This window comes from Lissotriton helveticus, unplaced genomic scaffold, assembly GCF_964261635.1.
Source record: "Lissotriton helveticus unplaced genomic scaffold, aLisHel1.1 SCAFFOLD_392, whole genome shotgun sequence".
In the NCBI taxonomy this organism is placed as follows: Eukaryota; Metazoa; Chordata; class Amphibia; order Caudata; family Salamandridae; genus Lissotriton; species Lissotriton helveticus.
The window spans coordinates 486,885-631,063 of record NW_027611977.1 but is presented as its reverse complement, the minus strand read 5'-3'; the positions used below and the strand labels follow the sequence as shown (position 1 = coordinate 631,063).

General features: G+C 46.8%; 1 long non-coding RNA gene across 1 annotated transcript; it reads right to left on the bottom strand.

The window, feature by feature from the left end:
- Window positions 1-42,118: 42,118 nt before the first annotated feature.
- On the bottom strand, window positions 42,119-116,980 carry LOC144807482 (uncharacterized). Its single transcript, XR_013606339.1, has 3 exons — window positions 116,834-116,980; window positions 78,567-78,653; window positions 42,119-42,267 (listed from the first exon to the last, which is right to left on the bottom strand). It is a non-coding gene; the product is annotated as an uncharacterized LOC144807482 (long non-coding RNA).
- Between the last annotated feature and the right edge of the window lie 27,199 nt (window positions 116,981-144,179).

Genomic DNA, 144,179 nt, shown 5'->3' with positions numbered 1-144,179 from the left:
TTAGACTAACTCATATCAGTGTGGTGGTCCGCATCACCGCACTGAAATCCGAAGTCACACAATATAGCGCCTCCTCAGCTGCTATAATGCACCAGGACTAAGTAGCAATGCATGTTGCGCGCTGTTCCCGTTAGGTTTTAGGGGCGTGCTCATGATCTGCTCCACGCAGCTTTCTACTTTGTTACAATGGATTGGAACTGGACACACCACAGGCTGATACAACACGGCATCACTGAGGAGTCACTACCCAATGACTTGGCTACTTAGATACTTAAAATATAATTGTGAACCCTTGATACATTTTAAGGGGTGAGTCACGGGGTAACCCTGCAGTGCTGCCGGCCCGCGCTACCCGCAGCGTTGCGAGTGCGTGGCATTTAGGAAGTGTTCACTGACACTTGTCAGTGTGTTGGGCAAATTAATGCTAGCACAGGTGCGCTTCGCCGCTTGCACCACGGCACTGTGGATGAGGATCGATTCCCAGACCCAGAGTTGGCCCGCCTGACTTGCCACTTTGGTGAATCTGGTCAGCAATGCCATATGCTCACCAGCCCAGCGGTATGGATTCCATGAGTTACCATGTCACACACAGGCAGAGCCCACCAGCGCCAGCAATAGAGCTGATGCCAGTCCGAGTCAGCAATCTGCCACCCCTGCCAGAGTGAGTGCTGTCCCAGCAACACACACAAAGGAGTAGGAAAATGGATAATAAAAGTTGGCACGCACTCAGTGAGAAAAGACTGCCCTCACTCACAAAATTGTGACATGCTTCATCATTGGGCTTGCTTACTAACAACCTTGTGTTCCATGATGCCTTCTTGCTACATGAGCATCTATCTGTGAACAAAACTAAAGAAAATATGAGAAACTAGGAGCCCGTCCCGACCTTGTCCGGGAGCAATCAGGCTTCCCGGCCCCCCGCCCGCCCCGACATTGTGCAGCAGCAGCCTGGCCCCCCGCCCGCCCCGACATTGTCAAGCAGCCCGGGCCCCCGCCCGCCCCGTCCCGTCCCCCGCTCGTCCCCGCCTGCCCCGACATTGTCAAGCAGCCAGGGCCCCCGCCCGCCCCGTCCCCTCCACCTCCCACCACAAGTTCTAGAATTGCGAACTTTAGAGCTGGAGAGCTACGTTCAAATCTCGGCATCAGCTCAACAGCCTGTGATTCCAGGCAAATCGCTTTGTCTCCCCATGCCTACCACAAATTAATGTGTTCTTCTGTAATGTAAATTGTGCTCATGCCATGTTGTCGAGTTCGCGCTATATAATATTGCAAGCAAAAATAAAGTAGGGAAACTCGAGTTCACACACTACTGAATGCGCACTCTTAAGTGCATCAGCAGTGCACTGTGAATCGGAGCGTTTCACAGGCCTGTCACAGATAAGAAATGCTATCAAAACGAAATCCTACAAAACAATATACTACTGGCCGGCAGCAATTCATACCCGGACAACGTTGGTACGGGCTGCTAGTTATCTATATATTGTATCAGTTGTAGGAGAGTAGGATCTGTTTCTTATAGTTACCCCCACTTTTTGCTGATGTTTCACTGTTTTTGACTTAGTCTGGCTGGGATCCTGCTATCCAGGACCCCAGCCTAGCTGCTTTCTCCTCTAAATTGATTGCATGTACTTTAGATACACTCCAGATTGGAATCTGGGGTACCCTTATAAGTCCCTAGTATATGGTATACTATGTACCAAGGCATAGGTACCCCAGAGGCCTTTTAGGGGCTGCAGCATGTATTGTGCCACCCCTGAGAGACCACTCAAACTCACACCGTCCGTTTGCTACAGCAAACTGTGTAAACTAGCGCTTGCACCACTTACTGCAATATAGTATCCCTATATTGCTACTCATATCACTACACCTATAAACCTATCAGTCACCTCTATAGCAGGCCTTATCAATCCTGAAGGCAGGGTGCTTGGTTTTTATGTAAGTGGGTGCTCCTGCATGAGCAGAGCCCCTCTGCAGTGCTCGAAGTCCATTTCCTGGTGCTGTCTGTGATGCAGCCTGGCATATAGGTTTAAACGCATTATATCTCTCCGGTAAAATGCAACTTTGGAATGGCTGCTCAGAAACATGCCGTGTTTGGTGTCAAACACCTTTGAATCATGCCTTCACCCCAGGACTGGGATGGGAGGCATGATTCCTCCATTCCACTGAGACATGCGTGGGCCACTGGTACACCCAGTACCAGCTTTCCAGAACCCTGCATCACAAAATGGATGCTGCCAGCCACAGACACGCGTCAGCCCTCCTGCTGCTGGACAAAACTCCAGCAGGGGAGGCTGGACAATAGGTCTCCTGGCACAGGGAGGTGTAACCACCTCCCAGACAGGCTTTAGTGTATTGGAACTGGGTGGGTGCACTCTGAGAGTGCTTTCATGACTGCACTAGGGATACATTTGGTGTCCCTGTGCCTAGTCCAGCTCAAGCCGGTTCAGGAGCCATTTGGCTGCTGCTCTGGCGCGAAACTGGACGAAGGATATGGGTATATCCACCCATCTGTCGTGATCCTCCCATAGGTGGGTCCCCAGATTTTGTCCAACCCATTCCTTGGGTATAAAGTAGGAACCCTGACTACAGGAGTTTGGATATTACCTGGACTAAACTCTGACTACAGAAACCAAGCACTTTGATGATCTACACAACGCTGGATGACTGAAAAATCTCCCTTGGAGTAAAGGAGTTACTCTCCTGCAAAGCAGGCCCACAAATGCATCTGATTTGTTTGCATCTCCTAAGCTCATGAGGACTCTGAAGAACTTTGCAACACAGGAGGTGGGTTTCCGAGGTCCCTAAGGTTGATCTGCACTCTTAGCAATTCTGAGGCCCGTATTCCTTGTGGGGACCGTGCAACCCGTATCCCTGGACACCGTGTTCTTTTGCAGAAGCACCCGCTGTCTGGCAACACCTGAAGCTGTGCTTTGGGCTACTTGTAGTCCAAGCCCTAAGCAGTGCTTCCCCTGAGGATTTCTGGCCTACATTCCACGAGTGTTCAGTGGGCTGGTATTTCGTGATTCCTCTCGAGGCGCCTTACCGATCCCTGGTCCTTTGGCCTGTGGGTCCCTGAGAAGGCAACAATACTTTCCTGTGGTCTTACCTGGTTGTTCCAAACATGCCCTGACTCTCCATTGCTTGGGGAGTCACCAGGACCTTGCTGTTTCTCACTGAAGCTGATTTCCTCTGAGCGCGTGGATTACAGTTGCCAAGGCTTGTTGGTGTTCCATCAGCTCTCGACATCCATCACGGGACAGCTTACCTTCAGACTTTGGTCATCCTTGACATCTAAAGGTCCCCGCGGCTGCAGAGTCAAGCTTCACCTCTTCGCACCTGAAACACCCAACATTGGTGGGCATTTGTCTACAGTGCCCCTGGTCACTGGCAAGTGACCCAGACTCTGTTCCCTCTGCTTTCAGGTTCTTCACAGCTCTGATCCAGGCTTGGATCACCCCGGACACTTTTCCTCTTCACAGCAGCAGAACTTTTCCACAGCACGCCATTGATAACGACGAAGATTCCCGACAACGTTTGACGCCTATGCACCCGGCTTCACTGGGTGAGGTAATACGAGTTCTCCGATGCTTACATGGGTGCTGGCCTTAGAACCTTCTAAATCTAAAAGGGATTGCTCTAACTCTTCTTCTAAGTGTCCTTACACTTTAAAATTGCAACTGCGACTTTCTCATAGAGTTGCACGGAGCTCACGCCTGTCTTCTCACACTGCACCCGTCCTCAGTGGATCCCCTATGTCACTACCTTGGGTGGTTCCTTGGGGTCCCAGCGATTCTACGTGCTCTAGGCACTGTATCTAGTCAAGACGGGGTTGTTATACCACTTATTTAGTATATGGTTCGGTCTCCCCTTGGAGCCCGCTGTGTATTATGCTATTTACTGTTGTTCTAGTGATTTAACTGTGTGTATCTTGTGCTCTAATTCCATGAAGGAATTAGTAGAGAGTGTTTAGTAATAAATACATATTTTTATAATAACACTGGTGTGGTTCTCCTTTCATTTAGCCATTCAGGAGGTTACAATCTGGTAAAACAAGATGCTTTACATTGCTTCAAGACTTAGCCTGAAGGCTGCTCTCCATAGCTACCACTATGATAGCTTATAATGTAGGTTGTCTTAACTAATCATCAATTAATGATCGTTTTAACAGGTGCAAGGTGCCCACTTAAATTAGTGGACAGCATATACCAGGCCAATTTCTCATATCGGTTTAAACATGTATAGGAAATATCCCCTTGTTAGTTCGAGTAATAGACTTAATTACACATCAGGTACTGTTCTTATAATTTATATAACACTACGACGGGTGACCCCAAGCCATAAACAACATTCCCCCGAAGGGAATCTGTATATTACATTCACGCTTCCAGACGATTATTTGTATTTGTATTTGTAATTTTTTTGTATAGCGCTAGAATCGACCCCCTGTGCTTCAGCGGAGCCGTGAAAGAATAGCAATACATTTAACAGAAATCAATCAATGTTGGCAAAAAGGAAGGTCTTGAGCATTTTCCTAAATTGCAGATGTTCAGAGCACTGTCTTAAGGGGAGTGGGAGTTTGTTCCATAACTGTGGTCCCCGATATGAGAGAGCTCTACCTCCTAAGCTGGCCCTTTATACTCGTGGAACCACCAGAAGATGTTGAACACCTGAACCCTGGGTTCTAGAAGGAACATAAGGAAGGAATTTCTCAGCAAGATAGGGAGGGCCCAGATTGACCAAAGCCTTGTGGATAATACAGCATGTTTTAAACTCAATCCGTTGACGGATTGGAAGCCAATGCAGTTCGGCAAGAAGAGTTAGTGATGGGGTCCGAGGTGGAGCGTAGAGGACCAGCCGAGCTGCCGTGTTGTGCACCACCTGTAGTCTACCGAGTGGGGTATCATTTGCCGAGATCAATAGGCCATTACAATAGTCCAGGCGACTTATAACCATCGCCTGGACTAATGTTTTTTGTGCAGAGTCTGGGAATAGAGAAAAGACTTGACGTAGCAAACTGATTACGTGAAACCACGCGCCTGCTGTCTGGGTGACATGTTCCTTCAAGCTAAGATCGTGGTCAAGATGGATCCCTAGATTTTTGACTATAAGTTTGGGAGATGGAGGGGAGCCCAGATCCGTTGGACTCCAATCTGGGGTCCACAGGAGAGGAGCTTCTCCCAGCAGCATAATCTCGGATTTTCCCACATTGCACTGGAGGAAGTTATTCCGCATCCCGTGCAATATGGCCCTCATCCCATTGGAGAATGCTAGTTGTACCGAGGAAGAGAAGGTGTCAAAAGTAAAGAGAAGCTGAGTATCATCGGCATACGATACGGGGATGAACCCATACGTCCTCACAGGGTCGGCCAAGGGAGCAATATAGATGTTGAAAAGAGTAGGGCTCTAACATGAGCCCTGTGGTACTCCCTTGGTCATGCCCACCGGAGCCGACTGGTACGAGCCCAGGTTAACAGTCTGAAAGCGATCCAATAAGAATCTTTCCATTCAGGATAGAGCTGAGTCTCTTAACCCAACTTCCTCCAGTCTTTTGAGCAGGACACTATGGGAGACCGTGTTGAACGCCGCGGATAGGTCCAAAAGCACCAGAATCATAGAGTGGCCCTCATCAAGGGTCATTCTGATGTTATCTGTTACTATAAGTAACGCAGATTCGGTGCTATGTTTGGGCCTAAATCCGGACTGGGAATGATCTAAACTTCCAGACAATTCGACATGGTTAGATAGATGGGTGTTCACGTGTTTCTCCATTATCTTGCTCCAGAATGGAAGAAGAGAGACGGGACGAGGGTTAGAGAAGTCAGTCCACAGGATGTTGGTTTTCTTGCGGATAGGTCTAACCTGGGCAACCTTCCATTCTCGTGGGACATATCCCTCTGAAAGAGGTTGACGATATCCTGCACCACCGAGGACAATTGATTCTCCAAAGGAAGAATGAATTTAGCTGGGATGAGATCCGCAGGGGATCCAGATTTAATTCTGTGAATCAAAGTTTCAACCTCTGCTAAAGTAATGGGGGGAAAAGCTCTAGCTTATGCTGATTCCTCATTTCTAAATGGGCCAAAACCATAGGGGGCTGTGATGGATTACCAGCAGCTATTACTTTCTCATATATGGATTACATTTTCAGGGAGAAGTATGAAGCAATATGATCACACAATTTTATTATAATTATAATGATAATTTAGTGGCAATGAGCTGGGGGGCACATATGTCTATATTGCAATGCAACCTTGAGGAATAGGCAACCATTCAATAAAGTTATCTTTCCAATGACCTGTGAAAAAATCACAGTATAGATCTGAAGATCGGACGCATGACGCCCTAAATGTTGAGATCATGCGACACCTACGTCCCCCACGTGACTGGAACTTCTCCCGTCTTAGGGTAGGAGGAGGAAAGCAACTCGCCACCTACACGGCAAGAGTTGGAGAATGTCCAGGAAGTGTACCCACCTTGACGTAGTAAGGAGCTAGGGGTGGGGTTGCGTGAGACAGAACATCCACAAGATGTGGACATAGATTACGGTACTGGGTGGCACCGACAAAGTAAATACGTGATCGCTCACTTTAATTATGACTATGTGTGGTGGTATACGCATGTGTATCGTGAATTGGAGCATTTTCACTGTAATCCAGGCATTCTTTCAGCGGTCATGACCCTTACTACTGTGTGAAATGATACTGTGAGTTGCTACCCAAAAATGTATTTTCCACTTTTTTACTGGGTGGGCAGTTACTTCAACAAAGTATACAAGTGAACGCTTACTTTAATTTTGACTATGTGTGGTGGTATACGCATTTACATTGTGAACTGGAGTATTTCTACTCTAATCCAGGCATTTTTTCAGAGTCATGACCCTTACGACTGTGTCAAATGGCACTATGAGTTGCTTCCAGATTTATTGATTTTCCCCATTTATACATATCAAATTATCATGCCTATTTATAACGCCTTTATGTATATGTTTTATCTCCTTATAGAAATTGACTACAGAGGGTTCCTCCCAACCCCTCTCTAATTCTAGCGATTCACTTGGTGAAACTCGGTGAGTGAGATTTTCTTGCGCAGCATTAGTGGGTGGATTTGATTGAAATGGATTTTGGTGATGGTAAAAGCGTTTTCCTGAGTGTTATGTGGTGTGGACACTGTTCCACGATGAATGTTTAGTCTGATTTGGGCGCAATGCTTGAAATATTATACCACTAGGGTACCGTGAGGTTAGAGGTGGTGCGTGGATGTGGTGCAAAGAGGGAAGAGACACCCAGGGGTTTGGATTTTCCACTCCCTGATACTTTGTGGAGGATCAAATGAAATCTAGTAATAATTCTCTCTCCTCTGTGTGCTGTTCCAATAGATTACAAAGTGTGCGTGAAATAGGGAACCCCATGTTGGAAGGAGTGCATTCCATGGATACCTAAGCCAGGATCAGAGGGTACTACGCTTTTGGATCCGGACGGTCCTGATGAATGCCGGAGTGACCCAACACTGTGGGCACAATTTAAACGGCAGAAACATGTTGATGCCTTAGCAGTAAGGAGGGGTGAAGGATTTTTTTTTTTTTTAATCTTTTCATTGAAACAAAACAGCTCCATCAAAATACACATCAGATAGCAGTGGAAGTGCAGTGGTACTTACACAGTAGATGATTATAAAAAGCCTTTTGTCGGCGTACATAGTATCGGTCTACCCCCAGATCATGCCCCAACAAATTGCAGTTGGCTACGCTAACCCATCCCCACCTCCCTGTCTAGCCCCCCCTCCCTGATCTGAGCCCTCCCCCCGTCCTCCCTCCCTCCCCAGCCCCCCCACGGCATGTTCAGAACCTTTCACAAGCCGAGGCTCACGGCCTCTCAGGAAGTGGATGTATCAAATGTATACAGTGTTTGGTGCTCAGTGGGGGAGTTGCCATGAGGGGGTACCCTTATCTCAGTGGTGAAGCGTCTGGGGTATCCATCCATTCCCCTCTGTACCTTCTCCAAGCCTGCCATATCTTTTCCCATTTTTTGGGGCAGCCCCAACTATTATAGATGACTTTCTCTGCCCTCTGGCACCAGTCCATGTCTCGTTCCCATTCCTCTATCGTTGGTATCAGGTCGTTCCCCCAGAGTCGAGCGATGTTCCTATTGGCCACCATGCTCACGACGGCTAACCATATCTTATCTCCTTTGGGCCATGTAACTTCACCCGTCACCCCCAGAACGTGCCATCTAGCCTCCAGCGGTACCTCGGCCCCAACCACCTCCTCCATGATGTCCTTCAGTCTAACCCAGTATGTACAGATTTTAGGGCAGTTCCAAAGGATGTGAAAGAATGTGCCCTCCTCCCCACAGCCTCTCAAGCAAAAGTGTGTTGTCGCATACCCCATCTTAAATTGCACCGTTCGAGGGGTGTATGCTCACCAGCCCAGTGGTATGGATTCTGTGAGTTACCATGTCACACACAGGCTGAGCCACGAGCACCAGCAATAGAGCTGATGCCAGTCCGAGTCAGCAGCCTGCCCCCTGCCAGAGTGAATACTGTCCCCGCAACTCACACAAAGGAGTAGGAATGTGGATAATAAAAGTTGGCACGTGCTTCATCATTGGGCTTGCTTACTAACAACCTTGTGTTACATGATGCCCCCTTGCCCCGTGAGCATCTATCTGTGAATAAAACTAAATAAAATATGAGAAATACAAACAACTGAACATGCTGTGTGTCTATAGATAAAACTTGATGAACGAAAACGTAGGAGAGACACAAGTTAATGCGAACCTTAGGTGTAAGAACACAGAAGTACCATTAGATGGCAGAAATCCAACAACAAGTTTACTACACACTACCTAGAGGAACACCACACAGTAAATGACCTATCCTGGACGGTGCTGGACTAACCCAGAATCAGACCATCTACAGGTGATAAAAAGAGATTACTCCTAACGAGGGAACAGAAGTGGGTGTACAGACTAAAAAGCCACGTGTTGGGATTGACTGATGATATTCCTTGGAACACCCTGAATATATAAAGTTGACCACTATATAGACCCCAGTTTTGATAAGTGTCCCCCTGCCCCATGAGCATCTATCTGTGAATAAAACTATTAAAATATGAGAAATACAAACAACTGAACATGCTAGGCGGCCATAGAAAAAACTTGATGAAGGAAAATGTAGGAGAGATACGCGTTAATGCGAACCTTAGGTGTTAGAAGGTTCCCTACATTTAACATTATCTATATATTGTATCAGTTGTAGGAGAGTAGGATCTGTTTCTTATAGTTACCCGCTCTTTTTGCTGATGTTTCACTGTTTTCGACTTAGTCTGGCTGGGATCCTGCTATCCAGGACCATAGCCTAGCTGCTTTCTCCTCTAAATTGATTGCATGTACTTTAGGTACACTCCAGATTGGATTCTGGGGTACCCTTATAAGTCCCTAGTATATGGTATACTATGTACCAAGGCATAGGTACCCCAGAGGCCTTTCAGGGGCTGCAGCATGTATTGTGCCACCCCTGAGAGACCACTCAAACTCACACCGTCCGTTTGTTACAGCAAACTGTGTAAACTAGCGCTTGCACCACTTACTGCAATATAGTATCCCTATATTGCTACTCATATCACTACACCTATAAAACCTATTAAACCCCTATAGGAGGCCTTATCAATCCTGACGGCAGGGTGCTTGGTTTTTATGTAAGTGGGTGCTCCTGCATGAGCAGAGCCCCTCTGCAGTGCTCGAAGTCCATTTCCTGGTGCTGTCTGTGATGCAGCCTGGCATTTAGGTTTAAACGCATTATATCTCTCCGGTAAAATGCAACGTTGGAATGGCTGCTCAGAAACATGCAGTGTTTGGTGTCAAACACCTTTGAATCATGCCTTCACCCCACGACTGGGATGGGAGGCATGATTCCTCCATTCCACTGAGACATGCGTGGGCCACTGGTACACCCAGTACCAGCTTTCCAGAACCCTGCATCACAAAATGGATGCTGCCAGCCACAGACACGCATCTGCCCTCCTGCTGCTGGACAAAACTCCAGCAGGGGAGGCTGGACAATAGGTCTCCTGGCACAGGGAGGTGTAACCACCTCCCTGACAGGCTTTAGTGTATTGGAACTGGGTGGGTGCACTCTGAGAGTGCTTTGATGTCTGCACTAGGGATACATTTGGTGTCCCTGTGCATAGTCCAGCTCAAACCGGTTCAGGAGCCATTTGGCTCCTGCTCTGGCGTGAAACTGGATGAAGTATATGGGTATAACCACCCTTCTGTCCTGACCCTCCCATAGGTGGGTCCCAGAGTTTGTCCAACCCCTTCCTTGGGTATTAAGTAGGGACCCTGACTACAGGACTTTGGATATTACCTGGACTAAACTCTGACTTCTGAAACCAAGCACTTTGATGATCTGCACAACGCTGGATGACTGAAGAATCTCCCTTGGAGTAAAGGAGTTACTCTCCTGCAAAGCAGGCACACAAATGCATCTGACTTGTTTGCATCTCCGAAGCTCCTGAGGTCTCTGAAGAACTTTGCAACACAGGAGGTGGGTTCCCGTGGTCCCTGAGGTTGTTCTGCATGTTTAGCAATTCTGAGGCCCTTAACCCTCATGGTGACCGTGCAACCCGTATCCCTGGACACTGTGTTCTTTTGCAGATGCACCCGCTGTCCGGCAACCCTTGAAGCTGTGCTTTGGGATACTTGTAGTCCAAGCCCCGAGCAATGATTACCCTGAAGATTTCTGGCCTACACTCCACGAGTGTTCTGTGGGCTGGTATTTTGTGATTCCTCTTGAGGCGCATTCCCGATCCCTGGTCCTTTAGCCTGTGGGTCCCTGAGAAGGCAACAATACTTTCCTGTAGTCTTACCTGGTTGTTCCAGACATGCCCTGACTCTCCATTGCTTGGGGAGTCCCCAGGACCTTGCTGTTTCTCACTGAAGCTGATTTCCTCTGACCGCGTGGGTTACAGTTGCCAAGGCTTGTTGGTGTTCCATCCAAACACTGACCCACCAGCTCTCGATATCCATCGTGGGACAGTTCACCTCCAGACTTTGGTCATCCTTGACATCTAAAGGTCCCCTTGGCTGCAGAGTCAAGCTTCACCTCTTAGAAACTGAAACACCCAACATCGGTGGGCATTTGTCTACTGTGCCTCTGGTCACCGGCAAGTGACCCAGACTCTGTCCCCTCTGCTTTCAGGTTCTTCACAGCTCCGATCCAGGCTTGGATCACCCTGGACACTTTTCCTCTTCACAGCAGCAGAACTTTTCCACAGCACGCCATTGAAAACAACGAAGATTCCCGACATCGTAAGGCACCTATGCACCCGGCTTCCCTGGATGAGGTAACACGAGTACTCCGGTGCTCACATGGGTGCTGGCCTTAGAACCTTCTAAGTCTAAAAGGGTTTGCTCCAAGTCCTCTTCTAAGTGTCCTTAAACTTTAAAATTGCAACTGCGACTTTCTCATAGAGTTGCACGGAGCCTGCGCCTGTCTTCTCACACTGCACAAGGCCTCCGTGGGTCCCCTGTGTCACTACCTTGGGCGGTTCCTTGGGGTCCCAGTAATTCTACGTGCTCCAGGCACTGTATCTAGTCAAGTCGGGGTTATTATACCACTTATTTAGACTATGGTTCGGTCTCCCCTTGGAGCCCGCTGTGTATTATTCTATTTACTGTTGTTCTAGTGATTTAAATTTGTGTATCATGTGCTCTAATTCCATTAAAGGGATTAGTGGAGAGTGTTTAGTAATAAATACATCTTTTTATAATAACACTTGTGTGGTTCTCCTTTCATTTAGCCATTCAGGAGGTTACAATCTGGTAAAACAAGATGCTTTGCATTCATTCAAGACTTAGCCTGAAGGCTGCTCTCCATAGCTACCACTATGATAGCTTTCAATATAGGTTGTCTTAACTAATCATCAATTAAAGATCGTTTGGACAGGTGCAAGGTGCCCACTTTAATTAGTGGACAGCATATACCAGGCCAATTTCTCACATCGGTTTAAACATGTATAGGAATTATCCCCTTGTTAGTTTGAGTAATAGACTTAATTACACATCAGGTACTGTTCTTATAATTTATATAACACTACGATGGGTGACCCCAAGCCAAAAACAACATTCCTCCGAAGGGAATCTGTATATTACATTCACGCTTCCAGCCGATTATAATTTACCGGCAATGAGCTGGGGGGCACATATGTTTATATCGCAACGCAACCTTGAGGAATAGACAAGCATTCAATAAAGTTATCTTTCCAATAACCTGTGAAAAAATAACAGCATAGATCTGAAGATCGGACGCATGACGCCCTAAATGTTGAGATCATGTGACACCTACGTCCCTCACGTGACCGGAACTTCTCCCGTCTTAGGGTAGGAGGAGGACAGCAACTCGCCACCTACACAGCAAGAGTTGGAGAATTTCCAGGAAGTGTACCCACCTTGAAGAAGTAAGGAGCTAGGGGTGGGGTTGTGTGGGACAGAACATCCACAAGATGTGGACATCGATTACGGTACTGGGTGAGCAGATACACTGAAAGTAAATACATGATCGCTCACTTTAATTATGACTATGTGTGGTGGTATACGCCTGTGTATTGTGAACTGGAGCATTTTCACTGTAATCCAGGCATTATTTCAGCAGTCATGACCCTTACTACTGTGTGAAATGATACTGTGAGTTGCTACCGAAAAACTTATTTTCCACATTTTTACTGGGTGTGCAGTTATACCGACAAAGGATACAGGTGAACGCTTACTTTAATTTTGACTATGTGTGGTGGTATACGCACTTATATTGTGAACTGGAGCATTTCTACTCTAATCCAGGCTTTTTTTCAGAGTCATGACCCTTAGACCTGTGTAAAATGGCACTACGAGTTGCTTCCAGATTTATTGATTTTCCCCATTTATACATATCAAATAATCATGCCTATTTATAACACCATTATGTATATGTTTTATCTCCTTATAGAAATTGACTACAGAGGGTCTCTCCCAACCCCTCTCTAATTCTAGTGATTCACTTGGCGAAACTCGGTGAGTGAGATTTTCTTGCGCAGCGTTAGTGGGTGCATTTGATTGAAATGGATTTCGGTGATGGTAAAAGCATTTTCCTGAGTGTTATGTGGTGTGGACACTTTTCCACGATCTAATTTGGATGCCATGCTTGAAATATTATACCAGTAGGGTACTGTGAGCTTTGAGGTGGTGCATGGATGTAGTGCAAAGAGGGAAGAAACACCGAGGTATTTGGATTTTCAACTTCCTGATACTTTGTGGAGGATCAAATGAAATCTAGTAATAATTCTCTCTCCTCTGTGTGCTGTTCCAATAGATTACAAAGTGTGCGTGAAATAGGGAACCCCATGTTGGAAGGAGTGCATTCCATGGATACCTAAGCCAGGATCAGAGGGTACTACGCTTTTGGATCCGGAGGGTCCTGATGAATGCCGGAGTGACCCAACACTGTGGGCACGATTTAAACGGCAGAAACATGTTGATGCCTTAGCAGTAAGGAGGGGTGAAGGAATCTTTTTTTTAAAATCTTTTTATTGAAACAAAACAGCTCCATCAAAATACACATCAGATAGCAGTGGAAGTGCAGTGGTACTTACACAGTAGATGATTATAAAAAGCCTTTCGTCGGCATACATAGTATCGGTCTACCCCAGATCATGCCCCAACAAATTGCAGTTGGCTACGCTAACCCATCCCCACCTCCCTGTCTAGCCCCCCTCCCTGATCTGAGCCCTCCCCCCGTCCTCCCTCCCTCCCCAGCCCCCCCCCACGGCATGTTCAGAACCTTTTACAAGCCGAGGCTCACGGCTTCTCAGGAAGTGGATGTATCAAATGTATACAGTGTTTGGTGCTCAGTGGGGGAGTTGCCATGAGGGGGTACCCTTATCTCAGTGGTGAAGCGTCTGGGGTATCCATCCATTCCCCTCTGTACCTTCTCCAAGCCTGCCATATCTTTTCCCATTTTTTGGGGCAGCCCCGACTATTATAGATGACTTTCTCTGCCCTCTGGCACCAGTCCATGTCTCGTTCCCATTCCTCTATCGTTGGTATCAGGTCGTTCCCCCAGAGTCGAGCGATGTTCCTATTGGCCACCATGCTCACGACGGCTAACCATATCTTATCTTCTTTGGGCCATGTAACTTCACCCGTCACCCCCAGAACGTGCCATCTAGCCTCCAGCGGTACCTCTGCCCCAACCACCTCCTCCATGATGTCCTTCAGTCTAACCCAGTATGTACAGATTTTAGGGCAGTTCCAAAGGATGTGAAAGAATGTGCCCTCCTCCCCACAGCCTCTCAAGCAAAAGTGTGTTGTCGCATACCCCATCTTAAATTGCACCGTTCGAGGGGTGTAGGACCTATGGAGGATGCGTAGCTGCACCAATCTGAATCTAGCTCAAATTGCCACCTCCCTATGACATTGTAGGGCCTCATTCCAGTCGTCGTCCTCTAACAAACCAAGGTCTGATTCCCACTTTTCCCTCAAAGGCCCCAGTGTGTCCGGAATACTATTAATGAGCTTCTTGTAGGTAAGTGAGTTGGCCTTATCAATCAAGTTTCCGGTACCACAATTTAAAGCGAATTTAGTTGAACTGCAACCAGAAATTTACCGAATAGTGAGTATCATGGTCATGAACCATACAGCGTTTCTTGATTCATCCACAGAGTACGTCAAGATTTAGGAGCCCACAAAGTAACAAATAGTAGAAGATGTTTTGCCAAATATGATGCAATTGTATTAAATACTTATACTGTATGAATCAGAACAATACCTTTAAAGATGATATGTATGCTCTAGTTCAAAGGGATGATACATACTGAATAGGAATGTAGAAATATAGGACCGTAAATGTCGCAAAATGTAGCAAAAGCATATAGAGGTTTTTTCTATTAGAGTAATGTTTTGCAATAAACAATACATTTTTATTCTCTCTGTATAGATTGTTTTTAATATAAGAAAGCATTGTCCTGAAGAAGGTGATCAACTCTTTCACCGAAACGCCGCGTCAACAGTTTCGTGCTTTTCCTAATGATTTTTATAAAAGAAATGTAATGGTATGTTTTAATAAACTATATGTGATAAATTGTGTTTTTGGAATATTAATGAATGGACAAATCAGTTCTTTTTTGTTATAATAACATTTTATATACAAATTGCAAAACCTCTTTAATTTTATCATTATCCTTTGTTTACTATTGATGCATATTTCAAATTGTCTAGAATGAAGGATATCCAAGTGTGGAAAGTAAATTACTTATACTGACTATACGTTTGTAAATTTGTTATTTTGTGGTGTGGGACTCCAAATTGACTATACTCATAGGCCATCTTACAAAACGGCTTGACAGAAGGACTACGTGGTTAGTCTTATCTGTCACTTAAAACCAGGAAAAGGGATATTTTTGATATTTTTTGATATTTGTTGTTAGCCCCTCAAACTACACCAGCCAACGATACAGATGGCCCCTGCTGTCGACACTTTGATTAGATTAAGGGACCACCTTAAGCGGAAGGAAACAGTTACACGTTTTTGTCTATCCAGATTAGGTCCTCAGGCACCTCGTGGCACCTTCACGAGTGCAGGATCACTATCCTACCCGCAGGAAAAAGACTGCAACACCAGAAGCTGGCACACTCCCAATTTGGAGAATGATTTTACCTCTGGAAGAGGTGGGAGCTACAGTTGCTCCAGGGAGCAAGTCGTGTGTGCACACAAGCCACGACAAGACCTTTCAGTCACGCTATCCTTAACAACGTAGTACCTTGTGGTGTGGGACTGGGGAGAGGGAGCGAGTGACCTCAGACTGAGGCTGCGATGTCAGGCACTGTTGTCCTCCCAATCTGGAGGTCGGACACAGTCTATGCTTCCAGCTTGGCTATCGGTTAGCTTTCGCAGTCTCTGAAAACTTCTCACAACTCTGCTCAGAAACCTTAGGAATACTAACTAGCAGAGGTGTCCGGCTGAAAGCTCGAGCCTCTTGGACTCATTAAACGTCCCCTGCACTCATTGAACTTGTCACTCTATAGCCACCCCAGGTGAGCCACTGAACTTTACCAGCTCACTGTACGGCACAGTCTGAAGACTGCACACGTCGGAAGGGTCCTTGTCTCAACCGATGATCATTTCCACATGTTTACCCCTCACCCTGCACAGTCCTTATGAGCTTGTGAAAACAGGGAGACCTTTTTTGTCCCTGGGAACTCGAGCCCTAGGAGAGTGGTTGGGGACCTGGGGCACAACAGTTGCCAATTAGCTGGAGGCCAGCAGCACCCAGGCAAAGTCCCATTCCTAGAGCACAAAAGGCCTCAGCCCACCACTGGTCTGCAGACAATCCAGTTGTAGTCCCTCGCCCCGATAGTTCTTCTTGTTAATGTCCAAGCATCGAACCAGTGTAGTATGTTTCCAATCCCCAAAGCGTCTCTAACTCCTAAGCCCCCGTGGTTATACTCACAATGACCTATGAAGATGAGATCAGTTGAAAAGGCCACCTTTGAAATGCACGGGCCCTCTCTAAATGTTGTCATGTCTGACATCCTACCCTGGAAGGCTTGATCAGTATCTTTAGTGGGACCACAACCCTGCCCCTTGGAATGCAGGTGCCAATTGCAGCCGCTCTCAACCAACACTGGAACGCCCCTCAGAGTGAGAGGTCTACAGTATACCATAAGCCCTTAGTTTATGACTGTCTTATCAGAAATGCACAGATATAGCCATCCCCCTAGCAGCCAGCTGTGAATTGGAGACAGGTGGATAGGCATACAGAGCCATGAGTACAGACATTCCTACTTTCCCAAAGTGGTATTTCCACCGTCAAAATGTCGAATTCACTCACACCACCAGAGCAGGTTCGCCATTACGAACTCATCGATATCAAACACTATACTGACACTCGTCTGCATGAAGGAAATCCTGCTCAATGGTCTTTCCACAGATCCCTCAGGCCAATCCAATACGAGGAGCAGGCCCTACTGTACCAAACACACTACTGTGTGCCATTCACTACCAGTGTATGTAGCAGACACACGCACCTGCCCTACCCTTTACCGACACCACACCCTGTCCCCAGAGAGTACTCAGATATAGCAAGAGACATGCAGAACCTTGGCAAGCGTTTTCTTAAATACCAAGCCTAGTAACAGTAACCTACACACACAGGCCCCATCATGGCAAATCTGTGGCACATTTGAAGAACAAACTCCGTGGGTGGCATAACCAGTTCTGCAGGCCCACGGAGAAGGTGTTGAGTTACATGCTCTAGGTATATGTCTTACCTCTAGACAATGGACTTACAGCAAACTCAATTTAGCCAATCATGTATACACTAATCACCAGTTTGTATATGACAAACACATCACTTTTGAAAGTAGAGGGATGCACACCAGTTTTAACCAACATCTCTTAATTCATCAAATTTTAATCTACCTTTGGCATGAATTGCGTGCAAACGAGAATATTGAGGCATGCCCTGCTGCCACTAGTTAAGAAACATGTAAGTAGAGGGACTATACAGCCCCTAAGCCAAATGCACAGCTTTGTGCCGCTATGTAGCGTGCACTCTGAATTCACATTCATTTATCAATTCTGAAATCTGTAAACCATTTTATCCTTATTTTAACTCCTTTTAAACATTTTGTTCTCTAATTTCATCTTCAGTCCACCAATTGGGTTCAGGTGCCAATTTGCAATTTTCTGACATTCGAACTGTGCCATTCCAGGCCTCTTTGAAAGAATGCGATAGATGCAAGAAGTCCTTCACAAGTAGTCATTTATTGTGCAGTTAAAAAACCCAATGCATTTCGGGCCTCCATCCATCACTTTGGCACTGAATAGCAGTGTAAAAAGCGATCAAAGTCCTTAGGCTATTACATAGATCAAAGGAAAAGCAGGAGGGACAAAAGCAAAACAATAGTTGAGGGAAAGCACTCTAGAAAGGGCCACCTCCAACAGAATTTATTAGGATTGGTATGTTTGATACAAAGGTAACACAGATCTGTGCAGTATGCGCATAAACACATTTTTTGTTGTTGATTTTATTGTTTTTCATTGCGAGTTAATCAGGTTACAAGCATGTTTAGTACTGAAGAAAACAACATAAAAGAAAAAAACAGCAGAGAAAATTTCATATATAAAACAAACATGGGATGAAAAAGGGAAATAACAGTTTTCCTGTCAAAATTATACAGTGAAAAGGCAACACTGTAAATAATGACACAGAGAAATAAATAAATAAGCTACTGCTCCATTTCCCCCTCCATCCATCGCTCTACCGGTTTCCAAATTTTATTCCTATTGCCCTTCTTTTGTGCCCTTTCGTTCTATAGATGGCACGTTCTAAAATATACCTTGCCAACAGACGCCCACTCCAAGCAGAGAAAGAGGGTGGGTCTGGACGGATCCAGTCTTGCGTCACACATGAACGAAAGATCCCAACAGAGATAAATAACAGCTTTTTGTGATCGTCTATCATGGATGTAGAAGAGACTCCAAACAATACAAGCTCTGATGTGAGTGTTACAGAAATTCCGAGTATCAAAGAAAAAAAATGTTGGATTTCTGATAGAGTTCTGCTTAAATGCAGGCATAGAAAAAACATATGGACTACATCCGCCGCGTGCAAACCACATCCAAGCAGTACCTACTGAAGAACTCCATTTTGAGATTTTGGCTGGCTTGTAATAAAGATCGTACAGCACCATGTAATGCTGTGTTCTACTCCTTCCGGAGAACAAGATAGAATTGGCCAAATAAATGGATTCCTCCATCTTGATGGAATCCAATCCCAGTTTCTCAGCCCAGAGTTGTTGTCTAAGGAGAAAGTCATCTGGGTGTAAGGCCAACAGCTGATTATAAAAGTAACCAATCTTTCTTCTTTGATACAAGGAGTCAATCAAAGGAATTTGTTGTAGCGATGTGCGTTCTTGCACCGTTAATGAATTAAAATAGCTATGCCACTGTAGATATTTAAAGTAATCAGCATTCGTTAGTTTAAATTTAATTTGGAGCTCAGTAAATGGAAGCAATTTATTATCCTGTAGTAGATCACTAAGCTGAGTGATGCCGAGGTTGCGCCATCTTTTCATAATATGATTTGTACCCGCAAATGGGAAACTGTGGAGGGACATCAAAGGGGTATATCTCGTAATTCTAGGGATATCAACAATTCGTTTGATAGATTTCCAAGCCCTAAAAGCAGCTTTTAGAATCTTAAATTTGGTTATTTTATAATAACTGGGCTCGACAAATTTTAATAAACAACCCTTAGCCTCTGCGCCTAGAACCAGTTCGGAAATTGATGGGGAGTGGGAGTCCAAGATCGGGGCCTTGTTGCTGATTATTAAAGGGGAGATGAATTGCAGCACTGATGATAAATAATAATAAAAAAAATATGGGATGCCCCAACCCCCCCTATCCTTTGGTATTATAATTTTTAGGTCGAGGTTACTCGAACCTATTGCTGTGAATCCAAAAAATTCCTAACAGGCGGATTTCAAAGAGTTCATGAGAAAAGAATCACGTGACAAGCTCCTCATGCACGAGCTTGCCCGAGCCTTCCCCCTGCTAGCAGCATTTGGCACATCAAAGGCTCCCCCCGCCGTCACTTATTCACGGCCGGCCGTGCCTCCCTTCAGCATTTCTCCATAGCCGCAAGGCCACATCAAAGGCTTCCTTGACGCCCCTCGATTAATTGGATTCGCACTAATCTGTGAACTGATGTGTTCGTTTTCACCCCTTTGATTCACTGCTTGAGTGCATTCAGTTTTGAAAATGTCCCTTTTGTTCACGTAAGCCCCGCGTTTTTTTTGTACTCTTGATCTCTTTTTTGTTTTCACATTTCAAGAATCATACTGGTGCTGTCATAGCGCTTATTATAGAGTCTGCAAATTATGAACCTGCTGGGCACGAGTGTGTGGGCTACGTTTTCAGAGGAGGTCTTGTGTTGAGAAGACTGCTTTCTTTGTTCACGGGCTTGATGTCAGGACACGTAAATGCACGCCTGTTTATTTCTACTTCAGCCAAGGAAGGTTTGCTGAAGCGAGCACAGGGCATTATTGCTTTTTCCCCCAAATATTACAGTTAATTCACCTGGTTGACCTTTTCATTTTGTATTGTTACTGGCTATCATGCCTAGCCCACTTAGCACAATATCTTGTCACTTGTTTAGGCTTTCATCAGTGCGTCGTTGTGATGCAAAGACCCCCTTCCATCGCTTCCTAACAAAGATTTAACAGATCATCACCCAGTAACTAGTTTCATTCCCGTTTTTCTGTGATTTTTGAGTTTATGGAATCATTATTTAAAAAGATGCTCGCATTTCCTATTTCTAGATAATATTTTGATCATCTCTTGACCATGTCGTGTATTTTTGATCTTTTCTTGACCATGTGGTGTATTCAACACAGTGTATACATCCACAAGCGTCAGGAATCCAAAAGAATCACAAGCAACAGACATCCACAAATATCAGACATCCACAAGCATCAGACATCCACAAGCATCAGACATCCACAAGCGTCAGGCATCCAAAAGCATCACAAGCAACAGACATCCACAAGCATCAGACATCTACAAGCAACAGACATCCACAAGATTCAGGCATCCACAAGCATCAGACATCCACAAGCATCAGACATCAGACATCCACAAGCAACAGACATCCACAAGCATCAGACATCCACAAGCATCAGACATCCACAAGCAACAGACATCCACAAGCATCAGACATCCACAAGCATCAGACATCCACAAACATCAGACATCCACAAGCGTCAGGCATCCAAAAGCGTCAGACATCCACAAGTGTCACACATCCACAAGCAACAGACATCCACAAGCAACAGACATCCACAAACATCAGACATCTACAAGCAACAGACATCCACAAGCATCAGGCATCCACAAGCATCAGACATCCACAAGCGTCAGGCATCCAAAAGCATCAGACATCCACAAGCAACAGACATCCATAAGCATCAGACATCCACAAGCATCAGGCATCCACAAACATCAGACATCCACAAGCATCAGACATCCAAAAGCATCACAAGCAACAGACATCCACAAGCAACAGACATCCACAAGCAACAGACATCCACAAGCAACAGACATCCACAAGCATCAGACATCCACAAGCATCACAAGCAACAGACATCCACAAACAACAGACATCCACAAGCATCAGACATCCACAAGCATCAGGCATCCACAAGCATCAGACATCCACAAGCATCAGACATCCACAAGCATCAGGCATCCACAAGCATCAGGCATCCACAAGCATCAGACATCCACAAGCAACAGACATCCACAAGCATCAGACATCCACAAGCAACAGACATCCACAAGCATCAGACATCCACAAGCATCAGAAGCAACAGACATCCACAAGCAACAGACATCCACAAGCAACATACATCCACAAGCAACAGACATCCACAAGCATCAGACATCCACAAGCATCACAAGCAACATACATCCACAAGCAACAGACATCCACAAGCATCAGACATCCACAAGCATCAGGCATCCACAAGCATCAGACATCCACAAGCATCAGACATCTACAAGCATCAGGCATCCACAAGCATCAGACATCCACAAGCATCAGGCATCCACAAGCATCAGACATCTACAAGCAACAGACATCCACAAGCATCAGGCATCCACAAGCATCAGACATCCACAAGCGTCAGGCATCCAAAAGCATCAGACATCTACAAGCAACAGACATCCACAAGCATCAGGCATCCACAAGCATCAGACATCTACAAGCAACAGACATCCACAAGCATCAGGCATCCACAAGCATCAGACATCCACAAGCGTCAGGCATCCAAAAGCATCAGACATCCACAAGCAACAGACATCCATAAGCATCAGACATCCACAAGCATCAGGCATCCACAAACATCAGGCATCCACAAACATCAGACTTCCACAAACATCAGCCATCCACAAGCATCAGACATCCAAAAGCATCACAAGCAACAGACATCCACAAGCAACAGACATCCACAAGCATCAGACATCCACAAGCAACAGACATCCACAAGCATCAGACATCCACAAGCATCACAAGCAACAGACATCCACAAGCATCAGGCATCCACAAGCATCAGACATCCACAAGCAACAGACATCCACAAGCAACAGACATCCACAAGCAACAGACATCCACAAGCATCAGACATCCACAAGCATCACAAGCAACAGACATCCACAAGCAACAGACATCCACAAGCAACAGACATCCACAAGCAACAGACATCCACAAGCAACAGACATCCACAAGCATCAGACATCCACAAGCAACAGACATCCACAAGCATCAGACATCCACAAGCATCACAAGCAACAGACATCCACAAGCAACAGACATCCACAAGCATCAGACATCCACAAGCATCAGGCATCCACAAGCATCAGACATCCACAAGCATCAGGCATCCACAAGCATCAGACATCCACAAGCAACAGACATCCACAAGCATCAGACATCCACAAGCAACAGACATCCACAAGCAACAGACATCCACAAGCATCAGACATCCACAAGCATCACAAGCAACAGACATCCACAAGCAACAGACATCCACAAGCATCAGACATCCACAAGCAACAGACATCCACAAGCATCAGACATCCACAAGCATCACAAGCAACAGACATCCACAAGCAACAGACATCCACAAGCATCAGACATCCACAAGCATCAGGCATCCACAAGCATCAGACATCCACAAGCAACAGACATCCACAAGCAACAGACATCCACAAGCATCAGGCATCCACAAGCATCAGACATCCACAAGCAACAGACATCCACAAGCATCAGACATCCAAAAGCATCACAAGCAACAGACATCCACAAGCAACAGACATCCACAAGCATCAGACATCCACAAGCATCAGGCATCCACAAGCATCAGACATCCAACAAGCATCAGACATCCACAAGCATCAGGCATCCACAAGCATCAGGCATCCACAAACATCAGGCATCCACAAACATCAGACATCCACAAACATCAGGCATCCACAAACATCAGACATCCACAAACATCAGACATCCACAAGCATCAGACATCCAAAAGCATCACAAGCAACAGACATCCACAAGCAACAGACATCCACAAGCATCAGACATCCACAAGCATCAGGCATCCACAAGCTTCAGGCATCCACAAGCATCAGGCATCCACAAACATCAGGCATCCACAAACATCAGGCATCCATAAGCAACAGACATCCACAAGCAACAGACATCCACAAGCATCAGGCATCCACAAACATCAGGCATCCACAAACATCAGACATCCATAAGCAACAGACATCCACAAGCAACAGACATCCACAAGCAACAGACATCCACAAGCAACAGACATCCACAAGCATCAGACATCCACAAGCGTCAGGCATCCAAAAGCATCAAGCATCCACAAGCAACAGACATCCATAAGCATCAGACATACACAAGCATCAGACATCCACAAGCATCAGACATCCACAAGCGTCAGGCATCCAAAAGCATCAAGCATCCACAAGCAACAGACATCCACAAGCATCAGACATCCACAAGCATCAGACATCCACCAGCGTCAGGCATCCAAAAGCATTAAGCATCCACATGCATCAAACATCCACAAGCAACAGACATCCACAAACATCAGACATCCACAAGCATGAGGCATCAGACGTCCACAAGCGTCTGGCATCCACAAGCGTGGGGCATCCACAAGCATCAGGCATCCACAAGCGTCAGACATCCACAAGAATCAGGCATCAGACATCCACAAACATCAGGCATCCACAAGCATCAGACATCCAAAGGCATCAGGCATCCACAAGCGTCAGGCATGCACAAGCGTCAGGCATGCACAAGCGTAAGGCATGCACAAGCGTCAAGCATTCACAAACGTCAGACATCCACAAGCGTCAGACATCCACAAGTGTCACACATCCACAAGCAACAGACATCCACAAACAACAGACATCCACAAGCAACAGACATCCACAAGCAACAGACATCCACAAGCAACAGACATCCACAAGCATCAGACATCCACAAGCATCAGACATCCACAAGCATCAGACATCCACAAGCATCAGACATCCACAAGTGTCAGGCATGCACAAGCGTCAAGCATGCACAAGCGTCAGACATCCACAAGCGTCAGACATCCACAAGCGTCAGACATCCACAAGTGTCACACATCCACAAGCAACAGACATCCACAAGCAACAGACATCCACAAGCAACAGACATCCATAAGCAACAGCCATCCACAAGCATCAGACATCCACAAGCATCAGACATCCACAAGCATCAGATATCCAGAAGCATCATACATCCACAAGCATCAGACATCAGACATCCAGAAGCATCAGACATCCAGAAGCATCAGACATCCACAAACCTCCAGAAGCATCAGACGTCCACAAGCATCAGACATCCACAAGCATCAGGCATCAGACATCCACAAACATCAGGCATCCACAAGCATCAGACATCCAAAGGCATCAGGCATCCACAAGCGTCAGGCATGCACAAGCGTCAGGCATGCACAAGCGTCAAGCATTCACAAACGTCAGACATCCACAAGCGTCAGACATCCACAAGCGTCAGACATCCACAAGCGTCAGACATCCACAAGCGTCAGACATCCACAAGCAACAGACATCCACAAGCAACAGACATCCACAAGCATCAGACATCCAGAAGCATCAGACATCCACAAGCGTCAGGCATGCACAAGCGTCAGGCATGCACAAGCGTCAAGCATGCACAAGCGTCAGACATCCACAAGCGTCAGACATCCACAAGCGTCAGACATCCACAAGCGTCAGACATCCACAAGTGTCACACATCCACAAGCAACAGACATCCACAAGCAACAGACATCCACAAGCATCAGACATCCACAAGCATCAGACATCCACAAGCATCAGACATCCACAAGCATCATACATCCACAAGCATCAGACATCAGACATCCAGAAGCATCAGACATCCAGAAGCATCAGACATCCACAAACCTCCAGAAGCATCAGACGTCCACAAGCATCAGACATACACAAGCATCAGACATCAGACAACCAGGAGCATCAGACAACCAGGAGCATCAGACGTCTACAAGCATCAGGCATCCACAAGCATCAGACATCAGACAACCAGGAGCATCAGACAACCAGGAGCATCAGACGTCTACAAGCATCAGGCGTCCACAAGCAACAGACATCCACAAGCATCAGACATCCACAAGCATCAGTCATCCACAAGCATCAGACATCCACAAGCGTCAGACATCCACAAACATCAGCATCAGACATCCACAAGCGTAAGGCATCCACAAGCGTCAGGCATCCACAAGCGTCAGGCGTCCACAAGCGCATCCACAAGCATCAGGCATCCACAAGCGTCAGGTATGCACAAGCGTCAGGCATGCACAAGCTTCAAGCATTCACAAACACTATGCGCTACCACAGCATCACTGAACGCCACAGCATCACTCGTCGCCACCACAACATCACTCAGCGCCACCACAGCATCAATCTGTGCAACCATTCAACAACAGCTGGTTTAAATATGTCCTCTCAATGTTTCAAGCTTCATTACAAATGTCACAAAAAGATGTTAATATTTCACTTCTGTTCTTGTTTTTTTACCTTCCTCTGACTTGTTTGGGCAGGAGTGAGGGTGAAAATGGCATGCTCTTTGATCTTAAGTGCCCCTGTTCCCCTAGGTACACCTGACACAGGCCCAATAACATTTAACTGGGGTTCCCTAGTCCTGATAACCATTGTGTGTATATGTGTTCTTTTAAAATGCAGGCTATGGTAGAGAGACGTAATGATGTAAACCGTTGCCACAGTTCAATCCTCGCTAATTGCTGTCTTCCTCAAAAGAGAAAATACGTAAACCATTACAAACGTTCGTTTACAAATGCTTTAATTAGTAATGTGCTGAACACTCTAAAAACAAGCATTTGCATTTCTATAGGTCTCGCATTATTAAAGTTTGAGCTATTGTTGTTGCATTATTTAGCAATGCCAATAGCTCTAACTTTTTTTCCCCTCCCACCCTTCCTTTGAAGGCCGCCGCGCGTGGCCTCTGCCTGTCGCCTCTCCGTCCTTCACAACCCCTCTCTGTCGTGGAATCTCATATTTGGGGACTACATCTTCAAAACAAGCCTGTTCAGGTTGACACTTGCAATTAGAATCCTTTCTTTCTTTCCTTTCATCCTTTCTTTCCTTATTTTCTTTCCTTCCTTTCCTTCCTTCCTTTCCATCCTTTCTTGCCTTCCTTTACTTTCTTCCATTCCTTCCTTCACTCCCTCCCTTTCATCCCTTTCTTTCCTTCCTCCCTTCTTCCTTCTTTCTTTCGTGATTTCTTTCTTTCTTCCCTTCCCTTCCACATTATCACTCAGCACCACCACAGCATCACTCAGCACCACCACAGCATCACTCAGCGCCACCCCAGCATCACTCAGCGCCACCCCTGCATTACTCAGCGCCACCCCAGCATTACTCAGCGCCACCACAGCACCACTCAGCACCACCACAGCATCACTCAGCACCACCCCAGCATCACTCAGCACCACCACAGCACCACTCAGCACCACCACAGCAACACTCAGCGCCACCCCAGCATCACTCAGCGGCACCACAGCACCACTCACCGTCACCCCAGCATCACTCAGCACCACCACAGCACCACTCGGCATCACCACATCATCACTCAGCGCTACCCCAGCATCACTCAGCACCACCACATTATCACTCAGCACCGCCACATTATCACTCAGCACCACCACAACACCACTCAGCACCACCACAGCACCACTCAGCACCACCACAGCACCACTCAGCACCACCACAGCATCACTCAGCACCACCACAGCACCACTCAGCACCACCACAGCATCACTCAGCGCAACCCCAGGTTATAGGCGTCACATTTGCGAAAGTTATAACTATTGGCATTGTAAATGACAAAGCTATTAATTTTGCTATTTTCAAAACCAACACATAAATAAAAAAAATGTCATTTACAAGACTAATAGCTCAAACTTTCCTAATGCGAGACCTATTGCATTGCAAATGCTTGTTTGGTTGGCTCTTCGATGTCGTTTATACCCCCAGAGAAATCATCCTGTCATTTTCTCCAACTGTTTGAAAATAGGAAAAGGGAACTCTAAAGGGATACAACGAAATAAATATAAAAATTTCGGCAAAATCATCATCTTCATGACATTATTTCTGCCATATAGAGACAAATGTAAGTGGTTAATGCGCTCAAGTAAAGTTTCAAACTTTTTTATCGTAGGTACAATATTTATTTCAGGGATTTGTGAAACTGGTGATGTGATCTTAATACCCAGCTATGTCGCAATGGTAACTATATTAGGAAGTAATGGGGGATTATGGCCGGTGAATAAGATTTGTGTCTTAGCCATATTTAATTTATAGCCCGAGAAGGCACCAAACTGATTGGCCAGATCTTCTATCTTTGGGATTGCTTTAACTATATCCGTGGTAAGGACAACCACATCGTCAGCATATGCCAGTGCCCTGTAATGTATACCTGCCGCTACCACCGGTGTTATATCGTGCGCGTGATTTAGTTTGTTTAGAAAAACATTAATATAAATTGCAAATAGCAAGGGAGAGGCCGGGCACCCCTGCCTAGTACCTCGGCAAATGGGAAACGAGGTTGACTGGTTTACTCCAATTTTAATAGATGAGGTAGGTATGTTATACAAAGCTTTCAGTGCCCTCATCATACCTGGTCCAAACCCCTTAAATGATAGTAAGTCCCAAAGATAAGGCCAGTCCACTCGATCAAACGCCTTTTCGGCATCTAAAAGAGTAACCCCCACCGGTGAATTTGTACCTTCTGCCCAGTCCAGCAAAGCGATTACTTGTCGAGCATGATCTGTGGTGTCACGTTTGGGTATAAACCCATGTTGCCATCGAGATACTATGGTAGGAATTATCGATGACAACCGTGTTGCTAGGATTTTAGAAAAAGCTTTGCTATCGGCATTTATAAGTGATATCGGCCTGTAGGAAGCCGGGTCAGAAGTAGGTTTATCCTTTTTAATAAATGCCATAATGGTCGATTCGGCCCACGAAGGAGGAGTGTCACCTTTCTGTGCTTCCAAGAATGTAATCAACATGTCTTGTTTTAGCACATTTCTGAACATTCGATAACATTCTAAGGGAATCCCGTCTGGTCCCATCGCTTTACCAATAGCCAGAGATAGTATCGCAGAATTTATCTCTTCCCAGGTGATGTCTAAGTCTAAAAACTGGGTCTGTTCTGAAGAGAGTTTGGCCACTTTATCGTTAAGAATAAAGTGAAAAAATAAATCACTAGAATAATCTAAGGTATCTTGAGCATATAGCTTACAATAGAATTTTTGAAAAACATCTAGAATTTTATCAGGTTTAGTATGTGTCTGACCAGCCTCATCTTTAATTGAACCAATCAAATTTGATGCCTCTTTTTGTCTCATCTTTTTTGCCAAAACTTTCCCAGATTGTTCCCCCATTTCGAATATCTGTGCACTCATAACTGCAGATTGTTCTGCCAGTTTGGCTGCAAAGATTTAATAGAGTTTTGCTTTATGAATGGCTAATGAAGATTTAATAGCTTCAGTGTCCTGGTTGTTCCTGATAGCAGATATCAGCTTCTCTTCCCACTCTCGAACTGCTTTATATAAAAGATCCATTTTATCACGAATGAGTTTCTGTTTGTTGATTGAATATGATAGCGTCTCTCCTCTCACCCCCACTTTAAAAGCATCCCATACAATTTTAGGAGGGGCGCTACCTCTGTTGAATTAAAAAAAATCCGTAATCCACTTGCCCATATATTCTATATATTTTGAATCTGCCAGCAGTTTCCGATCAAATAACCATTGCTTGAAATTAACGCTGGGATGAATTTTTAACTCAATCATGATTGGATTATGATCCGATATTATTCGGGGAAATGTCTGAAATACAATATTATCTATGAGAGAGGTATTAATAAAAAAATAGTCCAACCGCACCATCTTCTGTATAATCAGGTGAAATAGTATTCTTTTTAAATGCTACATCGGACAAACCATATTCTTTTATTAAGCATAAACACATTTATAAAGGAGGACGGTTGGAACCTGGGACCTCTTAACTGTGTCACTTGAGCTGAGATTGGTAACCCGAAAATACATTGATCCCTCCCTTTGGTTCATTTACACTGTTTGGTGATTGGGATTAAATCCCAGATCTAAAGCTATAAAATTGGTTCAAGTATTGGTACCACTAAACAGCACATCACACCTATAACACTTGAAAATTCACATTTACGTCTCACTTAAATTACATTTTTAGTTCCTAAAATATAATTCAACTTTTGGCAATTTATAAATAATGTTCCTTTGGTTTTTTTTCCTGGCCATCTTTTTGAACTCTCGTTCCCTCCCACACAAATTTCTTTCTTTCACATTTTGGCCGATATCTATGAATTACTCTTGTTTTTTTCTCTCTGTATCACTCTTATTTCTCTTCTCTGGCTTCTTCTTGCTTTTTTTGCTCGCTCATCTTGTTCTCCCCTTCCTGCTGAAGTGACAACTAGAGCAGAATGACTTTAAGAGTCTCTGGGAATCCTTCATGTAGGCTTCATATCATAGCACAATCCTCATCAACACACCCTTGATGAGAGAGTGAAGCAACCCCCTGTAGCATTGTCATACAAGTAGCCCTGGGTGCTTGTGGCACTCACATATTTGAAAGTCGTGCTGAATTCTCACTCAAACCTGCCTAATTCTTTCAAACTATGGGGAAGAACTAGAACTTCACATGTTACTTTGACGAGACGTCTGCAGTGTGACAAGTAGTAACCGACTATTCTGCACAGAGCAGACCCTCTTACAGCAAGTGATCATAAATATTTCGATACAGAGAGGAGAGGCCAAGAAGAATGACTGACAGTCCCGCCAACATCTGCTAAGACAGACACACTTGAAAAAGACACACCGTAGACACGCCTGATACACACACACAGAACCTGCAAAGACAACTCTATCCTGTTCAGATGCACACACACATTCAACCTGCAGAGGTACATCAAAAACACAGACATGTACATTCCACTACTTGGAAGGTCTCCTACCTGGCAGACCCAAGGTCAGTGCATACACACACAATCCCTGCAGCAGACACACAACCTCTGCAGCAGATAATGCTATAACTCAACCTATGCCGCTGGAAACTATTGCAATGTCTGAGGTTTTACCTAGACTGAGATGTGAAAACAGGGGCAAAGGGGCATGGGGCTGCAGGGGAGCCTTGACGTTCAGCTGCCTGGTGGACATGCTTGTGACACAGGGATACAAGGGGGGCAAGTCAACAAGCTTACAGCGAAAGCCGAGTAAAGAGTGTGCACGGATTTCTCATAGAGTGCTAAGATTCAGTGCAATGTGAACACATTTTTCACAGTGCAGTGGCACAAATTTCTCAATACAGTAAGATGCATTGTAGTGACACAGATTCCTTATAGTGCTGTAAAGTGCAGTGTGCAAAGATCTGTCACAGTGCATTAAGATGCAGTGCAGTGTGCACAGATTCCTCACAGTGCATTAAGATTTAGTGCAGTGCACAGATCCTTTCTTTAAAACAAATGATGACCACAAACACCCCCAGGGCTGGACGGAAAGGCCTCTAGAGGTCCCTGGATAGAAGAGCCCGGCTCCTGGCAGAGAGTTCTTTCAGGATCATTTAGTCTATTTCTACAAACACAGCACAAGGTGCTGACAATCTCCTACCTGAGCAGAAACCTGTTCAGACATTTCCAGGCTCTCTCCTCCTCCTATGGCTGGGGTGGGGCAGGTGCAGATTTGGGGTCTGGGAGAGGTGGTGGGGGGGCTGTGAGGGTCTGAAGATGAAGATTACTGCACAGACAGACAGGGCGTCCTTCCTCCTCTGCAGCAGGCTGGACACAGAGGGAGAGGCAGGAAATGATGTCATCATCTGCTGCTTGTGCTGTCTCTGCCGCCGCTGACCCGGAATAGGAAACCCTTCTCCCTTTCATTCAACGTGCTCAGTGGATTCATCTCAGCAGGCGAGGAGCGCCCTCTGCTGGCCACTTAAAGAACCATCACATCCAGTCGAGTGAATATACACAAACAAGCATTTTGTGGCAGGAAATGCCTGGGTTTTTAGATGTCACAGAAAGTATTTTACAGCTTCACTTCACATGAACATCTTCAAAACACTGAGGCAGAGGACTAAAGAGTATTTACAGAAAGTTGTCAACTGGAATTGACAGTTCATATTGCAATAAATATATGAGAATACGTGTTATTGCTACAATTAAAATAAACAGCTTAATAATTTTTCATTTAATTTTTTTTAACGCTTTATTTATTGGGTTTTTCAGATGCACATCATGGTACATAGCAGAGTAAATAGAGAAAAATACCATTCAATTTCATACACCAGACCAAATACAGTGTGGCATTCGTCATATGTCAAAGCGAAAATTAAAAGAACAGGTTTTTTCTAATCTTCCTGTGCTTTTGGGTTATTCCTTATCATAGCTGCCACGGTTTCAGATTGCTTTGAGTGACATTTCAATGACTATCAGCGCCACTTTCTGGCAAGCATAATTAAGTGAAGAAAAAGAAAGCATATGAATATCAGAAATTACACCCATCTGAGCAACAAAGAACTAAAACGTTAAGTGCTGCAAAGCACCAGAAATGGAAGGGCACTAACCTAGTGCACTTGTGCAGTCAGACGCACAGCACTACTGTTAACTGCTGCAACTATTTAAAATATATAAAACACTCCTAAAACAATTCATAAGCAATAGCTGTGTCACCTATGGTTTCACCATTCATTTTCGCCATGCGTGCCATGGTGTAAAGCTGTTTCTGTGATATCGACTGATGGAGCTAAATCTGTTTGTTTATTTCTATATTACACATGCAGCACCAATGGTGTAATTCATAAGGGTTTAGGCTGACTGCTGTGATTTCTGTCTCGACACAGGAGGCACGCTGGACGTGAGAGGAGCTCTCTGAAGTGGAGGATGTTACCAGCTTCAAAATACTAGTGTTGCCAGTCGACAGCAACAGTTCTAGGGGCCGAGGCAGGTAGGAAATTGAACTAGGGACATGTTGCCACAACCTCGGATAACTGTTGGGAAGACGGGCCGGTACCAGAGGCACAAAAAGACGGGAGCTCAAAACAACATTACACCTGCAGAAAAAGCAATTAGTCATTCCAGCTTTCACCAGCCTTAGTTCACCTACTGGGCCCTAGGCTTTTTGCTGGTAATCAATTGAGGCAAAGGAGGAACATCACTGGCCAGGCGGATCTCTCTGTCCCACGCGGGACCCGGGTCCAGTCTTGTAGGATGTGAGAGGCCCGACACAGATTTCCGCTGCCTCACCCTTCATAATTATAGTCGGCTAACAGCAGTCAGGTCACAGCCTGGCAGGCTGCTGAATTTCAAAAGACACTCACTGACAACTCACAGAAGCAAAATAAAAATCATTCATTACAGCTGAGATTCTGACTGCCACGTGAGCTGACGCGCCATACCCATAACCTCAGTTTAGTTGCATCGGTATGGCCTGCCCTGTCACGTACCATGCATCAGGCGTTAGACTAATGCATTTCAGTGTGGTGTGGTATATAAATAAATAATACCGGATCTAGGTTTTACTGGACATAGTAATAACAGATAGCTCAATAAATAAGAGTCAAGATTCGAGGTAGTAGGAGTTTGCAGGTTTAATACAGCATAAAGGACAGGAACAGGACAACCTGCACAGGAATAGGATGGCAGCGCTGCCGGGGGCAGGATCAGGATCGGCGTAACATTTAATAACAGTACACAGGCATATATACTAAAACAGTTGCATTACAATGAATACAGTAGGCGGAGCAGTGGGTGTGGTCAATAGCAGTCGCGAAAGATAAGGGTGAAAGTAGGTGTAACAAGAGGCGTATACACAGACATGTGGTGTAAACGTAACAGAATATGTCATAAATGGGGCGGAAACATGGAGGGGGCTACCTAAGGAGCCGGGACCTCTAACCTAATGGTGCGCGCAAACTGACCATGACGTGTTACTAGGAGAAGCTGCACTGAAATGCGAAGTCACACATTATAGCGCCTCCTCAGCTGCTATAATGCACCATGACTGAGTGGCAATGCATGTTGCTCGCTTTTCCTGTTAGGTTTCAGGGGCGTCCTCATGATCTGCTCCTTGCAGCTCTCTTCTTTGTTACAATGTATTGGGACTGGACACACCACGGGCCGATACGACGCAGCATCACTGAGGAGTCACTAGCCAATGGCTTGGCTACTTAGATTCTTAAAATATAATTGTGAATCCTTGAGACATTTTAATAAGTAGGGGGCTGAGTCATGGGGTAACCCTGCAGTGCTGCTGGCCCGGCTACCTGCAGCATTGTAAGTGCGCGGCATTTGAGGAAGTGTTCGCTGACACTTGTAGGTGTGTTGGGCAAATTAATGGTAGCTTAGGTCATCTTACCCCAACACCCGTACTACCAACCTGCCGCAAGAAAATAAACAGCTATGACGCAGCCAGTGCCTGCCACGTCAGAGCGCTTTTTTCCTAACTGTACAATTTGGTTTCGTTTTTCGTGAAATCGGTTGATGTTTGCACACTTTCGAGACAACAGTGTTGCGTAATAAAAGTGGTTTTCATAAACTAATATATAGTTTCTTTGGCTGCTATATGATAACTTATGTTTGTTTGACGGACTCAATATATTTTCAAAAGCTCACAAAGTATTGCAATCTGTTCTTTCACAATCTTCTACTTTCATTATTTTAACTGACCTTACTGCTGCAAAGAACCTGAAATATAAGTAAAGGCACTCGTGAGAGGCCCCTGCGGTGAGTGGGCCTGAGATAGCTTTATGAAACTGAACAGAACTCAACTAGTTGTGCAGACAGTCAGTGACTGCAGAGCTCTGAGCTGTGTCACTTTCACAATTACTTTAGGAGCTCCCAGCTGTGAAGTTACTTTGTGCAGCTAGCTGCATACAGGGAAATGCAGAGCAGCCTCTCAGCTAAACTAACAGTTACGGGCTGAACGAAGACGTGCTTTTGGTGTCCCGCGCTGCAGGAGACAGTATGGGCTACTAAGCTTGTTGCAGAAGCGGTCCTTCCTCCTGTGCCAGCAGACAACAGGTCTCCTGGGATTTGTAGTCTCTTTACCAGGCAGCTGAAGTGGTGTGGCGTCCAGCGCTGCATTTGTTAGTCTGGCATTATATAGCGTGTAGAAGATGTGGCCCAACCTCCTCCATCAGCAGACAAACAGTTCTCCTGGGACTAATAGTCCCTTTAGCAGGCAGTCTGTCGACAGTGCGCGTGGCTCTTTGTTGACAATTAATGGTTGCCACAATGGGGCTTTTGGGGTGGTCAGTCATAGCTCCGAACCTGTGCTTTCCTGTCTCCTCTGAGTCCGTACTCTTGCATGGGCACGTACTGACTGAGTTGTTACTACTTTGGCCTTTTACCATAGGAGAACAGAGCCACAGAAAGCACAGTCCTTAGAGACTGCCCTTCCTTAGGGGCGAAAGCCAGGCTAAGGTGTCAAGCACAGGAAATACATGCCTACTAAGAAACACTTGGCTTCGGGTCCAAGGGTTCCTTTGCTATCAGTCCACTCTCTCAAACTCAGTTGCCTTTTGCAGCACCTTTAGTACTACAGCTGCTTCCAGGCCTCCTCCCTGTCACGCTGGTTCTCTCTCTTCCTACAATGTAGGATACAGAGTTGATATACATAATACCCTACCAAGTGTCTTTTCAGACACTGAAAGCCTCAGTCTTATTAAAGACAGCATTACTCCTCCACCCCTGTGATTTATGGTCATATTGCGGTCCTTGTTGTTCAGAAATAAAGACTTGATAATAATTATGTGTTTCTCGGAAGACTGAGGACGTTATCCTGACAATAAATGCGTACATTAAATAAAGGTATACTTATCTACACTAATCGTAGGTTGAGACATTTTGCAATGATTAATGATACACAATATAAGTTTGAGACTCTTACATTGATTCAGCACAAGTATTGTCAATTAAATGAACCTATAAGAAACAGGTATAGGAAATATCCCCTTGTTAGGATTTCTCTTTTAGCAGAGTTAATATTTTTTTACTAGAAGTTAGGAGAAGGAATTAATTTTTAAGATTCAAAGACCTCTTTTTTTAATGAGGTAAATTAACAAAAGGAAACTGTTCCGTTTAATAGAACTAGTATCTCTACTCTACAGAGTTAGTGGATGTTTAGGGATCGAGCAAAATATATTATTGTTTAAGTCAATTGCTTTATGGAGAAATATTAAATATGAATGGCTATTTATTTACCAGAGACAAATCCTGTGACATAACCTTTAGTGTCATATTGTACTGAGAAAATGATTAAATGAAATGTGCACAGGTTTAAAAGAATATCATTTAAGTGATCAATATAATCGTGAGGAAATGTACTATGAATGTATACTCTATATTTGCAATGTCATTCTCATTTACAATTGTTTTGATATCTTGAATGGTTTTCATGTTCTCTTTTTGAGTGATAATTGACATCTTAATTATAAAATTTTATGTGAAGCAAAGTAAAACATATGATAACTGTTCGTCTATCTGTCTTTTTTTGGATAGAAAATATTGTTTATGATAACCCAATAATCATGTAAACAATATTGTTGTGTTGCGTAAACTAGCGCTCTGGCCAAGCTCAATAGGCTTTGGCTTTCCCACCCATGGGTGCCTGGCCGAAGTTCAGTGCTCCATTGCTTAAACTTAAACAGAATTCCAAGTTATTGAACCCCCATACAACCCCATTGGGCATACGTGCTGGTGTGGTGTCTGTGCTTTCTTGGTTACAAACAGAACTGTGAAGAGTTCAGGGAGGCAGTGGTAATTCGAACCCAATTTTGTTCTTTAGCATAGCACTCACAAGTACTGTACTAAGAAAATACATTATATATGTTTTAAAGTGTTTATTTCGACTGTCTAATCCTGTTGCGTAGTACATGAGTAATAACCACACAGAATATAATTAGAACAGCACTCATGTATGTTACTAGCAGCAAGAATAATATGAACATTTGTAACAAGAGTAGAATATTCCTAGGAGCTTAGCAACTGGAAGACTATTTCTATGTGCTACACTACGAGAGTTTGGCATAGCTAACTTGCCAGTAGAGTTTCTTGGGACTCAGCAAACTGCATACCTGCTCACATTGGAGAAGCTGTGACTATAAGACTGAAGTTGAGAAAGTGTTCCCTAGGAAGGAAAACACACATCAGCTGGGCTTAGCTCTGCTCCTCTCTGTTTGGCTCTCAGCATAGGAACGGAGGCTACAGCCGTCTGGCAGGAGCTCTTGCCATAACCCGGGATGAAGATCTCTCTAATTCAGTGCTCAATTCATGAGTGTTAACCACTGACTTTTACTCTACATTGGGGGACTTCCCAATAATCCGAGACGTAACTGCTATGAACCAGCATGATAAAAATATGTAAAAGAAGACGACGTATATTTTTCACATTCACTGTCACACCTTGTAAGGCAGATATCATGGAGCTGGTAGCATACTTGTGTCGCCTTGTGTGGTAGCAAAGTTATTGTTTGGATAAATTGAAACAGTCATGAGTTCCCCGAAAGATAATGGCATGCCGCATACCGAGCAAACACAGACAGGATAATGTGTTGGGAGTTTACAACAGTTGTGCGTCTAGTTATCTATTTGAGAAAATAATATTGTCTGTGATAACCATATAATCATGTAAACAATGTTTAGGTAATATATGTATTTGTAGTTTTGTGATTGAAGATTGTTGTAATGAAATATATGTGCTTTCAGAATGTTATAGATTAAATGTTCTCTGAAAACTGAACCTTACATTGTGAAGCATGTAAATAAAACAAAATGCACTCCCCAAAAATACTTTATAACCTCTTTTAAGGCTCTAACAGTAGATGAATTACAGTTTGAAACAAGACGGTAGGGTCATTCTGGCTGGGCTGGTTGAAGTACATGCAGGGCCACTGGCTCTCGCAGTCTGTTTCTTTCATTTCCCTAAATAGCCTGTTTTCAGATTCAAATGTTAAAGACATAATACATTTGAGCAGCAGTTCTGAACCATTTTAATTCTGAAGCCCCCCACTGATTCATTACTGTAATCCAGTAATTATTGGATGCTGGGACCTTCAGCCTAAGCTATTTTTTGACAATACTCAAAACAAAAATATAGACACAGGAATACATGAAACACGTTCTCAAATATTGAAATCTTTTGTTTAATTCACAATCAAATATTGAAAGATTCACAATTTTCAGTTTTGCTTCTTCATTCAAATATACTTTATTAATTTGTATTTATTAATTTTAATAATATTTAATTTTGTAAAAACGTTTGCAGACCCACTGTGTAGGTCCCTTGGATCACAGGTTGTGAACCACTGCATCACAGAACTAATTATTGAGGCACAATACATATAAAAGGGAGGCAAAGCACTATCCACAAAATTAAAGATAGTCAACTGAGTGTATTTAGGGAATGTTACCATATCATAACATTTGATATTTCCGCAAAGGAGGTCTAATTTTTTAATAGGAAAATTACTATATGCTCCTCCACAGGTTTCCCATCAACAAAGTGTGGTGTATACAATGGTCGATCTACGTGTGTTCACCATTCTGTACGACTTACAAGAAGACGCTAGGTAGCTTAATATATTTGCTACAATAGTGACAGCAGCCAGCAGAAAATAGATAGGATCCCAGGTGGCTCTGCAGTCGGCAGTAAACAGATAGGATCTCAGGTAGAAGGTGGACACTATAACACCGCAGCCAGCAGCAAACCAATAGGATCTCAGGTAGAAGGTGGTCACTATGATGCCGCAGTCGGCCACAACCTTATAGTTTACATACGTCTTTATGCAGAGGAAGAAGGCTATACACTACTTCTGCACATAATCTGATTCAACAGCACAGCCACGGAGGGTGGCACACTGCTTTTATACAACATTTAATGCAACAGTACAGCCTTGGAGAACGGCACACTAGTTTTGCACAACATCGGACACAATATTGCAAACTTCCAACAAAGGTCTCTAAGGAAGAATGGATTATAAAAATAAATTGGAGAATTTTGGAAGTTGGTGAGAAGAATCTAGCACTATTCCCCTCTGTTGAATTGAGGTCAGAACCTCAGGAACCCTCACAACAATGACCGACATAGCTGGGGCCATTGGTGTACGTACATTAGACCATTTGTCCTACTTATTCTGACCTACTTGCTTCTCTTCAGGAACATTATGTAAAGACTGGCTGTCTGAAACAGAAAAAAACTAGGAAAAAATGACCCAGACTCCCTCGTAGAAAGCTCTCAGTGTATCAAGTACAGTATTTATTGATTTTACAAAAAGCAAAAGCAAACTCTCACTTTAGGAGTAAAACAAAAAAGTCTGCTGGGCACCCGTATTAAACATGGCAGTCACTCAGCAAACTTTAGGTGCTTTTATAATTTAGGGAATAAATCACATTTAGGATCTCCTATACAATCAGCAGTCTAATACCATAATTTCAAATACATTTGTTGTTTTATTACATATCTAAAAACATAATTTCATATTACTATGTAAAATCTAGTCATCATTGTGTACATTTCATAGCCTCATGATTGTTTTTGCTGGATCATAATTTCGTTCATGTTAATTTCAAAGTAAACTGAGTTTGATCCTGGTACACACCTCTGTAGTGTGGTTTTTAAAGGCTCTTGGATGTCCATACATAGGTGGAGTTCGGATGTTTGGTTCTGTATCATTAATACAGATTTCTAAAGTATTGGGGTTCAAATTTCTTATTCCACTAATGGCCTTAGAAACCACTTGTTCAGTTTAGAACTTGTTGCTGATAACGTGAAAGTAAAGTGTGTTTGACCCTGGAGCAAACCCCTGTAGTGTGTTATGTATAAGGATGGGTGTGCTGAAGAGCAGTCTTGTTCCTGTTCCTGAGTGGCTGTGTGGTGATGATGATGATGGTGGGCAGCAGGAAGAACATCCTAGACACTACCATTTGTTAAAATGAACTCAGTGGAAAGAATTTGCTTCTACTATCTTTGGCTACTGAAGATGTATCCTTTCTTCTGATGTGCATATTATATCAGTGAACTCCTTCCTCTAAGCAAGGCTGGGCCATGAGAACACTGTTTATTTGGCAGCTCCAGCAACACAAAAGCACATTACAGATGATTCAGAATGCAACGGTCTATCTTATTTGTGGTCTCAGGATGTTCCAACTGCATCACAAAGTTTCACTGCTTGCGCACGAGGCAGCACATACTTTTTATGTCCATTCATTCACTTGCAGTGTATAAAACAAGAGTTTGTTTTTACTTGTAAAAACAAACCTGAATATCATTTGTGTCAAAAATCTGTATCTTTTGTGTTCCTTTACTTCTAAATCCATTTTTTTCCAGAGACAAGGTTCAAGAAATTTAAAGTAGGGAGTCGATAGATCTGGACTGTAAGAGCTGGAATTCTTAATGCTCAAGATTCTTTACTTAACTGTCAAGCTTTAAGAAACTTAATAAAAACTAAACTTTTCGTCAGCTCTCTCTGCGATCATTACTTTCATCATCATTCTGTCCTTTCACCAGTTAGGAGTTGGTTGGTTGATTCTCTGTAAATAATAGAGGTCTAAAATATATTCATATAAAATTAATCTGGCTGTGAATCATTTACAATCAGTGGTAAGCCAGCAAATTTCCCAAGGGTCCGGCTTGACATTGGACACCTCTGGTTAAGTGCCACTATGGTGGGAGCATTAACAGATGCATGCAATGAGTGAAATAAGCATCATGTCTCCCAAGTCAGTGCTTCGGAGGTAAATGTTGTGCGCTGCAAGCATTAACTCTCAGAGTTACAGGTCACAATGTCCTACTTTGACTTCTTGTGCCTTTGGATGTTGTTTTCTAGCAGCTGTCATTGAACCAGTTATTGCACAAAATGACCAAACACCAAAATCAGCTAGAAATATTCTCCAGCATGAGCTTGTTAGACTTATTCATGTGTGTTGTGTTTATAGACTTTACCACTAATCTCTGTAATCCCACAACACTTCAATATCCACTACAATGGTATGGTTACCCTCCGGTTTGTGTTTGTGTAGTGCACTTGAATGGCATTTCCCCTAAGTGGGTTCGCTAGAGATTTCTTAATGTTGAAGGGGCGCTAAAACTACTTCCACATTCACTACAGTGGTACGGGTTTATCACCTGTGTGTGTTTGTTGATGTCTTTGTATTTCTGATAATTGACTAAAGCACTTAACACACTTACTGCACTTGAATTATTCCTTAATTTTGAGGAACGACTAAAACTATTTCCACATTCATTGCAATCAGATCGTTTTTCCCCTGTGTGTGTTCGCTGACATCTCTGCAGAATTGATAACAGACTAATGCTCTTCATACATTCACAACATTGTAATGGCTTTTCCCCTGTGTGTGTTCGGTGATGACTTCTGAGATTTGAGGAATCACTAAAACTACTTCCACATTCATTGCAATGGGATGGTTTTTCCCCAGTGTGTGTTTGTTTATTTTTTTGTAGGCCAATAACCAACTGAAGCTCTTCACACATTTACTGCAATGCTATGGTGTTTCTCCTGTGTGTGTTCGTTGATGTCTTCGTAGATTTGATAACACACTGAAGCTCTTCACACATTCAGTGCAATGGTATGGTTTTTCCCCTGTGTGTGTTCGCTGATGAACTTGAAGAATTGATAACCGACTGAATCTCTTCACACATTCACTGCAATGGTATGGTTTTTCCCCAGTGTGTGTTTGCTGATGTTTTTGTAGGTATGATAACCGACAGAAGCTCTTCACACATTCAGTGCAATGGTATGGTTTTTCCCCTGTGTGTGTTCGCTGATGTATTTGAAGAATTGATAACTGACTGAAGCTCTTTAGACATTCATTGCAATGGTATGGTTTTTCCCCAGTGTGTGTTCGCTGATGTCTTTGGAGGTGTGATAACTGGCTGAAGCTCTTCACACATTCAGTGCAATGGTATGGTTTTTCTCCTGTGTGTGTTTGCTGATGTCTTTGAAGAATTGATAACTGACTGAATGCCTTCACACATTCACTGCATTGGAATGGTTTTTCGCCTGTGTGTGTTCGCTGATGAATTTGGAGTTGTGATAAATGACTGAAGCTCTTCACACATTCAGTGCAATGGTACGGTTTCCCCCCCATGTGTGTTCACTGATGATCTAGGAGTGCTATCTGACTACAGTTCTTCACACATTCATTTCAATTGCACGTTGTTTCTCCTGTGAGTGTTTGCTAATGGCTCTTTAGTAGTGATGACAAACTAAATCTCTTGCTGCTTGTGTATGATTTTTCTTTCTTGGTTAGTGTCTCTGGGTCGGGTTTATATTCCTCTGCAACCCATCACTGCGTTTCCTGTGGAGCGAACATGGTTGATAACGCACTTGTGTTATTCTCACATTCCCTGTATGTGTGTGGTATTTTGGAAGGTTGATTTCAGATTTTACAATGAAATACAAGATTCACACACTACATATATTATAATTGTGCAAGTAAAGCTTCTTTGTAGGTGGTTATGTCTTTAGATTGCGGAATGGTTTTGCATGTTTATGAGTGAAGATCAGTCTTCCTTCTGGTCGAAGCAAATTGGGGCAGTCTTGTAGATCAGAGACCCTCTCTTTCCTTTACCCTTCAGTTGTCTGGCTCCACTCCCTTGTGCTTTTCTCTTGCACCTGTGATATGGCCAGATAGAGTTTACAATACACCTAGCATGCTGAATGGTGGTCTGCCATCATTATAGGAAGCAGAGCAATGCTGTATCCACCTCATACCGAACACATGATGAAAGCTGGTGGTGGAGGCCTGTTTATACAGGAAGTGGTTTGTCAGTGTTGTTGCCTTAATTTTCTAGAGGTCAATTCTTAGTCCTGTTGCGTGGAAGTGCACAGCTCAGACTCGAACATCCACTGAATTGCTCTGAACTGCCTTTTCCAGGATATATCAGTTTATGTTCAGGTTCCTCAGTCTCTGTCTATGCAGATCTTTTCCTGAATATTGGAGCTCATTTTTTCTAACCACTTTTTTTCAGATTTGCATGATTACGGTCATTATTCACGATCATTTGTGCATTCAAGGCTGGTTTCCTGTTGGATGTAAAGAGATTTGAAATCACTAAATGGAAATGTAAGAGAACGTGAATACACAATATTTAACTAGTTGTAAAAGACATCTCGTCATGACCATTTATGAAAGTTATCAAGAGATATTTCACCATACACAGATATTTAACTAAATATTCTCTTGAACATGTCACATTTTACTTAATTCATAAAAGGAAGTGATTTTTAGGTGTTCACACAGTAAGTTTGTACAGAAAGAGCACACATAGAGTGCCCACTCGCTAGAGGTACAGCTTTACCAAGAAGCACATGACTAAGATTTCATTTAAACAGGAAGGATCAGGATGTGCTGCTGTCACTTCAGTTTCAGGAATTGAATAACAGCAGTAACCCTTTCAAGACTACATGACAATGAAAACTCTTCATGTAGAGTTAGAACTGGGGGTCTCTAGTTGGCAATGTTGTACACCTTTGACCAAATAGGGACCCTTGCATCTAAGTCAGGACAAGGGGATTACACTTCTAAATAACCGCTGCTCACCCCCTTGGTAGCTTGGCACGAGCAGACAGGCTTATCTCAGAGGCAGTGTGTTAAGCTTTTGTGAATATACACAGCAATACAGTGAAAACACTACAGATGGACACAACACAGGCTTTTATAAAAATAAGTATTCTTTATATAAACTTAACACAAGACCACAACTGACAAAAATCCACAATACGGTACTTAAAGTTGAGTTAAAGATGATAAAAGTTGCTTAGTTCAAGTTGATGATAAATGCAACAAAGTTCTCAACAAAGTACCTGGATGCGTAACGCAAAATAAACAAAAGACTTGCAGAGGGAGATGCGTCGGTTCTGTACCGGTGCGGGGATGATGCGTCGGGCCTCAATGCTTGTGCCGAGTAGGGGATGCGTCGTGTTCCTTACCGGTGTGGGGATGATGCGTAGGTTCTCAGCCTGCAGCCCGGTTGCGATGCGCATGATGGTGCTTCGATGCGATAATCCTGATGCGATGCGATGCGAGGCGAGAAGATGGCGCCCTTGATGCGACGATGTGATGACGATGCGTTTACGCCCTGGCAGCCTTGCAACGACTCTGTAATTTGGAGCCGCGACAGACCCTGCAACACGCTTCTCCGATGATTCTATGGCAACTCTCTCGATGGCGCATGCTTCTCCGGTGATGCGACAGCAGGCATCTTCAACAAAGACACGCTTCCTAGGAGATGCGGCGGCGGCACGCATCTCTGGTGATGCGGAGATTTCAGCTGCGGGGGCGACACGCTTTCCCTCGATGCGTCGCGCTTCCAGCTCCGTGACACGCAAAATGTCTGTAGATAGAATTCCCAGCAAGGAAATTCACAGGGGAAGCTGGTAGTGAAGTCTTTTGTCCCTGAGACTTCAGCAGGAGGCAAGCACAAGTTCAAGCCCTTGGAGGAATATATTGCAAGATGATGAAGTTCTTAAAAGGTTCCTTCTCATTTCCTTGGCAATAAAGAAACCACTGCAGGCCAACCCAGCAAGCAGCACACTGGCAGAGGGGCAGTCCAAACTCCTGCAGCTTCCTTGGTTCTTCTCCATGCAAAAGGTTTGTCTTGTTCCCAGAAGTGATCTAAAGTTCTTGGGTTTGGGTCCCAATATTTATACCCCAAAAACCTTTGTTCTCTGAAGGCAGAGAGGCCTCTGCCTTGTCCAAACCAGTTACTGAGCACTTTTTTTACAGGACTCCTTCTTTCCTTTCACAGTGCAGGGCAGAAACATCAGACGCCCCACTGGAGGTAGAGCCAGCATTGTGGAGGGAAGGCCCAACCCTATTCAGGTCTTGGGTGCAACTCCTCCCTCTCATCTAGATGCAGATCTCTCTATTCACCACTGGGCTGCCTCAGCCTGTCTCTTGGAATCCCCCAGCCCTGTCACTAGACTCCAGACAAGCAATACACAACCTAGCATAGGCAGACCTGGACAGTTCGACAAGAAAATACCTACTTTCTAAAAGGGGTATTTTAAAACACAGGATGTTAGAACCAACTTTACTAAAAGATGTATTTTATCATTCTGAGTTCAGGCATGCTAAATTTGAATTTCAACTATGTTCTCTGAGTGAGTTAGGATTATAAAATGTAATACTCTAACTACCCATTCTGGCCTATGGAGAACAGGTAGCCTTTTAATAGTGAAAAACGAAAATGGCTGTAAGTCACTATTAGGACATGCTACACACACCAGGGCATGTCCTACCTTATTCTTACTATGCACCCTGCCCTTGGGCCTACCATAGGGGTGTCTGATATGAATAAAAGGGAAGGTTTAGGGACTGGCAAGTGGGCGCACTTGCCAAATTGACATGGCAGTCACAGAAAGCACACATGCCTTGCAATGGCAGGCCTGAGACACACTTTACTATCTGTTTCTGTGTGTGTCACAACCAGTGCTGCAAGCCCACCAGCAGCATTTGATGTATAAGCCCTGGGCACACATGGTGCACTATACTAGGGTCTGACAAGTAAATCAAATAACCCAGTCATGGAGTCACTAATCAGTACATCCATTTAACATAGGGAGCACTTGCACTGTGGCACTGAATAGCAGTGGCACAGTGCCCAAAGCATATAACCAGCAAAGCAGATCAAAAACAGAGGAGGCAATCAGTAAAAATGCATGGGAGGCTCACGCCAATGATGCGAAGTCTAACACGTGTCCCCACCAGCTGAAATGTGGAGAGAACTACCCTTCCCCTTGGGAGTTCTCTTCACTAAGTCGGAAAAATCTGGACAGACCATCAGCATTGGCGTGTTCTGTACCAGGGCGGTGTTCCACCGTAAAGTCCATACCCTGTAGGGAAATGGACCACCTCAACAACTTTGGGTTCTCACCCCTCATCTGCATCAACCATCTGAGGAGCCTGGGGTCGGTCTGAACCAGTAAGTGAGTCCCAAACAAGTATGGTCTCAACTTGGGGGCGTGGCCAGGATGGCGGTGTGAGCGGACGTGTCGCGCCGAGCTCCCGCCGCTGGCCGCCACTGAATAGATTCTAAAGCACCCTTTCGGGCCCCGAGAGGCTTCACTGGGGCCCCAGACCAGATGCCAGATCAGTAAGGATCTTTGTGGGGCGGCATTGCGGACCGGCGCTACTGGGATCGGACGGAATCCCGAAAGGAGCACTGCGGCTCGCAGAGGCCTGTGGCGGCCGGAGCCGCGGAAACGAGGCCACGAGGGGCGGAGTCATATGGCCGATGCCGAGGCCTCCCTGACGGGCAGTGGCAGGTCCGACCCGCGCGGCTGAGCGCGAGGCCTCCCGCGGCTTCTCCGTGGAGGCTTCTGCGGACCTGCCAGATATCTACGCTGACACAGCCGGAGTCCCTGGGGTGCACACGGAGCTGTTGGAGTGCGACAGCGGGAAGAGTTGCGGCGCCAGGCGTGACCGGGAGGCTGCTTGAGGTGAGGAGAGGGGGGAGACAGAGACGACCCCCCCCAGGTGACTCGCCGCTCCGGTCTGCAGCTCTGGGACAGCCGAGGGAAGCTACAAACGGCGCCGACACCCCAGCTGTGGTCCACCACCCTTGGAGCCTTCCCCGGTCCCGGCGGTGATTACTGGAACTGAGTGCCGCCATCTTAGGGCCGGGTGCTTGCGGCCCGTGCAGCGCCCGTGCAGGAACCACCCTTTGCCTCATCTGGTTGGTACCCTCGTGCCTTCCCCACTGCCACACTTCTGCTCCCCTACACATACGGGAGTTTGGCTCGAAACTTGCACCTGCTACAGCCTCGGACATTGGAGGTGAGCAGGGGAGCCCCCACCCTACGCGACGGACAGCGTGGGGCGGTGGGGGGTAGTGTGGAGATACCAGAGTGGTACCGCTGCCTCGGTGGCCCCCAGCGTGCGCCGCCCCAATCAAGGCCTGGGTGGTGGTCGGTTGCCTCGTGGTCTCTGTGGAGCGATGACCTGGAGGCCGCCATTTTGAGACAACACCCGGCCCAATGACTGGCTCTCTCACACGGACTGCATCGCCTGGGCCTGCACCTCGAACGATATCTGAGGGGGAGTCACTGGCGCTTATGCCCTAGCAGCGAGAGCAATTGGAGCTGAGGAGACCGCCAGCGGTCCACTGGGGCCGGACTCTTAGCCCCAACTGTCCGGTACTTATCTATCGGTGCTGCAGCGAGCTTTCGGCCCAATCCACCCTGGCCTGTTCTGCTGGCGGGCCTGGGGAGTATGGCGACTGGCAGAGTGCGCAAGGACAGGTCCATTAAGGACTTGCTCACTCCCATCACCATGGGGAAGAAAACCGACCTTCACAGCGCTGGAACCCACGCGGCGCCCGCTAAGTCAACGGCCGGCACACCGGGCAACAGCCCCCAAAGCACAGACGAGCCTGTCACGAGGTCTTTCTTGGAATCTCTATTCGGCAGCCTAAGGGAAGACCTCCAGCTCCTTAAGACTGAATTGAAGGGGGAGATTCGGGAACTGAGGCGACACACGGACGCCATTGGCGAGCGGGTAGCGGACCTAGAGACGAAGAGCGATGGCCGGGATGTCGAGATGGAAGCGCTCCAGCAAGAAATTATCCGAATCCATGACCAGCAGGTTGACTTACAATCGCATGTTGAGGATTTGGAAAACCGGTCTCGGAGGCATAACATTCGAATTAGAGGGGTAAAATCCACCCCGGACACGGCAGATCTCTTCAAGTTCACGCAGGGCCTCTTCAACCATATCCTGGGCCGATCGGCTGACTCCACTATCACTTTAGACAGAGCACATCGGACTGGACCGCCTAGAGCCTCGAGTGCCTTCCAAGCAGATATCCTGGTCTGCGTTCAGGACTTTCGCACCAAAGAAGAGATTCTCAACAAAGCGCGACAGCTGGGCTCCGTCACCTATGGCGATCACTCACCGACACTCTTTCAGGATCTGGCGGCCATCACCCTGGAGAAGCGTAGATCATTCAGACCGGTTACTGCTGAACTGCGACGCCTTGGTGTCACATATAGCTGGGGGCACCCGTTCCGGATTGTGTTTAAATGGGACAACAAAGTGCACCAGCTACGCTCTCTCACTGATGCTTGCCGGCTGTTGGGCATCGAGGAACCTGAACTGGCGGGAGACTCGCAACCAGGGAACAACTCGGAGACCGGCTCCGCTGGACAATGGCGACAGCAGAGACGGCGGCGCAGGCCGCGTCGGCCTCCCCAGGAGGAGATTCATGAAGGTCAAAGGGCGGCAGTTGCGACAGCGGCACTGGAACTGGCAGAAACGGCTGATGGCTGATGGATGAACGCCGGGCTGATCTTGATTCGCTTTGGCAGTCGGCGGAGGGAGAGGACTTGAAAGAGCTGGACACGTTCCCCTGTCTTTTCCGTGGCCCTACTTCTTCTGAGCGTTGTGCACATGGGAATGTTCTACTTGTTGCTAGGGAGGGATGGGTGGGATGGGATTCTGCAAGGCCAAATTGGGGTGGGTCTGCTGTGGGTGGTGGGGGGAATGTTGGGGTTTGTATTTGTGTACCAGTTGTTATTGTGTTTGACTGCCAAGGTGCTGCCAGCTGAGAATTGGGTGAGTCCCCCTAGATTTGGGACCGGCAAATACATGTTATGTCAATTGCCAGACCCCGCTTCACGGGAGCGATGGATACTATTGCAAAGTAGTCTTACCGCACACACTATACACTATGGCGGGGGTTGAGAACGTTACACCACAGTCCAACACAGCGCGGACCCATATGCGGGCACTGACATGGAATGTCAGGGGCCTCAACGACTTTAGGAAGCTGAGAAAGGTCCTTAGTTACCTGCGCAGGCATAACATAGATCTCGCTCTCCTACAGGAGACACATTTGGCTCTTGCCAGCAGGATGTTACAGCACAAGGGGTTAGCGGGATGCAGTATCGCAGCGGGCTTTACCACACACTCGAGAGGGACACTAATATGGGTAAACCCGCACTCCAAACTCACATTGACGTCACTAGAGACGGACCCGGAGGGGAGGTACGTCATCTGCAGATGCAGGGGCCAGGGGCATGACTTGCTGCTTGTGAATGTATACGGGCCTAACTATGATTCACCTGATTTCTACGCGGACTTAGCCCGGAGATGCAAGATGTATGATTACTCGTATATGCTTTTGGGGTGGGGACTTTAACCTGGTCCTTGACCCGGATCTGGACAGATCTGCGGGACCGAACAGGAGCCCATCGGCGGCTGCCACGGCGCTCCAAACTGAGATGGTGCACTTGGATCTCTTGGATGTATGGCGCAGTAGACATCACTCCAGAGGGGGGTACACTCATTATTCAGCGTATCATGCACTACACACTAGAATAGATTACTGGTTTGTATCACAACAGCTATCCTATAATATAAGGGACTGTCATATATAGCCACGCACACTGTCTGACCACTCTCCTCTCCTCCTGATCCTGGAGTCGCCGGTGCGCGGTATCCCCCCCTTTACGTGGCGCTTCCCCCCGTACTCTCTACTAGACGAGGTGTTCCGAGGGGAAATCGCGAATGAAATCGAAAACTTTTTTGAGACGAATACGGGATCTGTGGAAAGTTTTCAGACGCTATGGGAGACCTATAAGGTCTACATACGCGGGATAGCCATGGCCAAACACTCCAGTGTCCTGAAGTCCATTAGACAGCGGCTTAAATATTTAGAGAGTCAGCTGAAGGACCTTGAAGGGAGGCATCAGGCGGAGCCAGAGGGAGACGCACTAGACCAGATCAAACAATTGCTGACAGAATATCACACAGAGGCAGACAGAGAGGTACAACACATGGGCAAATATGCCATGGCCCGCATGTACGGCGAGGGTGAAAGGCCTGGTTCTCTCCTGGCTAAGATGATTAAACATGAGCGGCGGCCACTGCTGATTGGCGAGTTGCTCTCGAGTACGGGAGAGACCCTCACAGACGAGGAACAGATTGTCGGGGAATTCAGGCGGTACTACTCTGCTCTATACGAATCAAAATCGACGGGACTGGACGGGGCAATCGACGACTACCTGAGTTATATTAAGATGCCACAACTGTCCGATTCGCAAAGAGAATTCCTTATGATGCCCATCCAGAGGGAGGAAATAGAGGAGGCCTTAGATAGTATGCAGACGGGTAGCGCTCCGGGCGCCGATGGGCTGACTGTCGGCTTCTACAAATCATTTAAGGAATTGCTGGTCCCCTACCTCTCAGCATTATTTGATGATATATACTTGGAAGGCTCCATGCCCCCGACTATGCGAGAGGCACTCATCATAACGATACTTAAGCCTGGGAAGCCTGACACAGAATGCGGCTCGTACAGACCCCTCTCCTTGATCAATGTTGATGCTAAGCTGTACGCAAAGGTACTGGCGACGCGTCTTGCACTCCTCGCCCCTGTACTGGTGGCCCCGGAACAGGCGGGTTTTATCCCATCTAGGAACCTCACATACAACATTCGTACGGTCCTGGGGACGATGCAGCATGTGAAGCCGGAGAATAAGGCATTGGCAATATTCCTAGATATGGAGAAAGCCTTCGACTCCGTAGAATGGCCTTTCATGTCCAGGGTGCTTAGGAAACTGGGCCTGGGTGAACCCTTCCTTCAAATGATTGGCGCTTTGTATTACAAACCGACGGCCAGGCTACGAATTGGTGACACGGTCACGGAGGCGTTCGGAATCAGCAGGGGCACAAGACAGGGCTGCCCACTCTCCCCGTTGCTATACGCACTAGTAGCGGAACCCCTAGCGTGTGCACTCCGAGAATACCACAGTCATGAAGGTATTAATTTCCCCTACGTATAAGATCTGTATATCCACGTACGCTGACGACACACTTTTATACGTCAGAGACCCGGAACTTAACCTCGCGCCAGTGCTAAGGGAGGTAGTGCAGTTCGGAGCCCTATCTGGACTAAAGGTAAACTGGTCTAAATCGGTGGCATTCCCGCTGACTCCGGTGACAAATAAATTTGTCATGGACTACCCATTGCAGTGGTCGGAAGACCCGGTTAGGTATTTAGGCATAAGACTACACCCAGACCCGGATGTATTGATCAGGGAAAACTACGGTGTTGCTGACATGAAATTGACTGACGATGTTGACAGATGGTGTAGGCTGCCGCTGTCCCTCGCGGGCCGCATTGCGCTCATGAAAATGGTGGTACTTCCGAGGTTCTTGTTCCTCTTTCGCAACCTACCGGTGGTCCTATCTAAGGCATTCTTCAAAACGCTAATTCAGACCCTCACGAGACTGGCATGGGGAGGTAAGCAACCGAGGGTTAAGTGGCAAGTCCTGACCCTCCCATATGACCAAGGCGGTCTGGGGGCCCCGGACGTAGAACAGTACTATAGGGTCGCGCAAGGGATGCACTTGCATACTTGGATACATGGGGATAGCAATATTCCCCACGTGATTCTAGAGACGCTCTTCGCGAAACCCCTCCAGCCAGCGGCTACTATATTTGAACCGGCCACGCGACGTGTGGGCACTCTGGACTCTATTACGACTACGAATCACGCATGGCACTCTTTGGCCAGGAGCCATAACTGCTCACTGCTGTATTCCCCCCTGGTCCCGATAGAATGGGCCATATGGCTTCCACCGCTGCGAGAAAAGGGGGTCACGCGCGCCCTTAGTCAGCTGGGCATACTCAAGCTGGGGGACCTGTTCAAGGACGGGAAGGTAGTCACCTGGGACCAGGTCGCTCCCTCCCAGATCACTACGACGCTGCTGCACCGTTTCCATCTGCACAGAGTCCGTGCAGCACTACAGGAACTGCTGGGGCCGGATATGGAGGAACCCACAGAACTACCAGAACTGACTTATGTAATAAAAACACAATCGAGCGGCAAGATGATAGCACGACTGTACAGGATGGGGCAGTGTCACCGTACACAAGAACCCTCGAAGGCCCGACAGGCGTGGCAACGAGACTTACAGACGGAGATAAGTGACGAAATGTGGAAATATTGCTGCCAGAACACGAAACGGGTGTCGCTGAATGCTAGGCATAGGCTTGTTCAGTTTAAATTTCTACAGAGAGTGTATTACACTCCGGAACGCTTGCACAGATATGGACTCCGGCAGACGCCTGAATGTGAACGTTGCAGTGCGTCAGTGGCGGACTTCCTACACCTGGCTTGGTCCTGCCCGGGGATAAACAACTTCTGAGAGGAGGTTTTTCTCGAGCTGGGGCGGATACTAGAGATGGAGCTCCCGGTAGATCCGGCATTGGCTCTGCTGGGACATACCAGAGTTTTACCTCCAGCTACGCGTCGCCTGGCTGGCATAGGGTTAACTATGGCACGGAGAGCGATAGCGATGAGTTGGATGCGCGGCCCGCTTCCAACTAAACGAGGATGGGAAAGGGATATGTTGTACAGTTGCACACAATCCCAGCTGTATAGTGAACTCTTACCACCTGTGAGTAGGCCACGGAACTTCTGGGACCAATACATGACATACAAGTCGAATAGGAACGACACGGTTGAGGATCAGGAGGAGACAGAGGAGCAACGAGAAGGGGGGGAGGACAACGAGGACTAGATAATTACAATGTTCCTGGAGGGGCAGCACGGGAGGGACACCCAGGTAACGCTGACACTAGAGACCAAGGACACATAGACTGCACGCATAGGGAGATCTTCAGGTTAGGAGCATTGAGTGAGTGAGAGAATGGACGGGTGGGGAGGGCGCGGGTAGATTTGGCTGGGGCACGAGACACATAACACTGAGACGGCAGTAGTTCAAGGGACAAGGCGCACAGGCAGTTGAGGGGGGAGGGAAAGGGGGTTAGTGGGCATGTTGGGTTAGGAAAGTTAGACTTAGACCACGTAGTCGAATGCGCGCACCACAAGAGACTACCAATACAGCATTGGAGGAAGCCGAGCTCACCCTCCCGAAGTACTGGAGGGTAATGACTTGGGGCAATGGGGTCCATGCATGATAATGTTGTTGTTTTACTTGAAGCTCAGGCAACTGGACCAGACGACACCGGTGCAATGTTTGGCACAATTTCTTCCTTTCTCCCTTTCAGGAACAATGGACTTGCATATTGTATTGACATGATCCTAGTTTGCTGCCGGCCCCAGGGTTGTAGGCGGAAAGCTGTGTGCGTGCATGAACGGTGAATAAAAGTTTATAATCCCAAACTTAAAAAAAAAAAAAAAGTATGGTCTCAACTTCTTCAGTGCTCAGACCACAGCAAATGCCTCATGCTCAATTGCACTCCACCTCTGTTCCCGTGGAAGTAACCTCCTACTGATGAAGGCTACAGGTTGGTCTAGGCCCTTCTCATTTATCTGTGATTTTACAGCCCCCACACCATGCTCTGAAGCGTCTGTTTGAACAATGAACTCTTTTGAGAAGTTGGAGCCTGAAGCACGGGTGCTGTGCAAATGGCAGTCTTCAGGGTGTCAAAAGCCTTCTGACAGGTGTCAGTCCAGTTCACTTTCTTGAGTTGCTTCCTGGAAGTCATCTCAGTCAAGGGTGCAACAATGTTGCCATACCACTTGACCGTGAGTCCTAAAAAGGTTCTCACCTGTGTTTGAGTCTTTGGGGGATCCCATGCCAGGATGGTATCAATCTTGGGTTGCAGGGGCGCCACCTGGCCGCTCCCTACCTGGTGACCCAAGTACACCCTGCCTGATCTGGCACTTACTCGCCTTGATCGTGAGGCCTGCCTTGCGCAGTGCCATCAACACTTCTCAGAGGTGCCACAGATGTTCTTCCCAACTGGCGCTGAACACTGCAATGTCATCCAGGTAGGCGGCACTGAAATCCTCCAGTCCAGCCAACACCTGGTTGACCAACCTCTGAAAGGTGGCAGGGGCATTCTTCATCCAAAAGGGCATAACCTGGAATTGGTAGTGCCCATCTGGTATAGAGAATGCTGACCTCTCTTTGGCCCATCAGTCAAGGCGATCTGCCAGTACCCAGAAGTCAAATCAAACGTGCTGAGGTACCGTGCAGCCCATAACCGACCGGGTGCTCGTCAGTCTTGGTGACTGAATTGAGTCCTCGATAGTCCACACAGAACCGGAGTTCAGGTGTGGCACCAGGCGCGGCAGCCTTTGGGACCAAGACCACTGGGCTGGCCCAACGACTGCTAGAAGACTCAATCACCCCAAAGGCAAACATCTTGGAGATTTCCTCCTTAATGTAAGCTCTGACCTTGTCAGTCACCCTGTAAGCCTTGTGCTTCACAGGAGTACTGTCTTCAGTGTCCACATCATGGACGCACCACTCTGTGACAACAGGAATCAAGGAAAACAGATCAGAGAATTGTCCCAACAGTTGACGACAATCTTGCTGCTGATCAGGGGTCAGTGTGGCAGAGAGGCTGACACCATCCACTGACCCATCTTGCTCTGTTGCAGACAGGTCAGGAAGAGGCTCTGTCTCTTCTTCCATTCCATCATCTGTCGCTAGGAACATGCCCACTTCAGATGTTCCTAAGTGGGGATTCAGGCAGTTAACATGCAGGACCCTCAAAGGGTTCCTGGGTAACTGCAAGTTCACCAGATAGGTGAGATCACTCTTGTGCTCCACCACCTCAAATGGTCCAGTCTACCTGTCCTGGAGCACACAAGGCTCTACAGGGGCCATGACCTAAACTTTCTGTCCAGGCTGAAGCTCAATCAGAGTGGCATTCTGATTGTACTACCGCTTCATGTCCTCCTGGCTGGCTTCCAGATTCGCCTGAGCGAGTTGTCTGAATCGCAAAATCTGGTTTCTGAACGCCAGCATGTAACTGTATACATCCTGGGGAGGTTTCCTGGGAGATTGCTCCCAGCCTTCCTTGACCATACTCAAAGGTTCTCTTACCGGGTGTCCATACAATAGTTCAAAAGGGCTGAACCCTAGGGACTTTTGTGGGACCTCACGGTAAGCAAAAAGAAGGCATGCAGTTTGTACCTCGGTTAGACACCACCTCTCTGGTGAACCCCACACAGGAGAAAATACCCCTCAGTGCACGTCCCTCCACGGGGGCTGTCACTCTCCTGAGTGGGATGGCTTCCGGGTACTGGCGAGCATGGTCCACCAAGACCAGGATAAACCTGTTGCCCGTGGCTGTCTTGGGGTCCAGTGGCCCCACAATGTCAATGCCCACCCGTTCAAAGCAGTTACTGACTACAGGGAAAGGTTGGAGAGGAGCCTTGTGCTTCCTTCTACTTTTCCGACTTGCCTGGCAAGTTTGACAAGTCCTACAATGAGTATCTGAACTCTTCCACATCTGGGGCCAATAAAAGTGAGTGACAAGGCTGCCCCAGATGTCCAGCTAAAGGTACATCATGAGCCAAACCCAGTAGGAAGGCTCTGAAGCGCTGGGGTACCACCAGCACACAGGCTGAACCAGACTCAGCAACCTTAGGCTTGCTATACAGGAGGTTCTCCCAGTAGATCCAATGTGATCCAGACTGATCACCTGCAGTCTGGTTTGTGGCCTGTTGCCTTAAACCCACAAGAGAAGGGCACTTCTTCTGTTCTGCACAAAATTCCTCCCTGGAGGTGCCTCCTTCTTGCCGCCAATGGGTCAGCTCAGGCAGGTCCCCCAGTTCAGCAATTTGCTCCCCTGTAGGTCCCAGGGCATCCCCCTCAAGGTCTGCCTTCTCCTGGATCGTGGGAACAATGGGGGCTAGTTTCCCACACCCCCTACCTCTTCTCTTTAAGGCAGGTCCCTGGGCCATACTTTCAGGCTCCAGGATCTCTTGAACACCATTGGCTGCCATAGACCGAGTGGTCATACACGCCCACTCAGGCAGACCCAATATCTCTAAGTGAGCCCTCTTCTCCACCTTAGCCCAAGGGGAGCTTACCAAATCATTGGCTAACAGACAATCAACAGGCATGGCTGGCCTCACAGCTACTTGAAGAGTACCAGAGACCCCGCCCCCCCACTCAAAGGGAACCTGAGCCACCTTGCAATGACTCTCTGTGTTGTCAGCGGCAACAACTGGGAAGAATGCATTGGGAACTACCTGCTCTTCAGACACCAAGTGAAACTTGACAGCTGTCACACTGGCTCCAGTGTCTCTAAGAGCCTCCACTCTATGGCCATTGATGGTCACCCACTGCCTGTATTTTTTAGTGCTATCAGGCAGCTGAGTTTTAGGGACCATCTCAAAGTCTCCTAATGCGACAAGGGACATTTCTGCAGGACCCCACCCACCTTCGGCACCCATCTCCTCCCCACCCAGGGCGACACTGGCCATCTGACGGGGTGGTGCACAGGGTGGCACATACTGACCCTTTTGGGGACACTGGGGATCATACCAATTGTGTCCCACCTGCTTACAATGAAAGCAGATAACAGGCCCCCTATGAACAGGTGTACCTTTCGGGGGTTCTGACTTCTTCTCAGGGGAAGGCTAGGAACCCTTACTTTGGTTCCCTTGGGAATTACTTTGGGCCCTTTCTGGAACTCCCTCCGTTTACCCTTGTCCCACCACTTTCTGCTGGGGACCCTGCCCACCTTTGGCTGAGTCTCCCACATGACCCTTGTGGACCCTGGTACTGACACAGCGGTTAGCCTCTTCAGCAAGCTTCCTAGGGTTAGTCAACTTGCTGTCAATAAGGTGCTGGCGTAGCTCTGGAAAACAATTAGCAAACAAGTGCTCCCTTGCAATCAAATCATAGAGCGCTCCAAAATTATCCACTTTGCTACCCCTCACCCAACCATCCATATCTCTGAAAAAGAAAGATACATATTCTACCCAAGTGGTTCCCTCCAGTTTCTTACAATTCTTGAACTTCTCTCTATAGAGTTCTGGGGTCAAACCATATCTGGTCATCAGGGCTTCCTTCATATCGGCATAAGACATCCTATGCTCACTGGGCAGGTCTAACAAAGTATCCCTCCCCTCACTCACAAGGCGGCACCACAACCCCGCTCCCCAATCCTTCTCTGGGACCCGGTGGGCCAACATTGCTATTTCATAGGCTGCAAACCATTGCCCAATATCTTGATTTTTATGGAAATCTTTGATGACATCCTTGGGAGTATGTACCCTGCCTTCTTAAGGCACAGATGGTGCGCTGCGACCAGAGGGATTGATCTCTAAGCCCTTTGCCTTGATTTCTAACTCCCTCAACATCCTCTCATGTTCCATTCTCATTCTCTCTCTCTCTCCCTCTCTCTCCAAGGACAATCTGTTATTCTCTGCTTCCCTCTGACTCTCTATCTTAAGTTTAGCCATTTCCAGCTTGTGTGCCCTATTTCTCTCCCTGTCTTCCAACTCTCTGGGGGACAGGTCTTTAGAAGAGATACTGCTGCCAGGTGGGGACGGTACCCCTTCCCTGGCTGGAACCTTTGGCCTATCCAGTTGCCCATCTGGATCCCCAACTGGCTCCATCAAAAAGATCAGGGGTATTTCTTGCTTCTACCCAGGCCCTCAGCGCCTTTAGGTAGTCATTCTTTTTAGAAATGCCTGGTGTGGCAACTTTCAATTTCCTGCAGAGATACTTGAGCTATTTCAAAGTGTAGGTTTCCAACCTCTCTTCCTCAAAATCAAGATCCATAGATGCAACAGATGCTGGTCTACTCATGGTAGTAAGAATTGGGAGTTTTCAGGTAAAAGATAACTGTCCAAGGAAAAAATTCTACTCAAAAAAGTATGTGGTCGCGTTTCGTCTGCACTCACTAGTAGTGTACACCAATTACTGTATATGAAACATAAATGCAGGTCCAAATCCTCACCGCTGACCACCAATGTTAGAACTGGGGGGTCTCTAGTTGGCAATGGTGTACACCTTTGACCAAATAGGGACCCTTGCTTCTAAGTCAGGACAAGGGGATTACATTCCTAAATAACCCCTGCTCTCCCTCTTGGTAGCTTGGCACAAGCAGACAGGCTTATCTCAGAGGCAGTGTGTTAAGCATGTGTGAATATACACAGTAATACAGTGGAAACGCTACAGATGGACACAACACAGGTTTTATAAAAAAAGAAGTATTCTTTATATAGACTTAACACAAGACCACAAACGACAAAAATCCACAATACTGTACTTAAAGATGATAAAGGTTGCTTAGTTCAAGTTGATGATAAATGCGACAAAGTTCTCAACAAAGTACCTGGATGCGTAATGCAAAATAAACAAAAGACTTACAGAGAGATGCGTCGGTTCCGTCCCGGTGCGGGGATGAGGTGTAGGTTCTTGGCCTGCGGTCTGGTTGCGGTGCGCAAGATGGTGCCTCGATTCGATGCGATGCGATAATCCTGATGGGATGCGAAAAGATGGCGCCACCCAATATGCATGAAACTGGGTCCATTGGGCATGCATGTTATTAGCATGTTATCACATTTAGGTCTTTAGATTTTGATTTCATGGTTTTGAGTTTCTGTTAATAATACACACACACGTTTCTTTTTTTCAAACGGAGAGGTGGTGACCGATGATGAGAAGTGGACTTGCTGATGAGTACCAGCCAGCAGTCCCCTTGGTGTTACTACCGTGAGGTACCTTCTTTCTACTCCACACTTTTTTCATGCATATTGGGTGGATTATGATGGTATAAACATTTGGAACATGGATACACCACAGCTTAGGGACTTAGCTAAGTCCGCAAAGGGAGTTATAAAGCTTCTGGTGACCCCTCCATTGCTGGATATACAGATTTGGGTGTAACTTTTGGTGATCAGGCCCATTGTTGATTTATAATACGTTGAGTGAGGGGTGGCTTGGTCATTCTTCCCCCTATAGCTCCTATTGTTTGAACACATCCCTGTGTGCCATGCCCACAAGACCCACTGCACTGGCATACTTCAGTCACCCCTCTAGCTGGGTGCCCTATGATATCAAACTTCTCAGCACATTAAACCCGCACTGATGCCAGTGCAGGATTTAATGTAAAATGCACCCGGGGGCATCTTAGAGATGCCCCCTGAAAACCTAACCTACAATCCACGTCTGTACTGAGAGGCTGCCGAGGCTGCCACCCAACAGACATGTTGCTGGATCCCTGGGTGGAGAGCCCCCGCTCTCCTGGGACTGCAACAATGTGCATCCTGGGCGAGGTGCTAGGTCTCCTCACCCAGGATGGGCAGGGGGAAGCTTCAAAGGCATACCGCCCTTGTGAGCTTCTTCAGACTAGTTGCTGTACCCAGCAACTGGCCCCCACCAGTTCTGACCCCCACTCTGGCGGGAAGACTGGTGGGAAAACCCACGTCAGGAAGGGGGGGGTGCCAACCTGTGCCAACCCCACTCCTCAGGTGGGGGAGGCGAGGTGAAGCACGACCTTCTGGAAGATGGGGAGCCCTGTCCAATCACAGCTAGGCTCATGCCCGCCTCCCACAGGAGAGGAGCAGGCTAGGGGGTGTACCCACCCCAGGAGATGGTCCCATTGGTCCTTACCCTACCTGTAACACCCCTAAACTTAGTATATAGGGGCACCCTGAACCTTCCTTCCTCAGATCCCGAAAAGAAAAGAAGAGAGAAGATCAATAAGAAGAAGACCCGCCGTGCAGCTGCTAACAACAGGACGACAACAACCTTGGCCCCAGCCCTACCTGCCTGTCGAAACCTGGAACCTGCTCCTGCCCAATCCCGGCGACTCCTGCGGACAGCAACCTTGGGACATCCAGAGGACCTGCCTGCCTAAACCCTCTTAAAGACTAGGACTCCCATCAGCAGAGGCTCTGCTGCAAAAACCCCCCTGGTGCCAGCCAGGAAGCTCCGGACCAACCCACCCTGCACCCGCCGAGCCCGGCCCGGGCCCGAGTGATCCAAGACCACGAGGACGTCCCAGCGGCGACTGGGACCCGAAGTCCAGTGCCCAAGGACCCTCCTCGACGACCCAGACAACGCCTGCAGCCTCAGGACAAAGGACCCCCCCGACCGCTACCAGCAGGTCTTGACCTCAAAAGACACCCCTGCACCCCACGGCCCCCTGTGCCCAATTCCTAGGTGCCTACCTATCCTCCAAGATCCCAACGTACCCCTCAAAGTGTTGGTCGCGCCAGAAGATCCTCCGTCCCCGAGCCTGCAGTCTTTGTTCCCTTTTCAAGATCCTCATTGAATAACATTGAGTACCCGACGGCTCAAAAGCACCCTGCACCCAGCCGCCCGAGTGCCACTGCAGTGCAACCTGTACCCTATCCTACTTCCCCATTTGCCCGAGCAAGTGACCAGGAGCTCCGCTCCCACAGCCACATGGCCTGCTAGCCAGCAGCCACCAACCGGAGGCTCCCTGCCCCTCATTGGATAACATTGGGCCTAACTACCTCTGCACCCGGCCGCCCCTGTGCGGGTGAACCAACTGTACCTACCTGACCATGGGGGACACCTGAGTCCATGCCCGGAACCCTTACTTCACCAGTCGAGTACCCACCTGGAAACCGGTAACTCACTTACCTGCCATTGGATAACATTGACTGGCTTGACTCGAGAAATTTTCAAAATGTGAAGTTTTGGAAACTTAAAGTATTCCCATGAAATAAACTGTATTCCGAATTCCGAAATACTCACCTGCGACCAGGAGAGAAGCCAGTACTGCATCGTGTAGCCCAGTACTGAACCGCAGAAGTAATCTCAGCCGGGGTTACTAGTAACTTGAATTTTCTCGATAGGACTCCATTGTGTGCTTTTCTGTGAAATTTCTTCTGTCTACTTTTGAAAACTTGAAATATTCTTTAAAAATCATACCGAGTACTGAAACATAATTACTTACCTGTTTGAAGTTGAGACCCCAGTGCTGGACTTAGGAGCCCAGTACTGGATTACAAAAGTAACGAGTTCTGACTTTAACTGCAACTTGATGGGGGGGGAGGGAAGGATAGGGGTGTTGAGTTAACCATTTGTTGAAATCCCACGACACTGCAGCCTATGTATACGGAAGAGTATATTGGACATGTTACACTACATGAATGGCCTACCTGTACTGTAGATGGCTCTCCGTTTGGGAACCGACAAGAAGAAGTGAGTTTGTATGTTCAGAGGGGTAAAATAGAAAACACCAGCTGTTGCATTGTGGAGAATATATACTGTCATTGTTTGAAAAAAGCAGCTGTGAATAAAGAGCTAAAAAAAAAATGCAACTTGATTTTCCTCCCATTGGAAAACATTGCCAGATTTTCATTGAAAAGTTTTTAAGTGTGGACTTTTGAAATAGCTTTATATTTCTTAAAAATCATTGCAATAGACAAATCGTTTTTGCTAAACTGTTTCCAGCTTAGACCCCAAGACTGAATCTAGGATCCAGTCCTGGGATTACAAAAGTAATCAATAAAGTAACTAGCTGCATTTATGTAGAAAAACCCATTGAGCTCAATGCTAAATTGTGTTTAGAATTGTGTTGTCTGCTTCAACCCTTGTACCTATTGTGTTGACCAAGTTTATTTTCTTTCTGCAAATTACTCATCTAAGATCTCTCATATTGAGAAAAGTATATTTTGAAACCTGTTGGTTCTAAAAATAAAACAACGATATCTTGTGATACAAGCATTAGAAATGCAATAGGTCTCGCAGCATTAGAGTTAGTGCTTTTAGAATTGTTAATGGGTTTAGCATGAGGGTGAGGGTGAGTGAGGGTGAGGGTGAGTGAGTGTGAGTGTGGGTGAGTGGGGGTGAGTGTGAGTGGGGGTGAGTGTGGGTGAGTGTGGGTGAGGGTGAGGGATTGAGGGTGAGGGGTTGAGGGTGAGTGAGGGTGAGGGGTTGAGGGTGAGTGAGGGTGAGGGGTTGAGGGTGAATGAGGGTGAGGGAGGGTGAGGGGTTGAGGGGTTGAGGGTGAGTGGGGGTGAGTGAGGGTGAGGGGTTGAAGGTGAGTGAGGGTGAAGGTGAGTGAGGGTGAGTGTGGGTGAGTGTGGGTGAGTGTGGGTGAGGGATTGAGGGTGAGGGGTTGAGGGTGAGGGGTTGAGGGTGGGTGAGGGGTTGAGGGTGAGGGTGAGTGAGGGTGAGGGGTTGAGGGTGAGGGGTTGAGGGTGAGTGGGGGTGAGTGAGGGTGAGGGGTTGAGGGTGAGTGAGGGTGAGGGGTTGAGCGTGAGTGAGGGTGAAGGTGAGTGTGGGTGAGTGTGGGTGAGTGTGGGTGAGGGATTGAGGGTGAGGGGTTGAGGGTGAGGGGTTGAGGGTGGGTGAGGGGTTGAGGGTGAGGGTGAGTGAGGGTGAGGGGTTGAGGGTGAGGGGTTGAGGGTGAGTGGGGGTGAGTGAGGGTGAGGGGTTGAGGGTGAGTGAGGGTGAGGGGTTGAGGGTGAGTGAGGGTGAAGGTGAGTGTGGGTGAGTGTGGGTGAGTGTGGGTGAGGGATTGAGGGTGAGGGGTTGAGGGTGAGGGGTTGAGGGTGGGTGAGGGGTTGAGGGTGAGTGAGGGTGAGGGTGAGTGAGGGTGAGGGGTTGAGGGTGAGGGGTTGAGGGTGAGTGGGGGTGAGTGAGGGTGAGGGGTTGAGGGTGAGTGAGGGTGAGGGGTTGAGGGTGAGTGAGGATGAGGGGTTGAGGGTGGGTGAGGGTGAGTGTGAGTGAGGGTGAGTGAGGGTGAGTGAGGGTGAGTGAAGGTGAGTGAAGGTGGGTGAGGGTGAGGGGTTGAGGGTCTTGAATATTAATATAGATATACCTGTTTGTGTGTATATTTTGCACTACTGCTGTACTTGAAATCAATCGTTTTATGTATTGATCAATTGACAAATGTATTACAAAATCTGCAGAATGTAAGGGGTTGAGGCAACACACTGGGTTATAAGGGGTGACTATTATTTACACTTCGCTGTGTTGAAAGTATATAAATAAGATACTAGGACAAACATTTTATTTTTATGTGTTTATATTTGGTATAATTCAGATTTTTTAAATTCATTCTGGGTAAACTCGAGGCATATTCGAGTATTTGCGTGTTATAAACTTGGATATATTACTTTACTTAGAGCACTGCCATGATGAGTGAGTTTAGAGGTATTCGCGGCGCTAGTCCTTTTTTAGTTTCCGCTCTAAAGTTGGGATTGTGTGCCCCGGTTTAAGTCTAGTTGGTCCGCCCTCTATTTCTAAGCCCTGATATGGCGCGAGAGACAAACGCCTAAACGCAAACTTTTACTCTGGATTGTTGACGGGAGGGAATCCTCTTACCGTGTGATCCTTCCCCGTTGGATTTAATCTTCTACCCAGCAGTGACTTGAGTTGCGCTGACTGTGTAGAGCCCATTGAAAAAATGTGATCGACTCGGGACGCTTTAAATCAGACGGTCCCATTATTCGGTAAGGATTGGTAATATACGAATGACACGCTGTGTGTTATTCTTACGGGTTAATTTAGCTTTGATAGACGTGTAAGTTCCTTGTTTGGTTTAATGAGTATACTTCAATTATTCTTTACAGAAGATCGAGGAGGCGGAGAGTTGAGGCAGGCAGGCAGGCATGGGAGGAGAGGAGGAGGGGGGAGGAGAGTAGGGGAGGCACGGCCTAGCGGCCGTGCAATCAAGTAGTGAGGGGGCGGAGTTGTGGGAAGGCTGAGAGAGAGAGTAGGCGGCTGGGGGCATGTGCACGCGCATTTAAGCTCAATGCGCATGCGCATTGAGCTTAAATTTATCGTGCACTGCAAGGAATCGCCACGATTCCTTGCAGTGTGGATAAAGAGCGGATAAGTGCCAATACTCTCGCCTTGCTCGATGCGCATGCGCATCGACAGGCGAGACCTAATAAAAACAATTGGCCTGGAGTTCAGTCTTTGACTGTGTGAAACCTTTTGCTGACTGAGTGTGTACAACAAATGCTTTACACTGTCCTCTGGTACTGCCTTACTGCTCGACCAAGCTACCACTTTTGAGAGTAAGGTCAATCCTGACTTTAACCTCTGTTATACCTCTGGGGTTGGTGGCTTCTATACACACGGTACCTTACTTTGGTCCAGTATATATATCGAGCCTCTTTCTCACAGGCAGTCACAGACTGCACACAGGCCTTGCAATGGCAGGCCAGAGATACACTTTACAAGCTGCTTCTGTGGGTGGCACAACCAATGCTGCAAGCCCACCAGCAGCATTTGATTTACAAGCCCTGGGCACACATGGTGCACTGTACTAGGGTCTGACAAGTAAATCAAATAACCCAATCATGGAGTCACTAGTCAGTACATCAATTTAACATAGGGAGCACCTGCACTGTGGCACTGAATAGCAGTTGCATAGTGCCCAAAGCATATAACCTTTCAAAGAAGGGAGAAACACCCGGTCACTGTTTTTAGTTCTGCAGCTTTATTTTTTAGAGCAGAATTGCACCCTAAGCGATTCAATCCTTGGGCGCTTGACTTATTTTGTATGGAAAATGAGATAGGAGTTTTTTTTTCATATTTTAGAGAAAAGTCCGAGGTTTACTCGTTGTCCTGCACAGAGGCATATATTTACAAGTACTGAAAACAATTATTTACAAATATCAAACACAATTATTGCAATACAAAAGACAAAACATTAAATACTTTTGACCGAAGAAATCAAAAATGTCACTTCTTGTGATAGTACCCTACTGACTATTTCAACCAGGCCACTATAATACAACTTCTATTACAACTCTGGTCTGGTGTCATAAAGGCATGCAGTTCGTTTGTATTCACTTTGTTTTATATTAGATATTAAACAAGCCTTATATGAAAAAGAAAAACTTTCGGAATTGAAGCGAATGTGTAAGAAGCCGACGCGTTTCCGAGTCCGTATTTTACTTATCGGGCTCTTCTTCAGGGCTTTGAGTTGGGTACCTGTTTGGACATAAGCGGAGGGGCTTTTAATATAGGACCTTTCTAGACGTCGTCACTGGTTAGTTCGATTTTGCAAGTTATTGTTACCTTATCGTGGAACTTTATGTTGATTTGATCCGTTTCTTAAGGGATCTTGACTGAAACAATTCCCTGTGTTCTGCAATACAAACAATTGAATTGTTTTTGTTTGTTTTTCACGGGGACTGTATGATGGTTATTTTATAAAGAAATTATAAAATGTAACTCACATAATTTTGAAGCGATACATGTCTTCTAGTCTGTATTTCTTATTATTTGTTTGGGCAGTTCATTAGTATCTGTAACAATAATGGAGTGTTTTTTTAAAATCCAATGGTTTAATGATATATATCAAAGTTACATGCGGCCCGTTTACAGATTATAGCATTCTAGAATGCTATAATCTGTAAACAGGCCGCATGTAACTTTGACCACCGTCAAAAGTTTGCCTTTCATTAAAAATACTGCACGGACCAACTGAAGTCTTTGTACTACACGTCCCAGAAGTGTCAAACCAAATGTCCTTGAGACCAACTGAAGTTCAAAACTACATGTCCCAGAAGCATTAAGTCACATGACTAGTCTTAAGAAATCATGTGACCGCAACACTCACTCACACGAGTGATTTTGTGGCAGATGGAAGCACCATTGAAAATTGCAGGTAAATGCCGCTCGCGCCCGCCGAAAAAACAGCATGAACATGCAGGGTACAGACCATACAATATAATTTCCATTTCTGTATCCATAGCACACGCGGCAACTTCTAATTGAGACTGTAAAGGGCAGCACCCCCACCTACCGAAAAACCCAGCATCCGGCATGCTTGCGAACCGAACGAAGTAAGTGTATGCCATTTTGGCAAACTTCGCATAACATATATTATAAATGTGGGAAATACGTTTTGCTAAGCTAAGATCCTCCTCACCTTCGCAGATAAACGGTGATCTACAAACAAAGTACAAAGAGGTGGCGGACCTCACTCCCTCTTCCCCTCGTCTGGGAAAAGTACGGTGCACCTCGCCTTGTTAAACAACAATAAGTAAGTGCACATTACCTGGGCGGCTTGCCCACGAGCTTTACCTGCATTCATATATCATTAAACCATTGGATTTTAAAAAAAACACTCCATTATTGTTACAGATACTAATGAACTGCCCAAACAAATAATAAGAAATACAGACTGGAAGACATGTATCGCTTCAAAATTATGTGAGTTAATGTAAATGTAAATGTGTTGTATTTGTATAGCGCGAACAGTAACCCGGAGGCATCCCGGCGCTTGTACTCCTACCACAAGGGAACCCCTCCTGGCTTTTCCTTGTGAGGTGTCCACTCCTGGGCATCCCATGGTGAAACCAGGCATCCCTTGTGCATCTTTATAAAATAACCATCATACAGTCCCCGTGAAAAACAAACAAAAACAATTCAATTGTTTGTATTGCAGAACACAGGGAATTGTTTCAGTCAAGATCCCTTAAGAAACGGATCAAATCAACATAAAGTTCCACGATAAGGTAACAATAACTTGCAAAATCGAACTAACCAGTGACGACGTCTAGAAAGGTCCTATATTAAAAGCTCCTCCGCTTATGTCCAAACAGGTACCCAACTCAAAGCCCTGAAGAAGAGCCCGATAAGTAAAATACGGACTCGGAAACGCGTCGGCTTCTTACACATTCGCTTCAATTCCGAATGTTTTTCTTTTTCATATAAGGCTTGTTTAATATGTAATATAAAACAAAGTGAATACAAACGAACTGTATGCCTTTATGACACCAGACCAGAGTTGTAATAGAAGTTGTATTATAGTGGCCTGGTTGAAATAGTCAGTAGGGTACTATCACAAGAAGTGACATTTTTGATTTGTTCGGTCAAAAGTATTTAATGTTTTGTCTTTTGTATTGCAATAATTGTGTTTGATATTTGTAAATAATTGTTTTCAGTACTTGTAAATATATGCCTCTGTGCAGGACAACGAGTAAACCTCGGACTTTTCTCTAAAATATGAAAAAAAACTTCCTATCTCATTTTCCATACAAAATAAGTCAAGCGCCCAAGGATTGAATCGCTTAGGGTGCAATTCTGCTCTAAAAAATAAAGCTGCAGAACTAAAAACAGTGACCGGGTGTTTCTCCCTTCTTTGAAAAATAGTATATGTTGTCCAACCCGGCCACAGTGCAGGACACAACCCCATGTGTAACAAAGCATATAACCAGCAAAACAGATCAAAAACAGAGGAGGCAATCAGTAAAAATGGAAGAGAGACTTACGCCAATGTTGCCAAGTCTAACATGTAGTATATAATAAAGTTAACGCTCCAGGAAGAATATAATAAAGGTAACACTCCAAGAAGTATATAATAATGATAACGCTCCAAGAAGTATATAATAAAGGTAACGCTTCAGGTAGTATATAATAAAGGTAACGCATCAGGAAGTATATAATAAAGGTAGCACTTCAGGAAGTATACAACAAATGTAGCTCCATTCACACTCTTCTTGAGAGTACTTTCCAGTTTACACTGGAGCAGCTGAAATTCCAACTCCTGTCTTTACTTTTCTGTTTGTTAATTTATCTTTGCCACATTCCTAGGGATGGTTCAAGCATTTGTAGGAAGATTGCAGCATTTATTATCATCACCTTCCATACACCCTTGTGTCTGCGTACTCGCTCAGCAGGGTTCATTCACAGCTAAAGCAGCGGAGTGACTCGATAAACACAGCAGACATCAGGTAATGATCTGATAGACAAACACCATGGTTGGCAGTAGAAGGATCAAAAGAGTCTTTATTGAAAGGACATAAAAATGGAGGAAGTGCACAGGTAGCTACTTATGAGGTACGAACAGAGGAGGCGAACATGTAGGTACAATATCCATTTTGGGTCCGTTTCAGGTTTTTAATGGGCTGGGAATTGGTGTGCACTGTATCTTAATCCTGTGGCTGATAAAGGCACTTGCTGCAAGGGTGTTACCACTTTGACCCTTTACAAGAGGGGAGCAGAGCCCTAGAAAGCACAACACCTGAAGGCTGCCTGCCCTGAGGGGAAGGTGAGGGTCCAGGTGTCACACAATATCATCAAGGGACATAAAAGGATCCTAAGAAACACAGCGGCAGAGAGGCGAAATTCTCAGCCCAGATGGAGAAGAGCTTGGTCTTCCACTGTTTCCGGAACAGTAAGTGATATTGAATCTTTCTAAGGTTAGGAGGCATTGAATTCCATTGGGTCGGAGCTAAAACATGGAAGGGGAAACCTCCTGTTCTGGCTGTGACGAGGGATGTGGACCAGGTTTAGATTGGTGGAGCGTAGTGTTCTGGAGGGATTTGTAAAATTGCATCCAGGCAGCTAGACTGGGTACTCCTTGGATCTCTTTTTTTTTTTTAGTTAATTTTCAAAACAGTTGTCGTGCATCCATTTGGCCAACGCTTTTGTGTTAGATGACACAAAAGCCAATCGACTCTGCCGACAGAGAAATAATTAGCTGAGTGTCATCAGCATACGACACTAGTGAGATATTCCAAAATATTTCACTACCTTTACCAGAGGTCTGATGTGAATATTAAAAAGGGTATGACTGAGCTGTGAACCCCGAGGGACGCCAGGAGCCAGTCCTCTTTGTGATGAGGCGAAAGGGGGGTATAACTTTAAAAAGCCAGTCCTTTGAAAAAGAAGGTAAACCAGGCCAGACCTTTGCCCTGTACCCACAGGTCAGTGAGGCGAGTTAATATTATTGCATGTGAGACAGTGTCGAAGGTTGCACTTAAATCTAGGAGTATCAGAGCCTGGGATTTCCCGGCATCTGCAGTACTGCAAAGGGATTGAGTAACTGTTAAAAGAGCAATTTTGGTGCTGTATGATCTAAATACATTTTGGAAACAATCTAATATTTTATATTGTTCTAATATTTTGGTTAGGAGATTGTTTACATGTTTCTCCCCATCCTTGGCCAGAATCTATAGAAGAGAAATGGGTTGATGGTTTTCTGGCTGAGTGGCATTTAGCGAAGGCTTTTTTAGTAGACGGATAACCTTGGCGTGTTTCCATGATATTGATATTTCAGTGCTCAGCAAGAGTTTGGCTAATTCTAGAAATATAGCTGTGACGCTCTCTTGAAATTTGAAAATATAATCAGGTTTAAATGGGTCATCCGGAGATCGAGATTTCACTTGACAAATTTAGGTGGAAATTGAATCTGCGTCAAGTAGAGCCATTTGGTCCAAGGTAGCCCACTGCGAGTGGTAGGTCCCTGTGTCAAGAGAGACAGGTTTGACTGTTTTCTCACCCCTGTTAAAGTAAAGATAAAGATCATTGACCAAGCTTGCTGCAGTGGCTGTTAAAAGCTTCCGCTTATCCAGGAGTGGAGGTGGGTTTAATCAGGTTGTTCACAATAAAGAAGATTTCCATGCTTTGGTGGAAGTCTCCGCCCGTTCTCTATTGGAGTCTAATAGAGGCACACTCCTTTCGATAAACCTTGAAAAGGCAGATGGGTCCAGTTTATGCCACTACTTTCTAATTGTGGGGTTACCGGTAATGTTTATTTCAACGCTAGGTGTATCAATGGTCATAGTCGCCAAATAATGATTTGACCAGGTCCCTGGAATAGTGGGAGCAGTTTGAAGGGTGGCCAGGTTGTAAAAAACAGGGCCCAGAAGGTGGATGAATGTTTTCCTAAGTGAGCTAATTGGAAAGTGGCCAAGTCATTAGTAAAGTCCTGGATTTCTTTATTGTTGATTAGATCAAGATGAAGATTCAGTCTCCAATTATGCTCAAGTTGGACAATTGAAGTGAGTGCCAGGTAGAGCACTCTATTGGAGATTCCCTGGGGACGCATCGGAGCAGGCCCGGGGCACTGACTACAGTCCCCAGGCTCCACCACACGCCGCATCACTCTTCCCGTGCCCGGAGGCGCTTAAAGGCAGCAGTGAGGTCCCAATGTGGGGGACACATCGGAGCAAAGCCATGGCACTGACTACAGCCCCAAGGATCTACAAAACGATGCATCACTCTTCCCGCACACGAATGGCGCTTAAAGGCAGCAGCGAGGTCCCGCTGTGGGGGCTGCATCGGTGCAGAGCCGGGACACGGACTACAGGCCCTAGGCTCCACCGCACAAAGCATCACTCTTCCGGCACCCGGAGATGCTTAGAGGCAGCAGCGTGGTACCTCTGCACGGGACTCGCCCGGGCCAAGGGCGGGCCCATCCCCGCCTGTCAGAGCTCGGATGAGCTGGGCTGGGCCCCCCTCTAACTTCTATACTCCCCTGTTGTTGGGGTGTAACAAAACTATATGGGGTTTCTCTAACAGAATTGCCAGCAGTCTCTGTACCAACCCCCGAACATTCACAGCCTGCCTCTACATTTAGTTGGAAACAAATTTACGCTACCTCCGTAAATGAAAAAGAGGTTATGCGATACTGCCCTCCAAGTGTCGTACCAAGAAGATCAGAAAGGTCGCTATGCCAGCAAGTTCTACATGTATGAATGGCCAGCAACATTCAGAGACTACATTTCCCTCATATTGGTGTGATCTTCTTGATAACTTTAAACAACTTTTGCAACCGATCTATGCCCGTTTTGATTCTATAGAACGCACTTAAGATCATCCCCTCTGATGTCCGTAAAACTCTTTAAAACTATGATTGTGAAAGTCATAATTTGTGAAAACATGATCCCTGGTCATGAGTTAGCTAAATCGCCCTCTACTTCTATTGGTCAGCCTTGTGTTGAAAATCAGTTGGCCCCCAGCCGGGATCCTACAGTTCCAGACCATGTAGATTTGGTCCCTAGGTGTTGCCCACCGCAGGTGACCATACAAGATTCTATGGTTAAGGGGCAATCACACGACTTATCAAGACTACAGGTTAAGGTATATCCCCGTCTACTCGGGCCCATAGCAGACCAAATCAACAATACATGGACTTCCGTCCTGCAGCTTGTCAGTATGTTAAAATTTTAGTCAACGTGCCTTTACTACGTCCCAATCTTAGAAAATCTTTACTTCAGCTGACGGCCAAGGCTCGACACCGGATGACTCAAAACTCTATTCAAGGTCATCTCATCCAAAATCATTTGATAATGGCCAGAAGAACGCAATGAATTGGGTCTGACGTAAAAATAACCAATAATGACTGGTTATTTTAAACTTTGATAATGAATTGCGAGTGAGAGACCTATTAGGGAGTTTACCTGTTGCCCCTTCACTCCATTCGCAGATTTATGCAGTCACATTGGCTTTTTTTATAGGTCACACCAGAACGTAGTTCCACCGTACTCACTCAAGGTCTTTCTTTAGTAAGAACTGGTCATAAGCCTGTGCAGGTGGCTTTTGATGCTCTTGCCCTATCAAATAGGTACTCATGGTTGGAAGATATGGAGGCATGTGATTGACTGATCTCTCCACTAAATCATTTGCCTCCTCAGTCTGTTCTTCATAATGGTTTGGTACCCGTGGAGAGAGTTCAGTTGGTCGTTTTAGGTTCACTAAGCAGTAATACATCCTTACCAATTGACCCTATATCATCCTTCTCACCAGTACCGACAGTGATTGTGTCGCAGGAGTCCCTAAGTGATATAAATTCTCTCTCTAGGGAGTATAGCGGGTTATGAAAACAAAAAGCATAATCAAAATTGGCATAAAATGCTTACGAATTCTGATACCTGCTTTCAGGAAAATTGGGCAGAGCAGTCTGTCTATGTAAATGGCTACAGCTCCTTTGTTACACCAGCAGCAGGTAGATCTAAGGGGGGGCTTACTCAGAATTATAGCAAACACGATCACCCTAGGTAAGGTGACCTTTATCAATAACTCGCCCCATTTTCATGTTATTATGACTGAAGGTTCTGGGAAAATTGATTTGTTACAGATTAATTTTTATAATAATAATTTTAAGAATCCTGCATAGGTAACAGATTAGTTGGCGGGAATATTGGAATCTCTGTTAACATACCACACACGTTCAATTTTTTTTATTTGAGCTGGAGATTTTCATGTGTACTGTAGCCCCAATTCGGACCAACGTATTTGTGGGCTAACAGACACTAATGATTCGTTGCTAGTCCATTTTATGCATCATAACTATGCAAGCATTTCAAACAGTTTTTCATTAACTTGGGACCTAGTTATATTAAACCTGTGTCACCCCATGACTGGTTAACCCCTCCCCACTTTCTAATTTTAAGAGATGTATCAAGTCCTCCATAGCTGAGTTGAAAGAGTTCAGTGATCAAGCTTTCCTTCTTTTTTTGTTTTGTTTGGCCTCTTTCTGCTAAGTCAAGCTCTATATTTGCCCCCAAACCGATTTGGATTAGGAAAAATGGATTTACTCTTAAATGGGAGGAAATTTACCTAATTTCCTTCCTCCCAAAGGTTGTAAAGGAGGTGTTACCTGACATTGAATCTTGCTTAGACACCAACACTGATAACATTCAAGTAGTAATAGTATTTAGTAAAATTCTAACATCTATAAATTCTAATCTTTTACATCCAGCTACAAGAAACACTCCATTGACGATAAGGGGGTTTGAGACAAATTGTTCAAAGGCCTCCAAAGATCTTTGCACTGCTCTTAAAGCAAGTCTCAGAAACAAAGATTTGATAAGGAAGCTACAAGCTGACTATAAGACAGCTAGGGCGCTGAGAAAAAAGGAGTTACGGGATGAAGCATGGGTAAATTTGTGTGAGGCTTCGAGGAGTAAAGATAGCAAGGCATTTTGGAGGGTGGTAAATGCCCCTTTTCTGCAGGATCAGGGCGGCGCCTCTCTTAATATTCATATAGAACAATCCACCTGGCTGTCTCACTTCCAGAGCATTTTTAATGTAGAGATGGATAGCGGATAAAAAAAACCTTAGGACTTGATGACTGCCCATCTGGGGATGGAATTTTTATTAGAGGAAATTGAGCTTGCACTCTCTCAATCACCTGCCCTAAAGGCAGCAGGGTCAGATGGGATTCCTCTGGATATTTTCTTTGTACATAAAAATGTATGGGCTCCACTCTTGACCCAAGCTTTTAATACTGTTTCCAAAGTGGGACCCCCGGTATCTTGGAAACAATCCGTGATTATCCCCATATATAAGAAGGGGGATCCCTTGAATGCGACAAATTACCACCCAATCTCCCTGCTGGATAGCGTGCCAAACTAATGGGGAGATTGCTTCTAAATAGACTGGAGGAGTGGGCATTTGTTAATAATGTTTTAGCTGAGCCACATAACGGGTTTAGAAAGGGGAGGGGTACGATCGACCACGGGCAAAATTCACACTTACTTGCAGCAAAATATGTGTGTGCCAAAAAGGGCCAGTTTTATATGGCTTTTATGGACTTGTTCATGGCCTTCAACTCAAAATTGTGGGTTCTTTTGGAGTTGATGTGCGTGGACAGCTCCATAATCCTTTTTATTAGGGAGACGTATAGAGAGGCAGGGGCCGTAGTCAGGTTTGGTAAACAGGGAGAATGTTCGGAAATATTTAAAATTGAAAAGGGGGTATTTTCCTGCCCTCTTTCTTTTTTCCTTGTACACCAATAAATGTAATGAAGTTTTGACCGCACAGTGCAGAGATGTTCCATCAGCAGGTGGCTTATCGCTGCCTGCTCTCTTCGATGCATATGATGCAGTTTTGATGGCCAGGGCACCTCTGACCCTACAGCGCTTGATTGGCTCTTATTCAACTTTCAAGGCTGAACTGGGTCTGCTTGTTATCAAATCAAAAACCTTTGTTATGATAGCGGGACTGGGAAGGAAAAAGTATTTTTCATTCTATATAGATGGGTGTTCTCTGGAACGGGTAGAGTCCTTTATTAGGTCGAGCCTGAGCCAGCGTGCAGGCGCTGCTCTGCGGAGATCTGTGGTAGTTCGCTCACTCCCCCGCCCTTATTTTTGATTGGCTTGTGTATTTGTCCTGCTGGTGTCTGATTCATTATGAGGCTTATTAGTCCCTCCTTAGTATGGGCATGTCTCCATTTGTATACTCCCATGGCTAATAGCACCTTTACTTGGTTGTTACATGATCCGTACTCTGTTTTCTGTAATGAGTTTTTCCTACTGCAGGCAAAACGACAGGCCCACCTGGGACAATGGTGCCCCCGATTTTTAAAGCGCCGCACTTTAATTTTATTTGCAGCTTCAAAGCTGCATCTGCTCCCCCTCCAGCCTCACCCACATCTTCATCAGCGACAAAAACCTCTTCCGGCCATAGTAATCAGCCGCTGAGCTGGGCTCCGACCGGCCCGCAACAGCTGACCAGCAGCCCATGTGGCTGCCAGGAACCCGATGCATGTGAGTACTGATTTTGTTAAATTTAAAATATAAGCTTGCTTAATTACTTGCATAGACTTGCAAATGGTACACTTAGGTCATCTACACTCTGTGTACACGTTAGTTCTCTGAAATGCATCCTACTGCTGCAAGTGTTACTATGGAATAGAGGATTAGGACATAAGATTTTTTCTTTACTAAAACGCTTCCAAGTTGGACATAAACGCCTAATTAGAAAGCTACTGTTTTCAATAAAGGTTGTTAAAAACAATGGGTAAGAGCTCTCCTGCAACCAACCTTGTTAATCTCCCCCTCGTCTGAAGCTATTTTGGCCAATCAGCAAGGAGATTGTTGTCCTGCAACCAGCAATCGTTGAGCTAGTCCAACATGTGCAGGTCATGCTGGGAAGGCAAAGGTGATGGCTGCCTCCTATTGCTCCAACACATAACTGCAACATCTCTGGACCCCAGGGCTCGCGGATTCCAGAGAACCAGCCGCTCTGCAATCTGGCCTCCCTCTCTCCCATGCTGTTCCGAAGAGCAGTCACCATGATAGATAGCTGCAAAAACAACAGCAGCAGCACCAGCAGCAGGCTTTCCAGGACATCTGTACCTGCTGAGGATTTCGAAGCAGTCATGAAAGACCAGTAATGCCTTGATCTGAACAGCCAGAAAAGTCTGAAGGAGGGGCAGTAAGTCTGTGGATGGACGGAGGCGCGAGCGGAAGCCATGCAGACAAGACTTCAGCCTGGGCTGAAAATCCTCTGCATTAGACGGTGTCTGTCTGCCCCTGCTGCACATCCCTGTCCGCAGTGCACACACCCCGCCCCTGTCCAGACCTATGCAGATCAACCAGCCACACCCGGATCCGATGTCAGAAGACGGGGGGCGCGTAAATGTTTTCTGTAAAACCACACAACAAACATGCCCTTCTCAAACCATTTAACAATATAGTTGCTTTTCTACACACACACGCACACACATGGCACCATATGACTGCCCATGCAATATAAATTGGGTGGTCACTTCATTCTTTCAGAAACTTGTGTTTTACATACAATGCTAAGGTGGCATAATTTGTCTTCCAGTTTCCACCACGTCTAACTAAATGGCTCCTTCATCTGAAGTGATTATTGTTTTGTGATTCTGTACTAGCAGCTGTGATTAAAAATCTGTCCCAACCAAGCTCAGTCTAATGTGCGCGAGTCAATAATTCAGTATTATATTCTGATTTCTCCTGGTGCATAATATTTTGCTAAATTGTAATATCGGTTACTTGGTTTTTGCAGGAAGTGTTATACCGTATCCCAGTGCCGCCTTGTAGCACTCTATTTTCTGTCGGCTCTCTGCTACCGAAGCGCTTGTAAACACAAAAAACTGTAAGGTGTGGTTAAGCATTAAAGGGGCCATTCTGTGAATTATGTTACACTGGATATCCACACCCCAACTGATTTCATCAAACAACAGATCATTCTGGAAGGCCTATTGATAAAGATGCAGAATTGGGCAAAGTTAACTTTTTAGCCCAACCCACGTCTTCATTAGCCACAAAAGCTTCTTCTGGCCATAGTGGTCAGCTGGTGTCGCGGTCCTAAGCCAGAGAGAGGGTTATGGGATGTCTGCTCCCTCCTGGCGTGGTAAAATACACACATCCTGTCCCAGAGCAGTGATGGTTCCACCTCCAATGATGCAGGGAAGACAGAACTACAAGGCCCGGAAGGCCAAGGGGCAACGATCCGATCACCAGGGCAAGAGCCGCCTATAAAGCCCTGTTCCCCTGGGGCACAGGGTCAAGACTGATTTGCATATGGCTGGGTTCAAACTGGAATGGCATGGTGAACAAAAAACTCTGGATTTAGGCCCAGATCTCTGTATTGGGGTGAATGTATGACATTGTTCTGCATTCTGTCCATCAACTGTTGTTTTTGCATTTGTCACCCTGAGTGGGGCGGGTATGCTCAGATGTGAGTCCTGTGCTCTCCATGCCACTGGAATCAAGCTATTGTGGCTGATGAGGGCTGTTGTTCTGCATTCTGTCCATCAACTGTTGTTTTTGCATAACACTTCCTGCCCCTTGGCCTTGTAGTTCTGTCTTCCCTGCATCATTGGAGGTGGAACCATCACTGCTCTGGGACAGGATGTGTGTATTTTATCACGCCAGGAGGGAGCAGACATCCCATAACCCTCTCTCTGGCTTAGGACCGCGACACCAGCTGACCCCTATGGCCAGAAGAAGCTTTTGTGGCTAATGAAGACGTGGGTTGGGCTAAAAAGTTAACTTTGCCCAATTCAGCATCTTTATCAATAGGCCTTCCAGAATGATCTGTTGTTCGATGAAATCAGTTGGGGTGTGGATATCCAGTGTAACATAATTCACTGAATGGCCCCTTTAATGCTTAACCACATCTTACAGTTTTTTGTGTTTACAAGCGCTTCGGTAGCAGAGAGCCGACAGAAAATAGAGTGCTACAAGGCGGCACTAGGATACGGTATAACACTTCCTGCAAAAACCAAGTAACTGATATTACAATTTAGCAAAATAATATGCACCAGGAGAAATCAGAATATAATACTGATTTATTGACTTGTGCAAATTAGACTGAGCTTGGTTGGGACAGACTTTTAATCACAGCTGCTGGTACAGAATCACAAAACAATAATCACTTCAGATGAAGGAGCCATTTAGGTGAATTATATTACACTGGATATCCACACCCCAACTGATTTCATCGAACAACAGATCATTCTGGAAGGCCTATTGATAAAGATGCAGAATTAGGCAAAGTGAACCTGTTTTTTATCTCTACACTGGATGGCATCTTTAAATACATTTAGAGTGAAAGCTTGAAGCTGGGTTCGAGTCTCAGCAGGGATGCTCAACATCCTTTGATTCTGGGCAAATCACGTAATCTCCCCATACATAACAAAACAAGCACTGGCATAGTCAATAGGTTCCGCCTTTGGGACATTATAAGTGTTTAGCCATGCAACAGTTGATGTAGCACCAAGGATATTGTGCTGCGTGATTAAATACTTATAAGGTCCCAAAGGAGAGACCTATGGGCTATGCCAATGCTTGTTTTTATTGCTTTTGCAGGCTTTTTAAATGTTTTAGTCGGTACTCAAAAGGCAAACCAAACCTATTGGCTTTGCCGGTGCTTACTGCTTCTACCTTGCAAGTCATTCCAAAAACAAACTCCCGGTCTACCTCACTTGTTTGCCTGAACATGACACTAACAGGTACTTTGATGCCTTTTGATCTTTTTTGAGACAGGCTTTATGAACTTCCAGCTGCAAGATGCATGCATTGCATGAAATCTGAAAGTTGCTTGGGGCCACGTTTTGAGAGGCGTATTCCAGAAGTTGCAAGGGCTGATTGCTGGGGACTCAGATCTACTGCTCACATTACACTTAGTACTAATGCTCGGGTTTGAAAAACAAACGTAAATAAAAAAAACAGAAACGCAAGTTGCTGTCAAAAAAGTGCACCTTCATCGTGGCCTCACTGATTGGGTAAACGCAGTCATCTAAAGGTGCTGCATCAATCAACACTGGGCGCAAAAAGACGATTATCTGCAGATAAGCCAAGTGTCACATCTGCATTATGAAAACAAACACCGAACGCCACACCTACCTGCTCATCCTGCACTGTTTGGGGTTCCAGCACAGTCATGCCTGAGGATCTCCCCCACAAATTGAAGGGCTCATCATCAATTAAGGGGCCTCGACGGCGGCACAGAGGGCTGCCACGTTCTCGACTAATACTCTAAGTGAACTTGAAAAGTACGGGGCTAATGGCGGGAGTGCCTATCGGAGCAGCTGTCTACGCTGCCATTTATCAGCTCTTATCAGCGCTGTTTGTTTAGCGAGATTAGCGCCCCTGTGGCACACAGGTATTCATTCCCAGCTGAATTGCTCCAAGCACACTGGGCTGGTCAACTCTGAATTCCAGGGGTGGTGCTGACCAGAGCACCGCCGATAAACCCCTCTACGAAAACGAGCCTCTGGTGGTTCATGGTGGTAAATCAACATGAGGAAGGAGGGTGGAAAGACAAAGGAGAGCAGAAGAAGGGCTGAGAGAAAGGGTGATACGAGGGTGTCTGAGATAATGGAGGACAGAGGAGGATTAAAAGGCTGTGAGTGGGAGGAGGACAGGGTAAAAAAAAAGAGTGGGTTGAAGGAGAGGGACTGCACTTACGCGCTCTCTAAGAGTGCAAAGTAAAACAAACATTACCGGCCCAAATTAAAAAGAACAAGTAAATATTGTCATTTTTCTGTAATATCTGATCACATTAGAAAACATGGCCTGTGGCACCATCTAGTGGTGAGGCGGTATAAGGCGTCTCATGCGAACAGGAGTTGTGAGGGAAAGTGAAAGAGATTGCGCGTGCTTGGGTGCGTGAGAGTAAGCTGGTCGCAGCTTTGGAAGCACTTCCAAAAGCCAGTTTACTAAATGTCTCGCTTACAGCGCATGCGCGCTGGATCAGCGAGACTTAAAAATAAAAAATGAATGTGTCCGTCTGAACACAACTGGTGCTCATGTAAAGGGCTCTGATACCTTCAGGTCTAGTTTGAGCTATATTAAACTCCCCCAAAAAAGTCATCAGGCATTTTTTGGAGAACCTGCAACTACCTGTTCTAGAAATTGGATATTTTAGGTGGGCTACAGACTTGCAAAAACAACTTTCTTCTTGAAATATTAGCACCTAAGAAGCAAACACTCTTAATCCTTTTCAATCTTGGTGGTGTGTTATATAAAACTGAAAATAATATAATTACAAGTTCGTACACCCCACTCTGGGTTCTATGTCTGAATATCATAATCAGACATTATGTCTGACAAACATTTTGTCCTAAATATAGTTTACAAAAATATTGTCCAATGGGGGTAGATTTCATGTCATTACTCCAGTGTATTAAATCACAACAGGGTCTCTAATGGGGGAATTATCACCATCCACGGTATCCTCCTTCTTTCTCCTTTTCTCTTATTCTTTAGCAACCATCCGGTTACCTTTTGTGTGAATTGTATTACTCCAGTCTAGCAATTATTTTGAATCAACAGGGCACAATGTTTACGTCCGACAATATTACAACCACAGTTTTCTGGCACCATACCCGCTCTGGAAGGATAAAGGAATTCATAATTAGGGTTTTTTGTTAATGTAATTTTTTGAGAGTGTGTTAGCCCTCCTGCAACTTGCATTTTTGCTGGATTTTGTTTTCTGTTTCCTCAAAATGTCCATACTATTTTAGGAATAACAGTCCGTATCAAAATGCTTAGCAAACACCCATGGCTTGCCTTGTGTAATATGCTGATTTAATTTCTTGTTGATGTGTAAGGGGATGCTATCCAATCTTCAATCTTCAATCGTATCATTTGTAAACCGCACTACTCACCCGTGAGGGTCTGAAGGCGCTGGGGTGGGGAATGCTGCTATTGCTCAAAAAGCCAGGTCTTGAGGAGTTTTCTGAAGATCAGCAGGTCTGCATTGAATGAATATATACGTTTGGAGTTTTAATCTGCTTTTTGCTTTAGAAAATTGTTGAAAACAAGTAAGCAATTCAAAACAACAGTTATGTGTGGATGAAGAAAATGAAAAACAAACATTTGCAATGCAATACGTCTCGCATTAGGAAAGTTTGAGCTATTGGTATTGTAAATGACAATTTTTTTATTTATGTGTTGGTTTTGAAAATAGCTAAATTAATAGCTTTGTCATTTACAATGGCAATAGTTATAACTATCGCAAATGTGACACCTATAGCATTTGTAATGCAACATGTCTTGTATTTACGTGACTTAGATGCATTGATATTACAAATAACAATGGATTTAAATTTTTTAAAATAATTAATACTTAAATAAAAGTGATTGTAATTTATAATGGCAATAGCTTAAACTTTTGTAAATAACTTTTGAGAAGATTATGTTCAGTGTATTTTATTGTGATGAAAATCCAAGAACAGAAGTGAAATATTAACATCTTTTTGTGACCTTTGTTATAAAGCTTGAAACATTGAGAGAACATATTTGAACCAGTTGTTGTTGAATGGTTGCACATATTGATGATGTGATGGCGCGGAGTGATGTTGTGGTGGCGACGAGTGATGCTGTGGCGTTCAGTCATGCTGTGGTAGCACATAGTGATGCTGTGGTGGCCCAGAGTGATGCTATGGAGGCTGTGAGTGATGCTGTGGAGGCCGTGAGTGATGATGTGGAGGCTGTGAGTGATGCTGTGGAGGCCCTGAGTGATCCTGTGTAGGCCCTGAGTGATGCTGTGGAGGCCCTGAATGATGCTGTGGAGGCCCTGAGTGATGCTGTGGAGGCCCTGAGGGATGCTGTGGAGGCCCTGAGGGATGCTGTGGTGGCGCATAATGATGCTGTGATAGCGCATAGTGATGAGAGGTACTGTGGTGGTGCTGAGTGGTGCTGTGGTGGTGCTGAGTGATGCTGTGGTGGTGCTGAGTGATGCTGTGGTGGTGCTGAGTGGTGCTGTGGTAGTGCTGAGTGATAATGTGGTGGTGCTGAGTGATAATGTGGTGGTGCTGAGTGGTGCTGTGGTGGTGCTGAGTGATGCTGGGGTGGCGCTGAGTGATGCTGTGGTGGTGCTGAGTTGTGCTGTGGTGGTGCTGACTGATGCTGGGGTGGTGCTGAGTGATGCTGGAGTGGCGCTGAGTGATGCTGGGGTGGCGCTGAGTAAATCTGGGGTAGCGTTGAGTGATGCTGGGGTAGCGCTGAGTGAAGCTGGGGTAGCGCTGAGTGATGATGTGCTGGCGCTGAGTGATGCTGTGGTGGTGCTGAGTGATGCTGGGGTTGCGCTGAGTGATGCTGTGGTGGTGCTGAGAGCCAAGCTCCAGAAGAGACTCCAGCGGATCCAGAACGCCTCGGCAAGACTCATCCTCGACATCCCCGACACAGCCACATCTCAGGACACCTGAGAGACCTGCACTGGCTCCCGGTCAACAAGAGAATCACCTTCCGTCTCCTCACCCACGCACACAAAGCCCTACACAACCAAGGCCCAAGATACCTCAACAGCCGCCTCAACTTCTACACTCCCACCCGCCTGCTTCGATCGACCAGCCACGCCCTCGCCGCCATCCCCCGTATCCGAAGAGCCACCACAGGAGGAAGGTCCTTCTCCTACCTCGCCGCCAAGACCTGGAACTCCCTCCCGACCCACCTCCGCCTGACCCAAGACCACCTCGCCTTCAGGAAGCAGCTCAAGACCTGGCTGTTTGAGCAGTAGCGGACCCCCCCTCCCCAAGCGCCTTGAGACCCTCCAAGTGAGTAGTGCGCTATATAAATGTTGTGATTGATTGATTGATGCTGGGGTGGCGCTGAGTGATGCTGGGGTGGCGCTGAGTGATGCTGGGGTAGCGCTGAGTGATGCTGGGGTAGCGCTGAGTGATGCTGGGGTAGCGCTGAGTGATGTTGGGGTAGCGCTGAGTGATGCTGGGGTAGCGCTGAGTGATGCTGGGGTAGCGCTGAGTGATGCTGGGGTAGCGCTGAGTGATGATGTGGTGGTGCTGAGTGGGGCTGGAGTGGCGCTGAGTGATGCTGGGGTGGCGCTGAGTGATGCTGGGGTGGCGCTGAGTGATGCTGGGTGGTGCTGAGTGGTGCTGTGGTGGCGCTGAGTGATGCCGTGGTGGTGCTGAGTGATGAAGTGGTGGCGCTGAGTGATGCTGTGGTGGTGCTGAGTGATGCTGGGGTTGCGCTGAGTGATGCTGTGGTGGTGCTGAGTAGTGCTGTGGTGGTGCTGAGTGCTGCTGTGGTGGTGCTGAGTGGTGCTGTGGTGGTGCTGAGTGATGCTGTGGTGGTTCTGAGTGGTGCTGTGGTGGTTCTGAGTGATAATGTGGTGGTGCTGAGTGATAATGTGGGGGTGCTGAGTGGTGCTGTGGTGGCGCTGAGTGATGCACTGGTGATGCTGAGTGATGCTGTGGTGGTTCTGAGTGATGCTGTGGTGGTGCCGAGTGGTGCTGTGGTGGTGCTGAGTGATAATGTGGTGGTGCTGAGCGGTAATGTGGTGGTGCTGAGTGGTGCTGTGATGGCATTGAGTGATGCTGTGGTGGCGCTGAGTGATGCTGGGGTGGCGCTGAGTGATGCTGGGGTTGCGCTGAGTGATGCTGTGGTGGTGCTGAGTGGTGCTGTGGTGGATCCTGAGTGATGCTGTGGTGGTGCTGAGTGGTGCTGTGGTGGAGCTGAGTGATGCTGTGGTGGTGCTGAGTGATAATGTGGTGGTGCTGAGTGATAATGTGCTGGTGCTGAGTGGTGCTGTGGTGGCGCTGAGTGATGCTGTGGTGGTGCTGAGTGATGATGTGGTGGTGCTGTGGTGGTGCTGAGTGGAGCTGTGGTGGTGCTGAGTGATGCTGTGGTGGTGCTGAGTGATGCTGTGGTGGTGCTGAGTGGTGCTGTGGTGGTGCTGAGTGATAATGTGGTGGTGCTGAGTGATGCTGGGGTGACGCGGAGTGAATCTGGGGTGGCGCTGAGTGATACTGGGGTGGCGCTGAGTGATGATGCGGTGGCGCTGAGTGATGCTGGGGTAGCGCTGAGTGATGCTGGGGTAGCGCTGAGTGAAGCTGGGGTAGCGCTGAGTGATGCTGGGGTAGCGCTGAGTGATGCTGGGGTAGCGCTGAGTGATGCTGGGGTAGCGCTGAGTGATGCTGGGGTAGCGCAGAGTAATGATGTGGTGGTGCTGAGTGATGCTGGGGTGGCGCTGAGTGATGCTGGGTGGTGCTGAGTGGTGCTGTGGTGGCGCTGAGTTATGCTGTGGTGGTGCTGAGTGATGAAGTGGTGGCGCTGAGTGATGCTGTGGTGGTGCTGAGTGATGCTGGGGTTGCGCTGAGTGATGCTGTGGTGGTGCTGAGTAGTGCTGTGGTGGTGCTGAGTGCTGCTGTGGTGGTGCTGAGTGGTGCTGTGGTGGTGCTGAGTGATGCTGTGGTGGTTCTGAGTGGTGCTGTGGTGGTGCTGAGTGATAATGTGGTGGTGCTGAGTGATAATGTGGGGGTGCTGAGTGGTGCTGTGGTGGCGCTGAGTGATGCACTGGTGATGCTGAGTGATGCTGTGGTGGTGCTGAGTGATGCTGTGGTGGTGCCGAGTGGTGCTGTGGTGGTGCTGAGTGATAATGTGGTGGTGCTGAGCGGTAATGTGGTGGTGCTGAGTGGTGCTGTGATGGCGTTGAGTGATGCTGTGCTGGTGCTGAGTGATGCTGGGGTGGCGCTGAGTGATGCTGGGGTGGCGCTGAGTGATGCTGTGGTAGTGCTGAGTGGTGCTGTGGTGGCGCTGAGTGATGCTGTGGTGGTGCTGAGTGATGATTTGGTGGCGCTGAGTGATGCTGTGGTGTTGCTGAGTGATGCTGGGGTTGCGCTGAGTGATGCTGTGGTGGTGCTGAGTGGTGCTGTGGTGGTGCTGAGGGATGCTGTGGTGGTGCTGAGTGGTGCTGTGGTGGAGCTGAGTGATGCTGTGGTGGTGCTGAGTGATAATGTGGTGGTGCTGAGTGATAATGTGCTGGTGCTGAGTGGTGCTGTGGTGGCGCTGAGTGATGCTGTGGTGGTGCTGAGTGATGATGTGGTGGTGCTGTGGTGGTACTGAGTGGAGCTGTGGTGGTGCTGAGTGATGCTGTGGTGGTGCTGAGTGATGCTGTGGTGACGCGGAGTGAATCTGGGGTGGCGCTGAGTGATGCTGGGGTGGCGCTGAGTGATGATGCGGTGGCGCTGAGTGATGCTGGGGTAGCGCTGAGTGATGCTGGGGTAGCGCTGAGTGAAGCTGGGGTAGCGCTGAGTGATGCTGGGGTAGCGCTGAGTGATGCTGGGGTAGCGCTGAGTGATGCTGGGGTAGCACTGAGTGATGCTGGGGTAGCGCTGAGTGATGCTGGGGTAGCGCAGAGTAATGATGTGGTGGTGCTGAGTGATGCTGGGGTGGCGCTGAGTGATGCTGGGGTGGTGCCGAGTGATGCTGTGGTAGTGCTGAGTGGTGCTGCTGTGGCACTGAGTGATGCTGTGGTGGTGCTGAGTGATGATGTGGTGGCGCTGAGTGATGCTGTGGTGGTGCTGAGTGATGCTGGGGTTGCGCTGAGTGATGCTGTTGTGGTACTGAGTGGTGCTGTGGTGGCGCTGAGTGATGCTGTGGTGGTGCTGAGTCATGCTGAGGTGGTGCTGAGAGGTGCTGTGGTGGTGCTGAGTGATAATGTGGTGGTGCTGAGTGATAATGTGGTGGTGCTGAGTGGTGCTGTGGTGGTGCTGAGTGATGCTGTGGTGGTGCTGAGTGATGCTGGGGTGGCACTGAGTGATGCTGTGGTTGTGCTGAGTGGTGGTGCTGACTGATGCTGGGGTAACGCTGAGTGATGCTGGGGTGGCGCTGAGTGAATCTGGGGTGGCGCTGAGTGACGCTGGTGTGGCGCTGAGTGATGCTGGGGTGGCGCTGAGTGATGCTGGGGTAGCGCTGAGTGATGCTGGGGTAGCGCTGAGTGATGCTGGGGTAGTGCTGAGGGATGTGGGGTAGCGCTGAGTGATGCTGGGGTAGCGCTGAGTGATGCTGGGGTAGCGCTGAGTGATGATGTGGTGGTGCTAAGTGATGCTGGAGTGGCGCTGAGTGATGCTGGGGTGGCGCTGAGTGATGCTGGGGTGGCGCTGAGTGATGCTGTGGTGGTGCTGAGTGGTGCTGTGGTGGTGCTGAGTGCTGCTGTGGTGGTGCTGAGTGGTGCTGTGGTGGTGCTGAGTGATGCTGTGGTGGTGCTGAGTGGTGCTGTGGTGGTGCTGAGTGATAATGTGGTGGTGCTGAGTGATAATGTGGGGGTGCTGAGTGGTGCTGTGGTGGCGCTGAGTGATGCACTGGTGATGCTGAGTGATGCTGTGGTGGTGCTGAGCGATGCTGTGGTGGTGCTGAGTGGTGCTGTGGTGGCGCTGAGTGATGCTGTGGTGGTGCTGAGTGATGCTGGGGTTGCGCTGAGTGATGCTGTGGTGGTGCTGAGTGGTGCTGTTGTGGTGCTGAGTGATGCTGTGTGTAGTGCTGAGTGGTGCTGTGGTGGGGCTGAGTGGTGATGGGGTGGTTCTGAGTGATAATGTGGTGGTGCTGAGTGATAATGTGGTGGTGCTGAGTGATAATCTGGTGGTGCTGAGTGGTGCTGTGGTGGTGCTGAGTGATGCTGTGTGTAGTGCTGAGTGGTGCTGTGGTGGGGCTGAGTGGTGATGGGGTGGTTCTGAGTGATAATGTGGTGGTGCTGAGTGATAATGTGGTGGTGCTGAGTGATAATCTGGTGGTGCTGAATGGTGCTGTGGTGGTGCTGAGTGATGCCGGGGTGGCACTGAGTGATGCTGTGGTGGTGCTGAGTGGTGCTGTGGTGGTGCTGAGTGATGCTGTTGTGGTGCTGAGTGATGCTGTGGTGGTGCTGAGTGGTGCTGTGGTGGTGGTGTGGTGGTGCTGAGTGATGCTGGGGTGGTGCTGAGTGATGCTGGGGTGGCGCTGAGTGATGCTGTGGTGGTGCTGAGTGGGTGGTACTGAGTGATGCTGTGGTGGTGCTGAGTGATGCTGGGGTGGTGCTGAGTGATGCTGTGGTGGTGCTGAGAGGTGCTGTGGTGGTGCTGAGAGGTACTGTGGTGGTGCTGAGTGGTGCTGTTGTGGTGCTGAGTGATGCTGTGGTGGTGCTGAGTGGTGCTGTGGTGGTGCTGAGTGATGCTGTGGTGGTGCTGAGTGGTGCTGTAGTGGTGCTGAGTGATGCTGTGGTGGTGCTGAGTGGTGGTGTGGTGGTACTGAGTGATAATGTGGTGGTGCTGAGTGATGCTGTTGTGGTGCTGAGTGATGCTGTGGTGGTGCTGAGTGATGCTGGGGTGGTGCTGAGTGATGCTGGGGTGGTGCTGAGTGATGCTGGGGTGGCGCTGAGTGATGCTGTGGTGGTGCTGCGTGGGTGGTACTGAGTGATGCTGTGGTGGTGCTGAGTGATGCTGGGGTGGTGCTGAGTGATGCTGTGGTGGTGCTGAGAGGTGCTGTGGTGGTGCTGAGAGGTACTGTGGTGGTGCTGAGTGGTGCTGTTGTGGTGCTGAGTGAAGCTGTGGTGGTGCTGAGTGGTGCTGTGGTGGTGCTGAGTGATGCTGTGGTGGTGCTGAGTGGTGCTGTAGTGGTGCTGAGTGATGCTGTGGTGGTGCTGAGTGGTGGTGTGGTGGTACTGAGTGATAATGTGGTGGTGCTGAGTGATGCTGTTGTGGTGCTGAGTGATGCTGTGGTGGTGCTGAGTGATGCTGGGGTGGTGCTGAGTGATGCTGGGGTGGCGCTGAGTGATGCTGTGGTGGTGCTGAGTGGGTGGTACTGAGAGATGCTGTGGTGGTGCTGAGTGATGCTGGGGTGGCGCTGAGTGATGCTGAGAGACACACCTGCCCGATCTTAAGAAAAGATGCATTATGGAAAGAAATCACTGCCCATCACAGTGGTGAAATTGATATACATAACCCTGTGGTTCGAATTTCCAGTGGCCTCAGCTTAGCTCTTTTGATGTTGGGGCCTGTGGAGAGAGTGTGTTTGGACAGCCATGGGGCGGAGTGGCCAAGCCTTTAAATATGCCGGAGAACACAGACCACCACAGAGCACCGCACAGGGGTTCTTAGACCAGAATTACTGAGGCGCTGTCACTAAAGGAAACACACATCTAGGAATGCCATATATTGCACGAAGTGAGGAACCACGGAGGAAGTTTATGGAAAGCGAGCACATTCCCTCGGTCTTTTAAACATCAAAAAAATAATACAACTGATGGCATTGCTGTCAACAGGCAGTAAATGTTACTTTCAAAGCTGACCCCGTTGTGAGCGAATTCTCTTCAAATACAGATAGTAATGGGAGAAAATGATTCGCTTTCAAGAAATAAATAGACGAAAAAGACTAAATGAATCAAAAAGAGATTGCGGTGGCATTAAGAATCTGGTGGTTTGATGCTTTCCACAAATTCTGATCAGGACAAATGCGTGCTTGCAAAAAAAAAAAAAAAAAAAAGAAGTTCAAAGGGCACCCACTCTGCCAGGTTTAGTACATAACTGTTTAGTACATGCCATATGTTAGGATTCGGATGAATAAACATGCGCAAAAGACACGCAGCATACGCGCCCGCGAAATGAAATGAAAAGCGGTCGCGAAATGAAATTAAAAGCGGACGAGAAATGCTCTCGGTATTGCGGGGGCGGGGGGCGCATTCCTTTGAAGTGTGAAGCAGGGGACGGGGAAGCGCATCCGTTTGAAGTGAAGCTCTCGGCATTGCTGTGGCGGGTCTGATGCAATGATGCGAGGCAGGCGGCTCGGAGAGCAAATGGAAAGCGCGTGCACGGGCACATGCACTCGAAGCAATCCGGCACTCGGCGCAATCCGCCTGGTTTAACTTTCGTAGATCCAACTCTATAAGTCTCGACATCTGCAATGCGCAAGCGCATTGACAGAGGTCGAGACCTAATGAGTAAAGTGCTAAGCAAGAGTCAGTGTATCTACTTTTGCTTATTGCTGGTAATATGCAGACATCTTTATTAATGTATTTGTATCTAGTTGTTGAACCCTGTGCCAAGAGACACAGATATTTCTAAAAAAACTATTTCTGAACACCGTGCATAGCTGAGGAGTGCTGCTGTCTGTGGACAGTTGAAAGTCAGATTTTCAACTAGAAAAGGAACAGCTGTTGGGTCATTGGGTGATGAGTGATTGGGTGAAATGCCCATGGGTTTGAAGTGTGACTGATTTTATATTCATTGTGTACACCTCTTTTTTATTATTGGTGAAAATCAGCAGCTAAGACCCGCAGATATTTTCAGTACACTGCTTAATGTTGGTTGAAGTATTTTTTAGTTTTTTTTCTGGTTGTGCTAGAGGTGGGTGACGTTGCAAGGGCTTTATGTCCACAACACTAAGTTTTTACAAACTTTGAAACTTTGCAAGCTTTGTGAACTTCACCAGTTTCGCTTTAACTCACCGTATATTTTCAGGAGCAAGGCACTAAAAATCACTACTTTTTTGAGAAAATAATCTGATAAACTAAATATGATTACATTTGCATTCCGTTAGGAAATTTAGTAACTTTCAACGTGATTGGTTTGGATGTAAACTGAGTACTGGGCCTGGATATGCAATGAGCCCATATATAAGCATAGACTACTAATCTCCTGCATTTGGTTCAACTTTAGGATAGAGATGTGCTATTGACCTAAAATAATATGGAGTCAGCAGTGCCTTTCCCAGTAAGTCCAAGAGCTGTTCCATAATGTAATGATATACTTTTTCTGGTCCTTAACCTTGAAAAAATGCCCCACCCTCCATATTGAGTGCGGGAAACTGACAACAGCACATCTGTGGTACATGTCATCAATATTAAAGCCACCTGACCGTTTTTTTTCAAAAGTGTGTTTTATTAACACAATACCACCACCAATACCACTACCACCAATAATACCACCATCACCAGTTCCAATACCATCACCTCAGCGCCTCTCGCTCACTAGTAATAGCAGGGGCACTGTACGAGGCCGGAGCTGAAGCCAAGACCATCCCTCCCTCCTCTCCCCCCTCAATCCCTCCCTTCATGCCTGCCATAAAGCACAGCCCTCCCTGCACCAGGAGGTGAAGCCAGGGCCCTACGACAGCTGGAGTGTTTTTTATTAGGTCAAAGATAGCAATGACAATACGCAATACCATACTGCAAACTCAAATCACGGGTAGGGCAAGAAATAGCCCCCCCACCTCGCTTTCCCTCCTGAACCACGACAGGGTAATCACAGAGCGAAAGGTGTTGCAGCGCTTTGGTAGTGTTTATAGCTCGGATCATATGTAACTCTCACTTCACACTTTGTGTCTGTGTAATTTACAACACTTACACATCTTCTTCACTGCACTATTTGTCACTACTTTGAAGACGATGCAGGCCAATCTCATCCTCAGATATTTACAATCTAACAAACTGTCGAAAAGGCCTTTTATTGCAATGCAATAGATCTCGCATTTGCTACAGCTTAAGTTATTAGTATTGTAAATGACAATGCCTTTTATTTAGGTTTTAAAACCCAAAACATAAATAAAAGGCATTGTCATTTACAGTGCCAATAGCTCAAACTGGCGTGAATGCAAAACCTATTGCATTGCAAATGCTTGTGTATCTATTCTTCTTTCTTCGATTCCAAACTTAACTGGTCTGCTATGGTAGGAAACAGAATTCATTTGTTGCAAAGAAGCATAGCTGCTCTGTGGAAATTTGCGTCTAAACTGGGCAAATAATCAATTTGAGAAATGGTAGAAATGTATTTGCCAAAATCCATAGCCTTAGCCCCTTACGGAGCACAACTATGTAGCACAGCTTTCAGTTACTCTGGCTTGCTCGAATCTGATTGCTGACAAAGTACTCAACCTCCCTTTTATTTATTTATTTTATTTATTTGAACTTGTAAGGCGCGCAGCTACCCGCAATGGGTTTCCCGGCGCCAAGGGACAGACTGAAGAAGAAAAACTACAAGGCCCAGTGGGGAGATGGCTATTCAAAGAAAACAGTGCTTATTCAAGGAAACTTATAGCTGAAAAAGCCAAGTTTTTAATCCCTTACGGAACCTAACAAAGTTAGTTTCCAACTTCAGACTCACAGGCAAGGCATTCCACTTCTTAGTGGCCAGATGCGAAAAGGAGCGGCCGCCCATCTTCACCAACCTAAATCTTGGAACAACAAAGTCTCCCTTACCCTCAGATCCAAGGGTGCAGCTAGGAGTATAGGCATGAATGAGACTTTGAAGGTATTTGGGGGCAAGGCCCTGTTTAATCTTAAAGATATAACATAAAGCCTTAAACTTGATTCTATTTTTGATTTCCAGCCAGTGTAGATCGCGAAGGGCAGGGAGAGCCGATGCTCTCCGGGGAACATTGCAAAGCAGCCGTGCGGCCGCATTTTGGGCTACCTGGAGTTTTCTAAGCGTAGTCAGATCAGCGCCAAGGTACAAGACGTTCCCATAGTCCAGGCGTGATGTTATCAAAGCCTGGACTACTGTCCTTTGGGTGTTGATAGGAAGCATCCACAGGATTTTTTGGAGCCATTTGAGAGTGGCAAAACAAATGGCAGCCACTTTGACAGCCTGTTGTCGCATCGTAAGCCTCTCATCAATTAAGAAACCAAGGTTACGAACCTGAGCCACAGGTTTGGGAATAGAACCCATACTTTCGGGCCAGTGTTGTGGGCCCCAGAGATCTTTATCTTTTCCCAGGATTACAATCTCGGTCTTATCACCGTTTAGCTTTAGGAAGTTTGCCTTCATCCAATCAGCTGCCCGGGATAGCCCTAGTTTAAGGGCCGAGACATTACTGCCATCACCTCCAGATAGAGTGAAAATAATCTGTGTGTCATCGGCGTACGAGAATAACGTTAGGCCAGCTCCTTCCACAATAGTGGCCAGGGGTCTAATATAGATGTTAAAAAGTAAAGGACTAATAATAGACCCCTGGGGCACGCCGTAAACCGATGCACAAATTTTAGATGATGCTTTAGCCGAAAAAACCTGGAAAGTGCGTCCCCTCAGAAAAGAGGCTATCCAAGTAAGGGCCGAACCCCCAACTCCCAGAGATTGAAGGGATGAGAGAAGGATGGAGTGAGACACAGTGTCGAAGGCTGCGCTGAAATCCAACAGGATAAGCGCCGATGTCTCCCCGCGATCGACACTGTGTCTCAAATTCTCCGTGACTCCCAGAAGAGTGGTTTCTGTGGAGTAATGGGCCCTGAATCCAGATTGAGAAGGATGCAGGTAGCCCGAACTCTCCACTAAATGTGATAGTTGAGAGTTTATGTGTCTCTCCAAAATTTTGGAGAAGATAGGCAGCAGTGAAATGGGCCTATAATTAGATAGATTAGAGGTATCCACACCTGCTTTTTTCAGCAGGGGAACTACCATTGCGTGTTTCCACTTCTGTGGGACGCATGATTCTCTCAAAGAAGTATTAAGGAGTTTCATCAATACGCGGCGGGAGTTTAAGTCCAGTTGTTTAAAAAATTTTGCCGGGAGGGGGTCACAAGGCGATCCAGATTTGATGCTCTTAAGACAATTGGCAAAGGAAGCATCATCAAAAGGCAGCCACTCAGAAAGAGTAGTAGTCATGGGTAGTTGACTATCTGGGACAAGTCCTGAGGGCAAAGGGGAATGTGAGTCTATGTTCAAAGGGCAGATGCCCAGCGAATCATAGATTTGTTCTACCTTGGTGATAAAAAAAGTCTGCTACAGAGTTGCACTGTTCCTCATTCAGAGCTGGAGGACCAGGATTAGACTCAGCTCCTGTTAGTTTGTTTACCACTGAGAATAAAGTGCGAGGGCACTTCTGGGCATGTGAGATGGTGTTAGTAATGTGAGTAGCTCTTTCAATCTTACATTGTTTATGGTAATCTCTGAGAGCTACCTTATATGCCATCTTACGGGAGGGCGAATAAGAGCGCCTCCATTGTCTCTCATGTGCCTTGCATTTGGACTTAGCGGTTTTCAAAGTATCCGAAAACCACGCTGCAGGGTGACGATGTGACAGGGCATACAGAGGCATAAGGGGAACAAATGTATTCACGGCAGAAGTCAGCCAATCAACGACTGCTGCTTCTGATGTCAGGAAACATGGATTGTCAGTAGGTAAGGTAAGACTTAAATACTTATTAAAGTCTGAAATATTAAGTTTACCCCAGCAACGTGATTTGTCACCAGATGCACTGTCAGATGTAATCCTCCTATACCGGGGGAGTGTGAATTTGACAGCCATATGATCCGACCATACCAAGGGGCGAGCAGCTGACTTATTACTGACTCGATCAAAATGGCCTCGCTCCTCTTATGGTTTCGTGTCTGCAAACTCAAGCTGTAATAAAATATATAATCAACCTTGACCGAGCCATTAGTATTCCTTGGCTAGCATATGTCAAGAAGTCTTTCACAGATATGGGCCTAGCTTTTCTGCACACATCACGCTCTAAATGCTTATCTTTCTCCAAAACTGAGTTAAGAGAGGCTTTTGTTAATAAATGTGAGTTAGAAAGATGACAATGTAATCAAAGTAAAGTCACAGTTATATTCCACCAGACAATGCCCAGGGTGCCCACAGGACATGACTCATATCTCTCTTTTGTCTCCTGTAACATGCATCAATATCTTTTAACAAGGATGATATTGAATATTTTCCCCTGATGGTAGGATACCCAGTTTAAGAACATTCAGTAAATAATCTATTGCTATGTCCTTGTGGTGGCTTGTCTACTCAATATCTCATATTTCATTCTTCTGTTTTTATAAAATGGAAAGAAAAAAGATTTATTCTCCCAATGTTAACACAACTGAGTCTATTTTCTTACTCTTCAGCCCTTACAGTAAGTAAATCCCTGGAAACCCCATTCATCTCTTTTATGACTGCAAATGTGTTATACTCAGTCAAAAGTTAATTAGAGAGGGGGGTTGTTTTATTTGATCAGTTTCATCAGCCTGTCATTAACTTCCCAATTACTGATAATGAATTGTTGTAAGGCCTCGTTACCAGTGGTTGAAATCTTGATCCTGCTGTGCATCACCTTGCAACAAATATGGGCCTGCGTAAAGAAGGTTACCCTGAAAATAGGGGGACTACACCTGATTAGGACACACAATGCCAAAGGAAACACTCACACCACAAGCCAGAAACAGGAACTGTCCATGCTCAAGACACGGACACGAACAGCCAGGGTAGTAGATAACTCAATTAGGGAGGGTGAATGTTAGATTCAGGTTAATTTATAGAAAGGGCCCGCTTTTAGGAGTCCAGCACACCAGAGAACAACTGTTGCCTGCACTACCTAAATCACCATAAAACAATTGTTACGGTTCCAGAGTGACCCTTTATCAGATCAACATAACACAGTTGGAACAAGCCTCAAACACACCAGGAAGATTGCAACAGAAAAATCACATGGGGTCCCATGATATAATACCTAAAGAAACGTCAGATGCACACACTCAAACACAAATAAATGCACAGCTGAGAGCATCCACTCCGGCCTAGGACGATGCCAGTGCAGTCGGTCAGTTGCACTCATCAGATAAAGCCCAGACAATGCATAGCAGGAAGCGTTACCCGAGATAACACACACAACACACCTGGACCACCTCAGAATGTGACATCCTGTTGGTATTTATGGTCCCTTCTATAAGAGTGAAATAAAGTATCTAAAAACAATATTTATGACCCACTGTACCAGAATTTCCCGCCCAAAGGTGGACAAGCTTCACTTTATTGCACCGGGCTTACATGGTGGAACACCATCTATAGGATAAAACTATTGTGCTGGAGATGCCAACATGTTATGGGTAAATATTAAGCGCTGTTGCTAAACGAGCAAAGAAAACAGTTTACCAAGTTATGTATTCTAGACGACCTTGAACAAAATGTGTAGATGAAATCCCACAAATAGTCCCTGAATAACAAACATGGGAACTCGTGGGCAGGAGGCCAGTCAACCAGCCCTTGGAGAGTGCTTGGGGACCTGGGCCACAATTAGCTGCAGGCCAGCAACATCCAGGCAAAATCCACCAAGTGATAGTCCCCTTCCTAGAGCACGACAAGCCCCAGGCCACCACTAGTCTTCAGATAATACAGCTGCCACCCCCTGCCCCAATAGTTCTTCTTGTTGATGTCCCAGCATCGAACCAGCGTAGTATGTTTCCAATCCCCAAAGCGTTTCTAACTCCTAAAGGCAGAGCCCCAGTGGTTGCACCCACAATGACCTATGAAGATGAGATCAGCTCAAAATGCCACCTTTGAAATGCACGGGCCCTCTCTAAATGTTGTCATGGCTGACATCCTACCCTGGGAGGCTTGATCAGTATCTTTAGTGGGGCCACAACCCTGCCACTTGGAATGCAGGTTCCAATTCCACCCCCCTCTTAACCAACACAGAAAGGTCCCTCAGAGTGAGAGGTCTACAGTATACCTTGAGCCCTTAGTTTATGGCTGTCTTATGAGAAGTGCACAGATGTAGCCATCCCCCAGCAGCCAGCTGTGAATTGGAGACAGGTGGATAGGAATACAGAGCCATGAGTACAGACATTCACACTTTCCCAATGTGGTATTTCCACCGTCATAATGTCGAATTCACTCACACCACCGGAGCAGGTTCACCATTACGAACTCATCGATATCAAACACTCTACTGACACTCTTCTACATGCAGGAAATCCAGCTCAATAGCCTTTCCACAGATCCCTCAGGCCAATCCAATACGAGGAGCAGGCCCTCCTGTACCAAACACACTACTCGGTGCCATTCACTACCAGTGTATGTAGCAGACACACGCACATGCCCTACCCTTTACCGACACCGCACCCTGTCCCCAGGGAGTACTCAGATACAGCAAGAGAAATGCAGAACCTTGGCAAGCGTCTTCTTAAATGCCAGGCCAAGTAACAGTAACCTACATACACAGGCCCCGTCAAGGCACATCTGTGGCACATTTGAAGAACTACCTCCGTGGGTGGCACAACCAGTTCTGCAGGCCCACAGAGAAGGTGTTGAGTTACATGCCCTAGGTATATATCTTACCTCTAGACAATGGACTAACAGCAAACTCAATTTAGCCAATCATGTATACACTAATCACCAGTATGTATATGACAAGCACATCACTTTGGCACTAAATGGCAGTGTAAAAAGCGAGCAAAGTCCTTAGGCTATTACATAGATCAGCGGAAAACCAGGAGGGACAAAAGCAAACAAAAGTTGAGGGAAATCACCCTAGAAAGGGCCACCTCCAACAGAATTTATTAGGATTGGTATGTTTGATACAAAGGTAACACAGATCTGTGCAGTGTGTGCATAAACTCATTTATAAAGGAGGACGGTTGGAACCTGGGACTTCTTAACTATCTCACTTGAGCTGAAATTGGTAACCCGAAAATACATTGATCCCTCCCTTTGGTTCATTTACACTGTTCGGTGATTGGGATTTAATCCCAGATCGAAAGCTATAAAGTTGGTTCAAGTATTGGTACTAAGCATGGGCGTAAAATCCGCTCCGCTCGCGGATTTTTCGGATTTTCGGCAAATCCGCAATCCGCGAACGCTCGCGAATTTGTCGAAAATCCGTGAATCCGCTCGCGGCGGATTTTTTGCTTGGTTGCGGCGCGCGGCGTGGTGCACGGCGTTCACTTTCCGTCATTTTAGCGTTTGCCGAGTTGTTTTTCTTTGCGAGTGACGCGCCATTTTAGATCTTGCTGCGTGTTCCCGCGGGAGTTTGTCGCCCGCGAATACGTACTCGCGGCTTGCCACCTTGCACAGCACACCTCGCGAGAGTTCGCAATTGCGAACATGTAGTTGCGGCGGAAAGGAACAATCTCGCACTTGCGAAATAGAGATTTTGCAATTTCGCACAAGAAAATCACCAGCAAACAGGATAAACCTTCAGAAAATTATGATTTTTATCAGAATCACTCCTCAGGTTGACATTTGCATGGCCTTTTTTTTTGCAAGGAGTCCATTTTGGGGGGGGGGGAGGAAGGAAGTGCCCCACAGTCTCCAACTTCCTGTTCCTGTCCAGCAGGCTCCTCCCAGTGCTTTGTCCATCTCCTGGTCACTTTCATTTGGATCTGGAGCTGGAAGGATTACTTTTTGTGGGTGCTGCTGGATATTTGGATTTGAGGCCTTTTTGACTGTCTTTGGATCACTTTTGGATTAGAAATCAACTTTCACAAGTAAGTTTGTTTGGGGCATTACAGTTGCTGCAAGTACAATTTTGGAACTTTTTCAGAAAATTAAATAAATTATATTGTGGGTAGCCACAGTATCCAGTAGGACCAGGGTTGGTTATGGGTGCATGATACAACTGTTTTGTTGAATTTAAACACCATTGAGGCCATGGATGGGCTGGGATTGTGCAGATTTTATTGTTTTTTGTCGTTTTTTTGGGCCTGCTGGTGTGGCCCTTTGCCCAGGGGTGGTGAGTGTTGCATGGGCCTAGTCTTTCTGTGGGGTGTCTTCTTGAATTTAAACATAATTGAGGCCATGGATGGGCTGGGATTGTGCTTATTTTATTGTTTTTTGTCGTTTTTGGGGGGCTGCTGGTGTGGCCTTTTGCTTGCCCAGGGGTGGTGGTGGTGCATGGACTGAGTGTGCCTGTGGTGTTGTCTCACTCTCTTTGATGTAAACATCATGGATGGCATTGGATTGTGGTGATTTCTGGCTGTTTTTCTGTTTTTTGGGGGTGTACTGTTGATGTGGTCTGGCCATGTGGGTGGTGGTGGTGGCCATCTTGAGTGCTGGCTGGTACAGGCAACATGTGCTTGGGGTGTAAGGGGGCCATTTTGAGGAGAGGCAGTGTCTGAGGCCTGCACTTATTTTGCCTACTTTTCATCCCTTATGCCCAGGGGTAGTGAGTGTTGCATGGGCCTAGTGTTTCTGAGGGGTGTCTTCTTGAATTTAAACACCATTGAGGCCATGGATGGGCTGGGATTGTGCAGATTTTATTGTTTTTTGTCGTTTTTTTGGGCCTGCTGGTGTGGCCCTTTGCCCAGGGGTGGTGAGTGTTGCATGGGCCTAGTCTTTCTGTGGGGTGTCTTCTTGAATTTAAACACCATTGAGGCCATGGATGGGCTGGGATTGTGCAGATTTTATTGTTTTTTGTCGTTTTTTTGGGCCTGCTGGTGTGGCCCTTTGCCCAGGGGTGGTGAGTGTTGCATGGGCCTAGTCTTTCTGTGGGGTGTCTTCTTGAATTTAAACATAATTGAGGCCATGGATGGGCTGGGATTGTGCTTATTTTATTGTTTTTTGTCGTTTTTGGGGGGCTGCTGGTGTGGCCTTTTGCTTGCCCAGGGGTGGTGGTGGTGCATGGACTGAGTGTGCCTGTGGTGTTGTCTCACTCTCTTTGATGTAAACATCATGGATGGCATTGGATTGTGGTGATTTCTGGCTGTTTTTCTGTTTTTTGGGGGTGTACTGTTGATGTGGACTGGCCATGTGGGTGGTGGTGGTGGCCATCTTGAGTGCTGGCTGGTACAGGCAACATGTGCTTGGGGTGTAAGGGGGCCATTTTGAGGAGAGGCAGTGTCTGAGGCCTGCACTTATTTTGCCTACTTTTCATCCCTTATGCCCAGGGGTAGTGAGTGTTGCATGGGCCTAGTGTTTCTGAGGGGTGTCTTCTTGAATTTAAACACCATTGAGGCCATGGATGGGCTGGGATTGTGCAGATTTTATTGTTTTTTGTCGTTTTTTTGGGCCTGCTGGTGTGGCCCTTTGCCCAGGGGTGGTGAGTGTTGCATGGGCCTAGTCTTTCTGTGGGGTGTCTTCTTGAATTTAAACACCATTGAGGCCATGGATGGGCTGGGATTGTGCAGATTTTATTGTTTTTTGTCGTTTTTTTGGGCCTGCTGGTGTGGCCCTTTGCCCAGGGGTGGTGAGTGTTGCATGGGCCTAGTCTTTCTGTGGGGTGTCTTCTTGAATTTAAACATAATTGAGGCCATGGATGGGCTGGGATTGTGCTTATTTTATTGTTTTTTGTCGTTTTTGGGGGGCTGCTGGTGTGGCCTTTTGCTTGCCCAGGGGTGGTGGTGGTGCATGGACTGAGTGTGCCTGTGGTGTTGTCTCACTCTTTTTGATGTAAACATCATGGATGGCATTGGATTGTGGTGATTTCTGGCAGTTTTTCTGTTTTTTGGGGGTGTACTGTTGATGTGGACTGGCCATGTGGGTGGTGGTGGTGGCCATCTTGAGTGCTGGCTGGTACAGGCAACATGTGCTTGGGGTGTAAGGGGGCCATTTTGAGGAGAGGCAGTGTCTGAGGCCTGCACTTATTTTGCCTACTTTTCATCCCTTATGCCCAGGGGTAGTGAGTGTTGCATGGGCCTAGTGTTTCTGAGGGGTGTCTTCTTGAATTTAAACACCATTGAGGTCATGGATGGACTGGGAATGTGCAGATTTTATTGGTTTTTGTCGTTTTTTTGGGCCTGCTGGTGTGGCCCTTTGCCCAGGGGTGGTGAGTGTTGCATGGGCCTAGTCTTTCTGTGGGGTGTCTTCTTGAATTTAAACACCATTGAGGCCATGGATGGGCTGGGATTGTGCAGATTTTATTGTTTTTTGTCGTTTTTTTGGGCCTGCTGGTGTGGCCCTTTGCCCAGGGGTGGTGAGTGTTGCATGGGCCTAGTCTTTCTGTGGGGTGTCTTCTTGAATTTAAACATAATTGAGGCCATGGATGGGCTGGGATTGTGCTTATTTTATTGTTTTTTGTCGTTTTTGGGGGGCTGCTGGTGTGGCCTTTTGCTTGCCATGGGGTGGTGGTGGTGCATGGACTGAGTGTGCCTGTGGTGTTGTCTCACTCTCTTTGATGTAAACATCATGGATGGCATTGGATTGTGGTGATTTCTGGCTGTTTTTCTGTTTTTTGGGGGTGTACTGTTGATGTGGACTGGCCATGTGGGTGGTGGTGGTGGCCATCTTGAGTGCTGGCTGGTACAGGCAACATGTGCTTGGGGTGTAAGGGGGCCATTTTGAGGAGAGGCAGTGTCTGAGGCCTGCACTTATTTTGCCTACTTTTCATCCCTTATGCCCAGGGGTAGTGAGTGTTGCATACTTGCATGTCCCTAGTCTTTCTGTGGGGTGTCTTCAATGTAAACATCATGGATGGCATGGGATTGTGCTCATTTTTCTGTGTTTTGTCGATTTTTTGGGGTGTATAACTGAACTGATGTTCCTCTGTCTTCCATTGCTTTTAGGTGCACAAGAAGACTCAATAGAACCACCAGTGCCAGGAAGAAGTCCTGCAGCGGTGTGTGCAGCATAACGTCACGCGACGTCACGTCTGGACACAGAACCCTCTGCAACTCGTGCAACTGCTGCCTGCTGACCTGCTCTGAAGAAGATGGCCCCCAAAAAAGTAACCCGTAGCTCCTCTAGCAAGAAAGGTGCCAGTAAGGAGCAGAAGAAGCAAGTTACCAAGGACACTGGTGTGCCGCCCGCCCCTTTTTTTGTGAGTAAAAAAAAAAGTATGCCTGCAGCAGCTGCAGCGGGATCTGCTGGGGACCAAGCTGGCAGCAGCACCCCCGCTCCATTGGGCTCAGTGCCACCACCACCACCACGCCAACTTAAGTCCAAGCCCTTGAGTGCTGCAGAGGCAGCCAGTATACTTCTTCAATCACCATCGACCAGTGATGTTGGCTCATCGCAAGAAAGCAGCAGCAATGTCCCTCAATCAACACAGGTTGTTGTAGCTCATCTGACGAGTGTTGAACAACCACAGCGGCAACAACAATCACATGTGCAAGTACAAGCCCAAGTACATGTGGAAGGAGAGGCAGCGCAAGGAGATGCGCATGCAGAGGTGCATGGAGGGTCACAACAAGTGCCCACAATAGTTGTTCCTCCCGAAGTAGGGGCACATCAGGAAATCGACAATCAAGGCGAGGTATCATTTGAGGAAGCCACTCCTCCTGATGATCCTTCATTGTCTTCCACAACCCTAGCAAGGAAGAGATCAAGGGTGGTGTCTACATCCTCTTCAAGCACACCTCCTTCTGATGATACGGATCAAACTTGGGAACCAGCACCACAGCCGTCTGAGAGTGAGGCACACCATGATCCAACAAAGGTACTTAAGCGTAAAAGGAAGCTCGTCCAAAGTCTCAGACTTATGGAGTGTGATGAGGCTCAACAAGAAGTGGCGGATACTGCTGCTGATGAAGACTCTGCCAACGACGACCCAGTCATCATAAAGGTCACTGCAGCCCCAGCGGGCATGCAGCAAACAGACATTTTGACCCTAGCCCGAAGAGCTGCTGCGCGTGATGATGATGATGATGATGTTGTCGATGAGGAGGCAGTGGAAACACCACAATCATTGGAGTTAAGTAGTACACCAACTCGTCCCGCTTCCATATTTCTTTCTGGCAAGAAGAGACCTGCGTCAACCTCGACCTTAATTAGTGGCGGTGAAAGTGGAAAACGTACAAAAGTTGGCCAATCCAGATCCTCCACTTCATCTGGCATTAGCTTCATGACCACCACCACCACCAGTATCGCCGCCTCCTCCAGGTCCCACAGACACTTCAAGTCCCCAGTTTGGGACTTCTTTACTGTTTGTCCCAAAAATCCAAGGTTTGCCATTTGTACCCTTTGTAAGCTTGCAGTTAGTCGTGGTAAGCCAGGTAGCAACTATGGTACCGGCGGCCAGAGTGGTCATCTTGACAGAAAGCACGCTGTCCAATGGTTTGCGCACCTAGCTGCGATCAAGAAAGGCCAAAATCAAGGAAACGTTGATGTTTCATCTGATGTTGACGAGCAGGAAGAAGACGTGTCAAACACTTCCCTTACACCCAGTACCCCTCTCAGCAGCACACCCAATGTGAGGCACACTAAGAGTGTTGGAGCGAGTGAGACACCAACGCACAAAAGTTCACCAGCGAGCAAAATTGGGTCAACAAAGTCATTATCAGCCCGTAAATGCTTGGTCCAGGCCAACATTAGAACAATGCTTACTTCAGACGTGCCATATGAACGCAACCACCCACTGACGCGTCTGTATAACACTAAGCTGGCTAAAATGCTAGCTGTGGACCTTCTACCTTTTTCTTTTGTAGAAGCGGTAGGTTTTCTTGAATTAGTTGCAACGCTCTGCCCTAAATGGAAGGTTCCGAGCCGGTTCTATTTTGCCAGAGTTGCGGTTCCAGCACTACATGAAGATGTGCTGCAGGCGATTGGGGCAGCTTTGCAGAAGAGTGCTGTTCACACAATACATCTGACAACAGACATGTGGACCAGTGGCCCAGGCGATGATTACATGTGCATCACTGCACACTGGGTCTCTTTTTCAGGTGTTATAGCAAAGCTAAACGCAGGTGTTGACCCGGACCAAGTTTTCAAAGCTGCTCGGAAACATGCAACACTAGCCATGTTTGCCTTGGAGAAAAGTCACACAGCAGAAAACCTTTTGGAAGAGTTTGACAAAAAGGTGTTGTCAATGCTATCCCCCCTAAAACGCAAGATTGGTTATGTTTCCACGGATAATGGCGCCAATGTAGTTAAGGCCATGTCACAGGGTCACCATGTTAGAGTGCCGTGTTTGGCGCACTGTATCAACCTGGTAGTTCAAAAATTCTTGAGTGATAAAGAGAGTCCAGCGTTCGAGGTAATGGCCACCTGCCGCAAAATGTGCAACCATTTCAGCCATTCTTTTAAGGCCCGGAAGCATCTGCGGAGACTGCTACTTCAACGTGGAATGCCAGTGAAAGCACTCATCCAGGAGGTGGCAACACGTTGGAACTCAACCTTCTACATGCTTGAGCGTCTGCATGAGCAGTATACGGTACTCGATCACTATTTCTTGACAGAGGCTACATCTCAGAAGGAGGACCTGCGGATGAGTAAGGCGCAATGGGCCATAGTTAAAAGCCTGACAGACATGCTTCGTCCTTTTGAGTTCTTCACGCGTGCAGTCAGCCAGGAGGACTGTAATTTGGGAAAAGCTATCCCATTGTTGTGCATACTGGAGCACCAACTGATGGCGGTTTCTTCTGAGTTTGAAAAAGATGAAAAAAAAAAAAAACATTTCATTTTGTCTGAGAAATTATTACATCGCCTACGTGGTGATGAACGTCTTAAAAACATCAACTCAGATCAGCATTACATTTGTGCTACTATTCTGGATCCACGCTACAAAAAGGCGCTGGCAGACAACGCATTCTTTCCTTTCGCTGATGCAGATGTTCAAAAGTACAAACATTGGTTAGCCTGGTCAGCCAAGAGGTTTGAAAAAGAACGGCAGGTTATTGAAGGAGAAGCCAGTACATCAGCATCAGCATCAGCAGGCCATCCGCAGTCACAAGAATCCACTTCTGCACCTGTGGCTGGGGCACAAGTGACCTCTCAGCCGTTAAAGACACCGGCAACTGGATCATCTGCACCACACACAATGACAACACTAACAGTGGCTGGGGAGGAGGATTGGCTAAGTTTGATGGGGTATGGTTCTCTAAAAAATGTCACAGGCACAGCAAAAAGTAAGCAAAGTGGAGGAACAGTTGATGACCTTGAGTCGATGGTGCAGGACTATCTGAATGACTCAACAGTGGTCTTTCTTAATGAGGAGCCATTGCAGTATTGGCATGGCAAAAAACAATTGTGGCCACAGCTCTACAACCTGGCTATAAACTATTTGTCTTGCCCACTCGCAAGTGTGTCTTCTGAACGTGTTTTCAGTGCTGCTGGTGGCATTGTAACTGCCAAACGGAGCCGCCTATCGCCCAAAAATGTGGAGCGGCTGACAATGATCAAGATGAATCAGCACCTCATACCACCAGATTACAAGGTGCGAGAAAGCACGCCACATGAAGACGATGAGGACAGCAACGTAGATGAGGGGATTTTTTCTCTGTTCGGTGCCACTGACCTCATCCAGCCTGAATTCGCAGAGTATGATGACGAAATCTTGTTCTTATTCCCTGACACCGAGCCCTGAAAATGAGACAATCAATCAAGAACTTTCTTTTTCGTCCTTATTCACTTTTATTCCTGTGTGCTTTGTGTCTCTCTTTCTTTGTTTTGCACAGTTAATTTAATTCAAACTTTAATCACCTAATCCCAAAAACAAGACCATCATCAGAACTGTCTTCACTTGTTTGCTTATTGATTTGAAGGTGCCGCAGTCTACATTCCTCAGGTTCACAAGTTCTGAAGAACATGCTCCTCTATCCTCCTCCTCCAGACTGCGATTTCCCTCCAAGCAGAGTGCTGGATTACGCACAATGAAGAAAGACTCAGCACTTGTGGGGGTGTTGTACTTCTTTGCGGGTGAGTTGACGGTTTTGGGCCCATTGCTGTGAAGCTCTAATAATGGACAAAAGTGTTTTGGACCAAATATGAGGTGGAAATTTCTTGCCGTTTTTGCTGACTTGCTTGCCTTTGAGGTGCTCTTTGGCGGGGTTCCGGGGGTTTGTGTGTAATTTTTGGTGTCTGTCGAAGCACTGCTGCGACAGTCTAATCTTGATTGCATTTGCTTTTCAGGAAATCCGTGGTGGAAAACAGGAGTTATGATGATTGATGATGACCTAGCTGCACAGCGCGTTACTTTGGACCGAAGGCCGAGAGATATTGTAAGTATGAGATTTAGCTTTTTCGCTGTTTGGGGGTGTTGTCGGGTGTTTTTTTGCGGGTGGGTTGGCGCCGGCGGGTCTTGCCTGGGGCATTCCTGGGAAGGTCTAACACCGGATACAAGTGTTTTGGACAAAATCCATAAGGAACAGCCTTTTTTTTGCCATTTCTTCAGACATCTTGCTCAATGTAGCGTTTTGGGGGGCTTCCTGCTGTTCGTGGGTGGGTTGCGGCCGGGGTCTCTGTCGAAGCACTGCTGCGACAGTCTAATCTTGATTGCATTTGCTTTTCAGGAAATCCGTGGTGGAAAACAGGAGTTATGATGATTGATGATGACCTAGCTGCACAGCGCGTTACTTTGGACCGAAGGCCGAGAGATATTGTAAGTATGAGATTTCGCTTTTTCGCTGTTTGGGGGTGTTGTCGGGTGTTTTTTTGCGGGTGGGTTGGCGCCGGCGGGTCTTGCCTGGGGCATTCCTGGGAAGGTCTAATACCGGATACAAGTGTTTTGGACAAAATCCATAAGGAACAGCCTTTTTTTTGCCATTTCTTCAGACATCTTGCTCAATGTAGCGTTTTGGGGGGCTTCCTGCTGTTCGTGGGTGGGTTGCGGCCGGGGTCTCTGTCGAAGCACTGCTGCGACAGTCTAATCTTGATTGCATTTGCTTTTCAGGAAATCCGTGGTGGAAAACAGGAGTTATGATGATTGATGATGATGACGACCTAGCTGCACAGCGCCGCGTTTGGACCGAAGGCCGAGAGACATTGTAAGTATGAGATTTAGCTTTTTCGCTGTTTGGTGGTGTTGTGTCGCGTGTTTTTTTGCGGGTGGGTTGGCGGGTCTTGCCTGGGGCATTCCTGGGAAGGTCTAATACCGGCTAGAAGTTTGTTGGACAAAATCCATAAGGAAACACCAGTTTTTGCACTTTTTGTAAGTTAGGGTTCGTTAGGGTTAGCCCTAGCAGCAGGATTGCATGTGTTTAGGGGGGTTCTATTGCAACGCGGTTCTGTTGTTGTAGAGCACTGTTGGAGCGATGCTGGCTATGGATACTTTTGCTTGCAGGCAAGTGGTTTGAATACAATCCACGGTCTGTATTTGGGTCTACTGTTACTTTCAAAGTACGTTTTGTAACCATTTTTCTGCTAGGCATCGTTTTTGGAGATATGATTGGGTTCTTCTACATTTTTGCGACTGGCTTTAGTAAGGGTCTTGGTGGGAGCATTGCTGGGAAGGTCAAATTTTGTTCTAAAACACAGTAGTACACCCACCTTGAGGGGAAAGATCCGCTATAATATTTTGGCCATACTTATTGATCCTTAAAAAGGTGACTCAGACAGAGCACGCAATTTCAAAAATATTGTACTGTCTATTAGGGAAATCAAAGTGTGACTTTTTGAACCACACAGCGTACATACCTTTTATTTATTTATCAGTGGTATTGTAATAGCACTTCCTGTTTTCCGTTCAATAATTACAGGCCGGGTTTCAGTCAACATCCGCCAGGCAGGCAGTGGACAGGGTGTCTCTTCTGTCAGTGGTCACCACCACATTGATGGACGAAGCGTCAGCTGGAATGGAGGAGTGCCGCCAATAAGAGGAATTGTTTGCTGCATGCAACTTACTTACCAATTTCAACAGGACAACTCCAACAACATACGCAATACAGATACAGTATCCATTGTTGTCTTTTATTCTATGAGTGTGACTGCATGTGCTTACCTTTACTTTGTAACCAAAGATTGTCTGTAAACTCTGTATCTTCAATTATTGTTTGTCCATGCTCTGCTTTTTTTTTCTTCTCTCAACAAAACCTACCCAAAAAGAAACCCCCATTCCCATCCATTTTACAAACCCTAACCCTCTTCCCCCGGGCTGTGTTGTTTTGCTTGATGTCTGACTAAAATGACATCAATAATTCCACACACTTGCTGGGGAGGATAAGGTGATAGCAGCAACAGGCTGGTGAAGGAATACGAGGATATCTTCTAGACTTACTCAGCTTCAGTACTATATCTTCTAGTAGTAGTAGCCAATGTCAAATAAATTCAACGCAAGTACTAGTTATACTTGCAATACTTTACCATTTGTTAGGCTACATTATGGCACTGTTCTAGTGTACTGTCACCTGCTATTTTCTCGATCGTACCGTAACCGTTGTAATGCTACAGTAAGGAGTACAAACAAGGTTTCGTTTTCTTTTTTTCCATAGGCATGCAACTGCCACTGTGTCACACCACTAGTAACACCGCAATGAGGAAATGTCACCCGCCCAGGAATGACAACGTTAATCCCCATTTCACCTGGAGCCAGCCCTGGGCCTAGCCCTAATTTCTAACACAAATTACAGGTAAGATAAGCGTTTGGTGGGAGGTAGTATAATGGAGTATTATTTCGGAGTAGACAAGAGATTGACGGTTGTACTACTAAAGTCCTACGACTGTTCAGGAAAACAAAGTTACTGTTACACCCCCGCCCCCCACCCACCAGACTGAAAAGCAGTAAAAAACAGGTATGGTCAGATAAAGTAGTTGAAAAATATATTTATTTATCCCTAACAAAATAATCTCCCTCACCCACCCTAACCCCAACGATTGTCTCTGAAACGTCCCAAAACGATCCCAACTCCCAAATCCCACCCCCCAAAAGTCTATAAAAAAAGGGCAAGGGACACTCCACTACTGGAGGGTGCTGGTGCTGGTGCATGATGCGGCATGGGCATCATACTCCTTGCGGAGGGTGGCAAGCTCGGAGCGGAGGCCCTTAACCAAGGTCTTATACCTCAGGACCTCCTGCTCCAGGTTGGACATGCGGACTCGTAGGCGGTGTTGGCGTTCCTTGCAGCTCCTGTGGGGGGCAGCTGGTATTTCGGGTGCTTGGCGGTGGCGGTCGGCTTTCTTAGCCCGGCTCGGTCCCGCTGGTTTAGTCACGGAGGAGGATGCAGTGGTCACAGTCGAAGATGTTGCCCCGCTCGACTGCGTGTCCTCCTCCTCCTCCAGGGCCACCAGCCGCCGATACTCGGCGACTGTGGCCTCCAGCCTCCGTTGCCGGGCCAATCTAGCCTGCTCCCTCCTTGTTGTTGATTTGGAAGGAGCAACTATATGAAGAAAGAAAGACATAGTCTGTAACCAATGCTCCTTATTAATAACACAAAGTGATTGAGCCGAAAGTTGGGTCACAGAGTACAAGTAGCAAATTGAAAGCACAGTACATAACTATTGAGGACAGTATCTATGTAACCTCCCACTTCTGCATCCTTGCTCTAACAGTAGTGGTAGTTTAATGAACTAATTCTACGACCACTATGGACTTCCATTACAGTCGACTATGACAGTACACCAGTCTTATTCTTCTTCTTCTCTCTTGTTTAGGGAAATGGGTACGTTATCTTATGCAAGCCGGCAGAATGACATGGACACAGCACAGTGAAGTTGCACCCGAGAAAAAAAGTTGCACACCATGATGATGGAGACAGACTTGCGTTACTGTACCGGTCCAGTACATGCAGGTGGTGAAGCTATTACTTTTCTATTACGGGTGGCACTGAGAATACTCTGTTACAAGGGCTACTGCTTAATTAATTTACCTTTCACCCTACAGTGCAAATGAGTACTAGAAAAGGAAACTGAAGAAGCTAACTAATTTGATTATCTATCACTTCACATGGGACGTATTTAATGACAGATGAGATGACTTTAGGTGCTTTGCTTAATATTGAGTGAACACAGTGATACACCCACACATGAATGACGTACTACAAGTAAACTAAAGTTATTAAGAGAGGTACGGAGTGTCCACCGTAATAACCAGATATATGCTGTGAATGCAAACGCAATACAAAGTACTGCTACTATTCATGGTAGTATTGGACACATTTACAATTTCTTTTCCTTGCCTTCCCTGCACTGGGACGGACGTGCGGGTGCGGTGGTACATGCTCTTCAAGGTAACACTTACTTCACCTGGCGACCATCTACTCTCTCTAGATACACATTTGCTATGTAAGAGTCAGAGAATACCATGCTCCAGGCATCCATTCATTCAAAGTATACGCACACATACAGTTTCTGTTTCACCCACCCAGGCTGCTGTCCTTCCACCCATCCTTGCTTCATCATTGACCCAGCCATGCACCATACCATATTCTTTCCTTCCCAGCCACCTCTGGGTCCAAGCAAACACATATCGTTCTTCTTTGCCAGCCATCATACAAGTTCGCGTCCCACTTACTTACACCCTTCTTTCGCTTTTCGTTCATCCCATCCATCACGTTCGTCTAAGAACTTATTGGGATTCTTCTCACCAAAAACTTCACAGCTAAGTCGAAGTACATTTCGAGGAGGCTACTACCTGGTTGATTTGTAATTGTAATACACCCGTGCAGAAAGCACACTATGCAGTCTTCAATCTCAATAAGTAAGGAATATATAGCTTACCTGTTTCCGCCACCACCGTTTGATCCCCCACAGGAACGGCCACCAGCTCTTCTACCGCCGCATCCTCCCCAGAGGCCTCCGAGTCCAAGTCCAACACAGCCACCTCCGCGCTGGCCCCGTCACCAGATGTTACACCTACAAAGTACATTTAAGAAAGTTAGAATACACCACTCACTACTATATAATATTTGGTCTAGGAGAAATGTTAAAAAAACAGAATACAATGTAATAATTTGTGACTGTCTACTCCATAGTAAAAATGTCCCATTTTCCAGGGAAGGCTGTTGTCTTGCTGCACTTTTATGCACAACTGATGAATGCTTGCTTTTGATTTTTAACACGCACCACTTTTTCTCCTAACAGACAGAAGCTTGACTCCTGAGTCCTAAGAACACGACCAGGATCAAGTTCAAAGTAGGTGAGAGTTCGGCTCGACCACAAGAAATGTGTCCAATTAATCGTCAGCACTAACCACTTTTCCGTTTACAGTTAAATAGTTTTATGACAAAGTAGATTTCAATAAATGTGTTTACTTTTAATAAAGCTTTTACACTTAAATAGACTCTGTGGTTTTTGTTCCTCTAGACTAGAGTGGATGAGCTAAAGGTTTTGGAATTTTTGCAAGCATGAGTGCCTCTGACACTTCTTGACTGTGCTGTGACTCCGTACTACTCTCTTGTCCTGCGTACGATAATCTAGAGATCATTGGGGATCTATAATCGGTGACTTCGGGAGCTGAATGACTCTGCCACACTATCTAGTCAGTAAGGAGACAGTGCATAGAGGTATTGCTGAATATAATGGGAGTCCAATGGAATTGCCAAATGTCCAATCTTAGTTAGCTACACAGACAGACTAATAAGAATAGTCTAGTAATACCACAGGGAGTCATATTCGAGGCAGGATAAGAATTTATATCCAGTCTACAAGAAGATCAAAGACGATTTAGAAAAAATCGAATGAGGAACGCTAGGAAAAAATAGGTACTGTTTAGTAAAATGTAAACTTACTGGGGCCAGCAAAGGAGCCCTCGCCTGCCCGATCCTGGCCTGCATCCTCAGCACCCTCCTCCTGTGTCCTCTTGCCCTTGGGGGGAGCTGATGTACAACATGAAAGAAAGAAAAACCATAAAACATGGATGAGATTTTTCAACCAAATCAAACATTTCAAAAGAACAATAAGAACATATTTTGGAAAAATAGCAAATAGATAGACAACTATTCCACGGGATCTATCTCATGTGGTATACTACGTTATTCGTATTGCCTGATTTGCGGAACGTTGACTTAGAAAGTTCCTATGTAACTCAATAAACAGACTACTAAAGAGGTTTGCCTAGGCCTGGCACTGCAGGCAGTAGTGCGCAACACGTGACAGACAAAGTCCATCCTGCTTGCAGATCAGTGAATACTCAAACTATCAATCCACCCGCCACCACCGCCACTATTTCTTCTGATAGCCATGTGACTGTCTAAAGGAAGGACACTGGACTTCAGTCTGTTGGGGCTGATTTATAAGTCCCTTGCGGAAGTTGCGGCTGATTTTCCTCCATTGTTGCGTGCCTTTTCTGACGCAGCGGCAGAACAAAAGACTCGCCATGGTGTTGGTGCGGCGTATATATTAAAAAAAAAAACACATATGGGCATATGGGCGATGCATCACGTTGTAAAGCCCTGCGCCATCAGGGGGCGTTCCGGCGCAAGGGAGGGCGTACCTGCGCAGGAACGAATCCTAAAAGTGGCTGAGGGAAATCTACAAGATGTCAATCAGTCATTTTTATGACAATGATGCATGACTCAAACCCTGCGCGCTTGAAGCCGACGTACGGCTTGATGCAGCATTGGGGAGATAGGGTACCCCAGAGCATTGCTGGAGCTGCGCCATCGTTGGCACGCAACTCCAGCAATGCGCTGCCTTTACGGCACAGATGCGTAAGGCTTCTGTGACGTTTTGGGCCAATGGGTGGTGGTGGCATGGCACACAATTACTGCCGCATCCCTGCTACTTTGCAGGGATGCGCCGGTAATTGAAAATATGACCCTTACTGTCTAGCATTACGCAGTTCTTTTCTTTACAGTACACTGATACATAATTTCTCAGGCCAATGAAATGCTTCTGAACACAACATACAAAACAAAGAAGCATAGTAGCAAGCAAGGCTACTGAGAAGGAGAGCAGTGCACCTGAAAATGAAATGCATAGAAGATTTTGAAATATAATTTACCTCAATGTAATCGGCAGCATTATTGCTCTTGGTAAAGAACAAAGATTTGCAAATAACAGAGCAGGATAAAACAGAGTAGTAAATGGACTACTACTACTACTCACCAAGCCCGGGGACCTCTACGCCGAGCGCGTCCAGCAAGTCCCGCTCCCGGTCCATGACATCGGTCCAGCGGTGGGTGGCCTGGTTATATGTGCGCCGGACCCCAGAGATCTTGTACATGGCCCGGCACACCTTCTCCCACCGCTGGCGGCGCTCCCGGATGCCATAGCCGGTCGCGATCTTGCCGCCTCCCAGGATCGTCTTGGGGAGGCGGCGCTGGACATGGAAGATCAGTGCCGCCACTTCCTCCGCGCTGAAGATCTCCCTCGGGACCACTTGCTCCCCCCTTAAACGCCCGCACGGGAGCCGGGCACGGGGTGCGGGACCCTTCCCCTTCTCAGGGTGCTTCCCGGCTCCCTTTACCATGGTCTGGGCAGAAATAAACTTAAATGATAAAGTAGAAATAGAATAGTGAAGAAGAAAAGAAAAGAGTTTAAAAAAGTAGTTTAAAAGTAACTAAAAGCTGCAGAAAACACAAAAATATAGAGCTAGAAAAATAGAGGGTTAGATAATAAGTAAAATTAGATCAAAAAAACTTCAAACAAGCAAAGGATGGCAGAGATTGAGAGAGGATAGAGAAAGCATGCCCAGAACCATAGCAATGAATGAGAAACAAGATGGCCGCGCCCGTTCACGACCGCGTGGGTAAGTTCGCGCGAGATTTTCCTTGCGAGTACGCGCGAACTTGTACTCGCGAGCAGCACACTTTGCGAGATTACACATAGCGGGCGGAAACGGAATTACGTCACGCCAACAAGATGGCCGCGCCCGTGTACGACCGATAGGGTAACTTGGCAAACGAATAGCTAGAAGCGCCTCGCGAACACGCGCAAGATCACGCGAATATACACGTCGCAACAAAAACAATTTTGTATTCGCACGTATTCGCGGCTTCCGAAATCGATCTCGCACGGATTCGCGCCCCAAATAACGCGCGAAATTGCAAAAAAAACGATTTTAGCTAAAATGAAAGCAATGAGCAGGTGCAAAAGTTCAAACTTAACATTAGTAACATTCAAGGTAGTGCTTCCTGATGGGCCCCTCCAGAGTTTGCAACAATTCTATGACCCTGCTATGACCCAAACAGCAGGCTCATAGAATAGCACCATAAAGGTCCTGTAAAAAAAAAATTTCACTGCAACAAAAAGCAAATTACAGATAAGGAAGGAAGCAGGTGCCAGCCAGACTGGAACTTTCAAAATTACTGACACATTAATGAAACACAAATTAATTGATGGCAGTTGAAGAAGGGCAGGTGTGCTAGCTTTTTTCAACCACCATAATCTACAGTAATAAATAAACCTAATAGGTGCCTGTGAGGATGTACTAGAGGGTGGCATGGGTGTCCCAGAGGGTGGCAGTGGTGAAACAGAGGGTGCTGTGAACCTGTGATGATAAACCAGACGTAGAAACAACATAGTCGCGGCCGTTGCAAGCCGAAAAGTAAGTTCGCAATTGCGAACTTGTCCCAAAATCGGCGCGAACACGCGCCAACACAAAAAACGGAAAAATCCGCAAATCCGCTAGAGTTCGCGGATCTTCGCGGATTGCGAATCCGTAAATACGCAAGTTCGCGGATTGCCAATCCGCAAAATCCGCCCATGCTTAATTGGTACCACTAAACAGCACATTCCACCTATAACACTTGAAGACTCACATTCACGTCACACTTAAATCACATTATTAGTTCCTAAAATATAATTCAACTTTTGGCAAGTTATAAATAATGTTCATTAGAATTATTTTCCTGCCCATCTTTTAAAACTCTCGATCCCTCCCGTACATATTTCTTTCTTTCACATTTTGGCCGATATCTATTAATGACTTTTCTCCATCCTTCGTGTGTTTTCTCTCTGTATCCCTCTTATTTCTCTTCTCTCGCCTCTTCTTGCTTTTTCAGCTCGTTCATCTTGTTCTCCCCTTCCTGCTGAAGTGACAACTGGAAGCAAGCTATCCTGGCTGAAGAGGGGTGAAACCCCAAAACCAGTCCTAGGATGCTTATCACCGGTCCATGAAGGACCACGCTTGGCAGTTCGGCTGAACTGTTCCCTATCACAAACACATATGTTCATTCCCTATAACATCACTCTAGATGAGAAGAATGCCATCAAATCACTACGAGATAAAAGTGAATTGGTTATTAAACCAGCAGACAAAGGGGGTGGGATTGTACTTCAAAATATTGATAGCTACAAAACAGAACTCTCACGCCAAGTCTCTAATACTGATTATTACAGCAGACTGCCTACCAACCCCACCAAAGAATTGCAGACCTTGATAAAACAGGTGACCACTGAAGCCCTAGAATCAGGTTTCATTTCCAAACATGAATTCAATGTCCTTAATACTAATCACCCTCGGATTCCGGTCATTTACACACTGCCGAAAATCCATAAACGCCTAATTGATCCACCTGGCCGCCCAATAGTATCTGGATGTGGCTCGGTATTGGAACCGCTTGGACATTATGTCAATTTTTTCTTAAGAGATTTTGTCCCTGTTACAACTTGTTACGTTAGGGATAGTATGAACATGATAAATCTAATTGAAAATCATCCCTTTGACCCAAACTCAGAAACCTTGTGCACATTAGACGTCCAGTCACTTTACACTAACATCCCCCAAAGAGACTCATTGTTTGTGATGGAAGAAATACTGAAAAGACGTCCACGTCCGCACCCTGTGCCTACCTTATTAATAATTCAGCTTCTAGAGATCTGTCTGACCCGTAACTACTTTATGTTTGGAGAAGAATTTTTTCAACAGAACAAGGGTACCTCAATGGGGGCTATTTTTGCTCCTACGCTGGCTATTCTTTACATGGACTGGCTAGAATGCACCACCATCCTCCCAGTCACGAATCCCTTCCATCAGGGTCTCCTCATGTGGAAACGTTACATAGACGATGTCTTCATGATATGGGGGGGCCCTGTGGAAATCCTTCCCACCTTCGTGCATTGGCTTAATAGCAATTGCAATGGATTGACTTTCACCATAGATCATAGCAAAAGCAGCATTCCATTATTGGATCTTTGTATCCAACACAAAGATGGCCTATTGTTCACCTCTTTGTTCCGTAAGCCAACTGAGAGAAACACACTTCTTAGCTATGATAGCTGTCACCCTCGAGCTCTGAGGGACAGTCTCCCCTACTCACAGTTCTTGAGACTTCGCAGAAACTGCTTCCAAAAATCTGACTATTTTTGTGAAGCAAACACCTTGGCTACCAAACTTAGACTCAGAGGGTACCCCAGACGCCTGGTAAGGAATGCAATGAAGAGGGCATGGTACTGCCCTCGTGAGACATTACTTGAACCTAAGACCAAAAAAGATTCTAACAAACTGGTATGTGTCACTACTTTTTCTTCTGCATCTAGCCAAATTAAGAAATGCATAAAAAAAAACTGGCATATCATCAACTCTGGAAATCTCTCCCTGGAAATACCTCTGTTTGCCTTCAAACGCAATAAAAACTTGAAAGATCAACTGGTTAGAGCAGCACTGCCCTCACCTAAGATGATCAAAACCACCTTACATGATCATTGGTCCCTTCCCCCAGTGAGGGGACATTCTAAATGTGGAACATGTGTAGTATGTGATTATTGCATTGAAAGTAAAGAATTTGTTTTCCATAATGTCAAAAATGTTCTTAATACCTTCACTAATTGTAACAGCTGCAATTTAATCTATGCTATTCTGTGCCCCTGCAATATGATCTATGTAGGCCAGATGAAGCAAAAGATTAAATTGAGGAGATCGCAACATCGGAGCAGAATAAGGTGCAAAACTGCCAATGCCCCACTCGTTGAACATTTTGTAGACAAAGGACATTCAGAGGATCAAATCAAATGGACTGTAATCAGCCAGGTCATTGTACCACCAAGAGGAGGTGACTTATCCAGACTGCTCAATAAAGAAGAACTTAAATGGATACTAAGAACTGACAGTTTAAATACAGGTCTAAACTTGCAGGAGGAATGGACAAGCTTATTGTAATTGGGTCAATTGCAAATGCCAAGTCTTGTAGTATCTGTATCTGTGTCGACACTATGTTTTTAATCACTCTGCTTACAAGCAGTTCTTTATTTGCATGCCTATGTAGCCTTCTTGCATGCTTTTATTCACCTACTTAAGATGGCCGCCCCCCTTCCCTTCGTTAATTCCATGACTAACCTAGCTACAACCCACTGCTTCCATGTCGTGGCCGAGTTCCTTAACTCACTCAGTATGGCCGCTCTTATTTCCATCCATTTTTCACCCATTCATTCCAGTCTGTGAACCTAATTTCCTGGTTCCTTTACTCACTCACTCGAGATGGCCGCCGTTAGTCCGTTATTTATTTTTATGACCGGCTCCACCTATCAGCCCCAACCCTTGAACTTAACTTCCTGGCTGCCTGTCGACTAGGGACAGAGCCGTGTTCGGACGCGAAGCCTCTACCCTTGGTAAGTCCTGCGATTGTTATGTTATATTGGCTACAACTCTACGTTGTGGTAACTTTCTGACTAGACAGCCTCTGTCTCCTTGTTTCAGTCTCGTAGTCACGCGCCTGATTGCTGGCGTTGGATGCAATATCCCCAATGCGGGCATCCTCTGGAACTAACTTCCTAATGCGAACCAATTTTAGGTGAGCCGAGATCGTATTGGTTCCTTCTGTCCCACCACTCCGTTTTTTCATGAATTATTCACCCGTCCTTCCGAATTCAACCCTTAGGTTCTGGAATTAATCGCCTACACGAACTCCCCATGTTCGGCTAACAGCACTGCACTGGAGCTGCCGAGCGGCCGTTATATCTTCTTATCCCCCCTTGGTGCCTACTCGGGTAAGTCCTACGGCCTGTACCCCAGTCTCCTTAGATCCACAGTAGGTCCAGAATTAATATCTTCTTTGTTCCCCAACAGTGGACACGGATGACGAAATTCTGGGTATTATTCCAATTATCGGCTCCCGTACATCCTAAACAAGCCTTGAACACCAATTGACTCACAGAGCCGTTTTAAACAGGTAGCCCATATATCGTTGAACATTTTGTAGACAAAGGACATTCAGAGGATCAAATCAAATGGACTGTAATCAGCCAGGTCATTGTACCACCAAGAGGAGGTGACTTATCCAGACTGCTCAATAAAGAAGAACTTAAATGGATACTAAGAACTGACAGTTTAAATACAGGTCTAAACTTGCAGGAGGAATGGACAAGCTTATTGTAATTGGGTCAATTGCAAATGCCAAGTCTTGTAGTATCTGTATCTGTGTCGACACTATGTTTTTAATCACTCTGCTTACAAGCAGTTCTTTATTTGCATGCCTATGTAGCCTTCTTGCATGCTTTTATTCACCTACTTAAGATGGCCGCCCCCCTTCCCTTCGTTAATTCCATGACTAACCTAGCTACAACCCACTGCTTCCATGTCGTGGCCGAGTTCCTTAACTCACTCAGTATGGCCGCTCTTATTTCCATCCATTTTTCACCCATTCATTCCAGTCTGTGAACCTAATTTCCTGGTTCCTTTACTCACTCACTCGAGATGGCCGCCGTTAGTCCGTTATTTATTTTTATGACCGGCTCCACCTATCAGCCCCAACCCTTGAACTTAACTTCCTGGCTGCCTGTCGACTAGGGACAGAGCCGTGTTCGGACGCGAAGCCTCTACCCTTGGTAAGTCCTGCGATTGTTATGTTATATTGGCTACAACTCTACGTTGTGGTAACTTTCTGACTAGACAGCCTCTGTCTCCTTGTTTCAGTCTCGTAGTCACGCGCCTGATTGCTGGCGTTGGATGCAATATCCCCAATGCGGGCATCCTCTGGAACTAACTTCCTAATGCGAACCAATTTTAGGTGAGCCGAGATCGTATTGGTTCCTTCTGTCCCACCACTCCGTTTTTTCATGAATTATTCACCCGTCCTTCCGAATTCAACCCTTAGGTTCTGGAATTAATCGCCTACACGAACTCCCCATGTTCGGCTAACAGCACTGCACTGGAGCTGCCGAGCGGCCGTTATATCTTCCTATCCCCCCTTGGTGCCTACTCGGGTAAGTCCTACGGCCTGTACCCCAGTCTCCTTAGATCCACAGTAGGTCCAGAATTAATATCTTCTTTGTTCCCCAACAGTGGACACGGATGACGAAATTCTGGGTATTATTCCAATTATCGGCTCCCGTACATCCTAAACAAGCCTTGAACACCAATTGACTCACAGAGCCGTTTTAAACAGGTAGCCCATATATCCCTTCTGTCCCTCATACTCACGGGGTAGCTACGCACGGAAGCCACAACCCTCCCTAATGGTCACTAATACTGAGTACTCTTACGTTTCGCCACAAAGGAAATGTTGCATGTGTCTTTTAATTACTTTATTCAATTCACCAGTCATTTAATGCACAAGTCTATCCATGCATATCCTTGGTATGACGTACACATGCCTGTGGTTAATCACCCCCTCAGACACTCGTCGTACCTTTAGTGATCGCCATTTCACGCATGCGTATTTTAGATGTTCCCTTAAGGATCCTTCACTCACGTTGTTCACCTGATGTCACTCAATAATTTTTACTGTGTATTGTTCTCTGCTGATATATTCCAATTTTTCCTTCTTTCCTTAGGCCAGTTTACTTCTTAGGCATAAAACTTTTTGTCCTGATGATGATGCCACATATTGTGGTTAGGGGATCGAAACGCCGTCGACTTGATGTAACATCATATATGTAAAAGTATACTGAATGTGATATGCATATAATGATGTAATTGAATTTCTGTTATTCTTCATTATTCAGAAATCATTCACTCTTTGCCTAAATATTTCTCCTTCTTTTCTACTGTCTTATTTTGCCAATTCGTTAGCGTGAGGGCACAGGCTTGTGTCTCACTCTTTGTGAATGTAAGAATTTTCCTGTTGAATTTATTCTATAGTAAAAATTGTGATCTCTGTCCGGCTGGACATATCACGTTACTCAATATAGTTCTATTGTGTCTATATTTATTAGTTTTCGTGTATTCAACTATGCATGGGACCACTGTTGTTAGAAAAAAAAAAAAAAAAAAAAAAGGACTGTTCCCATGGGGCACAGGGTCAAGACTGATTTGCATTTGGCCAGGTCTAAACTGGGGTGGCATGGTGAGCAAGAGAATAATAGATTTAACCCAGATCTCTTGACTGGGGGTGAACGTTTTGATTTGTTCTGCATTCTGTCCGTCAATTGTGTGTCTTTTGCTTTCTCGCCCTAAGTGCGCCATTATGCCCAGACCTGCGTCCTGGGATCACTGTGCCACTGGAATCAAGCTATCCTTACTGAAGATTGGTGAAACCCTGAAACCGGTCCTAGGATGCTTGTTTCTGGTCCAGGGAGGACCTGATTGGCAGTTCGGGCTGGACTGTTCCCATGCACAATGCATTTCAGTGCAGTGATGCGGAGCACCACACTGAAATGCGTTGGTGTCACGACTGATGCGTGATACTTGACAGGACTGCAGGGGTACAGGTGGCAAGTCAACAAACTGACAGGGAGAGCCGAGCAAAGAGTGTGCACAGATTTCTGATAGAGCGCTAAGATGCTTCATGTTTCACAGTGCAGTAAGATGCAGTGCAGTGGCACAAATTCCTTATAGTGCTGCAAAGTGCAGTGCACACATATTTCTCACAGTGCATTAAGATGCAGTGCAGTGCACATATCCTCTCTTTAAGACAAATGATGACCACAAACACCCCCAGGGCCGGACAGAAAGGCCCCCAGAGGTTCCCGGATAGAAGAGCCCGGCTCCTGAAGGAAATTTCCTCCAGGATTATTCAGTCTATTTCTACAAACGCAGCAGAAGGTGCTGACAATCTCCTACCTGAGCAGAGACCTGTGCAGACGTGTCCAGGCTCTCTCCTCCCCCTATGGCTGGGGTGGGGCAGGTGCAGATTTAGGGTCTGGCAGAGGTGGTGGGGGGGCTGTGAGGGTCTGAAGATGAAGATAACTGCACAGACAGCCAGGGCGACCTTCCTCCCCTGTAACAGGCTGGACACAGAGGGAGAGGGAGGAAGTGATGTCAACATCTGCTGCTTGTACTGTCTCCGCCACCGCTGACCTGGAACAGGAAACACTTTTCACTTTCACACAATGTGCTCAGTGGATTCATATCAGCAGGCGAGGCGCGCCCTCTGCTGGCCACACAAAGAGCCATCACATCCAGTCTCCAGGAGTGAATATACACAAGCATTTTGTGGCAGGAAATGCCTGGGTTTTTAGATGTATCAGAAAGTATTTACAGCTTCACTTCACATGAGCATCTTCAAAACACTGATGCAGAGGACTAAAGAGTATTTACAGAAAGTTTTCACTGGAAGAGATTATAACCCTCGTGAGAGAGAAAAATTTAAAGTCCTGACCAGATCTTACCATAAGATGATCTGGAGTGAAAAAAAAACCTACTTTGAACGTCGGATAGATGATTCGGTTAACTCCTGTAAGGAGCTTTTTAATATTGTCAGAGACTTCACCTCTCCGTCGCTGGCCAAGTCTGCTCAGGGTCATTCTAAATCTTGGCTGAATGAATTAGCTCATTATTTTGTTGACAAAATAATTACCATTCAAGCCGACCTTGCAACTTTTTCTAAGCAGTTTCGGGTAGTTGATCCGGATGCTATTTCTTTTGTGAATCCCACTCTCTGGGAATTTCCGCAGTTAAGCCTTGCCGCTTCATTAGACTACTTGACAGGCTTGAAATCGGGCTCCCCTTTAGATCCCTGCCCGGTCTCTTGTCTTAATAAAATAGCCTCTGTGCTAAATAGTCCTATCAACTCCATGCTAAATTCCTCTTTTTCTTCTGGCATTGTTCCACAGGCTTGGAAGAGTGCGCTTATTCTTCCACTAATTAAAAAACCAACTTTGGATCCCATCATACACGCCAACTATAGGCCTATTTCTCTCCTCCCTGCTCTGGCAAAGGTGGCGGAAAGGCATGTGCACCGATCCATCTCAGATTTCATCGAGAATAACAACATGTTGCACAGTACTCAATCTGGGTTTCGTGCGAATTACAGCACAGAAACCGCTTTACTGGAAGTCACCACCGCCATTAGAGAGGTCTTAGACTTGGGAGGCAAGGCCATGTTGGTTTTGCTAGACTTGTCGGCGGCGTTTGACACCGTTCCCCATGACACTCTCCTAATTCGACTCTGGGATTGTGGTCTTAGGGGGACGGTGTGGAACTGGCTTAGGTCATTTCTAGCCAACCGCCGGCAAACGATCTGGGCGCCACCTCACTCCGCAGCTATGTCAGTCCTGGAAGTGGGGGTCCCTCAGGGGTCTATTCTTAGCCCCCTGCTTTTTAACATCTTTATGGCCCCCCTTGCAGAGGTTGCGGAGTCGTTTGGCGCTCAGATCGTGTCTTACGCTGATGACACCCAGCTCTTGTTCACCCAGAACAAGAATGAGATGTTTGATGGGGCACGTATCAGAGGCTGTTTAGAAGCAGTCTTTGATTGGTTCAAGAGACACGGCCTGAAATGCAACTCCGATAAATCGGAGCTGCTTTTTTTTGGGTGTGTCTCTGAACCAAATTGGAAAAGTTGGTGGCCTCAGGATCTTTTCCCTCCTACCAATGCTAGTACCAGGGTTAAAAATCTTGGTATCATTGTGGACAATGAGTTGACTTTTGGACCCCAAATAGCCAGTCTTGCAGGGAAATGCTTCGGTATCCTGAGGATGCTCAGGAAATTTCTTCCTTTGATTTCCGTGAATCATCGCAGGGTTATCGTTCAAGCACTGGTAGGGTCTCGCTTGGACTATGTAAATGCCCTTTATTTAGGTCTTCCTAAATACTTGGTAAGGAGACTTCAGGTTGTGCAAAATTCAGCTGCACGGGCCATTTATGGTCTTCCTAGACGAGCGAGTACTTCTAACCTGCTTAAGGAATTGCACTGGCTCCCTATAGCCAAAAGGGTGCTGTTCAAGAGCCTGACTCTAACTTATAAGGCTCTTCACGACCTGGGCCCCAGGTATATTAGTAAACGGCTCGCTCTGTACAAACCGAGCAGAGCTCTTCGCTCTGCCTCCCTGCTCAAATTGTGCGTCCCATCCATCAAACGCACTCGTCAAGGGGGGCGCTCGTTTCACTACCTGGCTCCATGTGCCTGGAATGAATTGCCTTTTGATCTGAGACAGGCCCCTAGTCTGATGTCTTTTAGAAAAGCATTAAAAACCTGGCTGTTTAGCTAGGAATTGTGATGTCTTTTATTCCCAGTTATGTTTTCTTTCCAATAAAGGTCCTCTTCGCCAAAGCGCCGGGACACTCCTTTGTGAGTAGCCGTTGCGCTATAGAAGAACCCAATTAACATAACATAACATAACATAACAGTTTATATTTCATTAAATTTATATGAGAATATGTGTTAGTGGTGGAATTAAACTGGACAGCGTATTCATTTTTCATCTAAATATTTTTAACGCTTTATTTATCGGGTTTTTCAGATGCACAGCATGGTACATAGAAAAGTAAATAGAGAAAAATACCATGCAATTTCATAAACCAGACCAAATACAGTGTGGCATAAGTCATATGTTAAAGCGAAAATTAAAAGAAGAGATCTTTTCTAATCTCCCTCTGTTTTTAGGTTATTCCTTATCATAGCTGCCAAGGTTTCAGATTCCTGTGAGTGACATTTTAAGGACTATGAGTGACACTTTCTGGCCAGCATAATTAAGCGAAGAAGAGGAAAGCATATAAATATCAGAAATGACACCCATCTGAGCAACAAGAAACTAAAAAGTTAAGTGCTGCAAAGCACCAGAAATGGAAGGGCACTAACCTAGTGCCCTTGTACAGTCAGAGGCACAACACTACTGTTAACTGCTGCAACTAGTTAAAATATCTAAAACAATTCATAAGCAATAGCTGTGTAACCTATGGTTTCACCATTAATTTTCACCATGCGTGCCATGATGTAAAGCTGTTTCTGTGATATCGAGTGATGGAGCTAAATCTGTTTGTCTATTTCTGTATTACACATGCAGCACAAATGGTGTAATTCATAAGGATATATGCTGACTGCTGTGATTTCTGTCTCGAATCAGTAGGCACGCTGGACGTGAGAGGAGCTCTATGAACTGGTGGATGTCACCAGCTTCAAAGTACTAGTGTTGCCAGGCGACAGCAACAATTCCAAGGGGCCCGGGCAGGTAGGGAATTGAACTAGGGACATGTTGCCACAGCCTCGGATACTTTTTGGGAGGACGGGCCGGTGTTCTATGGGCACAAAAAGACAGGGAGCTCAAAACAACGTTACACCCGCAGAAAAGCAATTAGTCATTCCACCTTTCACCAGCCTTAGTACACCCACTGGGCCCTAGGCTGTTTGCTGACAATCAATCGAGGCAAAGGAGGACCATCACTGGCCAGGCGGTGCTCTCCCGGGTCCTGTCTTGTAGGATGTGAGAGGCCCCGACACAGATTTCCGCTGCCTCACCTAGTCAGCTAATAGTAGTCTAGGTCACCCCCTGGCAGGCTGCTGTATATCAAAACAAACTCACTGACAACTAACAGTAGCAAAATAAAAATCATTCATTATAGCTGAGATTCTGACTGCCACATGAGCCGGCGTGCCACGTGCCCACGACCTCAGTTTAGTTGCATGAGTATGGCCAGCCCTGCCACGTACTATGCATCAGGCGTTAGACTAACACATTTCAGTGTGGTGGTCCCCATCACTGCACTGAAATCCGAAGTCACACATTATAGCGCCTCCTCACTGCTATAATGCACCATGGCTGAGTGGCAATGTATGTTGCGCGCTGTTCCTGTTAGGTTTCAGGGGCGTGCTCATGATCTGCTCCTCGCAGCTCTCTACTTTGTCACAATGTATTTGGACTGGACACACCGCAGGCATCACTGAGGAGTCCCTGCCCAATGGCTTGGCTACTTAGATACTTAAAATATAATTGTGAAGCCTTGAGACACTTTAATAAGTGGGGGCTGAGTCACGGGGTAACCCTGCAGTGCTGCCGGCCCACGCTACCCACAGCGGTGCGAGTGCGTGGTATTTCAGGAAGTGTTCACTGACACTTGTCAGTGTGTTGGGCAAATTAATGGTAGCTCAGATCCTCTTCACCGCTCCCAGCACGGCACTGTGGATGAGGATCGATTCCCGGACCTAGAGTAGGCCACGCCTGACTTGCCATTTTGGTGAAGCTGGTCAGAATTGCCATATGCTCACCAGCCCAGCGGTATGGATTCCGTGAGTTACCATGTCACACACAGGCTGAGCCCACCAGCGCTGGCAATAGAGCTGATGCCAGTCCGAGTCAGCAGCCTGACCCCTGCCAGAGTGAGTACTGTCACCGCAACACACACAAAGGAGAAGGAAAGGGGATAATAAAAGTTGGCACATGCTCAGTGAGAAAAAACTGCCCTCACTCACATAATTGTGACATGCTTCAACATTGGGCTTGCTTACTAGCCACCTTGTGTTCCATGATGCCCCCTTGCCCCGTGAGCATCTGTCTGTGAACAAAACTAAATCAAATATGAGAAATACAAACAACCGAACATGCTGTGTGGCTCTAGAAAAAACTCGATGAAGGAAAACGTAGGAGAGACACGAGATAATGCGAACCTTAGGAGTTAGAACACTGAAGTACCATTAGAAACCAGAAATCCAATACAAAGTTTAATGCACACTACCTAGAGGAACACCACACAGTAAATGACCTATCCTGGACGGTGCTGGACTAACCCAGAATCAGACCATCTACAGGAGATAAAAAGAGATGACTCCTGATGAGGAAACAGAAGCGGGTGTACAGAATAAAAAGCCATGTGTTGGGATTGACTGATGATATTCCTTGGAACACCCTGAATATATAAAGTTGACCACTATATAGACTACAGTTTTGATTAGTGGCTCCCTTGCTAACTAGAGGAATAGACAAGCATTCAATAAAGTTATCTTTCCAATAACCTGTAAAAAAAATCACAGTATAGATCTGAACATCGGACACATGATGCCGTAGACGTTGAGATCATGTGACTCCTACGTCCCCCGCGTGACCTGAACTTCTCCTGTCTTAGGGTAGGAGGAGGACCGCAACTCGCCACCTACATGGCGAGAGTTGGAGAAGGTCCAGGAAGTGTACCCACCTCGACGAAGTAAGGCGCTAGGGGTGGGGATCTGGGATGGAACATCTAAAAGATGTGGACATAGATTACAGTACTGGGTGTACAATTACACCAACAAAGTAAATACGTGATCGCTTACTTTAATAATAACCATGTGTGGTGGTATACGCAAGTATATCATGAACTGGAGCATTTCCACTGTAATCCAAGCATTCTTTCAGTGGTCATGACCCTTATGACTGTGTGAAGTTGCACTATGAGTTGCTTCCAGATTTATTGATTTTCCCCATTTATACATATCAAATAATCATGCCTATTGTTAGACATGGGATCTCTGGTTGGTTAAGGCTTGCGCCAAAGCCAGGCAGAGACCACCACTCTAGTCAGGGCTTGGGAGTTACACACCAAAGATAACCCCTGCTCACCCCCTTGGTAGCTTGGCACAAACAGTCAGGCTTATCCCGGAGGCAATGTGTTTAGCATTTGCGCAACACACACACACAGCAGCAACACACTAGGCACACCACAAAAAGGAACTCCACACAAGGATATATATAAAAATAGCCTTTGTGTTACCATAAACACATTAGATCAGAATCACACAATTACACTGTGTCAACTGGCACTGGGTAGTATTTACAGGGGATTATATACACATGACAGGGCCACATGGGCCACTGTCAGAATCAGCACTTAGTAGAAATAACACTTAGTAGAAATAGCACTTAGTAGAATTGTAACACAAAATAACAATTGTAGGACACAACCAGTAACCACTGGTGTAAGGTAGGTACACACTACGCAATACTAATCCCCTTTAGGCATAGACCATGCAGGGACACATAAACTGACTAGCATAAACTACACTAGGCAAAAGAACCTCCTAATCATAAAACACATTTAGAGGTATAGAACAGGCATAAAGGCATTGCACATTACGCAAAAATCACATTAGGCATCAGGTAATTACCAACACAAACATAAGTCACCAATCACCTTGCGCAAGAATCACAGTAGGTACTTATCCCAGGCCAACTGGCCTTCCATGGGGCTCAACTGCACTCTGTCCAAATAGTCAGGGCACACTGCCTAGGCAGCGAAAGCAAAGGTGTGCAGGAGTTTAGGCCTAAACGTGGCAGCTGCCCACTACTTGCTGGGAAGCTGTAGAATCCAAATGATGAGCACGGGCTCTCAATGCACCCTAAGAACAAATGCCAACGTGGGAGCACTGGCACCACCGTGCCCTGAAAACGATTGGACCCGAAATGTTGCAGCTGCCCTCTTTCTGGTGGGGCAGCTGGGTATCAAAGAACGAGGCCTGGCACTACGTGGCTCATGAGCCCCACTCGGGGACTCGGTCAAGAAATGGCCTCCAGCGTTGGAGTCCCGCTCTGGGGCTCAAAAAAAGGAGAATCCCAACTTTTCCCAACGTTGGAGCAGCCCCCTGGCAGGCAGGGATTCTCAGCCCATAGGTCAGGACTCTGTGCTCTGTACGGCACCCCCTCCAATACAGAGAAAGAGGACGGCCTTGGCCCTACTCATCCGGGCTGGGATCGGCTCCTCTGGTCTCAGCGGGACACAGGGCCACCGGCACTTTGCTCCTCTGCATCCCGGGCGGACTCCCACAGCACGGAGCTGATGACGCGGGGCTCTCTTCCCCTGGGCCCTCTCCTGGGACCCGGGACTTGGTTGTGCAGCCTGCCGAATTCCAGACCTACACAACAACACATCCCAATGCGGGGTGGGCTCCTGCCTGGGTCTTGGAGCGCAGAGCTTCCAGGAACACAGGCACGGCTCCGCCTGTGTTCCGACAGGCGCTCCTCTCCCGGGTCGCTCCCAAGCCCCCCTCCCCCCGCGTGACCACGGCTGCAAAATACAACTTCTGGGTCGCCACGGGCAACATGGCGGCTCTCAGGGTTCAGCGGCTCTTTCTGGCGGCAGTACGGGGTAGGCTCCGGTTTTCCAAGACACAGTCCCTGGTGGGATGGGCACCTGCTAGGGATATTACAAAGGCAAACATGCAGGGTGGGCACGCGCGCTGAAATCGGCAGATTGTGGGGTAGGCACCCACTTGGTTTTGCAAAAACACGGGGTAGGCACCTGCGAGGCAAGTACGCTCAAGAACCGGCGCAGATGCGGGGTGGGCTCCGGTCTCTCACGAAGTATGGGGGAATCCCTACGCCGAGGAATTCCCTCACAGGGAGGTGCAGTTCAGTGCTGCAATTATAAAAATGGAAGCGCCAGAGCAAAGTCTCGAGCACCAACCCCAGGACAAGGGAAGGGCTGCCAATCAGGCACAGATGCACTCCCAGGGAGGAAAAGTCCAAGGCAAGAGATGGAGCGCTCTACTCAGTAAATAAAGAATAAATCGCTTCTTCCAGATGAAGGCAAAGTCCTGTAAAGTCTGGTAGAAAGGGTGGGGCAAAGGCTGGGCCCAGGGGCCAGCTCACAGGGCCCTCCAGCAGGGAGGCAGTCCCCAGTGGCGGTTCCTCCTGGCGCCCAGCAGCGGCAGCAGGCTCCCCTCAGGGTGCAGGGCAGGGGGAAAACCAGATGCAACTCGTTCTGGAGCACTTTGTGGTGCTCAGCCCCTCTCCCTATTTACAGGACAGGCTAGGGACATCAGACGCACCACAGGAGTTGGAGCTAGAATTGTGGAGGGAAGGCACAGCCCTATTCAGGTCCCTCCCATCAACATTCAGATCTCCCTATTCACCACCGGGCAGACCCATCCTGACTCCTGGAGCCAGGTACACCAGCCAGCTCCTGTCAAGCCAGACAGTCAATTCACATTCACTGCACACAATCAATCAATTATGCCATTTGTATAGCGCACTACTCACCCGGGAGGGTCTCAAGGCGCTTGGGGGGAGGGGTCTGCTACTGCTCGAACAGCCAGGTCTTGAGTTGTTTCCTGAAGGCGAGATGGTCCTGGGTCAGCCGAAGGTGGATGGGGAGGGAGTTCCAAGTCTTGGCAGCCAGGTAAGAGAAGGATCTTCCTCCGGCGGTGGCTCTTCGGATGCGTGGTACGGCTGCGAGGGCGAGGCTGGTTGACCGTAGCTGGCGGGTGGGCGTGTAGAAGGTCAGGCGGTCGTTGAGGTACTTGGGGCCCAGGTCGTGGAGAGACTTGTGTGCGTGGGTGAGGAGCCGGAACGTGATCCTCTTGTCGACGGGGAGCCAGTGCAGGTTCCTCAGGTGGCTGTAGATGTGGCTGCGTCGGGGGACATCCAGGATGAGTCGGGCGGAGGCGTTCTGGATGCGCTGGAGTCTTTTCTGTAGCTTGGCTGTGGTTCCGGCGTAGAGGGCGTTTCCGTAGTCCAGTCGGCTGGTGACGAGTGCCTGGGTGACAGTCTTCCTGGTCTCGGTCGGGATTCAGCGGAAGATCTTGCGAAGCATACGCAGGGTGATGAAGCACGATGAGGAGACTGCGTTGACTTGTCTGGTCATCGAGAGGGAGGGGTCCAGGATGAAGCCCAGGTTGCGTGCGTGGTCGGTTGGCTTGGGTGCGGTGCCCAGGGCTGGGGGCCACCAGGAGTCGTCCCAGGCGGAGGGCGAAGATCCCAGGATGAGGACTTCCGTCTTGTCCGAGTTCAGTTTCAGGCGGCTGTCCTTCATCCACTCGGCGACGTCTTTCATCCCTTCATGTAGGCAGGTTCTGGCAGTGTCGGGGTCTCTGGTGAGGGAGAGGATCAGCTGGGTGTCGTCGGCGTAAGAGATGATGTTGAGGTTGTGCTGGCGTGCGATGGCTGCGAGAGGTTTCATGTAGATGTTGAAGAGGGTGGGGCTGAGTGAAGATCCTTGCGGGACGCCGCAGATGACTTTGGTGGCCTCGGAGCGAAACGGGGGGAGGCGGACTCTTTGTGTTCTTCCGGCGAGGAACGAGATGATCCACTCCAGTGCCTTCTCTTGGATACCGATGTTGCTGAGGCGCTGGACTAGGGTGCGGTGGCACACAGATGTGCCAACTTCTAAAAGTGGCACTTCTCCACTAGACACAAAAAATCTGCGCACACCATTGCACAGCATTTATTCTCACGAGTTCGCACATACCAACTCGCCCCTGCTCTCCTCTCACATCAAGAACTACCATGGACACACATAACCCTATGCATTCCTATGGGCGGGCAGGCCAATCTCACCACACGCAGTCAGATGGCGCCCGCACTTTACACTGGGACACAGTGTTAAAGTGTGCAGAAGCCAAAAACAACTAGTACCAGGTCACATTTAAAAGCAAAAAGTTTAGGGGTGAACCTGCCAAAAGGGCCAAGTCCAACACCTATTTATAACAACATTATGTATATGCTTTATCTCCTTATAGAGTTTGACTATCGAGGGTCACTCCCAACACCTCGCTAATTCTCGCGATTTGCTCGGTGAAACTCGGTGAGTGAGATTTTCTTGCGCAGCATTAGTGGGAGCATTTGATTGAAATGGATTTTGGTGATGGTAAAAGCTTTTTCCTGAGTGTTATGTGGTGTGGACACTGTTCCACAATGAATTTTTTGTCCAATTTGGAGGCAATGCTCGAAATATTATACCTACAGGGTATTGTGAGCTTTGAGGTGGTCCGTGGATGTGGTGCAAAAGAGGGAAGAAGCCCCCAAGGGTTTTGATTTTCCAACCCCTCATACTTTGTGGAGGATCAAATGGCAATCTAGCAATAATTCTCTACCCGCCGTGTGCTTTTCCCACAGATTATGATGTGTGCGCTAAATAGGGAACCCCATGTTGAAAGGAATGCATTCTTTAGATATCTAAGCCAGGATCAGAGGGTACTACGTTTTGGGATCCTGAGGGTCCTGATGAATGCCGGGGTGACCAAACATTGTGGGCACAATTTAAACGGCAGAAACATGTCGACACCTTGGCATTAAGGAGAGGTGAAGGAATCTTAATCTTCTACTGTCACCACCATCCTTCACATTTTAAAAACTAGCCAGAAGACCCAGGAATAACGTTTCGAGAGGGCACACATCCGAGCTAGTTTTAACTTTCACTAGCTGCATTTTTCTTCGGTGATCCCAAATTTTCTTTGTTTTTATTGTTAAAACCTCCCTATACTCTACTCCAGGTGTTGGTGTGAGTAGGGGTGTTAGTAAGCAAGCCCAATGATGAAGCATGTCACAATTTTGTGAGCGAGGGCAGTTTATTCTCACTGAGCATAAGCCACCTTTTATTATCCACTTTCCCATTCCTTTGTGTATGTTGCATAAATTGGGGAGGTCGGAGTAGGGATGTCACCTCTCCCCCCTTCAGGTTGTGTTAAAGTGAGTGCTGTCACCATCAGTGTGTGTACCGTGGCACATGCCCATTAGTCATGCAGGGGTGGTGTTGGTTGCACCACAGGCCTGGGAGTCCACGACGAGTTGTTGCAGGCTTGCCATGCAGGGGGTCCACCTGTTGCAGCAGCGCCAGTGCTCCGTTCTAGAAGTAATTACCTGAGAGCAAACCCGCATTAATCCGTCTTCATGTAAACCTGTGCCATGTATGTTATTTGCTTTTAAAAGACTATCCATACATAGCTACCAAGGTTTCAGGTTGCTATTTGTGACATTTTCATATTTTCATTGTAATTATGAGTGACATTTCAATGACTATGAGTGCCACTATCTCCGTCACCACTGACCAGAGTCACCCGACGTCACCGGCATGGCCAAAGACACTTCTGATACAGATAGATAAAAAAAATAGCATTTGGACGTGGCATTTTTTTAGGCAAATTGTGAGTAGCCCAGTAGCTTGTCCCATTTCTCCTCAGTGAATTGTTTGCTCTATGTTTCCTCCAATGTTTCTACATTTGAATCACCTGGTATAATTCAGTCACAGCCTTACATCCAGTTACCGACCTACAGGTGGGCTTACTGGTGGCCTTTTAGTAGGGTATTTGTGACACATAATATAGGCATGTTTTGCTTAAGAAATCATAAGTATTCCACCAGAATAAGGTCTGTCGATATTTATGTTTCTGTTCATTGGTCAGCGCATTCTGTCATGTCGTCTTCCGATAATTTCGACCTTCTATGAAGAATGCCATGGTACTTGTGTGTTCTTCCACTGTTTGGGTTGTGGGGTCTGTTTTTCCCTGCTCCCTTGATGTCTGCTTACAAATCAATCAATCAGGGAATTGTAAGCGTGCTATTCACCTGTGAGGGTCTCAAGGCGTTAAGGGAGGGGGGGGGGGGAGGTCCGAAGATCTGTTTAGCCAAAGAGCCAGGTCTTGATGATCTCCCTGAAGGTGTTCAGGGAGGGGGCATGTCTGATATCTGCCAGTTGCTCGTTCCAGGTCTTGGCTGCAATGTGAGAGAAGGATCTTTCACCTGCTCTGGCTCTGTGGATGCGCAGAGTTTCGGCCAGTGCGAGGTTGGAAAATCGGAGGTTTCTTTTGGGCACGTGGAAGTTGATTCTGTTGTTGCGGTATTTGGATCCATTGTTGTGTAGGCATTTGTAGGCGTGAGTGAGGATTTTGAAAGTGACTCTTTTCTCCACGGGGAGCCAGTGGAGACTTCGTAGGTGTTAACTGATGTGTTTGTGTCGGGGGATGCCGAGGATGAGTCAGACAGCGGTGTTCTGTATTGTCTGGAGTTTGAGGAGTTGGGACTTCTTGATGCCGGCTTAGAGTGTGTTTCCGTAGTCCAGTCTGCTGGTGAGGAGTGCGTGGGTGACTGTCTTCCTTGACTCAGGGGGGATCCACTTGAAGGTCTTGCGGAGGATGGGGTGGGTATTAAAGCAGCTGGAGGTGACGGCGTTGACCTGTCGGTTCATGGTGAGTGATGAGTCGAGTATGATGCTGAGGTTCTTGGCATGGTCTGAGGGGGTAGGTGGTCTTCCGAGGGCGGTCGGCCACCAGGTGCTGTTCCATGCAGAAGGAGTGGCACCAAGGACAAGGACTTCTGTCTTCTCGACATTGAGCTTCAGGCAGCTGTTGGTCATCCAGACTGCAACATCTTGCAATACATTCTGGTAGTTGGTTTTGGCAGTGGTGGAGTCTTTGGTGAGAGAGAGGATGAGCTGGGTGTTGTTGGCGTAGGATACGAGGTTGATGCCGTGTTGTCAGTCGATCACTGCGAGGGGGAGGCCTTGTAGATGTTGTAGAGGGTGGGGATCAGTGATGAACCCTGGTGGGACTCCGCAAGGTGATTTATGTGGGGTCGAGAGGAAGGGTGGGAGTCTGATTCTTTGGCTTCTTCTGGTGTGGAATGATTTATGCAGATGACATACACCATGCTGAAGAAGATCATTGGTCAAAGAGCCAGGTTTTCAATTGTTTCCGGAAAATTAAAAGTGTTGGACTAGTCTTGATGGTAAAAAGGAGCGTGTTCCAAAGCCTCGCAGTGGCTACTAGGAAGCGTCTGTCTCCCCAGGCAACTGTTCTGGTGCGAGGGACTGGAAGAAGATAAGTCGATGCGGAGCTAAGAGGCCTGATCGGGGTGTAGATCTTAAAAGCCTTTCTGAGAAATCGTGGTCCGGAATTATAGATAGCCTTGTAGGCAATGCAGAGGGCCTTAAATTTTATGCGGCTTCTGACTCGCAGCCAATGATGTTGACGTATGGCAGCAGAGACAGAGTGGACAGACTGCAGTTTGTCCAGAACCTGCTCCTGAGCATTCAGCAAGAGAGCAATGCAGTAATCCAATTTGGAGAATATTAAGGTGGTTATGAGAGTTTTTCCTGCCGCAGGAGGTAGGTAAGGAAGTCGTTTTTTGATTTTTTAAGAATAAAAAAGGAGGAACATATCACTGAATTAACATGATGGTGAAATGTTAGTTTGAGGTCAAACATGACCCCATGGTTTCTGACCTTGGCAACCGGTGCTGGCGGGGGGCCCATTTCGAATAGCCACCAATTGTCCGACCATACCGGAGACAGGTTGCCAAAAACCATCACCTCAGTCTTATCTGAGTTTAATTTTAAGCAGTTCATCGACATCCAGGAGCCTATGGCTAGCATACCCTCCTGGAATCTCGACACAACTGCGACACCATCCTTGTGCACAGCCAACACCAGTTGGGTGTCGTCTGCGTAGGTGGTTAAACTCAGCCCATGTGATTTTATGACCCTCGCCAAATCCGACACATAGATATTAAATAGTGTCGGACTTAGCGATGATCCCTGGGGCAAGGTGGAAGTGGGCGAGTAGAATGTGCCCAATTTCACAGATTGAGTGCGGTTAGCCAGGAAAGAGGCTACAAGATCTCTGGCTAGGTGGTTGGCCCCCAATGTTGAGACACGGTCGATCAAGATGGAATGATCGACCGTGTCAAAGGCGGCGGAAAGATCTAACAATATGAGGGCCGCCGCCCCGCCATGATCTAAGATTGTCCTGATCTTGTCAGCTGCCTTTATCAGTGCGGTTTCTGTCCCGTGGCCTTGCCTAAACCCAAACTGGGTATCGTCCAGCAGGTGGTATTGATTGATATAATCCAAAAGCTGGTGGTTCATGAAGGATTTGAATATCTTTGCTGGGAAAGGGAGGCAGGCTATGGGTCTGTAGCTGGCTAGTTCTGAGGGATCTAAGGATGTTTTTTTTAGCAGAGGCTTAATTACTGCTTTTTTCCATATCTCCGGATAATCACCAGAGAGGAACATGGATTTGCAGATGTCCATAAGTGGAGGGGTAATGGTTTCAGAGAGCAGATTGAATACCAGAGGAGGACAGGGTCTAAAGGGGAGCCCGAGCTGATGGTGGCTACCTATTTACTAATTGTGTCAGCCGAAACGGGGTGAAAGAGTGAAAAGGTCGGGCCAGCCGATATAGGCACAGGTCGAGAGTCAGGGACTTGAGGGTGGGTTAATGAGGAAAATGCTGAGTATATATTGGTGACCTTGGTAGCAAAGTAATTGGCTAAGGAGTTACATAGGTCTTGGGATGGCTCAATAGCAGGAACTGATGGGGGAATAGATAGGGTATTAACTATTTGAAACAGTTTTTTGGACGAATTTTGTGCGAGCTAGATTTGAGATAGGAAAAAGGCACTTTTATGATAGATTATGGAATGTTTATATATGGCTAAGGCATCTTTATAGCATTGTTTGTCCTGAGGGCTATAATGTTTACGCCAATGTCTCTCGAGGTTCCTGCAGTGCTGCCTCTACAGTCGAAGGTCCTCCGAAAACCATCTCGCGGACGGAGTGGAACGATTTGGAAAAATTAATTTGATAGGGACTACCATGCTAAGGGCGTCCAGGAGCCAGTCCTGGTACCTATTGGAGGCCTGAGTGGGATTTGAGGAAGCCTCATAAGGGGAGGTGGTAAGGATCTGAGTAAGAAGAGGGAGATCTAGATTTTTCCAATCTCGAATACTTTGTGCAATTTGCGATTTAGACTGTGATGGGTTGGGGTTATGAGCTTTTATGCTGAAGATGACTACTTCATGGTCTGACCAAGTCAGAGGAAGCACCTTAAGCAATGATATAACCGGGCAATTGGTAAACAACCCATCGAGAGTGTGACCCGCTTGATGAGTCGGGACTGAGACTAACTGATATAATCCTACCGCTGCTAGGTCGGTGGTGAGTTGGACCGTATCTTTGTCTATGGGGGATTCTAGATGGAAATTGAAATCTCCCAGGATTGTGTAGTCCGATGGTCCTGTCAGAGGTTCTGTCATCTTATCGAGAGTTGAACGAAAACGTTTACGTGAACCTGGGGTCGATAAGTTGGGGGAGTTATCTCACAGAGATGCTTTTTGTGCCATGCTAAGAACTGTATCGGTTGGGAAAAAATTGTTAAAAGAATACCATACATGTGCAAAAAGCTCATATATCCTGATGTAATGACTGCATTTTTTATTATCATTAAAGAAATGTAAAAAAAAGATGTCAGTTTCTTGCAGGTGAGTGCAGCATTTACACCGTTGGGCATTTCTTACATTCAGCTTTACCTTACTCCCTGCTCATCACCTTCCATAGCCCCTAATGTCTGCGTACTCGCTCAGCACGGTTCATTGACAGCTAAAGCAGGGGAGTGACTCGATGCACACAGCAGACATCAGGTCTGATAGTCAAACGCCATGGTTTTCAGCACAAGGATCACAAGCGTCATTAGAGAAGCTCTCCCAGGGCATACAAACGGAGGAATTGCACAGGTAGCTACTTATGAGGTACAAACAGATGATTCGAACATGTAGTACATACTCCTTTTTGGGTCTCTTACAGGTCTTTACTGAGCTGGGTATTGGTGTGCACTGTATCTTAATCCCGAGGATGATAAGGGCACTTGCTGCAAGGGTGTTACCACTTTGACCCTTTACTAGAGGGAAGCAGAGCCTTAGAAAGCACAACTCTTGGAGACTGCCTTGAGGGGAAGGTGTGGGTCCAGGCGTCAGACAATATCAGCAAGTGACATAAAAGGATCCTAAGAAACACAGCAGCGGAGATGCGAAATAGTCTGCCCAGATGGAGAAGAGCTGGTTCCACTACTGTTTCTGGATCAGTAAGTGATATTGAATCTTTCTAAGTTTAGGAGGCATAGAATTCCATCGGGTCGGAGCTAAGACATGGAAGGAGCAACCTCCTTTCCTGGCTCTGCTGTGACGAGGGATATTGGTCAGGTTTAAATTGGCGGAGTGTAGTCTTCTGGAGGGCATGTAAAATTGCAGCTAGGCTGGGTTCTCCTTGCTTGCATAGGATTTTGCGGGAGATGCACAGGGCTTTGAACTTTGAGCGCTTCCAATAGGAAGCTAATGGAGCTTGTTCAATAATTGGGAAGCAGAGCTGAATTGGTTCAGAACAGATTTCTTTGAGCCCAAATGGAGATATTTGCAATAGTCCAGGAGCAAAATGACAATGGATTGTACAATCAGTTGGCGGGATTGCCTGGAAAAGTATCCTATAATTGGTTTGAGGTTCCAGTGACCTGCTAGAATCTTGACTTCGGTTTCAAAGGATGAAGAGCTATCCATCCATACCCCAAGGTTTTCTACCACCAATTTAAGTTCGACAGGTACATAGTATTTCTGGCCATCAGTGATCAATCCAAAGATGGGTATGCCTGCCCAGGAGGAGTTATGTTTTAAACAGTTGTTGTGCATCCATGCGGTCACCGCTGTTAGACAGTTTTTAAATTTGAAACAACCGCTAGACAACTTCGCTGACAGGGAAATATTTAACTTAGTGTCATCAGCATACGACACTTGTGAGAATCTTTTTTTATTTATTGGTTTTTAACATCAACGCAGCAAGAAACAGCACACCTCAGCACGACAAAACATCCTACAAGGGTGGTACAGACGATAGCATATATAATTACGCCTGCAGTCATAGCCATAGGAAGCATGAGGTTATCCAGTACTGTGGCGAGAGTGACCCCTGGCAAAGGAAAAAATACATGCCAGTTGGATAAGAGAAGACAACCAAACAAAGCTTACATGTCCAGTAGTGCAGCGAAGTTCCGACCCAAACATACCATCTGTTCATTATTAAACATAACATATAATTGTTCAAATAGTGCAGTATATCAATAATAAGGAGCTTTATACTTGCCTACCCCCACCCTCAGTTTCACCTGTACCCTTCCCCACTAGATAATTTTGATACACCCCCAGAAACATCTACATCGGCTCTGGGGTGGCAACAATTCACTTTACACATCAGATTGGGAATTACAGTAGAGCATATCAGCAGCCCAATCCTCTACCAAAGGTGTGGGACCTCTTCCCCATCTCATGGCACCCCGCCACTTGGCTAACACCATCCCAAACGCCACAAGCTTCCTGATATCTTTATCTATATCCTTATCTAGGCCGAAGAGAGCCAGTGCAGGGTGAGGGGCTAGGGTGTGTCCTGTAATCTCACTCAACCTGAGAAATATTCCCTTCCAATAGCCAGGAATCTTCAGGAAATACCAAGCCACATGTATGAAATTAGCTGTCGGCTCTGGGCACCTATAGCAGACAGCTGCCGCCCTTAAGCCGTATCTGTAGAGTTTCTCTGGTGTATAATACACTCTATTAATATATTTGAAATGTACAAGTCTGTGTCTGCTATTTAAGGAAATGCTCTTAGTAACTGAACAGCAATATTGCCACGTTCTGTCATCTAGAACTATGTTTAGATCTCTCTGCCAGCCTTGGTGAGCCTTAGACGACAGTGACTTTTTCTGATCCTGTAGCAACCCGTACATCCTGGTCACCAACTTCTGGGTGAACTAGTCTGCAGGACATACGCGAGAGCAGGCAAAGATTCAGACTCCTGCAAGTCATCACCGAGCAGGTCGCGCCAGGCGTGTCGGGCCCTAAGGTATTGAAATTGGTCAAGTACAGTGGAGAACCCCTCCTCCCACGCATAGACCACACTCCCATCAAAGAAATGCCCCAGTTTAGTGATGCTCAATTTCTGCAGCACTTTGGTAACCTCCGGTTAAGTCCCTGTCGGGAACCATTTACACCATTGTATTGGTATCAAAGGAGAGTATAAGAAAGCTCCCGCCTGTTTTTCTAAGAGACATTTCCAAGCATGAATAGTGGTATGTATAGAGTCCAGGACTGCATGTCTACGATTGGGCTTATAGAAAATCAGGTGTGAGAGAGGGATCGGTAACCACCCTTTCCATACGATAGTGAGGGACGACCTCTGGACCATGTATCGTGTCAGGTATGTGTGAAGCTTGGGCTACTCTCAATCAATCAGGGTTTTATAAAGCGTGCTACTTACCCGTGAGGGTCTCAAGGCGCTGGAGGGAGGGAGGCGGTGGGTGTATCTCCGAATCAGTTGAAGAGCCAGGTATTGAGGCTCTTCCTGAAGGTGTGCAGAGTGGGGGAGCGCCTGAGGTTGACTGGGAGCTCGTTCCAGGTCTTTGCTGCGACGTAGAAGAAGGCTCTTCCACCTGCTCTGGTTCTGCGGATGTGTAGGGTCTCTGCAAGGGCAAGGTCGGCACAGCAGATGTTCCTTTTGGGTATGTGGATAGAGACTCTCTCGTTGAGGTATTTAGGTCCGATGTTGTAAAGGAATTTGTAGGCGTGGGTGAGTAGCTTGAAGGTTACTCTCTTCTCGACGGGGAGCCAATGGAGGTCTGGTAGGTGCTGGGTCATGTGCTCGTGTCATGGGGTTTCGAGGATGAGTCTGGCTGCGGTGTTCTGGATGGTTTGGAGCTTGTGTAGCATTGTTCTGTTGATTCCGGCATAGAGGACGTTGCCGTAGCCCAGTCTGCTGGTTATGAGTGCGTGGGAGACGGTCTTTCTGCATTCAGAGGGATCCACTTGAAGGTCTTGCGGAGGAAGTTGCAGCAGGTGGAGGTGACGGCGTTGATCTGGCGGGTCATGGTGAGGGAGGAGTCTAGGATGATGCTGAGGTTTTGGGCGTGGTCTGATGGAGTGGGTGGGTTTCTGAGGGCGGAAGGCAACCAGGTGTTGTCCCAGGCAGTGGAGGAGGGTCAAAGGATGAGGATCTCTGTCTTCTCTGAGTTGAGCTTCAGGCAGCTGTTGTTCATCCAGGCTGCGATGTCCTTCATTCCTTGCTGGAAGCAGAGTCAGGTGTCTTCGTGATTCTTTGTGAGGGAGAGGATGAGCTGGGTGTCGTTAGCATAGGATAGTATGCTGAGCCCCTGCTCTCTGATGGTGGCGACTCTATAGTATAAATCCAGGTCAGAGGCATTTAGTCCCCTAGCAGAGTAGGGCAAAGTCAGAGTTTCCCATCTGACCCCAGGCTGCTTACCTGCCCATGCCAGTCTAACCATCAGGGACTTAGGTAGGTTAAGCGTCCGAGTCAGGAGGGAATGGGTACATTTGTAAAAAGAAAGAGAAATCGGAGCAGGACCACCATTTTCATCAAAGATATGCGCCCTATTAGAGAGAGAGGAAGTTTAATACCTCTGCTAACATCACCCTCAAGCCAGGATTTCACTCTACCACAGTTTTCAGCCAGGACTGTCTCGGGAATTGGTATGAATTTGGACCTCCAGATATTGTAAAGGGGGTCCAAGCTGTACCTGATTTGGACCAGTTAATGCATAGCCCCAAGACCTTTCCAAACTGCGTGACCTCAGCCAGCACTGGCTCAAGATTACTCTCCAGCTCGCGGACATACATTAGGGTGTCATATGCATGTGCAGATACTATAACGGAATAGTCACGAAAACAGATGGCTCTGCGATGATGGTATTCTCCAAGCGCACAGAGAAGAGGCTCTGCCACCAGGGCATATACCAACGGGGACAGCGGGCAACCCTATTGGGTGCCCTGCAAAATTTTAATAGTGAAACCACGTTGCCCACCCGGCACTATTGAGATTCCAAAGCATTTCACTACCTTTACCAGATGCCTGATGTGAATATTAACAAGGGTAGACTGAGCTCCAAACCCTGGGAGAAGCCAGAAGCCAGTCCTCTTTGTGATGAGGCGAAGGGGAGGGGGGCATAACTTGAAAAGACCACTCCTTTAAAAAGGAGGTAAACCTGGCCAGACCTTTGCTCTGTACCCCCAGTTCAGTGAGGTTAGTTAATATTATTGCATGTGAGACAGTGTTGAAGGCTGCACTTAAATCTAGGAGTATCAGAGCCTTTGTTACATCACGGATGTGTATATGTAAATGACATACTGTGTTTGTGTTTGTCTATGTTAGTGACTCTCCTTTTTAAATTGTTTTGGTTTTTAATGTTTAATGTATCTACAATGTAATAAGAATTGTTAATGAACTATGTGATGAATCATGACTACTATGAATAACAACCGTGTCTCTCTCTTTTAAACAATAAATCTCATTTGATCATCAGTTTTGGTTATATGTTGGCTATATATGGTTCAATCTTCTTGAGCATGGATGAGTGAGAGTATAGGTGAAGAATCAAGCTTGAATGTTACGTACAGAATGGATGTTGTGTAGCTAATATATGTTGGTCCAAAGGATACTGTTCTTTGATCACTGTATAGTGCCCCATTCCTTTGGTCCTAAGGGCTCCTCTTTACTCTTGACAACATCTTCCACTGAAACCACAGCGATTTGCCAAGAAAACCTACAACCGATTCTTCTCTGGAATGGCTCCCAGGATCTGGAATGCTTTGCCCAAAGAAACAAGACTGAATCCTTCCACTGCCTCTTTAAAAAATGAACAGAAAGCAATTCTCATGGCTTAACTCAGGGGAATTTACTGACTTATTACTGTATTTTAATTACTAGTCTGTTTTATTGAGCTCCATATTTTAATCGCTAGTTTGATACTTATTTGATTATTGAATATCTGAATCACCTATAACTCTATTTTCTATGTCTATACTTGTTTCCAACATCTGACATGTCCCGCAAGGGTCTTATTCGCGCTCTATAAAGCCTTCAAAATAAATAAATAAATACGCTGAACCCCACCCACGGGCATTTCTCCTGCTGACACTGCCTCACAATGCAGTAAGATGCAGTGCAGTGACACAGATTCATCATAGTGCAGTAAGGTGCAGTACAGTGTGTGCAGATTTCTCACAGTACATTAAGGTGCAGTGCAGTGGTACAGATTCTTCAGTGCAGATCCCCTCTTTAACACAAATGATGACCACAAACACCCCTTTCGGTGGAAGGAAAGCCCCCCAGAAGTCCCCGGATTAGACAGCCCAGCTCAGCCCAGACCCTGAATGAGATTTCCTCCAGGATTATTCAGTCTATTTCTACAAACACAGCAACTGTTGCTGACAACCACCTACCTGAGCAGAAACCTGTGCAGACATTTCCAGACTCTCTCCTCCTCGAGGGCTGGTGTGGGGCTTGTGCAGATTTTGGTTCTGATGGAGGGGGGTCTATTAGGGTCTGAAGAAGAATGTAACTGCACAGAGAGACAGGGTGTCCTTTGCCCTCTGCAACAGGCTGGGCACTGAATGATAAAGACGCAGGAAATGATGTCAGCATCCGCTGCTGATGCTGTCTCTGCCACTGCTGACCTGGAACTAGGGTGACCAACCGGCATTGGTGCAAATTCAGGACGGTGAGTGTAAAAATTCAGGACAAAGGGTCAAAATTCAGGACACAAATTCAGGACAGGAGGTCAAAATTCAGGACAAAACTTCAGGACAATAGGTACGTTTTACAGACACATCAGAGGTCGCGCAATAGTATATAAGTAAGCCCAGCCATTTCCAAACATATTCAACCATTTGCAAACCTATCCATCATGTATCCTTCCATCTATCATTGCACTCATCCATCCCTTCATCCATCCTTTCACTCATCCTCCATTATCCATCCATCCATCCATCCACGTTTTCACCCTATCCATCTGTACACTTATCCATCCACTCTTCATCCCATCCATCCATTTACTCATCCATTCAGCCATTTACCCTTTCACCAATCCAGCCATCCGTTCACTTACTAATCCTTCCACCCATCCACTATTTTAGTCATCCATCCATCCTCCCTTTCTCTCTCCATCGACCCTTTCACTTAGCCATCCTTCCATCCATCCATCCACCCATCCACCCATCCATCCATCTACTCATCCACTCATGAATCCATCCATTGACCCTATCACTCATCCATCTATCATTTCACTACTTCACACATCTATTCATCCTTTTGTCCATCTACCCTCCCTTTCACTCACTCATCCATCCTTACATCCACCCTTTCACTCATACATCCATTCATTCACCCTTGCACTTATCAATCCAGCAATCCATCCATCATTTCACTCATCCACCTACCTACCCATCATCCACCCAACCATCCACCCACCCACAATCCACCCACCCGCCCATCCATACTTTCACCCACCCACCATCCAATCCACTGATCCATCCTTTCACCCATCCACTATCCACCCACCCACTCATCCATCCATCCTTTCACCCACCGACTCTCCATCCATCCATCCTTTCACCCACCCACCCATCATCCATCCATCCATCCATCCGTCATTCCCCTCATCATCCATCCATCCTTGCCCTCATCATCCATCCATCCATCCTTTTCCCTCATCATCTATCCATCCTTTTCCCTCATCATCCATCCATCCATCCTTCCACCCACTCATCATCCATCCATCCTTCCCCTCATCATCCATCCATCCTTCCCCCTCATCATCCATCCATCCTTTCACCCACCCCCTCATCATCCATCCATTCACTCATCATCCATCCATCCATCCTTTCACCCACCCCCTCATCATCCATCCATCCATCCATCCCCTCATCATCCATCCATCCTTCCCCTCATCATCCATCCTTCCCCTCATCATCCATCCTTTCACCCTCCCATCCATCCATCCCCTCATCCGTCCATCCATCCATCCATCCATCCATCCATCCCCTCATCCATCCATCCCCTCACCCATCCATCCATCCCCTCACCCATCCTTCCCCTCATCCATCCATCCCCTCATCCATCCATCCTTCCCCTCCATCCATCCATCCATCCTTCCCCTCATCCATCCATCTTTCCCCTCCATCCATCCATCCTTCTCATCCATCATCCTTCCCTTCATCCATCTTCCCCTCATCCATCATCCAGCTACCCTTCCACCCATACATCCAGCTATTTACATTTTCTCTCCATCCTTCCCCTCACTCATCAATCCATCCATCCTCTCTCATTATCCATTTATTCAATCTTTCATTCATCCATTCACCCTTTCACTAATTCATCCAGCCATTCACCCATCCCTCACTTACTTACTCGCCCACCTTTCCATATTAATTTTGAGCTGAGCCCTTTTGAGAAGAGACCCATCAAGAACTTCACCCTCACTGCAGGGGCCGTTCCAGGACTGGGACAGAAGCCACCCAGGGCGGAGACAGGATCCACCACAGGGGGGGACAAGAGCCATCACAGGTGGGGGTGGACTGGAGCCACCACATGGGGGGACAGGAGCCATCACAGGCGGGGGGTGGACTGGAGCCACCACATGGGGGGACAGGAGCCATCACTGAGGGGAGGGCAGGAGCCATCACAGGAGAGGGAACAGGATCCACCAGGGTGGGCACAGGGGTGGGCATGCAGTATTCTAGTATCATGTATGTATGTATGTATGTATAAAATATTTTATTACGCGCTCTGCTACTACAGAGTATCCTGGCGCGATATGTGAGCTTAAACAGGGCCAAACCAGAAGGAAAAAGAAAAAAGCAACTAAATACTGAGATTAAAAAGGTGGGTTTTTAACCCCTTCTTGAATTCTGTCAGTGTGGCTGAAGCTCGCAAAGAGAGCGGCAGGGCATTCCACGACCGAGCTGCTTGGACAGAAATAGACTGACCACCCAATCTCACATATCTGACTTTAGGCGTGAACATCAGAAGGAGATTGGCTGATCGGAGTGCACGGCGAGGAGTATAGAAAGTGAACCTCTTGTGCAAATATTGTGGTCCTTGTTGGTGCAGGGCACGAAAGGCCAGGACCAGTGATTTGAACACAATACGATGGGCCACTGGAAGCCAGTGGAGCTTTCGAAGATGGGCAGATGCGCTAGTTCTTTTAGGGAGGTGAAATAAAAGTCGAACCGCAGCATTCTGAATGATCTGCATTCGGTTGATAAGATATTTAGGGAGACCGCTAAAGAGGGCGTTGGCATAATCTAGCCTTGATAGAATCAGAGCACGCAGAACCGTCTCTTTTGCTTCCCTGTGAAGCAGTGGGAGGAACCTTTTTAGTGACTTAAGGGTCGAGAAGCAGGTCGCCGTAAGTTTTTTTAGATGCACTTCAAACCTAAGATCCTGTCCAAACCAGACCCCCAAGTTTTTGGCCAGGCCTCCGAGAGAGCTGGGACAGGCAAAATCAGGCGGCCAAATAAGATCCTTAAAATTGGCCGGGAAGTTGCCATAAAACAGCAGCTCTGTCTTGTCCTCGTTACATTTGAGTTGGGCTGAAAGGAGCCACCGAAAGACATTGGATAAACAGGAGCAGACGACACTGGCATCTAAGCAATTCTTAGGCCAGGTAAACAACAGCTGTGTGTCGTCGGCATACGCCATTATTTTGGCTCCCACTGCTCAGCCAGATGGATCAACGGGGTCATATAAACGTTAAACAACTGAGGGCTTAACGTCGACCCCTGGGGGACCCCTGTGCTGAGCTTCTTGGGAGACGAGGCGTAAGGAGGTATCCATACTTGCTGCGTCCGCTCCGACAGAAATGAGGACAGCCAGGCCAGAACCGCGCCTGACAGTCCCACCTCTGCCAGCCGATTCAGCAGCAGAGCATGGGGTACCGTATCAAAGACGGCAGATAAGTCCAGCAAAACCAGGACCGCTCTGCCGCCTCCGTCAAGACACTCCCTAATAGCCTCTGAGACTTCCACCAGGGCCGTCTCAGTGCTAAAAGCCGCCCTGAAACCCGATTGAGCCGGGTGAAGGGCTTTAGAGGACTCAATGAAATTATTCAGTTGCCTGAAGACAACCTTTTCACAGACCTTCGCCAGTGCCGGGAGCAGCGATATCGGGCGATAACTGGACGTGGCTAGAGGGTCCAAGCCAGGCTTCTTTAGCAGGGGAAGTAATTTCGCCTGTTTCCAACAAAGGGGCACAGAGGCAGAGGCCAGAGACAGATTAACAACCTGAGTGGCCTCCTGATATACCAAGCTCGCCGCTCCCCCCAGAACCCTGGCGGGGCACGGATCAGAGGGTGAACCCGACTGTAGTGACTCCAGGATAGCCAGCACGTCCGCTTGCAGAGCTGGCTCAAAGATGGAAAATTGGCTGATGGATTGCTTCCCACCAGAACTGGCGAAGGGTGACAAGGGCTGAAGAAGACCACAGGAATTTTGGAGCTCTTCTTGGATTTTAGCGATTTTATTGTCGAAAAAACAGGACAGTTCCTCGCACCAGAGATCAGAAGCCGGAAGAACTGGGGAGGCAGCACTGGGAGAGAGGAAACTCTGAACAATGGCAAAGACTTCTTTGCCATTGTTGTCCGCCTTCTCTATCCTTTCTGAGAAGTACCTACTTTTAGCAGCCTTAATTTCGGCATAGTAAACCTTCTGCGCCCTCCGCAGATCGCTCTTCAGATCAGGGCGGAACTCAAGGCGCCAGGCTCGCTCCAGTTTTTTACAGCCGGATTTGAGTTCCCTGAGAGCGTGGGAGAACCAGGGTTTAGAGGGCGATGACCTGACCCGTTTACTACCACCTTTATTGGTGGGCACGACGGCGCTTTTTTTAACCCAAGCATTGAATAAATCCACAGCAGACTCTAGGTTAGACGGCAAAATTGGCCGATTAGCCAAAAGAGAATCTGAAAAAGTGGTTACATTTATTCGCTGGGCGTGAGCTTGGGGGGCAGGCAGATCACTCAGCCCTTTAGAACTTAAGGGCCATGTGAACAAAATCAAGGCATGGTCCGACCAGGTAACCCTCATAGGGGGTAACATAGTGATCTCGAAGTTAGAGCAAACCAGATCCAACCAGTGACCAGCCTTATGGGTGGGGAAGTTCACCCATTGTGTCAGGTTCGCCAGCGCGAGGACCTCAGCCAAAGCCATTGATTCAGGCAGATCCCCCGTGTCCATATGGATGTTAAAATCGCCCAGCAGGAGATAGCGAGAAAAGTTAAGGGCACGGGGGACAATAACCTCCTCGATATTGCCCACGAAACTACCGGCATAGCCGGGGGGGCGGTAGAGTAGGGTGCCTCCCAAAGTGAAGTGGGGGGAGAGGACCACAGCAAAGTGTAGCAATTCTGAATCGCCAAGTAAATCTGGCGATTCGCACACCACTGCCCAGTGGTCACGATAGATTACCGCCACGCCGCCACCCCTGCCAGTCGGTCGATCCATCCTAGCGATCCTAAATCCGCGTGGAATAGCAAGTTCAATCACCGGCATACAAGACTCGGTGAGCCAGGTTTCGGTAATGAAAAGGAGATCAAACTCCTGCTCATCAAGCAGCTCAAAAATGTCGGCCGCATGACTGACCATAGATCTTGAGTTAATCAGGCCAGCTTTAATGATATCTAAATTAGTCCTGGGTATAATAGCAGGGGAAAATTGGCGTGTAAAACAAAACCCGCATGCCGGACAGCGATGGAGAGTAGTCTCTAGCACCTCCCAGTGTTTGGCGGCTTCGCAGCTGAAGGTATTGAGGGCAACTAGCTCCTCAGATGTATACTTCAGAGAGCCAGCACGTAAACAGCAGGGTGTATAAGGAGGTGGCAGGGCCCTGGGCCCGTCCGGGACACGGACGGGCCCTCCTTTGGCGCTCCTTCGGCGCGCAGACGGCGCGCCCGCAGCGCGCGACTGCTGCGCGCTCGACGCATCGACGCGTTAAATAGGGGCGGGCGAGTCAGGAAGCTAGAGCGCCAACCCCGGTGCAATGCGGTCCCGCCTCACTTCCGGGAACCGCTGGGGCCGAGCGCTGAGGGCGGCAGTGACCGGAAATGTCAGATACGCCGAATCGAAAGTGCAAAGTGCAAAGACCTCGGTACCCCAAAGGTAGGCAAAATAAATGAATATTCGCGCTAAGCGCTATAGCAGCAATACATACGAAATCAGAGCAAATTAACAGACGCGCGAATAGAGGGCCTTTAAAAGTTAATATGCAGGTTTAAAACTCAGTAGAAGTCACATAGTCTTGGGCTCCTCGCCCCCTCCGGCTCTCTGTCCAAAATGCCATTCCCCACTGTGATGTACAGTACTTACAGGAGATACTCTAAGAGAACTGATTGAACTGATTGTCCTCCATACTTTGTTAATCAGTGTGGGTGCGATTGTGCCATTTCTTTATTTTCTTACATTATAGACTGTATGTTTGAAGAACCGAGGTTTGCTTACAATTTAGTGACAGTAATTACGCTCTGTGAAGAGAACCACGTGCTGCCTCGGTGTAATCAGGGGTGTAATCTGGCCGAGTCTCAGATGTTTGGGGTCCTGGGTAGAATGGAATGTGTGAGCCCCCCTCTAAATAGCAGAGACATGACACATTCAGGGCTGTTTGCATGTGAATAGATGTCGCTGCTCCTGAACCTGCAGCCCCTCCCTCTCAGTCACCTTCGAAGCACCTCTTAACAGGTCATCAAGGGCTGGAGGTGTGAGGGTTGCCATCCCGCTTGTAGGGGTCCTCAAGTGCATCACGCAGCGCCCCCAGTCGCAGCGCTGCTAATAAGGACCCAGGACACGCTCTTGGTCTCCGCGTGGTCCGGACTAGTTCTGTGACCACGCCTTCCTTTATTTATAGTCCG